Source organism: Monodelphis domestica, chromosome 8, assembly GCF_027887165.1.
Source record: "Monodelphis domestica isolate mMonDom1 chromosome 8, mMonDom1.pri, whole genome shotgun sequence".
Lineage (NCBI taxonomy): Eukaryota > Metazoa > Chordata > Mammalia > Didelphimorphia > Didelphidae > Monodelphis > Monodelphis domestica.
The window spans coordinates 162361041-162505219 of record NC_077234.1 but is presented as its reverse complement, the minus strand read 5'-3'; the positions used below and the strand labels follow the sequence as shown (position 1 = coordinate 162505219).

Sequence of the window (144179 nt, the reverse complement as noted above, 5' to 3'; positions counted from 1 at the left end):
ACTTTGGCTTTGTCAGATATCATAATTACAACTCCTGCCTTCTTTTTCTTAGTTGAGGCCCATTAGATGTTCCTCTAGCCTTTGATCCTTCTTCTGTGAGTGTCTACCTGCCTCATGTGGTAGGATTTTGGTTTCTAATCCACTCTGCTATTTGCTTTTGTTTTATGGATGAGTTCATTCCATTCACATTCAGAGTTATGATAAGCACCTCTGTATACCCCAACATTTTGATATCCTCTGCCCTTTCTTCTTTCTCTATATCTTTTTAAACCAGTGGTTTGCTTTTAATAATCAGTCCCCCTAATCCCCACTCTTATTATACTTCCCTTTCTTCCCCCTCCCTTTTTGTTCCCTTCTTATTTTTAGTAACTATTAAGTTCCCTCTCCCCCTTTCCCTCTTTTTTTGTACTCCCTGCCTCACTCCCCCCATTTGTTTTTTTTTTCCTTCTCACACTCCCGTAGGGTAAGATAGAATTCTATACTCCAATAGATCCATATGCTCTTCCCTCTCAGAATTGATTTCACTGAGAGTAAGGTTTAAGTATTTCCTATTAGCACTCTCTTCCTCTCCTTCTTATGATAGTATTCTTCCCCTCCCCTTCCCATGCACCTCTTTGTGTGATATTGATTATCCTATTTATCTTATTCCTTCAAGTTTCTCTTGGTGCCATCTTCTTTTCCCCCCTCCATTTTTCTTTCTTTGCATATTATCTTAGAACACTTATTTCCCCAGTCTTTACCTATGAATGAATCTTCTAATGACTATAATAGTGAATATAATTTTTGAGAGTTACAAATAACATTTTCCATATATTAATATAAACAATTTGGTCTTATTGAAGCCCTTAAAGAAGAAATTTTAAATAAAGAAAAACTACTTTTCCCCCTTTCCTCTCTCTTATTTATTTACCTTTCCATGTTTCTCTGGATCTTTGTGTTTGGATATCAAACTTTCCACTTAGTTCTGGTATTTTCTTTACAAATACTTGGAAATCTTCTATTTTGTTGAATGTCCAAACTTTCCCCTGGAAGTATATAGTGTGTTTTGATGGGTAGGTGATCCTTGGTTGAAGACCCAATTCTCTTGCCTTTCGGAATATCATATTTCAAGTTTTGCAGTCCTTTAGTGTGGAAGCTGCCAGATCATGTGTGATACTGACTGATGCTCTTTGATATCTGAATTGTTTCATTTTGGCTTCTTGTAAAAATTTTTCCTTAGCTTGGAAGCTCTTAAATTTGACAATTACATTCCTGGGGGTTGTCTTTTGAGGATTTAGTGTAGAAGGTGTTCTATGAATTCTTTCAATGTACTTCTTATTCAAAAACATCAGGGCAATTTTCTTGGATAATTTATTATAGTATGATGTCATGGTTTCTGTTTATTTCTGGGTTTTCAGGTAGACGAATGATTCTCAAATTGTCTCTTCTAGACCTGTTTTCTTGGTCAGTTATCTTCTCAGTGAGATATTTCATGTTTCCTTCTAGTTTGTCAATCTTTTTTATTTTGCTTTATTTATTCTTGCTGTTTTGTGAGATCATTGGCTTCTAATTGCTCAATTCCGATCTTTAAAGACTGGTTTTCTGCTATAATCTTGATTTTCCTTTTCAGTTTGGTCTATTCTGCTTTTCATGGCTTCCAGCTGTTTAATTTTGGTCTCTAATTTATTTATCATTTCATTTGATTTCTGGGCTCCTTTCTTCAATTGGGAGTTCCTGTCTTTTAAATTGTTATTTTCTTTTTGAACGATTTCCCACTTTTCCTGCCAATATTCTTCCATCTTTTTCATAAGTCCAAATTTAAACTCTTCAAGAGCTTGTGGCCAATTTCCATTTTGGGAAGGTTTGGATGCATTTATTTGTCCTCTTCTGCAATTTCCTCTGTAGTATGGATTTTTCCTCCATAAAAATTATCCAGGTTCAAAAACTTCTTCTTGTTCTTCTTGGCTTTGGGAAGCTGTTTTTCCTGGGTATTGTTTTCCATCACTATCCTAGTTTTTTCCTTCCCTTTCCAGTCAGAAGTCTGAGTGAGGAGGGCAGGCTTTCTGTGTATGGAGCTATGGAGCAAGGTTTTTGCCTGAGGCCACCTCTTGAGCCTCTGGAGCTTCTACTGTTTTCATCCCTTCTCTGTGCTATCTCCATGTCCAAGGTCTGTGCTCTTCCACCTATTGGGGTCTCAAGTCTACCTGCTCTCAGAGGTAGGTCTTTGGTGGTCTTAGTCAGCTGCCAAGGACCTAAAGGTGCCCCTAACTTGTTCACTGATTCTAGCATACTGGCTCCATGGGGTAGAAGAGGATAGGTCAGCTCACATTTTGGTGGAAGCTATTTCACCCCCTTATAATGTGGAAATGCCCAAATCCCACATACATTCACTGTTGCACCCTACTGTGGAGTCCTTTTGTTCATATGAATTCCGTTTTTTTGGCCTTTTGAAGTAGTCTATATTGGTAGGCAATGAGGAAAGGTAGATTCCTGTGTCTAAATGCAGCCATGTTTACCAGAAAGAAGGGTTGTACCATTGTGATCAACAAGAATATGTTAATTGTCTACTAGCCAGACTTTTTTTTTAATTACTAGGGATACAAAGATAATTGAAACTGTTCCTGCCCTCAAGGAGCTTATATTATAACAGAAGACAATAATGCATCCCTAAACTGATCTATACAAAATGTTTATCAACTAAATATAATCTAATTTCTCTAGTGAAGTTGATAGGAGCCTGAGGATTCAGAGAGAGTTTCCTCTCTAAGTAGGAGAAGGAGGTATTTATTTAGAAATGATGATGACATAAAGTGAAAACATATTAATAAAAATTTCAAATAAAAGACTTCACAGGCATCCTTGTATACAGCAATGAGAAGGCTGTCCTTATGCTGCTTTTAGGAAAAAACAAAGGATTCTAAGAGGAAGAGATAAAAGGAGGTGAATTCCAGTTTGTGTCAGAGGTGAGGGTTGCCTTCAGATCTTCTTGGTTCTTGTTTTCGCATTATTTAATTTAATTTTTTTAGAATATTTTCCCCTGCTTACATGATTCATGTTCTCTCCCTCCCCTGTTTTTCCCCCCTCCCAGAGCTGACAAGCAATTCCACTGGTTTATACAAGACCTTCTTGATTCTTATGCCAGTTCTTTTTTTTTTCATTTTCCATTTGCTTTTAAAATTAAAATATTAATAAAAAACTTTTTAAAGAATTCACAATCAATAGAATGACTAATTTCAGAATCATCTAGAGCTTCTAGTTTAAAAGACTCAAGATGGCAAAAGGAATCTTCAAAATTCAGTTTTCTTCCAAACAGTGTAAAATGCCAGCTATGACAGTTCTTAATCCACTCTGCTATGTGGTGTCTCAGTAATAATAATGGTTCTCATTTCTAACTTGTTAAAATTTATAAGACACTTTGCTTGCAACAACCTTCTAAAGAAATTAATGAAAATATCATCTTCATTTTACAGAAGAAAAAACCAAGGACCAGAGAAATTAATTGAATTTGCCTGTCCTGGTCACACATCAATAAGTGTTAGAGCTGAGATTTGAACCCAGATATCCTGGGTTTAAGTCTAATGTTTTGTTTTGTTTTCCAATATGCCCACACTGTCTGTATTCGCCCGAGGAAACAGAATAGACCTATCAGAATAAATGGCTTTAATCCAGAGATCAATTCCTTGATAATCTGTCTATTAATGCGTAGTTTCTGTGCCTTTGAGGTGGGGAAGGAATAGCCCTGTGCCCCTGGCTTTGTTAACCTGTCTAATTTGCTTTCTTCAAAGGAACTGAACAAACCCATTATCTAGAAGTCATCTGACCTTAATGGAGTGGCATATGTCTAATCAGTGTGGTTTTCTGACGTCACATTCTAACTCTACCCAGAACAGCTTTGAGCCAATCGGTCATTTACTCTGTCTTCTCCCTTTCCCTCTAATTATATATTTTAAATTTTTATTTCTTTCTTCAGTTACATGTAAAAATAATTTTTGATAATAGTTTTCAGACACTTTGGAACTCAGATTTTCTCCTTCCTCTACCCCTTGCTCGAGGCAATACATAGTCTTATAAAGGTTGTACTAGTGCTTTCATGAAATACACATTTCCATATTGCTCTTGCAGTGACATAAGACACTTATCACACATACAATAAAACATTTATTTAGGAAATATAGTGGAAATGCATGTTTTGGTCAGCAATCAGACTCCAGCAAGTTCCTTCTTTGGCTATGGATCGTATTTTTCATCTTGGGTCCCTTGCGAATGTCTTGCTTCCTTCTAATTATAAAATAATTATAAAAATATAAAAAAACAAAATTATAAATTATAAAAAATATATAAAAATTATTTTTAAATTATTTTAAAAACTAGATTATGCCACAGGAATGAACATGCATTTAAAAGTTGATTTATGGGGCAGCTAGGTAGCTCAGTGGATTGAGAGCCAGCCCTAGAGACAGGAGGTCCTAGGTTCAAATCTGGCATCAGACACTTCCCAAATGGGTGACCCTGGGCAAGTCACTTGACCCCCATTGCCTAGCCCTTACCACTCTTCTGCCTTGGAGTCAATACTATGTATTGACTCCAAGATGGTAGGTAAGGGTTTAAAAAAAAAAAGTTGATTCATAAAACTTTTTTTTTCTTTAAAATGTAATCGTTTAGACAGCAGATTAAATAATCGTATCTCAAACAAAATAAGGACATTAGGATATTGGAGTTGTCAGAGTACATTTTTTTTAATAAGACTTGTGATTTCAACCCTTTAGGGTGCTCCAGGTAAAGAACTTCTTTCACCAGCATAAATTGGTACCTTCTCTACAACTTAGGCAAAAACAGCTGTGAAACACTTTGAAAACATTATTAAAGTCCTATGAAAATTCTGGCTACTGTTTTTGTTTTTATTTTTGTTTATTATTATTGAAATCTTGAGAGTTAAGTAATTTGTCTAAGGCCATACAACCAATATATATTCTAGGCTGTCTTGGAGCTCAGAACTTTCTGACTCCCTGGATGTACTGTATCCATCATTCTGTCTGGCTTCTTTTTAAAAAATTTTTTTATTATTTTTTTTTCTAAAAACCCTCACCTTCCATCTTAGAGTCAATACTATGTATTGGTTCAAAGGCAGAAGAGTGGTAAGGGCTAGGCAACAGGGGTCAAGTGACTTGCCCAGGGTCACACAGCTAGAATATATCTGAGGCTACATTTGAACCTAGGACCTCCCATCTCTGGACCTGGCTCTCAATCCACTGAGCAACCCAGCTGCCTGGCTTCTTGCCAAAACCAATGCCCTCATTTTATAAACAAGAGAACCAGACCTTGAGAGCTGAAGCAGCTTTCAAAGCGAGTCAGTTGTCAGGGTCAGGACTTGAATTCAAGTCTTCTGATTGAGTATTCTTTGTTTTACATCACATTGTGTCTCTATCTCATTCCTTGTGTAGTGTATATTTTGAAACAACTAGTTTGCCAAGGGGACTATTTCAGAAAATTCTCAACTGTATTTTTAAGGGAAAAAATAAGGGATGAACTCATTCCTCCTCTTTCTAGAGAACTAGTGGGTGGTAGATGTGGAAAGAGATATCTATGTTCAGACATTCCTAATGGGTTAATTTGTATTTTTTTTGGTTGCACTTATTACAGGGGGATGAGGAAGTCATTAAGATGTAATAGTAATTTTTAACAAAGAAAAGAATATGAATAAAACATTAAAATAGCAAAAGTCACTTTTCTTTAATATAATCTCAAGTCACCTAACCCTCCATCTCTTGGGCATTTCTTTTAATCATTTAATAAAATCTAATAAGTTATCAGAGCCTCCTCTGGTGAATGGCCCTTGTACTGTTGAGCCCCGTGGGTGCCCTGTTTATTCTAATTAAGTTCCTATGTTCTGCCTTTACAAAAGCAAGCCAAGAAAATGGAGGGACTGAAGTCAAAAATCATTTGAGGTATTTTATGGAATGGTTGGATAGAGGCCCAAAGAGATGTCTGTAGGATACTGGAAGAGAAATAATGCTTTTCTTTCTTTTTTAGCTTATACAAAGGGTTTCACCGACCCAACAGCTTTCTAAGGAAATATCCCTGAGGCTGGAGAAGACCCTCAGATAGACAGTGAACTCGGGGAGGGACTGTGTCTGTCATCTAAATGCACCTTGAATGCCTTCTATTTGGGGATGTAGCCTCTGGAGGGGAGGTTAAGAAGCCCTTGGCTAAACTGACTTCCTGCTCTACAGCTGAATCCCTGCCTTCATTTTCCCTTCAATGAGCTACTGAGGTCCCCCTAGTTTAAATTAGGTTCAAGTACGATGTACCTTGTGAAATTCACTCACTCACTACCTTTTACTAATTTGTCACTAAAATAAATATAAAACGGGTCAAAAATATGTAAAAATGAGATATGTCCCTTTTCCTTGTCGATCAGTATTCTACAGTGGCTCCAAAATATGTATATAGTATGTAGGCACACAGTTGAAATTCCAGATGTGCGGTTTTTATTCGCACAGAGAGCTCTTAGGGAAGAAGCTCTCTTCACTCGTGTAAATTGGCACCTGTTATACCGTTTATAGTCTTGGAGAATGGTCTGATACATTAAATCACTTATTGACGTTCCACTCAGCTCTGTGAAAGAGAGAAGTAAAATGGTCCAGTTGAAATCCAAAAGTGAGGAGATGGAGATAGTCAAATGGATCCTTGGTGAGTCCAAGACACTTGGGGAAAAAATCATTATTTTCTAAGTGACTTAAAGAACTTGTCCACGAGATGACTTTTTAGGATTTCTAGGAAATGGCCCCAAATTTTAGTCAGCTAGAGCAGCAGAGGCCTCTGAAGGAAACTCTCAAACGTGAAGGAACTGGGCACGGCTGAGGGCTTGCTGCAAAGGAGATTCTAAGTCATCACAGATACTAAAAACGAGCCTTCTATGGAAGTTGGTTGTATACGCTAATGGTGGGAGGAAGTGCTCTAGAGGAGAGTATCTCCTTAGTGTGGTACGTTTCCCCTTCCCCAAACTATCACCTCTGTCATCTTGGGATGATGCTCTGGGGTCAATGGAAAGTGTGAGTTCAGTTCAATAACCAGGGATCCAATCACTACCATATTCTTCCTGGGCCACCAAAGACTCAGCCAAGGTCTTTGGAATATGAAGCCATCCTAGCTAATTAATGATCTCTGCTTTAAATCTTTCTTTTCACCAGTATTTCCTCCTCATCAAGGAGAGGGATTCTCTCAGAAGTCTTTGGCTTTCTTAAAGTCATAAGGTTCACATAATTCTCTGTTTCATCTTCTGATTGCTAAACTAAACCTACTTTTTAGGAGTCTGAAATTCTCCAGTTTCTTGATTACAAAACCCTTTCTTGCTCTCTCATGCGAATAAAGAAGTTGGGGAAGAGGGAAGACATGAGAACAAAACTAACCCTGATGTCAAGGTCTTGGTTTTCCCTTGTCTAATTATAGTTCTGTTTTTTTTCCTATATGTGCATATGTATGATGGGTACAATAATAAAATGAGTCTAATAGCACCTACCTTCCAAGATTGTTGTGAGGGTCAAATGAAATATTACAAAGTACTTAGTGCACTGTCTGGCACTTGAATATTTCCTTTTTCTAAGTTCTTGGCATGTCAAGATAGAAATAAAAATAGTTTTTATCTTCTTGTAGTTTATATTCTCTTGAGTAATGCAACCCGTGCTAATAAGTAAACATGAGATGATTTAAGAAGGAAATAACAGCTATTAATTGGAAGCAAAGACTGTGTTTCCACACAAGTTGTCACCCAAGCAAACTGTGCTAAGGTCACTCAAGAAGAAAAGTGCTAAGGATTCTATGGGGCAAAATTCAAGAGGGAACCTATTCTTGATATAGGGTCAGTTCAGGAAAAGGCATGGAAATGAGAAGCATAATGCCAATTCAGGAAGTCAATAACAGCCAGTTTGAATGGAATACAGAATGGATGATGGGGAATAATGGGAAGTAGGTCTAGAAAGAGAGCCCCAAATGTGGAGTCTTTAAATGCTGGATTGAAAAATCTATATTTTATTATAAAACAAAAGAAAAACACCAAAGGGTTTTGAGCTGAGGGCACAATGGTGTTTTAGACTGATTATGTTGGCAGCAGTGTATATAGTTTGTTGTTGTTGTTTGTTTTAACTTCTCTGTAAGTCTTTTTTATCTTTAACTTTTTAAAATTACACGTAGAAACAATTTTGGACAATTGTTATCTGACATTTCGAGGTTCAGATTCTCTCCTTTCCTTCTTCCCCTCACCCATCCCTGAGGCAGTAAATATAAGCTATAACAGTACTGTTATACAGTACTACAGTTCCCATTTCTATATTTCTCATGTTGTGAGAGAAGACACAAATCACACGTACAATGAAATACTCATAAGGAACTAAAGGGAAAGATGGCATGCTTTGATCTGCAATCAGGCTTCAGCAGTTCCTTCTTTGGCTGCAGATAACATTTTTCATCATGAGTCCCTTGGAGTTCTTGGAAACTTATACTGTTGATAATAGTTTAGTCTTTCACAATTGATCATCATATAATATTTCTGTGACTGTATACAGTGTTCTCTGGGTTCTGCTCACTTCACTTTGCATCCATCCATTGAGGTCCTTCCAAGTTTTTTTGAGCTCATCTTGTTTGTCACCAATTATGGCACAATAGTATTCCATTACAACCATATACTATGTAGCCATTCCTCAAATGAAAGGAATACCCTCAGTTTCCAATTCTTTGCCCCAACAAAAAAGCTGCTAAAAATATTTTTGTGTTAGTAGTTCCTTTTCCCCTATCTCTGATCTCTATAGGATACAGACTCATGAGTGGTAATGGAAGTCTTTCTATTTTTCCTTATTAAATTTTACCTTCTTAAATTTGGCCCCAAATCTTTTGGGATCTTCATTTTGTCATAGTTAGTTATCTTTCACAACCTTGTGTCATCTGCACATTAAGAGGAAACCAATCTATGATTTTATACAAGGTGATGATAAAAAAAAAGTCTCAGGCAGCCAAGAGTCAAGCATATCTACTCTGAATATATCTTTTATCTATGTAGTTTTTTCATGTTTTCCTTTGAGGTCAAGGTGTATTTTTGCCTTTCTTTGTATACCCAGCACTTAGCAGAATATCTGGTGAACAGTAAGCATTTAATAAATGCATGTTGATTCAACAAATCCCTGGAAGATTTCACTAAAGACCAGTTTCAAAATTACCAAATGATCATTCATGATAATCTTTGGATCTGATAACATAACCTCTTTGTAATCCATCTAATTGTACTATGTTCTAGCTTGACGGATAGGATGAAATATTTATGACATGATTTCCTAAACTTTAAATCAACTATACCTACATCACCCCCTTGATCTGCCGGTTGAGCAGTTCTAAAACAAACAAACAAAACCCAGGGAATAAGATTTAATGTACCATGGCTTTTTTTTTTTTTTATGAAGCCATCTTAGTTTTTTGTGATCCCAATTTCTTTTAAAAATGCTCACCAAACATCCCTTTAAGGCTATGTTTTGAAATTCTGCCAGGAATCTAAGTTAAGATCACTGTCCTATGGTTTGCACACTCCATTCTTTTTCCTTTTTTGAAATTGGGACATTTGCCCTTCTCTAGCCTTGAAGGAGGCAATAACTGAAATTTATTGATCTAATAAGAAAATTACCTGAACTATATCAAAACACAAGGTACAAATGATTGTCATACACAGTAATGAGACGGGAAACTGCAACAGTGACTTCCTATCATGAGTTGCAGAAGAATGCACTGAAAATGGAGGCTGAAAAAAAATGATTGATTTGGCAATAAAAATCTCAGCATCAAGTTTCCTGTGGGAAGAATAAGCAAATATTTAAAGCATTACAAAGATAATGCCATGGGGAATTTCAGACTCTTCTTAAACCCAGCATATCTTGGCACAAAAACAAGATGGGATCTAAAGTTTTTAGTCCTCTATAGCAAGGCAAGAATAGTCCAAACTACTTAACTGGTGTATAGGAAAACCCCTCAATGGTCAAGCAAGGAAGGAGCCAGTGTGATAACTTTATTGATCACAAGCTTATTAAAAAGTGTTAGCAAGTTCAATTTGGATGAATATTCATCTTCTTTTAGAGAAATGGAGGAAGCAGGAAGGAAGTTGAGAAAAAAATCTATTATTCCTTTCTGGTCTATATAAATAGTTGATTACCACTAGAGCATGGCCATAGGAGTGGGGGAATCTCTGGAGCTTGGAGGTCAATCAGTCAATAAACACGATACAGATAACAGCCAAAACACAGGCCTTTAAATAGCTCACATTCTAATGGAAGGACTCTGCCTAGGTTGTTTAGGCAGTCCAGAGATAGGAACGAAGGTTAGAAGGCATTACAGACAAGCTGAACAGTTTTGAAAATAGCATGTTGAACTTATTTATACTTTAAAGGGATTATATATTTGCAATTCTTCTTAAGAGATGTACAATTTTATATGCAACTCTCTTTGCCTTTTACTGTATATTTGAAAGGGTTCATCTTAGTGGGTTTATAAAGGTCAAAACTGAAAGATGGGAGGAAAAAAAAATCATTACAAAAACTGATTTATGAGACCAAATTTGCTATTACCCATGAGAATTCTGACCCTGCTAGAGCTGAAGAAAATGCCATGATGGCTGCTGAGGCTTCTTGTCACATTTCTGTGGTTGGGAAACTCTGGTTTTCACCCTCTTGCTATGCAGTCCTATTGGATCCTCTGTGGCTGGTAGGGAGGGGAGTTGGAGGTGGGGTGGTTTGGGAAAGGGAAATTGGTTGATTTCTCAGGATTTGGTTTCAGCGGCCTCATCTTTGCCTGGACCCCTCAATCTGCAGAGAACCTTTCAGGGAGGTAGGAGCCAATAAATTTCACAATCAATCTGAAGGACCTTGTGATGAATCAGATTTTCTTTTATTATACTTGGAAAGTTTCTTGTTATTGTAGGCTTACAGTATTGGCGCATTATTGACTTACTACATGGAATTCTAGGGAAGGGGGGACAACCTGGAAATGACCCATATACCACCCCTAAAGGGATCAGTGGGAATCAAGTAGGCAATGATAAAACCTTTGAGACTTGTGTGAGGGAAGGGAGCCATCAACTAGGCTTAGAACTTAGAATTCAAAAAGACAGATTGGTAGATTTGAACTCTACATAAGGAAAAACTTCTAACAACTGGAACCATTCAGGAGGAGAATGAGTTACCTTTCTATGGAGTGGATTCCCCATCACTAAAAATACTCAAGTGAAAGTTGGTTGGCTATTTTTTGAGGTTGTGGTAATTCCAACTTGAGAAAGGCACAAGCTAAGAGATTTCTGAAGTACTTTCCAAGGACAATATTGTTTAGTTCTGTGATGCCTTGTGGAGGATTCCAACAGGTATAGGTTACCTCAGATGTCTTCTGGAGTCCTTTCCAATTCTGAGAACATGTGAGCAAGTTAATTCAACTCTATCCAGTTTCAGTCTTACGTGAAGTAATTGGAATTCCAGTAGGTCAGATGAGAAGTTTCAATAGGTCAGGAAGCTCTGGTGGAAGTTGGAGGCAGAGAAGTAATAGGACTGATCCCAAAAGAGAGAAAACTCTTACCGGAACTTTGGGGAAAGAATCTTACCAAGGCTTAGCTCCCAGTTTTGGAAAGATACTAGGTTACTGACCCAAATCTAGAGGCTTGTCAAGGGCAGGTTTGGGCTTCTATAAATAGTGTCACAAACAGTGGGGTTCATGGATAAGTTCATCAATTTTTGACTAGAAGAGACTGTAGAGGTCATAGAGCCAAGTCTATCATCATAATGGAAGAACCTGAGACCCAAGGAAGTTAATTGATTTACCCAAGATCAAATAGATGGTAAGCAGCAAAGCTGAGGTTCAAACCAAGGTCCATTGATTTTAAATCCCATAACCTTTCCAAGCAATGGACAGAGCATGGATCATGGAGTTAAAATAACCAACATGTAGTGCTTTATGATTTACAAAGTACTTTATATACTTCATCTAATTTGATCCTCCCAACCACCCTGAGAGATTATTTTTCTCATTTTACAGATGAGAAAGCTGAGTCTGAGAGAAATGATGTAGCTTGCCCAGCATCTCAGCTACTGTCAGAGAGAATATCCAAATTTCTATCTTCTTAATTCCAAGTTTATTGTTGTGTCCACCAAGTCTCCTGGATTCCTGGTTCCATTTTCAGTTCTGCTGATACTAGCTGTGAAACAAAAGCTTTTTGATCTGTTGAAAGCAAAATTCTTTGGGGGTTTCACCCTGACCAAGGACATAGCATTGTAGGTAAAGAAAATTAAAAGTTTATTAAAGCAAGGTAGCTTCACATTGATGGAATGATCACCAGAGCTGAGCAAGAGTTTCAAGATGGATCCAGCTTATATTGATAACTTTCTTTTTTTTTTTACTATACATTCTGTCTTAGAATCAATACTAGGTATTGGCTCCAAGGCAGAAGAACAGTAAGCAACTGAGGTTAAGTGACTTGCCCAGAGTCACACAACTAGGAAATGTTTGATGTCAGATTTGAACCCAGGACCTCCCATCTCCCAGCTAGGCTCTCAATCCATTGAAACACCTAGCTGCCCCTATTGATATCTTTCCTAATGAGATAAAGATAATTTGGATAGATCTAGGTTAGCAAAATTAATGGGTCATTACAACTCTGATACTCCCCAATTGCCTATGTATGATGTGACTTGGTATCTGACAAATATCAGGTAATACAAATCTGCAGAAATCAGAGCTGGGAACAATGGATTACTGAATCACCACAATTTTCAATAATCCTCATTTGTCTCATCTATAAAATGGGAATAATAGTACCTGTGTTACCTACCTCACAGTATTATTGTAAAGGAAGAGTTTGTAAATCTTAATTATTTGATCATTATGAGCTATCATTCTTATTTAATCAAAGAACATTTCTATGTCTATGGAAACCTTGCTATCTTGTGCTCTGTCCCTCATTTTATTTTATTGTTTTCCTCTATTTCCTTAGAAGACCTTTTTAATTCCAACCTCATTTCAAGCTATCTGAAAGAGCCATAACCTGGAGAGCTGTGTGAAGAGGATTGAATGATTAATTCCTCAGGGTTGGCTAGAGGGAATGAGAAAGATAAAAGGAAAGCAATTATTTAGGGGCAAAGCTATTAGGGTTCAATGAAGAGGAAACAATTTTAAGACTTGTCCCCCACAATTTTTCACAGAATTTTTAAATCACAAAATTTCAGAGCTGGAAGGACTCCAGGGGGCATCCAGGTTCAGTTCTTACATGAAAAAGAATTCCCTCTCCAACAAAACCTCCAAGTGGACATATCAAATGTACAAAACTTCTGAAAGTGAGGGGCAGCTGGGTAGCACAATGGATTGAGAACCAGTCCTAGAGACGGGAGGTCCTAGGTTCAAATCTGGCTTCAGCCACTTCCCAGCTGTGTGACCCTGGGCAAGTCACTTGACCCCCATTGCCTAGCCCTTACCACTCTTCTGCCTTGGAGCCAATACACAGTATTGACTCCAAGATGGAAGGTAAGGGTTTAAAAATAAAAAAAATTTTTTAAAAATTAAAAAAAAAACTTCTGAAAGTGGCTCCTATCAGATTTAAATCTAATTGGCAGGGGAGACGGGTGGCACTAGGTGACTCAGCAGATTGAGAGCCAGGCTTAGAGACCAAAATTCTAGGTTCAAATCTGGTCTCAGATACTTCCTAGCTGTGTGATCCTGGGCAAGTCACTTAACCCCAATTGTCTAGTCCTTACTGCTCTTCTGACTTGGAACCAATACATAGTATTAATTCTAAAATGGAAGGTAAGGTTTTTAAAAAATATATTGGGAAATGTCTAACAAAACATAGATAATGATAATTTGTGGTTTTCTAAGTCAATATGAACCAGCAGAGATTCCTTTTTATTTGAGTTTGACACCAGTGATTTGATCTTTACCTGAAGTTCTCCTAGAAGTGGGGTGGGCTTTACTACATCCCTACGTAGATTATTCTACTTTTGAATAGATTTCATTATTAACGTAACATTGACCTGTAGTTTCTCGAGCCTGAGAGTCAGGAAAGTTACCCTTCAGGAAATTGGGGAGGGGGGCATCTAGACTACAATTGCAAATGGCTGTAGTGCCCACCAATGATAGCATAGGGGGACCCTCCAGCCCAGTTTATTAAGCCAATTACAGCTTTTATTTCAAAAGGTATTTCACAAATAAACAAATTACTCCATAAGTCTCTCCTCCCCTTCTTGATCCATCTCAATTCATAGCTTAGCTTGATTCCTATGAATCACAGTCCCAAGTTCTGAGTTCAAACCATCCCCTTCAAGCTTGAGTCTCAGCATCCTGGCTTCTCCAGACTTCCTTGCCAGACTCATTGACTGCAACATCATACTTGGAGACCTGGCTCCAAGGTCAACCCGGTTCTAATTTCCAGTTCTGTTTCTGGTGGAGAATTACTGCTAGGACAAATGATGCAAAAAAGACAAAATTCCCAGCCTCATTCCTCAGAGCTAGAGTAAAAGAGTAGAAGAAGGAAGTCTTTCCCCACTTGTTGGTTCAATTCACAATGGGGCATTTACTTTGGATGAACTGTGTAAGAAAGACCACTTTCAAACCAGAAAGAGAGCAACTATCTCAGTTTCAAAGATTCAGCTTGTTCCAGGTAAGTGGCCAAGCAAGCACGGCCATAACTCACATAATAAGGGAATGAAGAGTAGCTCCATCTTAAGAGATTTGGGCATTCCAAAGCAAGTCCCTCACCAAGGTCCTGATAGACTATGCATGTTCCAGAGGCTCCATTATATTAAAAGGCATTTTTGTTTTTGTTTCAGGTAGATGTGGTGGAACATATCTGTGATTCTTGCTGCCTAAGACTTGTGGAGCAATTGAATTCAGGAGTTTTGAGCTTCAGTGAGCTGAGTCTGTGCTGAGCCTGACCACCAATGTGGTGAGCCAATATCTGGAAGGGGTTAGGGACATGGGGATGCCTAAGGAAGGGCAAAGTGGCTGTTTACAAAACTGATCCAACCTTCTGGGCTGACCAGCAGTGTGATCTAGTCTGTGAGTGGCCACTGTACTTCCAAGATTGGGCAAGAGATATTGAGTCTTAAAAAAAATTCCTTTACTCAAGTTTAAATGTGCTAGTTTCAAATGTCTATCCATTGTCTCTAGTTTTGTGCTTTAAAGTCAAAAGGGACAACTATGAACATGGAAAATGTCTATTGACTTCCTCCACCCCCCATCCTTAAACTGTGCTTCCAGGCGTGAACTTTGGTCAGAGGAATGAACCCTTTCCCCAACCACTGAGTGTTTAAGGATTAAAATTCTATGAACTTGCCACTCATGATTTTGTGACTGAAAAGGGATATCTGGTTGAGAAAAACTTTATTTGATGTTTTATGAATTTCAGATGGTTTTATGGAACAATTCCATTAAGTTGACTATTAGGGATTTATTGGAAACATCATTGTGCTATAGTAGAAAAAATGATGGACCATGAAGTCGGAGATCAAATCTTGGCTTTGCTATTGACTATTTGTATGACCTTTGGCAAGTTATTTAAGTGTTTGGCCTTCGGTTTCCTCACCTTTATAATAAAGGGGATGTCTTTAATGACTTCCAGCTCTAAATCTATGGTTAATTTCCCTGTTTAAATGTTAAGTCAAGGCACAACTAGAATCAAGTAAGCAAGCTATTTTGTAAACACCGTCTGACTCTCTGCTTTCTTCTTGTAGTTGCCAATGAGCATAGGGATTGCTACAGATTGGCATAATAAAATTCTAGAGGGAGAAGGGATGTTGGGGTCACTTAATTTAAGTGAAACACTTTCCATGGCATTCGTGACAAGTGAAGCTACTCTACTTGAAGTCTACTTATTGAAATCTGCCATTGACACAATGAAGCAGTAATGGGACAATAAAATCATTAAATCCATACCAAGATAATGGCAACTTAATAAAAATCACCATCCAACCAAGGCATTTGTTACATCATTGAAATGAATATGTTTTTATGTCCTATTCTGGAATTAACAAGGTCAGTACTCATAATAGTCCACTGAATTCTTCCCCCCTCCCCTTTCCACACAAAAAGAATATTACAACAATGCATTTACAAAGTATTTGTCACCTCATTTCAAATGGGTAATATTTGATAAAGGATTCTTGATAAATCTTTGTGTTCTTCATTGTTGTATGCCCAAGAAGAAGTGAATTACTGATCTCTGAGGGGTTGGGGCTTTCACCATAACTTGTATAATTTTAACATAAAATAAATACATTCTTGCCTCAGAAGGCAGATATTTCCGGTATTTAAAATATGTGCATATAAAATAGTCATATAAAAAAGTATCCCTTGTTCTTTCTGTGATCTTCTCCTCTCCCACATTGTATAGCACCCAAAGTGGCTTCCTATCTTGCCTAATCCTAGAACTGTTTCTGGTGAATGAATGGGTGGTCATTCATTGGCTTAAATATAATTAATCTTCATGAAATCCAAGTGAAGTGAAGGGGAAGTGTATCATTTGTATTTTACAAATGGCAGAAGTAAGGTACACAGAGGTAAAGTGACCTGTCTAGAATGCCAACTGGAATTCTAAATGTCTCTGATTTCTGCATTTTCCCCTTGTTGTTTAGTCATTTCAGTCATAAATGACTCTTTGTGACCCCATTTGGGGTTTTCTTGGCAAAGATACTGGACTAATATGACATTGCCTGTTCTGGCTCATTTTACAGATGAGGAAGCTGTGGTAAATAGGGTTAAGTGACTTGCCCAGGGTCACATAGATACTGGTTGTGGTCAAATTTGAACTCAGGTCTTTCTGACTCCAGTCCAAGCACTCTATCCACTGGGCCACCTAGCTGCACTATCCCGTTTCCCCTTACCTTCTGTATGAGAGAGAGAGAGAGAGAGAGAGAGAGAGAGAGAGAGAGAGATGTGTGTGAGTGTGTGTGTACCTGCATGCTTGTTTTTTGTCTGCCTCTTTATAATATAAGCTCCTTAAGGGTCAGGATTTCTTCAATTTATCTTCAATTTATTGTCAAAGCCTGATGGGGTGTTTGGTACATAGCCAACACTAAATAGCTGTTAATATAATCCTTTAAAGTTTGCAAAATATTTTACACATACTATTACATTTGATCTCTATAATAATTCTGTGAGGAAGGTGCTATTATTATTCCCATTTTACAGAGGAGGAAACTAAGGATGAGAGAGATGAAGTGACTTGCCCAAGGTCACACAGTTACCCAGGGTCTGAGTCAAAGTTCAAACTCTGGTGTTCCTAACTCCAAGTCCAGTTCTCTATCTACTCTCCATTACCTAGATGCGTCAATTATAAATGTTGGCTGGCTGGTTGGTTGGTTGGTTAGTTAATAGGTTCCTTAGAAAATCAGGAACTAGGATGGTTGTGGGGCCATGCAAAGAGACATCAGCAGTGGCTGGGAGCCATAGTAAAGGCAGGTTCTGGAGGTGGGGAGCACATACCCTGACACTATATTGTCTCAGGACAAATGAAAGTAGTCCCTTACAGAAGGATTTGACTAGTTGATACTATGAATTTTGCAGGGTCAGGATTATTCCTTTCCTTACTATCCAGGATCAGATGTTTTTCTGTTCTTTTCTGTTCTTTTCAAGCCTATTAGTAGACCTATTTCATGTTCAAATGTTGATTGTTTCCTTGATGCTTGCAGGGGAATTGAAGATACTCCCCTCTCCAGAGAAAATTTAAAATGAGGCAAATTCCAATGGTAATAATAATCTAAATATATATATATATATGTATCTATCTATATATATTTTAAACACCATATTAAGTGCTTTACAGTTATCTCATTTGAACCCCAACTTATAGATGAGGAAACTAAGTCAAAGAGGTTAAATGATTTGCTCCAGGTTCCATAGTAAATGCCTGAGATTCAACTCAGGTCTTCTTGACTCTAAGACCAGTGGGACAGAGGCTGTCACTAAAGAAGAAGTGCCAGGTGTGTGAAACTGATCACTTTGATGGGGGAGGGGCCCAAAAGTTTGACATCTAGAGGAGGAGAAGATTCTGGCTGGGAGAGGAGTTGGTCTCTCAGTCGGGAGAAGACGAAGAAAGAAAGTTGAAAAAGACTTTCTCCTGAGGGTTACTTACTTTTTCCTGTCTGTAACTGGAAATCTTTCCCCACAACATTTCCTAATTGAAAAGACTATTGAAGAGGAAACCTGAGAAAATGAATAAGAAATAAGAGGACATGTGTACAAAACTGTAATAGTTCTTTTTATGATATCAAAGAACAATAAAATATTGGGTGCCCACCAATTAGGGAATGGTTAAAAATGATGGCATATGAATGAAATGTAATAGTATTGTGCTATAAGAAATTATGAAGGGGATGGTTTAAGGGAAACTTGGACAGACTTGAATGAATTGTTGAGTAAAGTGAGACCTTGATCATTTTCCCATGGCTAAGCAGAAATAGAATTTGTATCCAAGTTTTCCTGACCCAAAGAATATTCCTCATTACTCTATACTGTATCTCCAGCACATAGTAAGTGGTCAAGGCAGAAATCAGGCTTAGATCCTATAACCCCCAAATACAGTATCCTTTCCATTACATCAAATGACCTCAACCCCAGATTCATAATGACTGTGCCAGGGAACCTTTGCTCTGGCAGAAGCTTCCAAGTCAGAAAGATATTAAGTCCAGGCTTATGAGGTGGTCTGCTAAGCTCAGACAGTCTCGTCATTAATGAATGGTCACCAGCTACAGTAACTCAAGAAGACCATTTATAAAAGCCTAGACTGGTTGAAATTTGCATTGATGGAAGGAGTTCCCATACTAATGAAATCATTGCTCCTTGAAATGTTAACCACAAGCATATATGCATAGCCAGATTGAACTCTATGAATGTTATACATAAAATATGCATGACTATATATAAATTATGTGTAATATATGCATAGATGCATGTCAAATAATTGTATGGATTTGCATAAGTGAATATTGAATTATATGTGTGGACATGCATAATGTTTCAAATCATATACATAGATAATCCTGATTCAATCCTATTCTGATGTTTCACCATGCATAGTATAAAGGTAACAGACTTCTCAATGGGCACGCCTGTGGAACAGCAGCTTTGAGTAGGTCCCATCCACCTATGAAGGTTACAGGTCCAACCTTAATTATGGGCTCTGTGTTTATCATCTGAGAACCAACCCAATGAAGCACTGAGAAGCTCTTCACCAGAGGGCTAACAACAAGATGATGGATTATGTGGGTCATAGCAACATATTAATCAATTTACTAAGGCAACAAAGGGTAAAAATAAATGCTGGTGGTCAGCCAAGCCCAACCAATGAAATTATGGATCCTGAAATATTAAAGTAAGCCTCTGTCATTAATCTTTTGTATTATCCTTTTGGGGGTCCTTCATAATCTCAATGCCCCTATTTGCTATAGCCACAGAGTGAATATTAAATAACAGTCTCAAGTTCATGTTGACACAGTATGAGGGCATTTTGCCTAAACACAGATTTCTTATCTGCTTTCTGAGATATGTTTCCTATTTGAAGTAGATCCAAGGCTCAACTTCAAAAGTAATATTCCTCAAGCACAATATGGTGGGAGCACTTTTCTAAACGTCTTTCTCTTTGATAATGAGGCTAGTTTTTTCATTAAGAGGCATAACAAATAAATATTAATTTGGAGGGGAGATTAGGATGGAAAACACATAGGGATAAACATAAATATTTTGCTTTTATTCAACAGAGATTAAAGGTTTGGGAAAGGAGGGAGGGGAGAAGAAGGTCTTACAACTTAATCCCTTAGTTTAAAACTCATAACTAATAGTCCTATTTTAGCTTATCCTAAACTCCAGTCCAACAGAAAGTGCAGAGATCTTACATATAGAGTCTTTTGGCAAGGAGAGGCTGGAGTCCAGATGAGGAGTCCCAAATGGTCCAGAGAATGACTGGAGCTCCCAATATTGTTTCTTAGTCCACCCAAGGGTAATTGGGACACACCTATCCACTCTTGTCCAGAGGGCTGCTTGACGGATGATCCAGAGATGTCCATAGGAGCACAGATCAGCAACCTCCAGCTTCTTTGGTAGCTGCCAACCCCCAAGAGAGTCCAACAATCTCCTCAACTGTTTGGAATCTTTCCCCTGCCAGTTCTGGGGATTCTCTGCCTATCAATCATTCTTATGCACTAAACATTACATTGCAACAAGAGGTATTAAAATCATCTTCAATATTTGATTGATTCAGCCCACAAAAGCTGTTTCTTCAGAACTTTCTCCAGTGATAAAAAAAAAATACTCCAAGATATTAATGTGAAAAATCAAGCAACTGTGCTCCAAAGCTCCCTGGTCTCTTAAATACAAAGCCTCCAATAGACACTCCAGGTGTGCTCTAGGGCTTTGCTAGTTGACCATGTGGTCAACTCAGGCAAGGGAGCTTTGCTCTACTACAGGTAGTAAATCTCCTTTTGTTATCTGTTGAATGTCATATTAATGTCTCATTTTGTTCCAATATCAAACTTAAACTCCAGCGGGGAGAGGAAGAAGGAAGAGAAGAAGGGCGAGAGGAAAAGAGAAAGAATTAAAACACCTGGGTTTGGGCCCAGATTCTGCCATTTGCAACCTGTGACAATGACCAAGTCTCAAAGTCTTTGAACCTCGGCATTTTAATCTGTAAAACGAGGACACAGATTCTTGTACCATATATCCTGCAGTATTGGCAGGAGGAAGCTGTTTCAAACTTTGAAGTACCATGTAAATATGAGTTATTGATTAATATAATTAATAAAGAATACTATTTAATGAATCATTTTTCCTAATTGATTTTATATATAAATATATATATATATATGTACATGAATGTGTGTAAATGGACTGATATAACACCTTTATTTAACAGTGCTGTACTGAAAGATGTATCCCTTTTCTGAGAGATTTAGTCTTTTGAGCACAGATGCTTGATTTTTCACATTAATATTTTGGAGCATTTTTTTGTCACTGGAGAAAGTTCTGGAGAAAGCTTGACCTTCTCCAATCTCACTTTATAGAGGGCTGCTAGCTATTATCAAGATATATCTTTCTAAGGGTTTTTCCCACTGAGTTACTTACATTCGTTCTGGTAGGTTCTTTACATATAAAGTTTAAATTGAATGTAAACTGCCCTTAGGTGATTAGGCTTATGAAAAAATATTACTGTCAATATTCAAGGATTTTCAATTTATTGTATTTGAATTTTACTGGAAAAAACAGCTTCATCATCTTTAAAGTACTCTCATCATACTCTTTGCATTTCTTTAATTCATATTTCATATTCTATTTTAGTTCCATTTTAGTTATTTTGGCATCTTCCCCATAAGCTTCTTGAGGACAGGGACTGTATTTTACTTTTCTTTATTCCCCAGCACTTAGCTTAGTAGCTGGCACCTAATAGGACCTTAATAAATGTTTTTTGATTGAAATCTACAAAAGAAGGGATCATGTTCTGTTTCATTTCCATACATCACCTTAAGAGAGGCAAAGAGACATGAAATCATATATATATATATATATATATATATATATATATATATATATATATATGTATACACACACGTATCATTTCATATAATGGCACTCTGAATTCTTTACATTATATATTATTCAACAATATTTTATCCTATTCATAGGGAAGTTTGTTTAATTATTCTCCAATGCCTGGGCATATTTTATTTTCAACTTTTTTTTTTCAGAAATAATGATGCTCTAAATATTTTTATACATATAGGTCTTATCTTGCTGTCAACAACTCCTCGGTTTATCTGTAGATCAAAGAATATGAACAATTTAGTAACTTTGCTTGCATAATTTCAAATTATTTTTGAGAATGTGTGAACCAATTCAGAGCAACACCACCAGTGAATTAGCATTCCAGTCTTCCCATAGCCCTCCAAAAGTGTTTTCCCATCTTTTTTTTTTACTTCCTTGCTAATTTGGTGGTATTTTAAAATTTGCATTTCTTTTTTAAGGATTTTGAATAATTCTTCAGATAGTTGTTGTTTGTTTATATTTCCTTGGAGTTTTGTTCATATCCCATTAACTCTATCACAAAATGGTTCTTAATAGTATATATCTATGTCAACTACATATAGTATTTGAATGCCATAGTTTAATCAAAAAGATTTAACACAAAGATACTTTCCCCAGTCTATATCCATTCATTCAAAGAGCAAAGAATTATTTCTTCTGATTCTAGCTTCATTGACTTTATTTGTGCAAAAGTTTTAAAATATTATATTTTGATGAAAAACCCAAGTCTTTGCTTTACTCAGCTCAAAATCCTCTACTACTACTAACCCCATTTTGTTTGTCTTTAATTTTATTTTGAAATGTCTATTTTTATGGTATTTAGGGGACAAATAACTTGTTCATATACTAGTTCTTGTTTTATTGGATGTTACATTTTCTCTTTTAGTAATATAAATTTCAAGAATTTAAATTTTCCTCTGAGGATTGTGTTACCTGAAACTCATAAATTTTGCTATATTATTATCATTTTAATATACAACTTTATTGTTTTTATTATTTATTCTTAGCACATTCATTACTTAGAATAACATGATCTAATCTCCTTTTTAGTCTTAATTTTGACCACATTTCTCTTAGAATACCTATTGTATAGTGGTCCATAGAACATGTTTAATATTTCAGACTATATATATGTGTATATATATATGTGTGTGTGTGTGTGTGTGAGTTTTTATGCTCATGGTTAATGAACATAGTTTTTGTAAAAGAGCTATATACAGCTAAAAATAAGCATACTTCCAAAGATACCCATTTTTTTTTAAATGACAAAGGTTCTTCTTTTAGATCTGGAAAGAAACTTGACAATTCAAGCCTCTTTATTTCAAAGATGAAGAAACTGAGGACTAGAGATTTATATAACTTTATCTAAACCACACAGGTAGTAAATGGCAGAGGTGGGAATTTAAATTCAGAACTTCTGATTCCAGATCAAGATTGTTTCCACTGTATGACATGATCTGCCCTCATATCAAGTTTTTCTGAACATTTTGTTCAGATATACAATTTCTTTTAATTATCTTTATGTAAGATTATTCAGGTTCAGAAAGTAGCATGCTGATGTCACATACCTTTCAAAAAAATCAGTTATCTTTTCCTTTAAGTACTTATAAGGTATTTCATTCACATGCATTTAATATTAATATTGCTTCATTTCCTCCACTGGCATTAAGCATAATATCATTTCTCTGTTGTTTTTTAGATAGTATTTATTTTTATTGTTGTCATCCATAGTCCAAAGTAATTATTGTTATTCTGGGGTTTTTTTTTCTTGTTATGACAAAGTGTAATAAGATTTACAATAGTCCTCATTTTAATTCTTAAGGAAATTATATATTTTAATTGTGATTCTTGCATACAGTAAATTGTTTAATTTTCTTGTTTATCCATTTTGCCATTCTCTTCCACTATATAAGCAAATTCACCCCATTAACATTCAAAGTTATTGTTATTTTTTTACCTTCTATACAATTTTGGCCCATTATATATTTTTTGTTTATTAAAAATAGGATCAGATGCCTGCAGATCATATCACTTGAAATAGTCCTACCTGATTCTTTCCTTCAGCCCCCAACACACCCTACCATATTCAAGTCCATATTCAAATCACTAGATATTGTCTATTTTAAAAACTCAATCCACAATATGCAGCTTGTTTTTTATAAAACACTTCCTTCTTGAACATAACCTTCAAATATATATATGTACCTTCTCACCCCCTCTTTCAAGATCAATTTATTTTATAGTTACAATAAAAAAAAATTTCTTTTGCCCTCACATCAATTCTTTGTCTTTTTAAATAATCTTTGCTTGTAGTTCCTCTATTTTAAGAAATATTAAGTTTTCCTATATCCCATTTCCTTTTTTAAGGTATTTCTTTCTAACCCTTCATCCTTTTCCCTCCAGAATAGTAGTATTCTCTCTTTGTTCCTTCAGTGGATAATAGACAATGCTGAACTGCCAAGGGAGTCTTGTCTTCTCCTTGCAGAATTGATTCATTAATAGTTATCAGTTAGGATTTGCAAACTTTTTAAACTTGTTTACCTTCCTCAAGTTTCTTTCACTTGCTTAATTTTTATTTTGAAAGCTCTGATCAATTCTTTCCTTTGTTACATATATATCAGGTCCTCTAACTGGGAGTGTACCCAAGCATCTGTCCTGAGGTTTCTTGTCTTTTATTTCTATACCCTCTTTCTTGGTGTTCTCACGACTTCCCATGGATTCAGTAATCATCTTCATACAGATGACCTCGAGACCTACATATCCAACCCTAATTTTTCTCTTGAAATCCATCTTCACATGACCAAAATTACCTATTAGTCATTTCTAACTAAATTTGTTATAGACATTCCTTCTCACAACCCCAAAAAAGAACTTATCTTTCCCTAAAACACACTCCTTTTTCCTATCTTATATTTCTTTGTCAAGGGCAACACAATCTTTCTGGTGACTTCCTCTCTCTGACTCCATATTTCCAATCAGATGATAAATCTAATCAATTATACCTTCTAAATATCTCTGGAATTTGTCTTTTCTCCTCTCACACTGGTTATCAATCTAGTTCAAGTCCTTATAACGTTTTGCCTGGCCCATTTAATAGCCTCTTGAGTGATCTCCTTGTTTCCAGTTTCTCTTATCTCTATCTTCCACGTGGCTATCCAATTGGTATTCCTAAAGCACAGGTATGACCATGTCACATCCCAGCTCAAATCTACAGTGGATTCTTGTTACCTCAAGGATTAAACACAAATTTCTTGGTTTGGCATTTGATATCATTCAGAATTGGGGTCCTGCCTGCTTTCTCAAGCTTATTACTCTGTACTCTCCTTCTTGTACACCATGTTCCAGCCAAATTGGGCTCCTGAATATTTTTTGTCTATACCATTAAAACTCCTGTCACCATGCTTTTGCAAAAATTAAACTTTATGCATAGAATGAATCTCCTCACCTCCTCTTCTTAGAATTCCTTGCTTCCTTTGAAGTTAAACTTAAGTCCTGTGTTCTCCAGGTGCCCTTTCTTGTTGTCCCCCATGTGTTGGTACCATCTCCCATTACTTTATATTTATTCTGTATATATTTTATATTTCTATATTGTAAGAATTGAAATAATATTTCTACCCAGATATATATTTTATAAAGTTTATTGGAAAGTGTAGACAATCATTCCTATAAGTAACCTGACCATGTGGTCCCTAGCCCGCATGTCTCTTCCTCCTTCCCTCACACCTGCCTGCTCTGTTCCCAACCTCCTCCTTCTTCCTTCTCTTCTCAGTTCTCCCCCTCAGAAGTCCAAAGCCTTGATTTTTATTGACATACAGAACGTAGAGGGACCCAAACCTGGTGCAACTGTGTTATTTCAGGAATATTTGATGGACAGGTCAAGCTACTCAAGAGGGGGAGGGGATGAACTTCCTTGACACAATCTTCCCTGTGATCCTTTGGGAGACCTGTCTCCCCAATGGATCATTTAAATTTAACTAACTTATAACTCTAAATACCTTCTAGCTAAAAGTATATACAATATTGAATTTTTCTAAGAAGGGATTACAATAGTTAGAGATGAGTGTGAAATTTAAAAAACTGATTGATAAATTCATTGACAAAATGCCAATTGGGGAGCAATCCCCTTTGGCATGAGTTTACATTCAGAATAAGTATGTTAAACCCCCTTCAATTCTGTTCATTATATCCCAAAGTTCAGTCTGGATCTTTTGATGCAGTGTGTGGCTTCTTCAGGCATCTTTTCAACACCTTCTCCAAAAGGATTAACTTTCCTGATTTAGGATGTTATTTTCCTAAAATTTCTCCAAAAAATTTTAAACCTTGAATTTTTTTAGGATAATTACACAATCCCCCCTGAGGAGGGTGTTGACAAACACCAGAATCACACTGGGATACATGACTGAGTTATGAGGTATGTGAAACAATTGTCAAAACAAAAACAAAAACAAACTACCCCAAAAATCCCAAATAAAAGAGTAAAAAAATGAAATTCTGTATAAAAATAAAAAATACAGAAATGATAAAAAACAAAATAAAAATCTTACATGTTTAAAATTCTGAGTAAAAAATAATAAACCTGTAACAGGTTCTTGAATCACAACAAGGACCCATTAAAGTGACTTATGTCCCACAAACCTGTAGGAAAATAGCAGAAATACAGCACTTTACCCATTTGCAGCCAGGACTATAGAAAATCGCCAAACTATAAGAGAGAAAAGACTAAGTTTCAGCAGCAAATAGGAAAATCATTCCCTGGTCTGATTTGACCATCACTGTCAGGGATAAGAGGAGCCAGGATGATAGCCAACCTGAGGTACTTGACTCAAAGTATTCCACATGGAATGTGGTTCAAGGGAGTCCTTCATCTTAACATATGTCAAGTGCCACAACCTCGATTCTCACACTAGGTTCAAGTCCTTTAGTATTGGCATAGAGGTTCAACAATCCTCCCTGGATTGAGTTTTTGGTCTGTTTTGACCTCGTGCTACTTGGTGTTGTATATTGCCTCTTTTGTTCCCTTCTCTTAGAATCAGACATAATTATAAAAAAGTCCCATAACATTTATCAAAGTATGGCAGGTTTTCATAGTCGAAAGCTTTTTGGGTATGCATATTACTAAGGGCAATAGATACTGCAAACGTATACTGTAAACTATATCCTTCAAGGCAAAAAACATTAATCCTGATTTTATGTACTTCAAGAATCACCAAGGCTAGGAAAAAAGAAAGAAAAAAAATCAAATATCCTATTGCAAACATAGAGAGAAAAAATAATTTAAAAAATTATATTTTTCACAATTCATGTTCCATGTGACAATGTGTTAGCCAAGCAAAGGCACAACACAAAAGATGCTCACTGAAAAATGAAATTTATATCACTCTTAACTTGGCCAGGATCCACAGTGTGAGTGTACATAAATTTTTTCACCAGGTAAAAGCCTTGTAAAAACAGTAGTACAACAGTGAATACAGATTCTAAAAATAATCAAAATCCTCAAAAATATGAGTCCATTTAATGACAATATCAAACAAACCAACTATCATTAGGATTCACATGACTTTCTGTGTGACATGTATATTAAAGTCATGAATATTTGTCACAAGTTCTACAGATTTAGCCAATCTTTCAACCTTGGAATAGATGTTTTTAACAAAGTCTATTATTACTATCATTCTAAAATTTGGTGGGAGAGAAAACCCAGAAAAAACCTCTGTACAGGTGATAAAGAGATACAAATATAAGAAATCCACTTTGAAGTGACAAGGCTTCACAGGAATAATCATTCCCACCTAGTGGGTAAGATTATAACATATCACAGGGTAACTAAGTCATATTGGCACCTTCCTCCCTCTAGGTATGAGACTATAACAATGTAACAAAACTGTCTCCAATATGTCCCAACCATTTTCATGTGGAGCTGAGGACTAAAAAGTGAAAATCACTTCAGGTATGTTTTTCCATTACATTTAAAATAAATGCAGAGATGGGGAAATAAAACAATGTCATTGCACTTTACTTCAACTACCAATGGACCCTTACATCTTATTACAAACAACTCAGAGGCAAGAAAACAATCAGTCAGAGGTAGGGATATTCCCAGATATCTGAAAAACATGTCTGAAGACTTGTGAAAATCAATTTAAATTATTAGACAATTAAAATCTCAAAACTTGTTATACAGGTTGAAACCAATGTGATGAAGTCCATCCATAATCATATATGTGACAACTAACAAAGGCAAAAAAGAACAAAATGCTTTTTATGGGCTTTTACAAAGATATTCTTCTACAGTACAATCATAGTCATAGGAGAGGTACAAATTAAGACAATGTAAGAGAAAATTTCAATTTTGATAGCTTATGAAGTGGTTAACAGTAAATTACAGACATCTTGTATTTAGAATTGTGTTACAGAGACTTCTTCATTCTGGGGAGGGGAACAAACTGCAACAATTAACATCAATAATGCAATTAGGTCTAAAAAGGCTTAAAATTCACCTCCAGACTCTTTGAGATTCCTTCCCCTCCCAAGTATCATCATTCATCACAATTTCTTTGTCCATGCCTCTGGGGTCCCCCATACTGAAGGGAATTCCTTCACTGAGTACAGATTTTTGGGTGAGAGTTTTGATTTTCCTCATTTGAATAACTATTCCTCCTATTAGTATCAGTATTCCTGAAACTTCTATTCCTATTTTCCTGATTTCTCTTCTTACAATTCATAATTACATGACCAACTTTTCTACAAAAATAACATGTTAGTGGTTATTTTGTGGCTTCTTGTAAGGGAGCTATGATCTCTCCTTGCTTTACTGTTCCAACTGTTTCAATTAATTCTTTTATTTTCTTCTTCAATGTCTCTACTAACATAGGGTTTTCCTTATCCTTCTCACTCTGTTTAGAAGTCAATTCCTTTATTTTCTTTCTTAATGCTTCCACGGAATCAGTGTTATCCTTTTCCTTTTCCTTATGCCCTTCAAAAGCATAAACTGCAACTCTTTTCAATTCTTCAAGGTCCATAGTAATTCCTAACTACCTTACAACTTTTTTTTTTTACAAATTGTTTTCTGATTGGTTTAAGGTCCCTTTCTCTATAGAGATCAAGCCTGATATACCTTCCTCCCAGCTTGATAAGTCTATCCAAAAACTGGGGTGGGCTTTCACTGTCTTCTTCCTTAAGATTTTCAAATTTAATCCATGTACCAGGTCTATCAGAACAGAGTCTCATAGCTTTTAGCAATGCATTTCTAGCTTGGCATAGTTGTAAGTAGTCTTGTTGTGAATTTGGGTCCCATTTGGGATCTTTAGTTGGCCAATGAGCTATTCCCTTCTCCTTGGGCCTGATTAATAAGAGAAAGAATCTTATTCCTTTCCCCTTCTGTTAGCAAGGCCTGGAGCAAATCTTCTACATCAAGCCATGTGGAATTATATGTGCAAAAAAATGCTTTCAAACTTATTTATAACCACCACAGTCTCAGCTTCATAGGAAGGTGTTTTTTCTTTGAATCTCTCAATTTCCTGTGGAGAAAAGGTTGTATGACATCTAACGTTTACTAAATCTCCACATCTGTTATAGGTAGGGACAACTATTAGAGGGAAAAGACCTTTATTTGAATCATCTGTGGCAACTGCTGCTTGACCTGTATTCTGGACTTCAATGAAGTGGGTTGCAGTGAAACTAGTAGGGGAATGGGATGGGGTGGTGGAATGGAACTGGTCAGCAAGTGGGGAGGCAGAGTGAAAGGACTGGGGGTGGGTCTGGGGGCATGGTAGAAAGGAATGGGGGAGGGGCTAGGGGAAGGGTGGAGAGGAGGAGGGTGGAACCTGGTATGGAGTGGAGAGGAATAGGATGGGTGAGGTCTAGAAGAGTCATAGTAACGTGGGTGGGAAGGAGGGTACAGAAAAGGAATGGAGTAGGAATGGTACAGGTGGGAGTAGTTAGAAGGAGGGTATGAGTGGTAGGAGTTAAGGGAGGGTAGAGAGATAGATTGGGGAAAAGGGGATGGAAGGAGTAGGGGATGAATAAGTTCTAACAGGTAGAAGAGTTAAGGGGTTCAAGTCCTGGTTTGGGTCAGTATGAAGAGAAACCTCCTCAGAGGTCAGGTAGGATGATAGAGTGTGTTTCTTGTTAGATTTCACTGAAGGAGTAAAGCTAAAATGGTTTGGTTCCAAAGAAAGAAAGGTTTATTCACTGGAGGGAATAGTCGATTTATCAACATGATATGCCCACAAGAACCCCTATTTATAATTTTTGGAATCTTTATTTTTAATGGCTAACTTTAAATCTTTTAAGATCTTGAAGTGAAAAGAGCCATATTTTGGCCAGGTAAAAGATATGTCCGTCCATGCCTTACAAAGATTTCTAGCTTCTTTCTTTGTCATCCAATTCTCCTTAGGCAGATTAGGATCAGCCCATGAATTAAGAAATTTATGCAGGGGTGAATCAGGAGGAATATTTCCTGATTTCCCTTGATGTGTTGCAGTATTTCCCATATTGTCGAGTCTATATGTCTTAATCTGCCTATTTAAGCTAGTTTGAGTATTACTAAGTGGTCAGCTTAAACAATGAAAAGTTCCTAAAACATAAAAAAATGGAGACACAAAGTTCTTCAATGTTATTGTAGAAGGCAATAAGAGGAGCTTTAAATAAAACAAAAAGCTAATGTAAGGAAACAGTAATTGTTGCACAGCAATAGTATCAATAATGAATGTGCATTTAGTGTAATAATTGTCATTAATAATTAATAACAATATGCATGTATTATAATTATTGATGATGTTATTAATAATTAACAATATGCATTTATTATAATTATCTGTAGGTTCATCAATAATTAATGATGGGCCTTATCATAATTATTGTTATTAATAATCAAAAACCATAAACCATAAACAATAAGCATCAATCATCAATAATAATTATTAGTGATTAATAATAGGAGTGACTAATAATAGTTATTGAAAAATAATAATTATTTTTATTGATAGTATTATTAGTACTATTGTGTTCTAAAATAATTCCTTAATATTGCATGTAATTAATTTAATTTAATGTTAGTTATGTTCAATTTTTGAAATTTGGTTTTAATTTGAATTCAATGTTATTAATATTCCATATTAACAATCCTTCTATTTAAATGTATTCAGTTTAATAGCATTATTTTTATCACTAGTAGCAGTAGCAAAGGAATTCTTTTTATTTTCCTGCAATTTTAATTCTCGACAGTAGATGGCTATAAATGCATGTAGAGTGGAAGGCATCTGTGGGTAGGTCTTCATCTAAAATTAGTCAGATAAAGGAAGAGAAAGAAAAGTTTTGGCTCTTGATATGATAAAGAAGGCAAGCAGTCTGCAAGGAAAGTTTGAGAAAGAAATTGTGGCTTTTGATATGCTAAAGAAAGGCAGGCAGTCTGAAAGGAAAGTTTGAGGGTGGGGGAGGAAGAGACTAAAAATTCAAACCTCCTCAGAGGTCAGGTAGGATGATAGAGAGGAAGAAGAGATTGTTCTCTGTTCTGGGTGCTATATAAATGTATCTAATTTTGTAAGTCTTTTGTTAAGCACATTTTTGTTATGTGTTATTATTGTCTTATCCCATTAAGACTTGGTAATACTAATCAGGTTGAATCTACTTTTTTGTCTTGGTTTTTTTATTCAAAACCTGAGGCTCAGAAATATTAGTTGACTTACCCACATATTAGAATATGAATTTGAACACAGAACCTATCTAACTCCAAATCCACTGTTCTTTCCATTACAACACACATACTTTTCATACCTCCTCTCTTCTCTGAGCCTCAGTGTCTCCATGTTTAAAGTGAAGGGATTGAACAAGTTAAGTAATCTTAAATTTCCTTTTTAGCTCTAAATCATGCCTCATGACCAAATCAAATACTCTCTAGAATGTTTTACAGATTTCAAGACACCATGTAAATATAAGTTTATTTTCTTATGATTATGCATCTGAACATAGATGTATATTTAAATGTATAAAAGTGTATTTATATTCAAAAGTATATAAATTTATTACTTTCCATCTTCCTAGAAGTTACCTCTAATGAATTATTGGACTTCTACACTACTCTTTTTTTTGTATATCATATCTTCTACTCCCTGGAGTATATATTCAGTTTATTATATATATGTGTGGAATTTTCTCTCTCCCTCTCCATTTCCAATTTGAAGTTCTTTTGGGTCAAATAGGAAGCTTTCACACACACACACACACACACACACACACACACACACACACAAATCCTGGACCTCATTAAATGCCCTCCATTCCTGGGACAGAGAATAGAAATCAAAATTTCTTTTTCAGACATCATCTTCTTAACAAATTGCTCACTTTCTATATTGCCCTTTTTCCTCCGAAGCACCTGCTAAGAAACAAAGACAAAAGTACCAACCATGTTTAAAGTCTTCTTTTCTTGCCCAGATCTTTGTAATTGTTAGAGGTCTTTTTTAGTTTCTTATGGGATATATAATTTGTCCCTATGTGAATTGATAGACTAGAAGAGTATATTTTTCATATCTCATAATAGCATACTAAAGGAGTCAATCACTGTTATTCCAAAACTATCATGAATTAATGGCAAACAAAAGCACTTGATGTCTAAAACAAGAGCCTAATTTTAGTGAAGGACAATAAAGGAAATCATTTTTCAAGAGAAACTGAAAATCTAAATTCATTTGGAATGGAAAAATGGAAAACAGTATTTATGAAAAAAAATTCAACAGGATTTATTTTTATGTCTAAGATTCTTAAGTCAAAGTCAAGTCCATTTAGATCTGAGGAATACATTTAACAATAGCCTTAATATATAAGAATGGGACTGTTTGCAAGGAACTTATAATTTAAAGAGGGGAGAAAACATGTTTATGTATAAACAAAATTGTAGATTCTTTCATAGGGAAAACTATGATTAAAGAAAATGAAGGAAGACTTAAAAAAAAGAGGGACTTCAGATGAGACTTGGAAAAAATGAGGAAAGCTAGTAGGTGGAGATGAGATAGAAAAGAGTTCAAAGCATGGGGAACAACCAGTGAAAATAGCCTATGGCATGAAGTAGAGTGTCATGAGCAAGGAACTAGAGTGTCATGAGCAAGGAACAATAGCAAAGAAGCTAATGTCACTAGATGACAGAGTAGATGTTTGGAGAATAAGACTTAAGAAGGGTTGAAATGTGGGAAAGGACAGATAATTAAGAATGATAAAAGCTAGACATAAGTCTGTTTTTTTTTTTATATTTGGACTTAGAAATAATAGGGACCCATTGGAATTGATTGAAGAGTGAAGTGACATGGTCAGACTAGCACTTTCAGAATATCAATTTTATAGTTGAATGAAGAATGGACTTATATTGGAGAGAGACTTGAAGCAGTAAGCTGGTGCAATGGTCCAGGTGAGAAGAGATGAGGATAGTATTAGAGGAAATAAGGAGACATATGAGAAATGTTAAGAAGGCATAAATAAACTTGGCAATTGATTGGATATGGAGAAAGTAGGGAATGAGAGTGAGGAGTAAAGAATGATGACACCTAGACTGTAAATGTGGGTGACTGGGAGAAGGATTATACCCTTAACAGTAATAGTAATATTGAGGAAGGGAGGCTTGGGAGTGAGGGTTGGGGAAAGAAGATAAGTTCAGTTTTGGACATGTTGAGTTTAAGGTATCTATGGTTTGAGATGTCTAATTAACATTGGGATATTTGACATCAGAAGTCAGAAAAGAGTTCAGGGCTAAATAAATGAATCTAAGAATCATCTTCTGCAAAGAATTTATGATTAAAATTATCAAGCAAAATAGTGTGGAGGGGGAAGAGAGCCCAAGAGAATGCCTTCAGGGTTCATTCATGGTTACTAGATTAGATCTAGGTGAAGATCCAGCAAAAGACACTAAGAAGAAATGGTCATATATATAAGGAGAAAACAAAGAGAGAATGCCTTCCAACTATGTAATACTGTAATATTTATTTTCCACCTTCTTTACTAATTCCACATGTTCACTGTCTAAGTACACTATTTCATATGCAAACTTTTCTGCCAAAAACAAATGTCATCTGTCTAGGACATCAACTCTTTTACCCTTAAATAAAAATAATCTCAAAATGTCAGTAGTCAACCTATGGGTTCCCATTCCACCAAAACTATCCTTTGAGTCAGTGTTACAGAGTCAGAATAATTTTTGCCTCACACAATTTCGATAGCTAAGAGGAGGCATGACCTTGAAGTCAGAAAGACCTGACCACTTATGTGGCCATAGTCAAATCACTTAATATCTCAGTGATTTCAGCAACTTTTTTAAGACTATAATTCATGGGGGCAGCTTCGTAGCTCAGGGGATTGAGAGCCAGGCCTAGAGACGGGAGGTCCCAGGTTCAAATGTGGCCTCAGACACTTCCCAGCTGTGTGTCCCTGGGCAAGTCACTTGACCCCCATTGCCTAGCCCTTACCACTCTTCTGCCTTGGAGCCAATACACAGTATTGACTCTAAGACTGAAGGTAAGGTTTAAAAAAAAAAAAAGACTATAATTCATAAGGAAGGTGCTGATACACATTGGAGGAAGAAGTTTTCTCACCAAGAAACTCTCTAAACCAATGAAATCCCGCATCCAGTCCATATCCCTAACATAGTTCAAACTACCTATCAAGTCTTTTTTTTTAATCTCTTCTTAGAGAAATCAGTGATATACAGTAGAAAGAGTATTGGATCTAGAATCACAGAGCCTAGACTTGAATCCTGACCCTACTACTTCTTCTACTGTAGAGTATATGAGCATAGGCAAGTCATATAACTCCTCTGCCTGACCTCAATTTACCCATTTGTGTGTAAGAATGGGTTTGAAACCATATCCATCTCATTTTAGCTCCAATACCTTACCTGAGTGAGAACATCTCAATCAATTATTAATAAATCAATCAAAAGATCTTTAAATATAAAGATTGTAAAAGTCATTGGATGAAGTGAAATGATGGCAGACAAGAGGTCTATTCCAATTTCATTATGCTCTCTAGGTCTGTAAGCTAGAAAAAGGAAGAATTCCAGAAATTGGGCCATGTGGCTTTCCATCATACTTTTGAAGAACAAAAATGGACCCTAACTATGAGAAGAGAATGGAGGTACCAAGGAGTGTCATTGGCTCTTCAAGTTTCATGGAGCAGGAGAGAAAGACTGGGGGAAATCTGATGCAAAGGTAGGTTCTTTCCCCAACTCCCCTTCTCAGTGTGCATCTATTCACAGCCACTATAATGCAATTTACTATTTCATTACTCAAACACTTCCAGTAAACTGAATTTTGCCTCAACCACAAAGAGGCTAGGGATTAACCAGAGAGAGATAGAAATGTGAAGTTAGGCAGAAAGTCCAACCCCTGCCTACATGTTAAGAATTTTCCTAACTTGGGACTTGCAGCAATTGTGATTGAACTTATTTATAATTCTTTGGGTAAAGTAAATTTCCTAAAGCTGAAGATGAGGGAACCACATGGACCTTAGGGTCCAGTGTGTTTTCCCCTAGCCCTAAATGGAGCTAATTATTTTACTAAGGCTTTACAAGTAAAATGAGAGGTGTTGGATTAAATGACCTCCAAGATTTCTTTGAGCTCTACATTTATGATCCTATGCTTTTTTGTTTTTTACTCTACATTTAATTTTAGTTCTTCTTTTAAAAACCACCAAAGGCCATAGATCATGGTAGAAAATCCACAGTCTACTACATTCTACTTATTTGTCTGAAAATGTAGAGAATCCCATTGTTTTATATAAAAGCCATAGAAAACATAAGCACATTCATGCAATGTTAGAAACATTCCCCAAATAGCAATACCTCTGACTTTTTTTATTCACTTTCAAGACTCTCTTATGAAAAACGAGTCATTACAACCTATTATTTTCACACATCTCTTCATGAAGCATTTCAAATATTAATGATTCAATCACCAAAAGCAGTTTGCCAATTTGTGTTATATGATTAGTCTCTGACTCATTTTGTAAAACAAAATCCCATAAAAGCCTGAGATATTGATGCACAGTTAAGCAAAGAAAAGAGAACCCACTATTTGGAGAGATTTTCTAGTGATTACTCTGAAGACTGGGACAACAGTAGGTTTATTTGTGAATATTCTAGTTATTATATCATCTCTAGTCTTTAGCAAAGTAATTATACTAATATTTCTACCCACCTTGAACAGGAGATTCCTAGTATCTTTAATTTATTTCCTGTACTCAATCATCAATTCATCCTTTTTCTTTTCTTTTTTTGGCATCTGAAAATTAATTTTCAGTTGTTTTAAAAGAGAATCTAAAAATATTAAACTCTAATCATTTGACTCTATTGCCTCTTCCAATCTCCATGAAAGTACATATACAAATTTTGTAAATATATATACACAGTTATAGTGGGTGGGTCTATACTCTTTTGCATCTTTTTTTAGGTTAAAATTACTTTATATACCTTCTTTCATGTTTAGATACTTAATTGGGCAACTAGGTGGCACAGTGTGGATAGACTATCAGGCCTGGAGTCAGAAAGATCACCTTCCTGGGTTCAAATATGTTCTCAAAACACTTATTACCTATGTGACCCTGGGCAAATCACTTAACCCTGTTTGCCTCAGTTTCCTCATCTGTAAAATAAGCTGGAGAAAGGAATGTCAAATTACTCCAGGATCTTTGCCAAGAAAATTCCAAGAGGGGTCACAAAAAGTCAGACATTACTGACATGACTGAAAAAAAAATTACTAAATCTCCTTTCTAATTATCAAGTAACTGTAATAGTGAGAGACAGAGGGGCTTTAAAAATTCTAGGACCAGGAAACCAGTTGCTGTTGGGGACTGATTTCTGGGTAGCACCTTCCTTCTTCTTCCACTAGGCTGGACAACTTTAATGGAGTCCTGACCTGACCAGGTGAGTCAACCCCTCCCAACTTTCTTCTTTGACTTTGAAATCCTCCCTCCTATTAAACAACTTAGAGATAGTTCTTCTGTAAACTAAAATATCTAATTTATTTCTTGAAAAGGAAAGAGAGAGAGAGAGAGAGAGAGAGAGAGAGAGAGAGAGAGAGAGAGAGAGAGTGAGTAGAGGGCAGAGGGACAAAGGAGACCCTGCCAACTATTCCCTAATGGCTACTTTTAGATGGTGGGATCAAACTGTCTTTCAAGGAAAATATATTTCCCCTAAGGGAAATGGTGATCCAGGGTGATCTTCAGTACAAGGCAGAAACACATTCTTTCAGCACAGCCAAGCAAAAGGGTATTAGAAGAGAGAATCTCCTCCCTAGCTCTTCACAGAGTCTTAGGTAAAAGAGAGTGACCAGAATCTCCCTCTGGCCAACAGTTTCTCTCTTTTGAATCTTCCATGGAACTCCCTTCCCCCGCCATCCTTGAATGTTCCATCTGCCCTTCCAGACACATTTTTTCAACCTTTGCAGGTCTCCCTTGTTCTTAGCAAATTCCTTGTTTACATAACCCAATATATTAGCATACCATGGTTTTCTTTACCATTCACTATTGTCTCTCCTCTTTCAATATTGAGAATTATAAAAAATGACAATATAATCCTTTTTTATCCAGAATAAAAAGAACCTTACAATTTGAATAATCAGCATTTTTAAAAAAATCAGATGTGATTTTTGACAGCCTGAGTGAGATTCTATAGTACCTTTTAAATCAACAGAGATTGTAATTTCAGTCATTTATCAGTGATAAACTTGTAGACTTGGAAGGGACTTTAAAGATCACCTGGTCCAAACATCACACTTTAAATGGGAACTGACCTATAAAGATTGACATGTACAATGAAAATACTATCCTAATTGTGGAGTCATCCAGCATTAATGTATATGGTTTCAGATCCTAGATCATGCTTCCCTGCTGCTGCTCCTGGTACATATTTCCAACTGGACCTTTAGAAATGTCCCCTGGATGAACTAAGCTGCTTGGCTTTGGAACTCTTGCCTCAGCATAATGCTTTTGTGATTGGTGAGAAGATATTCTATCTAACCAGCTCTAGACCATAGCTTATTATTTTTTCTCCACGGGTTATCATTAAACCTGAATCATTCTGTAGTCATGTTGCCCTGATATCTCTATTGCTATACCCTCCAAACAGAACTTCTAGAGGACCTTTCCCTGTAGGAATCAAGTGGCTTCTCTCTCTGCCAATAATAGGTTGTCCTGATTAGTAAGAACTCACATAGCCAACTTCATCTAGCTGATCCCCAAAACATTGATTATATTTCTTACATAATTCATACTACCATGCATGTGCCCATTCTTCCCATCTTTCACTCTGAGACTAGTAATCAAACCAACTTCTACATGGCTTCTGAAAAGGGCATATAAGTTGACTGCCCTATGGCTCATGCAACATCTGTGTCTTTCCAGACTAAGGTACCCTTCCTTAGTCATCATTCTCCTATGGTGCTATATATGTACTTTGTAAACACACACACACACACACACACACACACACACACACACACACACACACCACATGTTTTCTCCCTTGTTAGAATGTTTCTTAAAGTCAGGGATGATCTCTCTTTCATCTCTACCTCCCTAATCAAAATCAATCCATCAATCAATATTTATTAAATACCTACTCTGTCCTAGACACTATGTTAAGAACTAGACATACAAATAGAGGCAAAAGACAGCCCTTGTCCCCAAATCTAATAAGGAGCTTACATTGCACAATGCCTGGCATAAAATAAACCCTTAAAGTGCTTTTTATTCATTTACATAACTATTGGTTGCATAATTTATTTATTCCATCTCTCAAAAATTAAACAGTATACATTAACCTCCATTATCACCTGCCTAGAATATTGCAATAGCTTTCTAACATGTTTCCCCCCACTCCATTATGTCCCAGTTCTAGTCTGTTCTTCACATTATTGCCAGAATGATTGCCTTTAATTACTGTTTGGACCATGTCACTCTTTTGCTAAAAAACTTTCTATTTATTTCTTCTGCCCAACAAATAGAATTTAAACTGGCATTGGCTTGACATTCAAAGCCTTTAAATGTCATACTTTTCCAGCCATATCCAAGTCAAACTAGGCTATTTACTATCCACTCTGGTCATATTAATTGCTATTAACTAAAATTCTCTTCCATCTCTTCCATCCAAGACACCCTTTATATCTCTGTTCAAATGTGATGTCTTATATTCAGCCTTCTTCGATATTTTCCAGCAAGTGGTGGGCTTTCTCTCACACAGAACTTATCCAGTCTATAATGATAAAATAGCTCTTCTGTTTGCCACAACCAATACCTCTCCATGTATACTTGTATCTATCACCTCTCATCTTCTCCAGCAGATCCCCATCTCCCATCATCTCCACTCTCTCTAGAATCTTACATCTCTCTCTATCTACCAGCTTGATCTCTTGTCTAAAAAATAATAAACACTTTCAAATCATCTATCAGGAAGTGAGGAATGATCCTCAATGATCTTCTGGAATCATGGATGGTCATTGCATTGATCAGTTATTCTTAAATCTTTCAATTTTTTTTTGTCTTTTTATAATATTATTGTGAAGATAGGATTAACTCTCCCCTTGCCTATTTTTAGCTAATCAAATCAAGAACTTAAGTACCCCTACTTGACACTAAGTAAAAGAGTTTGTAAGTCACTTGCTAGAGTGGATGACTACTCCAGAGGTCCCTGATCCATCTGTGGGTAGTGTTAGGCAAATTGAAAGACTGCAGTTGGTTCCCATAAAGTGGGGAAGGAATAGGAGGTGACATGGGGAAAGGACTATAAAAAGTCCTGAACTTCCTGTCCAAGGCACTTCTCCTTTGAACTTCTTCTCCTTTGGAGTTCATCTTTGGACACTCTGTGTCAGTGAGCTAGACAGAAGAAGAAGACACTTTCCCTGGATCCTGCATCTGCTTGCTGGGTGAGTAGTTGGCCTTCCTTTCCTGGTTTCTGGAGAGATTGGTTCCAGAGAGGTCTTCCTTTCCTGGAGGAGGCTGCATTGGTGGAATCCTTCCTGAAGACGTCACCAGGACTCCTGGCTTAAGAGACTATCACAACTCCATGTGGAGTTTGGGACTTGAGAGCCCTTGCTGCATGGTGAGCTGGACTTCTTCAGACAGAAATTATAAGGTATCTAGCTAGGCAATACTTTCTACTGCCTTCATACATTTCTCTCTTTTACTAAATTAAATTGTTAAAAGCAGCTAACAGACTCGTAACTTAAGAGTTAATTTTTTTTAAATTGGTGACTACAATATTACTTTAGAACTTTCATATTAGCATAAAAACTTAAATTTAAATTCTTACATTGTTGTTACTCTATAAATTGTTCTCTTGGTTCTTTTCATTTTACTTTGCATCAGTTCATTCAAGTGTTTCCTCTTTTACCAAAACTCTATCTTTCATCATTTCTTGAAACAATAATATTCCATCATATTCATATACCACAATTGGTTCAGCCATTCCCCAATTGATAATTATCCCCTTAGTGTTCAATTTTTGCCAAAGAAAAATGACCAGCTATATCTTTGTCCTTTTATAGGTCTTTCTCCTCTTTATTTGAGCTTTATTTAATAGCTCCACTAATGAATTTGCCTTTAGTGGTCAGTTATTGGCTACTGATATAATTAGTTCAAACTGAAGTCATTTAATGAAATGGTATAGTTAGAAAATAGCAACAAAACATTTACTCAATAAACATGAAGCACACTTTTCCACAAAAACACACAGCATCAGTGGGGAATGCAGATGTATTTAAAGAGGTATACATATAGGGAACATGTAAAAGGAGCATTTATCTAGGAAGGTGCACACCTAAGGAATACATGTAGCTAAGATACATTTCTGGAATGGCAGCTCATGTTTCCAGTGCTGCTGGCTATCAATGACTTTATAATTTGAGGATAGCAGTGAGTTACTCTGCAATGCTTCTCTGAAAGAATGGGTGCTACTGCACTCTTTTAGCTTAAAATATACACTTTTTTTCAGATGCTTTTAGTGACAAAAAAGCAAACATGTTACAAAGGGAAATGTGACTACATTGAACAGAAACACAAGTCCAACACTATGTAATCAATTGGCAAATATTTATTAAATACCTACTGTGTGCCAGGCAGTATACTAGGCATTGGGGATCCAAAGACAAAAGGGAAACCATCTCTGATCTCAAGTAGCTTTCAGGGAAACAATATGTGTATAAATAAATATATACAACTCATAAGAAGCAGATATAAGGTATCCTTGCAGGAAAAGGCATTAGGAACTGGGGGAATCCAGAAAGGTTGTCATGTAATAGGAAGTGCTTGACTTTAGCCTTGAAAGAAACTAGGGATTCTGAGAAAATGTATTCCAAGGGGATAGAATCCATTCCAGGTACAGGGAGCAAAATTAGGCAAAATCAATGGAGACAAGAGATGGAGTTGTGTTGTGAGGGACTGAGAAGAGGCTAGTTTAATTAGAGTATGGAGTGTGTGAGGGACTAAAATGGGAAATAATCCTTGAAAGATAAAGTGTAGCCAAGTTCTAAAGAACTTTAGATGCTTTATAACAGAGTAGATTGTAGAGGTGATGACTAGTAATTGACATTCATTAAGCAGGAGGGTGTCATGGACAGACCTGTTTTAGATAGATTCCTTTGGTGTGTAGGTAGAGGATGGACTAGAGTTAGGAGAGACTTGAGAAACAGATTAATTAGGGACTTAGTCCAGGAGAAAGTCCCCATTATCAACATGTAGATGAGCAACTTTGCACATAATGCATTGAGGCAATTTTTTTTTTATCTGCATGGCTTCATTCATCTTCACTATGTAGTAAATCTAAGGACATGTGTGTGCATCTCTGTCCCCACTTTCCAGTTACCAAATATTTATGGAATATAAACCAAATGTTCAAAGTAGTTTGGGGCAAAGTTCCAGAATCTAGGACCCCTGAAAAGAAAATAACATCATGAATTTCTATGAAAATGGAAAAGATTGTTGGACTATTTATATTGTTGTCTGTCTCTCCTCTTTCTTCTTCTCCTGTAGCTTCTTCTTCCTTCCATCTTCCTCTTCTCTCTCTATTACACACACACACACACACACACACACACACACACACACACAATTTTGTAATAATCCTCTTGATCATAAAAGAGTTTTAGATATGGATGATCAGAAAAAAAAACATATAACTTTAGTTTGCTTTGGTTGAAATGCATCCCTCTCCCTCCTCCCAAACAGAAATTACAAATTAGAATTGATGTTGGCACAATTCATCCTGATGGGGGAAAATGACTAATAAGGATGGCCAGTCAAGTGTAGAAAGCCCTTGATGTCACTAAGAATTTTATTTGGCTTTGCCTCTCTTTTTCTGCTCTTTTTAATTGCAGCATTCTGCCCAATTAACATGGGGATTGCAATGGTGCAAATTGCCAGATGGCAAAAAAATATGAAAACTCAGCTTAGGCTCTAAAAAAGGCTTTAACTATTGGTTGTATTTGGGAAGCTAGAATTCTACAAGAGTTCCCTTACTGTCTCTAAAAGAAAATATGCACTAATAATAATATAGCCCAAACCCTTCCTTAACAGGGAAGAACTACCAGACCACAACTCTGGGCTTTCATTGTCATTGAGAGCAGTTGATTATTGAAGCCAAGCCCTCTGTGAGATGCTCTGACAAGACAGCCTGAAGGCCTTAGCAAACGGAGCCCCTTTAGGATTACAGGAAAGAAGGCTGAAAAGGAACTTGTTACCAGGGAAGGAAGAGCCTTTGACAGCCAAGATCCAACTCACAACTGTTCATTGTTCCCTGTTGTTGCCAAACAATGAAGCTCTGGTGTTTCTAGGGCCTGCAGCTTTTATATTTAATGAATCAAACAAACCTCAGAGGATGGAGAAAATTGTTCCATGTAGGTTAACCATGTAAACAATAAAAAGCCTAAAGGTCTTTCATTTTCATTGCTCAGAAAAAAATTGCATCATCTTCAGAGGACAATGGAGGTTGTTAATCCAAGGCAAAGTTAGAGCATTGCATCTCCAAAACACTTTCATAAGACAAAGTGTAAACCTTCTTCCACTGCAGAACAGAAAAACTTAAGAGAGGCCTTTCTGGAGAATTTGCTGAGGATGTGGAGTTTCCATGGATGTAGCCAATTCATCCAAACATAATTAAAAATGGGGGATTAGAGAGCTTTACTACTCAATTTACTCACTTCTATTATACTTGACTTTTAATTATTATATATTTTTTCCAAGTGAATTTCTAATTACCTAAGACATAAAATCATTTTCTTGTGGTTCAGGATTAACTTGGACCTCCAAGGATGGACTGAATTTCAATAAGCTTTAAGTGGGAAATAGCTATGTAGTGCAATGGATGTTCTCATCAAGTCTGGAGTTGGGAGGACCTGGGTTCAGATATGACCTCAGACATTTCCTAGAAGTGTGACTCTGGGCAAGTCACTTAACCCTGTTTTCTTAGCCCTTGCCCTTCTGTTTTAGAGTGTTACTAAGATATAAAGTAAGGGTTTAAAAAAAAAAAGCTAAGGTAGATGGGGAAGAGCAATTCCAGGTATAGAAAGTGAAGAGAGTTCAAAGGTAGAAAACCATGGGGTATGTTTGAGGTTATGGTGGCCAATCCATTTTAGCTGACCCATCCAGGAGATAATGAGAAGCAATGTAAGATAAAGTTGCAAAGGTAGTTCAGAGATAGATTATGAAGGACTTTCAATGTCAGGCTAAAGAATGTGAATTTTAGTCAGTAGGAAATGGGGAGTTACTGAAGCTTTTAGAGCAGTAAGACAATATGATAATAGGTATGGAAGTTTATTATTATTTTTTATCATTATTATGCAGTATATAAAATGGATTGGAAAAGAGGAAGAATATAGACTGAGAGATTGGGTTAGAATGCCATTAAATCAATTTAGTCCAAAAAGGATTTATTAAGCACTTACCAGATTTGAGAAACTATATTAGGCACTAAGGAAGCAAAAAAAAATGATGAAAATTTACCTGCCCTCATGGAGCTTATTTATTATCTGAGCAAAAATTATATGTTCAAAAATAAGTAAATAAAAATATAAATAAGCATAACATAATCAGATGACATGGGAAAGACACAAACAACTGATAGATTCAGGAAAGGGCTCTTTTAGAAGGTTGAAATTGAACTGATCCTTAAAAGAAATGAAGGGATTCAAGAGGATCCAAGGTGAGAATAATCCATGAATGAGAGATGGCCTTGCAAAGGCTTGGAGATGGAAAGTTATTTGTGGTGAACACCAAGTAAACCTCTGCATCTGGAAATTAGAGTGTATAGAGGGAGTGATGGGCAATTTGGAAAGATAGTTATGATAATAATAATAGTTAATACTCTGAGGTGGGGAGGGAAAGGAAGGAGACAATTTGGATCTTTTCATTTCAGAAAACATGTTGAAAATTGTTATTATGTACAATTGGAAAAATCAAATATCTTTGAAAAAATGGAGTAGATGCAAAAAATAACAATAGTTAATGATTATATATATGTTATGTGTGCACATATATACATATATAAAAAATATATGTTAGGCACTATGCTAAACACTGTTACAAATATGATCTCATTTCACCTTCAAAACAACCAAGTTCAGTCTTGGGGAAATCAAACCTTTAAAAATGGAGGAGGGAGTCAGGTTTTTCCTGAACTCTTGGACTCATCATTCCAATCCTTTTCTTAAACTCCATATCATTCCTGTCTAACATCTCCCTTAAAATGTATGAAAAGGGCAGAAACAGGAGAACATTGTACAGAGACTGATACACTGTGGCACAATCCAATGTAATGGACTTCTCTACTAGAAGCAATGCAGTGATCCTGAACAACTTGGAGAAATTTCTGAGAAAGACACTATCCACATTCAGAGGAAAAACTGTGGGAGCAGAAACATAGAAGAAAGACATTTCCTTTATCACATGGATCAATGGGGATATGATTGGGGATGTTGATTTTAAATGATCACTGTATTGCAAATAGTAATAATTTGGAAATAGGTTTTGAACAATACATGTAAAACCCAGAAGAATTGCTTGTTGGCTCTAGGAGAGGGGAGGGAGGAGGGGAGGGAAGGACATGAATCATGTAACCATGGGAAAATATTCTTAATTAATCAATTAAATAAATTGATTTTTTTTTAAATCTATGAAAAGGCACTAGAAGAACTACCCAGTGTATCTATTCCTATCTATTCCTTCCACCTACCCACAAAAGAAAAAAAATTTTTTTTCATATATCCATTTAACCACATACAATTATTACCTCTTTGTAGATAACTTGTTCCTCAGAGGTCCAGCACTATCTTCCTAATTGTCTTTCAGTAGCATTTCAAAACCAGTATGTTCTCCTTTTTCCATCAAAACATGTCCATTTAACTTGTCTATTTTTGTTGCTAATACCATAATACTCCAGTTATTCAGTAATAAAACTGCAGAGTCATCTATCTGACTATTCCTTTTTCCTCACTTTCCACATCCAATTAGTTACCCAAGTCCTATTGTTCTTAATGGCCAAAATATTCTAGAATTCATTTCCTATTTTCTACTTTCATTGCAACTTGTCCTATTCGAGCCTGTATCATTAATAACCTCTTATCTAATGTCCCTGTCTCTAATCCACTTCAAATCACACCATTGCCTGAGCTAATTCTCACAATATATCACAAAGTCATAGTTCTAGAGAGGAGAGGGATTTAGAGGTCATTTAGGGCAATCCTGTCATTTTATACATGAAAAAATTGAGGTTTCAGTGATGTGGCCAGATCACACTTGAATCCAAACATTTTTCTATCTAAAAAAATGTCTATATCATTCCACTGAATAAAGGACAAACTCTTTTTCATGGTATTCAAACCCTACCCCACATCTTTCCAACCTTATCCCATATAATTTCCAGTCATAAACTATACATTTCAATGTAACTGTACCATTAATGTTCCTTTTCATCTTGTCCTCTCTTGTCTTTATGACTTTATTTATGTTACCCAATATGCCTCCGGGTATTTTTATGTATGGAAATTCCTTCAAGATCCAACTCAGGTGGGGTCTTCCTTCCTCTATGAAGTTTTCCTTGACTTCTCCATGTGAAAATGATCTCTCCTTCAACATTTTCATAATAGCTTGTACCTCCTTTGAAATTTTACATTTTTTTTTCAGTCCAGACATGATTTTATCAGCATAGAAAACTTCTTTGCCTGTTGTGAAAAGATCTTTATAGGAAGTAGATCTGCAATCTTTCTCTAATTATAGTCTTACATAGTTCACCACCACACATCCCCTGCTCCACTGACATTTTCATGTTAGCAATGGTGCCATACCTATGAATTTTCCATCACATAACTGAGTTCCCCATACCAGCCATGTTCCCTTCAAATTTGGACCAACCCAATATTACTTCTTTCCCTTGAAGATACCACCCTCTTTCTTCGTTCCTCTTTCTTCCCCCTCTTTTCAGCTCCCTTTTATGTAAGTTCCTTGAGGTCAGGATCTGTTTTTCATTTTTGCTTCTATTTGTTTTCATAGCCATTAAGACAATGCTAGTTATATAATAAGCACATCATAAATGAGCCATCTATCTATATCTATCTATCTATTGTAACAATTAAAATAGTGGGAGCCATAAACTGTTATATTTAAAATAGTTGATGTCATAAACTGTAGTGAGTTAAAATGGTGGAAGATACAAATTATGCTAGATATAAGAGTGGGTGAGTAAATTTGACCGCAGAAAATATGTTTCACTACAGTGTCTTGGTTTTTTAATCAAATATAAGGTGGTCACTAGGGAATATATTCCCAATCATGAATATGCCCAAGTCAACTGGGTTTTATAGAGAATTTAATTAATAATACTATGAGTAATCAGAGAGAGAGAGAGAGAGAGAGAGAGAAGTATAAGTATGAAGGGCCTTAAGCCAACATGGCCTAGACCTGAGTCTTAAGAGAGAGAGAATCAGTCAGTCAGTCTTTTATCACTCACCACAAGGTCTATCTAAGCAAGGATTCTAGTGACACCAGGCCAACTCCATCTCAGCTGACTTCACCAGAGAGAGCTCCAACGAGACCTCCTTAGAGATTGTCCTCCAAGAGCTTCCCTTCTCTAGAGCCTCTCTCAAGAGATTCTTTCCAAGCGATCCTCATCAGAGACTTTCCAAAAGGATTGCTCCTCAAGAGATTCTGCTTTTTCTTATATAGGGGGTTTTCTCCTATGTCACCTCCCCTAAGTTCTTCCATCTACCAATCACAGTAGACGTTTTCCAAAGGACAACCCATTCTAAAAACACTGCTGGGTCGACTAATCCCCTCAGTAAGTCTGAACCAGAGAAAACACAGCTGAGTCGACTAATCCCCTCAAGAGAAAACCTCTAAGTAAGTTTTCACCTCTTTGCTCCTGGCAAGTTTACAAGTTGCCTGACCTTTATAGGTACCTAGCATCCCATTGTATCAATTCTAAAAACAGGCATGGCTCAAAGAACTCCCTGCCTCATCATAAGCATGGGTCCAAGTACTTTCATTGTTTAGCAAGGAGTTTTCTCCCCTAAAGCAGTCTTAAGTACGGGTGGAGTAGAGGTCCTCCCATTTCTGATCCTGGTGAGTTCTCACAGCCAAAATGGGGAATGTTCCCAGTAGGGAATTGTTCCAATTGAGAATTCCCCGATGGGGAAATTTTTAACATTCACAAGTCTGAGAAATTTCAAGATTTACACTATCTATCTATCTATCTATCTATCTATCTATCTATCTATCTATCTGTCTGTCTGTCTGTCTGTCTGTCTTTCTGTCTATGTATGTATGTATGTATGTATGTATGTATGTATCTATCTATCTATCTATCTATCTATCTATCTATCTATCTATCTATCTATCTATCTGCCTGCCTGCCTATTATCCATATATCTATATTGTCTGAGCCAATGAATAATTAATCAAAAACCATTTATTAACTCCATGCCAGAATACTGTAAAGTACTAGGATACAAAAACAAAACTGAAATGCTTCCTGACCTCAAGGGACTTACATTCAGGCAGTGAGAACACACATTTTATGTGTATATGTTAATATTTATACATACATATATGTGTATATATAATATTCACAAATATGTAGATAAATTATTGAAAAGGTAAATATAAGGTAATTAGGGAATGGGTGATGAGGAAGGCAGCAGTTAGGGGAATCATAAAAGATGTCATGTAGAAGGAAACTCAATTTAATGTTGTGTCTATACCTCTTACACAGATCTTTGAAAATCTACTTGTTCTCTGGGATGACTCACTCACTCCAACTTACTCTCATTTTGATAGGTCTAGGTTCCCAAAGAAGAACTTTCCCCAACCCCAACACTCAAATCTTCTCAGGTAACCTTTTTTTTGTGAGGGAAGAAAAGATGTACATCCTCTACTTGCCACTTTTGTCTCTATCTTCCAGTGCACTTCCATTTACACAAACTAGCCATTCACAATAAAGATACTGTTAGATATTCAACATAACTATATCTTTTATCAATAAAGCAAAATAAATAATAATAAGTGCTCATATGTTCAAAGCAAATGAGGGGGGAAGAATTATGCCATGTTTAAGTCACACTCTCCTACCAATATGATCAGTGTCTATGAAAATGAGAAGGCAACCACTTATAAAAGGGTTGCTCAGAAGGGAAGAAGATCCATTGGGCTAAAACTTAGAATTATCTGCACTATATAAAACCATTTCTTTGCTGATTGTGTGCTTTTCCTTAACACTTTCCAATTGGTCAAATCTTCTTCTATTTTTTGAGCAGAGGAAGCATTCACTAGCTTTTTCAAGTTACAATTGTTCTTTAAAAGATGTTGAGGAAGTGTAACATTTAATTTAGCTAGCTCTGGCTTTAAGCCAGAGTACTACAAACAGCCATCCTGCCAGATACTCCCTCTTGAGGCTACTATGTTGTTCAATCAGAACAAAACTGATAGTAACACATCTCAGGATGACCCTTGGGCAAAGTCAACAACTGACCTAGCCAGCTCTTTACTCACCAAGACTCTACTTCATCCAGTCAGATCTCAGTATTTTTTCTTATAAAAGAGCAGCTAAATCTATCCTTACTCTTTCTTCTTCTCACTCTAAAACAAGTGGGGGGGGGGGTTGGAAAGGAGGCAGCAAAGAACAAGAGATGCTTCTCAGGGGAAAAGGTGAGAGCTGCAACTCCATTTTTAACTTGGCATCCAGTGCCTCCTTGTCACTTGACTTCCTACTGTTTTTTGACAGAGTTTGTAATTGGTGAATGGAGGAATGCCAAATATATGCATTTTGCAATAAAACAGTTAAATAGATTCAGAACTGTTTTGAATGGAATACTACAGTAATCTATAATTGGTCCTATGCTGTTTAACATTTTTATCTAGAACACTAGGATGATTCTAATAAGATAATGTTCAATTGGGATAAAAGGAAATTTTTACAATTGGATACAAAAATTTAGCTTCACAAGCCAAGTTGGAGGGGCATAGCTAGCCAGCAGCAGTTCACTTAAAAAAATATCTAGGGGAGGGATTTCCCTCCCCTAGTGGTTTGCAAAAACCATAGAGACTCATAATGATGGTCTAAAAATTTTGTGCTAAAAATTCTTTAATTGTGTCTTAAGAAGTAAATAACTGACCATTTATGTTACAAATTTAGACAGTACCAGGAACAATGGGCAAAAATTGAAATATTGCACACAGAAACTTTTGAGTAGACTAAGCAACAAGCAGGGAATGTATTTTTAACCATAAAAAATTAATCTTAAGTATATTAATTATCAATCACAGTAATTATCTATTATTACTTCACATTAAAATGTATTGCAGTTCTCAATATTTTACTTAGCATTTTAGTGTTTATAGAATGTCCATAATATGCACAAAAGATCCAACCAACCACAAAACCTGTTCTATAGGTATTATCTATGTTCCTTGGTTAGGGGTGAACTGGCATGCACGGTCATGAACACTATTTCCTCACCTAGTTAAGTTGTTCTTTATTTCTTTAAAGAGCACTTTATTGAATCTTTAAGTCCTTTGTATGCTTTGGTAAATCAATTTCCAGATACTTTATATATATTTTTAGTACATGTGGTATGATATTTCCCTTTCAGTTGTTTCTTAAATTGTGATTATTATATAGAAATGCAACAGATTTTTGAGCATTTATTTTGTAGCCTACAACTTTGATGAAGCTATTGTCTTGATTAGTATCTCTGCTGATTTCCTTAAGATATTCCAACTACATCACTTTATCAGCAGCAAATTGAGATAGTTTTATCAATTTCTTGTCTTTATGCCTTCATTTTTTCACTTGTTTTATTTCTGTTGTTATGAATTTCTAGAACTATATCAAAAAATACTGAGACTAAACATTCACTCTTGCTTTATTCCTGTATTTATTGGGAAAGATTCTAGTGTATTCTCATTGCATATGGTGCTTGCTTTGGATAAATGCTTATGATATTTTTCTAAAGGGTCCTTCTATGCCTATTCTTTGTTGGGTTTTAAACATAAGTGAGAGTTGTACTTTGTCAAAGACTTTCTGCATCTATTTAAATAATCATGTGGTTTCAGATTTTTTAAAATATGATTGATTATGTTGATTATTTTCCTAATGTTGAACTAGCCTTGTGTCCATGGTATAAATCCAATTTAGTCAGATGAATGATTCCTTGGATAAATTAGAATAGTTTGACAGGATTTATGGAAACATTTTAAATTTATATTCATTAATGATACTACCCTGTAGTGTTTTGTTTTCCTTCATTATACTTCTTGAGTAAGATTTTAGGACTATATTTGTCTCATAAAAGGATTCTGGTAAAATACTTTTTAACACTTTTTGAGAGTGACTTGTGAAGTATGAGTATGAATTTTCTTTTAAAGTTTGCTAGAATTATCCTGAGAATTCATTAAGAGTAGGGGTAGGGAAGAGGGGAGTTTGTTGTTTTTTTTGTTGTTGTTGTTCTTATAATTCCTTTGCAACTAGATCTATTTCCTTTTTCAAGATTGAAATGAGATCTCTATCTGGTCATCTGTCTGTATAGGTATTTTCTATTTTTTTTTAAAAACCCTTACCTTCCATCTTGAAATCAATACTGTGTATTGGTTCCAAGGCAGAAGAGTGGTAAAGGCTAGGCAATGGGGGTTAAGTGACTTGCCCAGGGTCACCCAGCTGGTAAGTGTCTGAGGTCAGATTTGAACCTAGGACCTCCCAACTCTAGACTTGGCTCTCAATCAATCCACTGAGCTACCCAGCTGCCCCCAGTATTTTCTATTTTTAAAAGCAATCTTTTATTTCTTTTATGTTCCATTTTACTAACATATAACTATGCAAAATAGGTTCAAATTATTCTTTTTATTTCTAGTTTTGTTATGAATTCACCTTTTTGATTTGCTATTTTATTGACTTGATTTTTTGGTCTCTTTTTAAGTCTAGGGCTTATTTTTTAAATTTAAATTATTTTAATTTTTTTTTCAGATTATGTGTTTACAATTACAATTTTAAAAATTCATTTTATGAAATTTTGCAATCTATGTTCTCTCCCTCACTCCCACCCTACCCCCCCTTGCAGGAAGCCAAGTATATGATATAGGTTATACATATATTATCATAAAATACATATTTCTCTATTCATCATGTTGTGAGACAAGACACATAGTGTTTAAGCCTCGAATAATGTAGGAAATAAAGTGAAGAATGGTATGTTTCAATCTGCATTTAAACTCTACCTATTACTAGTCTTTTTAAAGAACCAGTTTTTAATTTATTTATCATTTCTAGATTTATTTTTATTTCCCGTTAAACTATTTTTCTAATTTTTTAATGTTTCTTCATTTGTATTTATTTTAAGTTTTTTTTTTATTTGTTGGCTTTTGATTTTTTAAAAATGATCATTCAGTTCATTAATATTTCTTTTTTCTATTTTTATAAAAATGTGTGTTTGTAGAGATATATTTTTCTCTTCAAAACTGCTTTAGTTGAAACCCAGGAATTTTGGTAGATTATTTAATAATTATCATTTTCTTCCACATAAATATTAATTGTTCCTGCGATTTATTCTTTTACTCACTCATTATTTAGGAATTGTTAAGTTTCCATGTGGATCTTTTTTATAGTCCTTGAGCCAATGACTTTTTTAATTACATTACATTCTGTAAGCAGTAATGTCAAACTCAAATAGAAATGAATTCCTATTGTCTATATATTGATTTAGAAAACAAAAAAATTAATATTATATGTGTTGTATTGTATTTTTGTTTATTTTGTTAAATGTTTCCCAAATACAATTTAATATGATTAGTTTAGTGCTCAGGAAAGCAAATGGCTGTGAGCTTGACACCTTTACTACAAAAGAGTATTTTTCAGGATATATTTACTATTTCCATCTTTACTGCTCTGTTTACAATATTTCTAAGCCATAAAACACGGTTAATTTTTGTAAAAGTTCCATGTGGTCCTGAGAAATATACATATTCTTTTACATTTACATTTAGAAGTTGCCATAAGTCTTTTAGTTCTGGTGTCTCCAGCAATTTGTTCAATTCTGTATTTCCCTTTTTATCTTTTTGTTGAGATATCCAAAGAGGAGAGAAAAACATTAAAATTTCTTGTCACAATTGTGTTACTATCCATATATTCTTATAGCTCAATTACTAGTTCCTTTATAAATTTGGATGCTAAGGAATAGAAGTTTATTACAAATATCGGTTTGTCACCATAATACAGTTTCCTTGTTTATCCTTTTTATTTATTTTTTGAATGCTTGTTTATGCTTTGTTGGATAGCATGATTGCAAATTATGTTTATTTTTTATTCACTTGATACATAGTATATATTTTTTCCCTTTACCCTAAATTTTATTCCATGTATGTCTTTGTTTTTTAAATGTGTTACTTATAAGTAACAGATTGTGGGGTTTTGTTTTCTTATACAATCTGTCACTCTTTTTGTTGGATTGTTTAATCTACTCACACTTAAAAATATGAATTAGGTTTGTATTTACCTTCCTTTATCTCTAATATTTTTGAGTTGTGGTTTCCCCCACCCCCCCACCCCCAATCTTTTACTGTAAACAAAATATTATGTCTCTTTAGTTACTTTAATCTTTTTTTAAAGGGGCCATATTCCTAACTGGCTCTCTTCCTCTTATCTTCTAATTTTGCCCCCACCCTTTTATTACCCTTGTAATGTTGTGGATGAGAGATGGGAAAAGCTTGCAGCAGTGCTGACTCACCAAGGACTGCAGAAACTGTCAATCAAGGAGGACATTCTAAAATAGAAATGGGGACCAGGAAGGACTCTTGAAGAAGGAACAGCCAAGCTGAGGAACTTGGTCTCTTGCCCTTGGGACAGAAAGGAGGAAGGGCAGAAAAGTCCTGCTCTCTGGTTTCTCCCTACAATATTCAAGTGACTGAATCTTCAAACCTGTTGGCCAATTTCCCAAAACCTAGACTCTATTCCACCATCCTCCAATTTAGGAATTATTTAGGATTAGGGAAACCTCCAGCCCTCTCTCCCTTCAACTCCTCTACCTTTCCCCTTCTCCTAAACAAACCCTTTTGTTTAAAGTTATTAAAGAGAGAGTTATCTGTTTGTTTTATCAAGATACTCACTCAAAGAAGATTTCCAGTGATACCAACTGTAGAACTAATTTGACAGAGGAAGGGAGGAGGGAGGTAGGAGAGGGAAGAGGAAGGGAGAAGAGTAATTCTCTAATACACCCTTTACCCTTTGGAATTATGTTTGTTAGCTCCTTTATCTTTCTTGCCTTTATCTGGTTACTTAATTCTTCCCCTTTTTTTTTCACCCTCAGTTATATAGATTTCCCCTTTATTTCTTCCTCTTTAACTAGACTTATCCATAAGTTTTTAAAATATTATTTTCTAAATCTCTTTTTAGAGAGGATTTCTCTCCTTTACTCTCTTCACTATTTATACTTTCTTTTCTGTCAATTCTAGTTTCATATTCTCAATACTTACTTAATCTCTATTCTTTGACTTCTTCATGAAATCAAAACTCCCTAGTATTTTATTAGTATCCATTCTGGGCTCTGTCCTCTAAGCAGTTTCTGCTGCAACTACCTTGTCTTGTAGATCTTGTTCATCTATAATTCTATTATTCTGTTGATGTAATAAGAAAAAGAAAAACATTATGGCTGGTTTAATTAATGTTTTCCTAATGAGGTCTGGATTATTTTTAGTTACTTTTTCCTTTAAGATTTAGATGATGTGCCATTTGATATATACTTATTTAATATTGATATTATTTCATTATCAATGGTGTTTTTAACCATGATGTGATTTGTCTCCTTATCTTTCCTTTCTCTGTTATTATACTATTTGAAATCAAAATTGCTAGTTTAAAAAAAATTCAACTGAAAGCATAATAGGTTTAATTCCAGATTTTCACCTTGAATCTGTATGTGGCCCTATGATTTTGATGCATTTCTTATAAGCAGTAAATTTTTTAGTAGAATGACATCATGTTTTTCTTACTATTTTTCAGGAGAAACAAAAGATAATTTTTAAGAATAATTATTGCCATATTTTCATTAGGCCTACTACTTGATTTCTTTTAGTCTCCAAACACATAACCAAGAATTATTCTTCCATCATGTTGGTTTTTCCCCTGGTGGTTGAGTTCTATTTTAGTTTCTTTTTTAAAAAATTAATTTTTTTCATTTAACTTTTTTTTTCATCTCACATTTGAAGAAAGAAAAAGAAAATCTCTGTGACAAATATGCATAGTAAAAGAAAAGAAATTCCCTCATTGGCCAGGTACAAGCTATATACATCTCCATTTATAGCATGAGCCTATCACATATATCAGAAGGTGGATAGCATGCTTCTCCATCATCAGCAGTCCTCTGGAATCATAGTTGATTGTTGCATTTTTGAGCAGAGCTCTGAAGTTTTTCACATTATTTGTATTTCTAGCATTATTGTTGTAATAAATTGTTCCCCTAGTTCTGCTCACTTCACCCTGCATCAGTTCATACAAGTTTTCTTAGGTTTCTCTGAAATTGTTCCTTTTTTATTTCTTACCCCAGAAGCTAAGGTTTTAGCTTTATCAAAATATGAGACAACACTATTTGTTTGCTTCTGTATGTTGTGTATCTAATTTGTCCCACTGATTGACCTCTCTCCTTAACCAATACCAAATAGTCTTGATATTTGAGATCTGGTATTGCTAAGCCCCTTTCAACCCATTTATTTTGATTATTTCCCTTTAAGTTCTTGATCTTATGGTGCTACAGTTTAATTTTATTATTTTGTTCCTAGTTTTATAAACAAATTCATTGGTATCACACTGAATAATTATTTCAATTAACTTTAGTTGGTTTTTTAAGGTTCTGTAAGTGCAAGAAAGAATATTTTTTTTCCTCTTTGCCTCTGCTTATCTTCAATTTCTTTGTTGTATTGTCACAGTTAGCTTTTCTAGAACAATATCAAAGAGTAAAAGAGATAATGGACAGCTTTGCTTTTACCTCTGATCTTACTGGATTAGTGATCAGTTTATTTCCATTCATATAATGCTGGCTTTTGATTTTGGACAGATATTACTTATTATATTCAGATCCATTTTTCCTATATTTTCTCGTGTTCTTTATCAGAAGCAGGTGATATATATTGTCAAAAACTGGTCCTGCATCTATTAATACTTTGTATTCATATGGCTGAATAACTATAGCATATGATTGTAATGAAATTTTTTTAATAACCAGTTCCAAAGAAGAAGTATTTGAGGCCAGATCTGAACCCAGGTTCTCCCATCTCCAGGCCTGGCTCCTGATCCACTGAGCCACTTAGCTGCCAATGAAATATTATTTCACAATAAGAAACAACAAAAATGTGGAGATGAGAGAAACATGAGATTTATCTGAACTTGTAGGAAGCAAAACAAGCTTAACCAGGAGACCAAGAAATACAATTCAAATAAAAAATATTCTAAGTAAATGAGACTCTGAGTAATTAAAAAAAAAAACAGTGAAAGCCCTAGAAAACAAAGGAAAAATGTTTTTCTGCATTTTAAGTTTGACATCTCTTGATAGAAAAAAAAAAGTCAATAGTCACATTTATAATTGTCTTTGAGATTCTTGACCTTTTGTTTCTCCAGATGAATTTCATTATTATTTTTTCCAGGTCTATAAAATATCCTTTTGGAAGTTTTATGTAAACATTTTCCCAGTCTATTTGTCTTCTATCTTCATTAATTTTGTTCATATGAATTAAGAAATTATTTTCTAAATGAGAGGATGTCCTTCAATTGGGGAATGGCTGAACAAAATGTGGTATATGTTGGTGATGGAATACTATTGTGCTAAAAGGAATAATAAAGTGCAAGAATTCCATGGAGACTGGAACAACCTCCAGGAAGTGATGCAGAGTGAGAGGAGCAGAACCAGGAAAACATTGTACACAGAGACCGATACACTGTGATACAATCAAATATAATGGACTTCTCCATTAGTGGCAATGCAGTGAACCCTAAACAACTTGGAGGAATCTACGAGAAAAACCACTATCCACATTCAGAGGAAACACTGTGGGAGTAAAAACACCAAAGAAAAACAACTGCTTGAATACATGGATAGAAGGGATATGGTTGGGGATATAGACTCTAAATGAACATCCTAGTGCAAACAACAACATGGAAATAGGTTCTGATCAAGGACATAAGTAATACCCAATGAAATTGTGTGTCAGCTGTGGAAAGTGTGGATGGAGGGGAGGGAGGGAAATAAAGTGGTTATTGGAAAGAAGAAAGAAAGAAAGAAAGAGAGAGAGAAAGAGAGAAAGAAAGAGAGAAAGAAAGAAAGAAAGAAAGAAAGAAAGAAAGAAAGAAAGAAAGAAAGAAAGAAAGAAAGAAAGAAAGAAAGAAAGAAAGAAAGAAAGAAAGAAAGAAAGAAAGAAAGAAAGAAAGAAAGAAAGAAAGAAAGAAAGAAAGAAAGAAAGAAAGAAAGAAAGAAAGAAAGAAAAAGTTATTATCTAAAGTAAAAAGTTTGTCATTTTATTTCTTTAATCCCTCTTTGGTTAAGAATTCTCCCTGAAGCCACTGCTATAAAAGGAATGTGATCTTTTTCTCTTAATGTTTTGAGTTTATTGTGGTAAAGTGTATACAGTGTCAGTTCAAACTTAATTTCTCACAAATAAATCCCTTTCCAGTTTTTTTAACAGTTGGTTCTTTGCAAAGGACCCTTTTGGTAGTTTATCTTCATAGTTTTATCAAATATTAGTCAATTTTTTTCTTTTGCTTTCTGGTTCTTTACTTCCTTCCAATGATCCCTTTTTACGTACTATTGACCAATATCACACTGTCTTACATCACTATAAGTTTTTAACATAGTTTAAAGTAGGGTAATGCCAAGTTTTATTCAATGTATTTTTTGCCATTATTTTTCTTGACATACTAGACCTTTTATTCTTCCGAGTAAACTTTTTGTCATTTTATCTAGCTTGAGCAAGTATCCATTCAGTAATTTGACTGAAATAGTTCTAAATCTCCAAACTTAAATGTGTAGCATTATAATTTTATTATATTGGTGTGTCCTAGCCATCAACAGTAAATGTCTATTTGCATCTCTTTACCTTTTTAGAGTATTATGTAATTGTATTCATGTAAATCTTACATTTCATATATATGTATATATGTATGTATGTATGTATGTATGTATTTGAACCCGTGTTGTCCTTTGTGCTCCAACACGCCCTAAGCACTCCACAGTGCTTTGCTGCATCGCCCTCTCAGCCATTGAACCTTCTTATTGGTTTCTTCCATCTGTTCAGCCGAAGCAGTCTTCACATGCTGGGTGAGCAAAGCCCTGGTTCACCAGGGGTCGACAACGACCCGATGGCTACCCTCACAAGGTTTAGCTGGCCTGTCGAAGCCGTTGCCCGGGGTGTGGCCGCTGCCACATGCTAGCAGCTACTGGGAGCCACAAGTGAGAGGTGGGTGTCAGGTGGGGGTCAGAGGCTGGAGAGCTGTCCTAGAAGGGCACGACAAGCCCTCCATACCAGAGATACTACTCCTCCCTGAGCACCCCATACACCCCACAACTGCCAGTGGTCACCTCCACCTGTTGCGTCGCCACTCCCCCATCGCCGCAGGTCTTGAAGAGGGTGGACGGGGTTAGGATAGATGAGTGTGCACAAAGACACTTGTGCGTGAAGGAGATTTAAGTGGAAAAGCCGATGCACAGAGACAGTCCCACTCTCTCGGTGTTGGAAGCCTGGGTCCAGTGGCACGAAAAATTGTTACGTCTGGAGACTTCTACTTAAATCTCCTTCACGCACAAGTATCTTTGGTGCACACTCATCTATCCTAACCCCGTCCACCCTCTTCAAGACCTGCGGCGATGGGGGAGTGGAGACGCAACAGGTGGAGGTGACCACTGGCAGTTGTAGTCACGATCCTGCGCGTAGGTGGCCCACAGACCAGTGGTTGCTCGGCCCTGTGGGCAGCAGGGACGTTTGGCAGCATCCTGGGCGACTGAGCAGCCCTCTCTAGGACAGCACTGATCACCCTAATCAAGGGAGGGGACTAGAAAAGGTGTCCCAAACATTGCCTGCCCTACAAACACCCGGTCAGCACACCGCGGCTGGCGGGTCATCCCTTTAAGTGGTCGAAATCAAAGAAAAAATACAAAGGAACTCCTACTAGGAGCATGGAACATCAGGACATTACTTGATAGAGAGAATACCCCAAGACCTGAGAGAAGAACAGCTCTATCAGTAAAGAACTGGCGCGATATAACATCGACATCGCAGCCTTAAGCGAAGCACGCTTACCAGAAGAGGGATCACTCAGCGAACCCACCACTGGATACACCTTCTTCTGGAAAGGCAGAGCCTCAAATGAAGACAGAATCCACAGTGTTGGCCTGGCCATCAAGACCAGTTTGCTCAAACAGCTGCCAGACTTGCCTGTGGGCATCAGCGAGAGGCTCATGAAGATCCGTTTACCTCTCAGCAAAGACCGGTATGCCACAATCATCAGCGCATATGCCCCAACACTGACCAGCACAGAGGAGACCATTGAGCAGTTCTACTCTGACCTGAGTGCCGTCCTGTACTCAGTGCCCACAAATGACAAGCTGATACTACTGGGAGACTTCAACGCCCGCGTTGGCCAAGACCATGAAAGATGGAAAGGAGTGCTCGGCAAACACGGTGTGGGCAAAATGAACAACAACGGCCTACTGATACTCAGCAAATGCTCAGAGTTCAAACTCACCATCACGAACACTGTGTTCAGAATGGCGAACAAATATAACACAACGTGGATGCACCCAAGATCAAAACAGTGGCATCTCATTGACTGCATCATTGTATGCTGGCGAGACATCCAGGATGTAAAGATCACCAGAGCCATGAGAGGAGCTGAAGACTGGACAGACCACCGATTGGTTAGAGACACTCTTCAAATGCGCATTGCGCCTCGCCATCCAAAACGTGCCCAAACAGTTCGCGCATTTTACAACGTGAGTCATCTTAGAGATCCATCTTATTTGCAAACATTCCAGTCCTGCCTGAACGACAAGCTGTCTGCCAAGGGACCACTCACTGGAAGCTCAACCGAGAAATGGAACCAGTTCAGAGACGCAGTGAAGGAAACATCAAAGGCAGTCCTAGGCCCAAAACAACGCAACCACCAGGACTGGTTCAATGAGAACGACACTGCTATTGAAGACCTATTGAGCAAGAAGAACAAAGCCTTTATGGAGTGGCAAAATAACCCAAACTCTGCTCCTAAAAAGGACAGATTCAAATCTCTCCAAGCCACGGTGCAGCGTGAGATCAGGAAGATGCAAGACCGATGGTGGGGAAAAAAGACAGAAGAAATCCAGCAGTTTGCTGATACAAAAAACTACAAACAATTTTTCAGTGCCCTCAAGACTGCCTATGGTCCATTAAAACCCACCACCACTCCCTTGCTATCCGCTGACGGTGATACTCTCATAAAAGATAAAAAAGGCATCAGCAACAGGTGGAAAGAACACTTCAGTCAGCTTCTCAACCAACTCTCTTCAGTCGACCAAAGCGCCCTTGACCAGATTCCCCCAAACCACTCCATTGAACAACTTGACGTCCCTCCTTCAATAGAGGAAGTCCAAAAAGCCATTAAACAAATGAGTGCAGGCAAGGCACCCAGTAAAGATAGGATCCCAACCGAGGTGTACAAGGCCTTAAATGGAAAGGGGCTCCAGGCATTCCACATAGTGCTGACCAGCATATGGGAAGAGGAAGACATGCCCCCAGAACTCAGAGATGCGTCCATCGAAGCCCTATACAAGAACAAAGGCTCACGAGCAGCCTGTGACAACTACAGAGGCATCTCACTACTCTCCACTGCTGAAAAGATCCTCACCTGTGTTATACTCAACAGACTCCTGTCATCTGTTTCAGAGCAGAACCTGCCTGAATCACAATGTGGCTTCCGACCATATCGCAGCACCATCGACATGGTCTTCACAGTGAGGCAAATGCAGGAAAAATTCCTTGAGCAGAACCTGAGTCTCTACATTGTCTTCATAGACCTGACAAAGATGTTAGACACAGTGAACAGGGACGCATTGTGGGTGATCCATAGCAAGCTCGGTTGCCCAGCAAAATTCGTCAAACTGATCCAGCTCTTTCATGTCGACATGACAGGGGAAGTCCTATCTGGTGGAGAGACTTCCGATCGCTTCAACATCTCCAATGGCGTGAAACAAGGCTGTGTCCTCGCTCCAGTGCTATTCAACCTATACTTCACCCAAGTATTATGACAGGCTGTGATGGATCTAGACCTGGGCGTCTACATCAAATACCGACTGGATGGCTCACTATTCGACCTTCCCCACCTGACTGCAAAAACAAAGACAACAGAGAGACTCATCCTGGAAGCTCTCTTTGCAGATGACTGTGCTCTCATGGCCCACAAAGAAAATCATCTCCAAACCATTGTGGACAGGTTCTCCACCGCAACAAAACTGTTTGGCCTGACTATCAGCCTCAGCAAAGCAGAGGTGCTGTTCCAACCTGAACCAGGGAGGCCAACGAACCAGCCGTGCATTACAACCGACGGCACGCAGCTTTCTAACGTCAACACTTTCAAGTACCTGGGCAGCACCATCGCCAACGATGGGTCCCTAGACTACGAGATCATTGCCAGGATCCAAAAGGCCAGCCAGGCACTCGGGCGGCTGTGTTGCAAAGTCCTCCAACACAGCGGTGTAAGCACTGTGATGAAGCTCAAAGTGTACAACGCAGTGGTCCTCAGCTCGCTCCTGTACGGCTGTGAGACATGGACACTGTACTGGAAGCACATGAAACAGCTGGAGCAATTCCACCAACGCTCCCTCCGGTCAATCATGAGGATCCAATGGCAGGACCGAATCACCAACCAGGAAGTCCTTGACAGAGGCAACTCCACCAGCATCGAAGTCATGGTCCTCAAAACCCAGCTACGATGGTCTGGACACGTCATCCGCATGGACCCACAGCGAATACCAAGACAGGTATTCTATGGTGAACTGTCGGCTGGACTCAGGAAACAAGGCCGACCAAAGAAATGATTCAAGGATCAGCTAAAGTCCAACTTGAAGTGGGCTGGCATGACACCAAAGCAACTAGAACTCGCTGCCTCTGACAGAAGCAGCTGGCGAACCCACGTTAACCAGGCCGCCACCACCTTTGAAGATGAGCAACGTCGACGTCTTGCCGCTGTGCATGAACGCCAACACCAGGCCACAACCGCACCTCCCGTAATAACTGGCGTCCCAGGCCCCATGAGCCACAGATTCTGCGCCTCAGCCTTTGGACTTCAAAGCCACACGAGGGTACACCGTAGATGAAACTGCACAAAGACAATAGTCATTCTTGATCACCAAGAGACTACCACTACATTTGAAGCCAGGTCCTCCCTTCTTCATATATAAAAAAACTTAGATTTTATGAATTTTTAGATATTTTGAATGGAATCTTATAATTATACTTTCTTCTTGGTTTTTGTCAGTAATGTATAGAAATGTATAATAGATTGATCTATGTGGATTTATTTTGCAACCTTACTGAAGTTATTAATAAATCTTAATATAGTTTATTTACTGATTTTCTGGGATCTTCTCCACATACTATCATGTCTTCTACAAATATAATTTGCCTTTGCTGGTGTACTTTAAGACTTTAATTTTGTCCTCATCTTATTGCTATAACCAGCCTTTTTAGAACTATGTCAAATAATAGTGGAGACAGGAAATATTCTTGCTTTACCTGTTTGTAGTAAAGAAGCAACAAATGTTCTTCTATTACAAACAATACTAGCCTTTGGCTTTAAATAAATGTTTTTACAAAAGGGCTGGGAGTGGGTCCCCTAAGAGAGGTGTCAAACATACCAGCTGCATGGAGGTCTTGAACCAGATAAAAAAAGTAATTTTAAAAATACAATAAAATATGGATAACATTATATTCTATAGCTGGATCCTTAGGTATGGATTACTGGCTCCTTTTCTATTTGACAGGGTTGAAAAGGCTCTTTTGAGAAGCTTTGGCATGAGTTTGAGCCATCCTTTTCTTATCCCTTTTACTGACTGTTCATTCTATATAGACCTCCTCTATGACATTAAATGATTAACTAGTGCTGCTCTTCTGTTCTCCTACCTTTTCCTAATCTGTTCACATTCCTCCAAAATAATCCCTCATTCATTTTTTTTAAGGTTCTGGGCTGGTCTGATTCATGAATTTCAATGTACCCTGGGAGAAGCACCCCCCTTAGGACACTGCAAAGGGCTTACTTCTTAACATCAGTACAAAAAATTGCATTTGCCATCTGCATCACAGGGCTTTTCTGATCTATGGAGAGATGGGGAGGTTGGGCACAGGAACACCACATGACCATCAGGAGCACTGGGCTAGTCATTAGTTTTCAGTTATATTTTTTTGTAAGAATTATCAAGGGGCAAGTATTTTTTTTTTTAATTCTTACCTCCTTCTGACTTTAGTTTTCTACTCTGTGGTTCTATACTTGGATCATTTGAGGAGATTTAGGGAGAACTGTCCTTGGATTACCTCTCACTCCACCATCTTTTAAGGATCTCTGGTTTTGATTATAATATCCCAAACTTACTCTATACTCTTACACAAGCTGATAAGATTCATCTAATTTTGCTAACAGCTCAGTCTTATTCACTCTTCTCCTAGTCACATCAAAGACCAAGTACAGTATTCCATCTTCTCTCAATCCCCACTTTCAAAAAATATGTATTATTTCACTGCTTTCCTTCCATTTGCTTCAGTTTTCCAGATCCTCTCATTCTGTCTATGCCCAATGGCAGGAGTTTCTTCCTTCAAATGCTTGGGTTTATATCAGATATGACTTAGGGCCTCGACAGAAAGTAAACACCGAGTCATGCTTTCTTCATTTTTTTTCATCAAAATCTAGATTGTTAAATTTCAGCTAATTCATCATTTTGCACATCAGAAGTTCTGGCTCTGTCTTTCCTGCCTTGTTGGGTACTCTGTCATCCACACAAACTGCCTTTCTCTCATTACCCAAGAGAAGCAATGTTCTATCTTTATGCCATTGGTCTGGTTGTCCTCCTTTCTTCTCCTTCACCTCTTGGAATCTCATTCATTGCCTTCAAGACTCAGTTCACATGCCCCTTTTTTTCTGTAGGCCTTTCTTAATGAATGCCCCTTATCTAAATGACCCCCGTATTTTTCTGAGCATATGTGGAATTTCTCTGGGAGGATGCAAGTTATTTGAAGGCAGGAAGTCTCATTCTTATATGGGTATCCCCAGTGCCAAGTACAATCTGACACAGAGTAGACAAAAAATGCTTATGAGTGAATGAAGAAATAGCGTTATTGTTACCATCTTGAGAGTTTTTCCTTGCTCTCTTTTAGGTCTTAGTATTTATCCATTGTATTGGAGTCTTAAGGGAAAAAAAGCAAAACCCACAAACTTATTCTCTTTTCACTGTTAATTTTCCAGTAAATGTTTCTTCCTTTTTCTATCATTTTTTGGTTGTTTTCTTTTGTTGGAGGCATTGGTCATTGTTTAGAGGTGGTAGAGGGGAGATGGAAGTTAGTTATGACCACTTTTTTAGTCACCTTGCCAGGACTCTATTTATAATAAATGTCAAATAGTTCTGCATCTAAGTATATTAAATACAGGTTGACTCATCACTGGTCATAATTATTTAAAGAACGGCAATGCCAGAAGGGTCTTTAATGCCACTGGTCATTAATCCTACCTGCATGCATCCAAGGATCCCTTCTGCACTTGATTCTGTCTCTGCCACCTATTACGTGTCTGCCCCTGTGCCAGACTTTTTGCACCTCAGTTTCCTCATCTGTAAAATGAAGGGGTTGAACAAGATATCTTGTATGACTTCGTCCAGCTTTAAACACAATCCCATTAATGAGAGGGAAACCATCACCCCGCGAGGCGTTCTATTTCTGTTCTGGATGGCTTCCTAATTGTTAGGAAGCTTCTCGTTCCATGAAGCCCGGATCTCCCGCTCTTCCACCCACTGCTGCTAGGCCAAGTAGAACAAGTCTAATCCCTCTTGGACATGACAGTCCCTCCAGTTTCGTGAAAAGGCTGTCTTGTCCGAGTCCTACCGTTCCCCGCTCAGCAGTCACTGGCTCCCAGGGCTTTGTCACAGAATTTTAGGGAGGCCCCATTTCGCCTCTCAGAAATCATGCCGCCTTTTCCTCAGCATGTTCTGCTTGCTTACGTGCTCAGTATCCTGTCACCATGTTGACAAGATTCCATTTTCCAGTGAGTCTCCGTCGCCGTAGCGGGGAGCTCCCGGGTCCTCCTTTTGGACAGAAGCCAGGCTGGCTGTAAACCTCAAAATTTCTTATTCTTATAAATGTTGGAAATTTCACCATTGGGAAATTTCATACTTGAAAAATTTCCTATTGATAGTGGGTCTTGACTATTGGAATGTGAATCCCATTGGCATGGGAGGTTCCTTCTCTTCCCTTCTTCAGATTACTTTAGGACAGAAACCTTTTGCTGAACAATGGAAAGGACTTTGACCTATGCTTAAGCATAGAACAGGAATTTCTTTGAGTCATGATTGATTTTAGAATTGATACAATGGAGATACTTGGAATCAATCTCCACCCTATTCAGTCCTAACAGGATTTAGTAAGGGCTGCAGCCTAGATCAAAATTTAATTATTCCAATCTCTACCCTACTCAGGTTAACAGGATTTAGAAAGGGCTGTAGCAAAGGAGCAAAGATTTAATCATTTGAAAATATGACCTTCAACAGACATGTGCAAAGCCAGAGACCTCTGGGTGGTCCTGGGTTAAACTAGAGCCTCCATTGGCACAGGGAAATTGATGGACAGTGATTGGTAGATGTGAGAACTGAGGGGAGGCAACTTGGATGGTTTCCTTAAAGATCAGGGGGGTCTGAAGACTCGGGGTGGTTGAGAAGTTGGTCGGTGTGGTTCGTGTGGGCTCTGAGAAGCTTGCTCTGAAGGAAGCTGAAGGTGGGGGCCTCTGAGACTGTTTCTCCATTTTGATCACGTGAGTAATAGGGACTGATCTCTTTTCTTTGCCCCAGCTATCTAAGGGCTTGGGCCTTTTGGCCCAGCCTAAACAGAAGGGGTATTTAAGCCCTATTCCCTTCTCTCCTTTTTTCTCTCTCTCTATCTCTAATTCCTTTCTTACTCCTATTGTAATTAAACCCCATAAAAGATTTACTGCTGACTTGAGTTTTCATTTAGGAATTACATAGCTGAATTCCTTGGCGACCTTAAATTAATATATATCAGTCTTTTAAAGTGATTCCCTTGTCACATGGCTCTGCTCCGGCCAGCAGCTATTTGTAACACCAACTCACCGTCCTCGTGGGCTCGTAGAGGGGGTCAGTCCTACCCCAGCCTTTTATCTTGCCGCTCATTCCTAACACAATTTTATCAGCAGTTAGAACTGCAGCAAGGACCGTTTTCTGGCCACCCTGCTCTGGGCCGGGTTCCTCAGAATGGGAGAGGGAGGAAAATGAGCCTGACATGCCTTACTGAGCACCTTTACGTTGGGGGCCAAATGGGGTTTCCCAGGCGGTGACGGGTCCTTTCCGGCCCTGAAAGGGGAGTAGTCTCTGTTCAGCAGATGAACTCTCGTCAGGCATTGATGAAGGCTGGTCTGTTGCAAGCTGGCGCTTCTCTAGAGCAGGATAGTGGGCTAGAAGGAGAGAACACACAGTGCCTGGACAAACGGCGAGGGGAAGCTACTTGCACAGGAGCGGTCTATCAATTATTCATTAAACAAATTCAAAGTATCTGAGAAAGATACAAAATTCATCCAGGACATGATTCCTGGGTTCATGCAATGCAGTAACAGATAGAAATATGGCTAATCACAAGACAATACTGTGTGTAAAGTGTGGCCTTTCAAGTCATAGGTTCTGGGTTCAAATCTTTCGCTTAAATTCAGATTGAATCGCTGTAGCAGTATCTTCCTCTGTAAAATGAGGATGTGTGTGGAGCAGCTAAGTGGCTCAGTGGATAGAGTACCCAGGCCTAGTGTATAATTGAAAATGTTATCCTAAAAAAAAGAACTAAATATCCCAAGAGCTCACCAACTTCCTGTCATTACATACTTCCTGTAGACAGAGGATAAAAGGAGTGGGCGGTAAGGCTCTTCCTCTCTTCGGCATGATATAGCATCAGCGGTGATGGTGGTAAGGTGGAGAAATTTGAAAGTGGCTAACCAGGCATGGGCACATGGTTTTTATTTTGTATCCTCTTTATTCTTTGATTTTCTAATGAAATTTTAATGAACCTCCTAAAGTATAATATTTTTATTATTTGAGATAAATTTTAATTTTTATACAAGGGAGTCTTGGGTTTAAATCTCATCTCAGACACTTCCTAGCTGTGTGACCCTGGGCAAGTCACTTAACCCAGCTGCCTACCCCTTACTGCTCTTCTGCCTTGGAATTGACACTTGTATTGATTTTAAAACAAAAGGTAAAAGTTGCTTGTTTGTTTTTTTAAAAAGGCATTTGCCAAAAACCATCATGATGTACCTAGAGGGAGAATAACATTAGATGGGTTGGATAATGGTAGTTTAATGGATTCATAGAATATTGAAATGTAGAAAAGTATAAAGGGAACATGTCAACTTGAAGAACTCTAAAGGCAAATCACGACTTTACATTTGGCATTAATGGAACCACTGATGTCGACATGCTATGAATCAACTAAGGAACACAGTAAACATTGCATATGGAGTTGGGAGGGCTTAAGTTCAAGTTCTGCCTCACTCACTAACTGGGTGAACCTGGCCAGGGCCCTGAACCTACTCAGCTTCAGTTTCTTCATCTGTAAAATGGGGATAATAGTAGCAGCTAGCTACTATTCTAGCTATATCTAGCTAGCTACTAGCACCTCAGAAGTTGGCTCTTAGGATGAAATGATATAGCACATGTAAAGTTCTTTGCAAATTGTTAAGCACTTTCTAAATGCTATTTTTATTATCATTATCAGGATAGAAGATATTACTGTTATAAAATTTATAGATCACATAAAAGAAAGGAGATAGCTTCATTACCAAGCAAAAGAAATCAAGATTCAAAAGGATTTAACAGATCCTAACAGTAGACCAAAACCAGCAAGAAAACAATTAATAGGCCCAAATGTCATGCACTTAGCCTAAAGAAATCATCTGCTGCAATTTATATAAAAGACAAGGGGATTTCATGACAAGATGAGCCAGTCATTTCAACTCTAAAAACCTTTTTTTAGGCAGCATTAAGAAATTATTCAGATCAAAGGAGCTTCAATAATACTGTGTGAACAGAAAAAACCTGGAAGTGGTCATCTGTCTAGAGGACTAAATTTTAAGATGGACATTGACAATCAATAAAGGATTTATGCATAAAGAATAAAGACAGTGTATACACAGCAAATTGAAGCATGTATAATTGCAGTGCAACCATGATGGGGAAAGGGGTAGAAACTAAGTTACATGAGGGATTTGAAGGGACTAGGTATAGAAACCCCCAGAAGAGCAACAAGGGAGGAGGAGGAGTGTAAAAAGGAGATTTGAACCCCGGACTTCAATCCCCAGAAGTCCTTGGTACTTCCCAGAATTCCCTATAATCTCACCTAAGTCTCCACCTGGGCGAGATCACAATTTATATTTAAACTGGCTATATAAGCCTACTTCGGCTTCTCTCTTCCTCTACTCAGAGATTGCAACATGTAGTAAGTAAGCTGTGAATGGGCTAATCAGCCCTAGGCACGTGGTTTATTATTTTGTATCCTTGATTTCTAATAATCTTTAATAAACCTCATAAAATATAATACTTCAATTACTAGAGACTAATTTAATTTTTACAGGAGATGATCATTTTCAAACGTCTGAGGGGCTCTTATATGGAAGTATGGGTTGTTTATTTTGTAGAGTCCTTGGAGACTGACTAATGCCAAATGTGGGAATTGCAGGAAAGCATATTTCCATTTTGTATATAGAAATACATTCACAATTATAGCTGTTGAAAAACAAAACGCACTGCTTTATTGGGTGGCGTGTTCCTCATGAATAAACGTGTTCAGGTCAGGAGAATGTAAACCTCCTGAAGGCAGCCCCTTCTTTATTTTTAACTTTGAATCTCCACAATCATCTAGCACAGCACCTGACACATAATAGACTTAACTGAAGCTAGGAATGAATGACCAGCTGTCAGAGAGGTTGTAATGGAGATTCACATATTGGGTGTAAAGTGGAATTAAATGGTCATGAGGTCTCTTCTAACTTGAAGTCTTTGATTTTCTATTTTGAGCGATAATTTTCCCTTAACCTCCCTTTCCAATGATAACTACAACCTAAAACTAGCCTTGGAGTAAAGCATCATCAAAGAAATACAGTTGTCTGCCTGTGTTTTTGCAAAGCACCTGGACCTATTAGCTTCATATATCTGAAACCAAGGTAGACAGTATTTATGATAGCACAGTGGGAGTAGCATTAAATTAAGTCAGTTTTTCACCCATGCACCCACATTTCCTAAGACTGTGGTATCAACAAACAAACTCTCAATATTATTTCTTGGACATTTACTAGCCTGTCTTATCCATATGCAATGGAAAATGAACAAACAGGGCACCAAAGGAAAGATTTAGGCCAAAAGAAAAATTTTGAAGGCTAGAATTCAAAGGAAATTTCCCTGACTAACATGAGTAACTGTGATATGAACAAATCTAAGAGTCATATAAAATAGAAATGAAATCAGATGACACCAGTGTAAACTAAAGCATTAATGAATAAATTCAACATAAAAAGTAAACCATGTCAATGTTTAGCCATATAAATTGTATGATATAATTACCCTTCACTAAAATTTTATCCCTATGACTTGGAGTAACCCTGTATACTCAAAGCTTATGCTAGCAGTTTAAGTTCTAGAAGCACACGCTCATGCATGCATGTGCATGTGTGTGCACATGTGTGTATGTGTGTCCTCTAAGAACCAGTCCAGTAAAGTTCATAGAGGTTTGTCCTTTTATGGCCATACCACCTCTTTAAGAACCATCTACTAAAAATACCCAATGAAATTACATGTTGGCTGTGGGAAGGGTAGAGGGGAGGGGAGGGAGGGAAATAATATAATTCTTATAACTGAGGGATAATGTTCTAAATTGACTAAATAAATTAACTTAAATTTTTTAAAAAAAAGGACCATCTACTAAAGGTGGAAAAATGATGCTACTTATTCCAGTGGAGAAAAAATTTATATATGGATTCTTTGAAGTATTTAGTGAAGATTACTTAGGAGAAAGAAGGAAAACAGCCTGTGGAAGAAAACAAAACAAAACCAGAAACAGGCTATTGCAAAATTTCCAGAGTTTCACACAGGGGGTGTGAAATAGCAACTTTCTTTAATTATGTTGTAGGTTTTATATTGAAAAGAAAAGTCCTTAAATACTGTTTGTGTGCCACACACTGGGACTACAAACAGAAGAGTTTAAAATTACATTGGAATGATTCATCTGATCAATACTTTTTGAGCCTACTAGGACAGCAAGGCATTGTTCTTTGTTAAGGTTTGTATGCCAACTTCATTATGAAATTTTTTCATTTAAACAAGCTAAGTAAGATCACCTTTCTCCCTGTCCCCCAAGAGAGGGCCTGTTAACTTATTACTCTGCTTCACACATCTTGGGAGCCAGCTGGAGTTCATTCTGATCTGACCTTAAATTGAATGAGTCGCCTTCTCCTGGTCCTTCAGCTACTTATATTTTTCTCCTTTAGTTGCTTACACGTGCCTCCAAATTTTATCAGAATATATTGAACAATGGATGAGTTACTTGCAATTTGGATAAATTCCAAAGCAACATTTTTTTAGTCTCAAAACCTTCTATTCAGCATAATTTATTATGATATTTAAGTATTTTTAAACACCTTGAATAAGAATATAAAGTTAACCAACTTTCAAAGTTAAATTAATATTGTTAAGCTACACGTGTGTACATAATATATATGTACAAAACATGTGTACATATATAAAGTTGCATTTGCTTGAAATAGTCTAACATTTTTCTACAGTGCCTCTGTTATATCCTTGTAATTATTCTCTTATGCACTAAGACAATGAAACTACTAAACCAGTGGAATGATGCCAAGGGCTTTCAACATAGTCCAATGGCAACATAACCAAAAGGCACAGTTTAAATTGGTTTACAGAATGAATGAGCTAGTTATCAGTGTCTAGAGCAGCTGAAGGCTGGATACAATTAACAGCATTTGTCAACATTCACAGAATCCTCTATAGAACAAGAAGTCCCTACAGAGGAGCAGCCTCCAGCTTCTGGCACCTTAAGATCCACATGACCTGGAAACAAAAAGCCAGGCTGAAGCCCATCACCAGGGAGCACAATGGTGCATTTTAGTGATATTGGCATGACTATAATGCAACCTCTAATCAATGTCAATTATCTAGAACAATCCTGTTAGCATGAGCATCATGACTGTTCAAACTATCATTGCTAGGATATATAATCAGGTTTCATTGGAACACTGGAATTATCCAGTTCAAAAACCTCAAAAACATCACAATTTTAGGCACTCAGACCTGAAAAAACTTGGTTCTTTATCTTTCTAAATCTAGAGTTAAAGTATATTGGATACTTACTGTTTGAACATATATCCAGTATTAAGCACAAGCACTTACACTTGGGCAGATTTACTGTTTAGAAATGTAATAATTTCTTCATGGAAGTAAAATTTATTATACATGAAATAACCACACATCATGCAAGTTCATTTTTGGATACTGATAATACAAAGAAATCCAGAGGAAGTTTCATTAAATAAATTTATTTGTTAAAATAATTTAACTCCAAATACAACTGTTGGATTTGCATTGAGTTCTATGTACAATTCTTGTTTTATCCCAAACAGCGAGTTTTAACAACTGACATTGTTACAAAACAATAAACTGTTGTTCAATTTTAAATGGTCAGTTGTATTAGAGCGCAACAATTAACTGTGAACTATATTTAATTAATCTCTGGGAAACCCCAAATCAATAATGTTAAGTCTGTTTCAAAAACCCACTGCAGTCACTCTTGAAACCCTGATCGAGATTTAACATATGCACAAATGTCACAGATAAACAGAAAAGAAAAACTCCAATCATCTTTAACATGTGATTGGTTGGGGAGGTTCACAATTAAAGACTAACCAGTGTTAAGACAGGACACTGATCAGAACAAAATAATAACAACAATAATAAAAATCCACATACATACACACATGCACACATATTCTCATGTACATACTTTGAAAAACAAATGGCAGACATCTTTAGGCAACATTCTTTACACCGGAGAGAAGATACCAGTAGTTTTCCCATAGATAAGTGATGGCAACAGTGGTACTACTAGTCGGAAAAGCTAATTTCTAATTGTACAAACCAAATGATAAAGTGATCAAAGCACCTTTCAAATGTTTAAGAAAGACTTTTGTGAATACTTTTGATCAGATGCTGGCTTGTTTTGCACAGGCTGAGCAAAAATGAAAGGCAACAGTTACCATCACTTTTACAGCTTACAAGAATTAAAATTGCAACATTAAAAGGAAAAATCAATAAAACAAACAAAAAAAAAGCTGCTTTTGTAGAAAAGTACAAAACTCTACAAGAACAGCTAAAGTAAAAGTGGGTCTTTGGATCAAACCATAATATTTTTAAGGCATGTTAGAAAAATTTCCACTGACAATAATTGCTAGTCTGATCAGGGTACAAAATAGAGTGAGCCAAGGTTACTAATCTTCGCAGAAAGAGGTGGCCACCAATTCTTTCACGTGGCCCTTTAACTTTCTTCTTCCTGTTCTCAAACTTTTTGCCAACATCTCACCAAATGTAATATCATTCAATCAAGCCAAAGTATGTTCTCACCAGATGATATGCCAAAAGAGCATCAGAATTTGAGAACTACAAGACAGAGAGCACAATAGCATTTACATTATTTTTTTGTGACAACAGGTGTTGCTTTGTCACTAAACACATAGGACTGTGATGAAGCATGACCAAGTGGCCAATCACTGATTAATAAGATGTGCACATTAAAAGGCTCATCTGAAAATTTTTATGTAAAAAACAACTACACAATTGAAATTTTAGATCATCTTTTGCTCTCTACATTTTGCAAAACCCCTCGTGCTATTTTTGCCCATTTCTATTGTCTGCATAGCAATCCATGGTATAATACCGTAGAATCTTTACAAAGTATACATAAATGCATTCCAAACTATCAGTGCTATTCAATTATCTGAATCTGGAAATATGTAAAATATAGAAATTTTGAAAAGGTACGGGAATCAAATTCTCTGTCAGATATTTCTACTGCAAGAGACCAGTATTTATACCTTCAATTCTCCCAGACACTCAGGTCTTAAAAGTGGGTTTAGTATAAAGGGCTGAAATTTTATATGAACAAGGTGCTTCAAAACTGAGAATGATGGAAACTACATGAAAGAAAGTAACTCATGACTAAAAATTCAGAAAGACTGATGAACTAGGTATTGATTTTTACACATGCATCTATTGGGAATAGTCTGATCAGATCTTTTTTATCTGCAGATTTTCTGCCAGTCACTGAACACTCTGCTATAAATTAATTATATAACAATGGAAGTTTTTTATTCAAAAACATTCTAAAATGATTTAGGAAGTAAAATAATATAGTCTTTGAGACAAATCTAAAGTAAATTTTCAAAAGAGACTAGTGTCTCTTGCCTGAAGTCAGGAAGACTTGGGTTTAAATCTGGCCTCAGACACAACCTAGCTGTGGCAAGTTATTTAACCCCATTTGCTTAGCCTTGCCCATCATCTATCTTAGGGTTACTAAGACAGAAAGGGTTTGGAAAAAAAAAAAGAGGCTAGTGTCTCTTAACTTGTGCCAGATCAGGAAGGCAACCAGCATACATATGCACGCATACAAGCACACATCCTCTCAATTACCTAACAAAAGATAATAGTTACTGCATGAGATTGTGACACCAATAAAATGCAGGGTGGCAGGTAGACCACAGGCTCAGTGATTTTGCAGTTTTGAAGGCCAAATTTATCTACTGAGGTCTGACACAAGATAGTCTCTTCAGCATTTAAAACTCTGAAGCTTAAAACTGATAAATCATCTACATCTCATTGTAAAACTCTGAAAAGGTATTTCTGTGCCATTAGTCATGCAAATGATAAATACTTCACAGCTATGAAAACTAAAAATGTCAAAGCTTGAGCACCTTTTCAAAACAAAATATTCACTCCCTCTCTATTTGCCACTTCAGTAATCAGGGCAAAACTGTTGCCGGAGAATCGTTGTATAGTACATCAGGAAAATTAGAGATAAAAGGTCTTTCATCCCTTACTCATTATCCTATAACTTATATCCTACTTTTAAGCCAGAATTGTTTCACATGGTCATTCAATTTTTTAAAATGTCAACATTAAAGCTCTGAAATAGCAAACTTGATTTTGAAAGAAAGTTAGCTTGGGATCACACCAAAAACCATAGCCCTTAAAGGCAAAAAGGAATTTGTTGTCTTAACAAACTTAAAAATGCAGAATGTTTGTACTGTCCCATGAGGTTTCTGCAAATGGGAACATCTGGATGCAACATGGCTTCATTTTCCTTACAAGATGGTACTAGTTAATCTACTAAAATGCTCCTTGTTAGTAAGGCTAAGCAATTTCTTTTCATCATAGTTGCTTCCTCCATGTTCAGTAAAGTGATAGACATTTCCTGCTTTGTAAACAGAGGTATGTTTGCTTATCTTTTGTCTGAACAAAACCTGAAGAGATCTTCCATTTTCAGTAGCAAAGCAGATGATTTAACACATTATAAAACCAAACTGCATTTTCCACAACCTGTTCAGATCTCTTCGTTTTCAAGGACTGATGCAATGAGTTCCATGTCACAGACTAGGATAAAATATACAACTAACAGCATTGATTTTGCAAACAAATTTTGAAATAATCTGCCAGCCTTGTTAGAGAATGTCTCCCTGTAATGCTGTCAGTAGTATGGTTGATCCTGCTTTACTTGTCTGAGTTAACTTGGCCAGAAGCACTATAAGTCCTAAAATTCCATATTCATGTATGATTTCTCCCTTTAAGAAACAAAAACAAAAATAGAACAAATATTTCAATTGTGAATGATCACTGCAGGTCTTCTCATTTCTCCCTCAAGGATATTTCTAATTTATGCAATGGTTGCTATTTTCTGGGACAATGCCAACATAGCTTTCAAATGAGATCACCCTGTAGATTAACCAGCTATGCCAGCTAGTTGCAGGTACATAAGGGAGACCAAGGATGGTAGTAAAAATGTCGTTACTGAACCTAAATGTATTCAGAGACACTGATTGACAATCACTGCTTAGCTCTGAATAAGTACTGTAACTTCATGTAGATTCATTTCACACATCCTTGCAAATTGGGTAGTAAAGCAGTCAGGATTTTACCACCTACAAAAGTTGAGTAAACCATGTCCAGGATATGTCCATATTTTAAATGCTATTGTATGTTACACGCAGAACAGCATGGATCATCTTTGTCTGGCTGAGCAGCATAGTTCATTTGTCTAACAATTTCGGCAAAGAGCTCATCCACCATTGTTTTACTTTTAGCAGATGTCTCCATAAAGGGACAACCCCATTCTTCAGCCAAAGCTCTTCCCTCATTTGATGAAACTTCTCTCTCACTTTCCAGGTCCACTTTGTTCCCAACCAAGATCACTGGTACCTTCTCATACCTATGAAGAAACAAATACACACCATGAATTAACAAAAAGTTATAAAGAAAAATCAGATGTTTTTGTTTCAAACTAATCTGCTTAGCTACATTAAACAAATTATTTTTTAAAACCAAGTGGTCAGGTACTTCCAACACTTTGACTTAATGAATATCTGCAAGTTGTTTTGTAGTAGGTCAATAGAAGAATTTGTAAAATCTATATTATTTTAATAATAAGTACTTAGCACTAAAAAAATCAAATGTCTGTTCTATTTCCAATAAAACTTCCTAAATTATAAAAATAAATCTCATTATATGTTAATTCCCCCTCAATCTCAATAGTCAACTCAAAATGAGAGTTAAACATCTATTAACAATGATTCAAATGTGTTATAAAGATGATTGTGTAATTAGAATCTGTTACCTAAAAACTACAATCCCCAGCAAAGATTCCCAGGAGCCTACTCACTTCCTGTCATTACATCTGACGTAGAGAGGTTATAAATTGGGTGGAGGTCCATCTCTCTCCCTCTTTCCTTCCTGTTGTGACTTTGGTGGAGGGGGATTTTTAAGCAGGAAGAAAAAACTTAGTCATGTGGTTCTGTTTTGTTAGATAATAAACTTTATAAAATATAATACTTGAAGTATTACAAATTAACTTTAAATCCTACACCTATGTGTCAATAATAATAACTTGCTAATTTATTCTTGGTAACTACATTTAGGTCATCTACAGCTGAATGATATTAGCTATTATACTCTTTTGACAGCTTACTGAAAATTATTACTATTAATATTGCTCCACCAAAATCCTAGTCCAAATTCTCATTGGGGTGTGTGTGTGACTCTGGGTTTTCAAAGGCTATGTCAGTAGAATGTCAATCCTAACAAGTTCTATCAAACTGAGAAGAGACCTACCTAGCAAGCTGAGTTTGGTCACTGTGGCAAACTGTGACTGTTATTCAAGGATCAGCCTAATTTCAGTGGTAAGAGTTTCATTAACAGCAGATTAGTTATTTTGTGGAATAGTAACCTCATTCTTCTTCTTCCAAGCAGTCAATAAACATTCATTAAGTGCCTTGTGCCAGGCGCTGTGCCAAGCAATAGGGATATGAAAAGAGGCAAAAGACAGTTCCTGCCCTCAAAGAGCTTACGATCCAATCAAGTCCTGCCTTCTGTAAGGAGTCTTCCCTGGACCCTCCAGCTAGTTCATTCCTCTGAGACTAGCTACTATTTACATTAACATTATTATGGAATTTATTTGATGGCTCTAAGATCTTACCAATTCCATACTGCACTGAAATGGGAGTTAAGAAGACCTGAGTTCAAATGCTTACTACCTATATGACCCTAGACAAGTCATTAACTTCTTTTGAGCCTCATCTTCCTCATCTGCAAAATTGTGGAGGGGGAGAATGGTGCCCTTGCAGCTCTCTACCTATGATCCTGATTGTTCTGTAAATGCAGATAACCCATGCACACCTTTGGAGAATGAACAATTCTGAAAGTTGTAAGGGCCCCCAAGAAGTCACCAAAACCAGGAATTCCCATTTTCTCCACATCAAGTGGTATTACAATCTTTGCTGGAGCATCTATCACAGTGAGGAGGAACCTAGAACCTTTACCCAAGGCTTCTCATTTTTGGATAATGTAACTTCCCCATTACTCCTACTCTCATTCTCTGAGAGGTAGCAGAGTAAGCGTAACCCCTCTTCTACCTGGCAGCCCTATGATACCTGAAGACAGCGATCGTGTTGCTCCTAAGTCTTCCTTTCTCCAGGTTCAACATGCCCAATTCCTATAACTGATCATTGTATGCTGTGAACTTAATGTTCTTTGCCATTCTGAAGAAACCTGACAGCATAAACAGAGATGAATGTGGAGCCAAAAAGACTTGTATTTAAATTGTGTCTTACATATTGAGGAGTAGTGGGATCCTGAGCATGTCACGTGATCTCACTGGGCCTCAGTTTCCTTGTCTATAAAATGGAAGTGATCACCCCTATCTTTTCAGATTGTTATAAAAATAAAATGAAATAATGTATTTTGAAGGCTTTTGCAAACATTGGGTCACAATGTAAATGTCAGCTATTGATGTCATTTTCTCCCTCTGACCACTCCACAACTTATCAATGTTCTTTCTAGAACAAAACACGCTATCAGTGGGTATGGACTGACTAGGGTGGAAGAGCTGGACCATTATCTCCGTAGGCTCAGACATCGGCTCTCTCATCAGATTTCTTACTTGCCAAATAATACTGCTGCCTCTCACTAAGCTTGAAGGCTACTAAAATCCCTAGATCTTTTTCTGATGAAGAAACTGCTTTCAAACCATGATTACTGCCCTCATTTTGTAGTTGTGAAACTATTTTTTTAATCAAAACTTAAAATTTTACATGTATATATCCCTGCTGAATTTCATCTTATTAGATTTAGCCCTAATGCTTTAGCCTGTCAAGATCACTTTGGAACCTGATCTGTCATGCTGTATGTTAACTATTCCTCCCAGCTTTGAGATTTGCACATATGTTTAAATATGCATTTATCTAAGTCACTGATAAGAGTATAATGGCAGGCAGACAAACCTGGGGAGAAGACATCTAAATGCTAATGATTACTCTTTGGGTTTAGCCAAAGAGAGTCAATGCCACCATACTGTTTCATTATCTAAAACTATAACTCTTCTTGGAACATAAATGGCTCTATTAAATGCAAAAAAAAGGGGGTGGGGCAGCTGGGTAGCTCAGTGGATTGAGAGCTAGGCCTAGAGATGGGAGGTCCTAGGTTCAAATCTGGCCTTAGACACTTCCCAGCTGTGTGACCCTGGGCAAGTCACTTGACCCCCATTGCCTAGCCCTTACCACTCTTCTGCCTTGGAGCCAACACACAGTATTGACTCTAAGACAGAAGGTAAGGGCTTAAAAAAGGGGGGGGGGGGTATTTGTAAACTAAGGAAATGTAAAAAGACGGATATCAACAGATGATTTATTTTTTTAACTAGTTCCATGCCATTTTTGTTCAGGTTCTCAATAGAAGGAAGATTCATCCAACTCACTGAAAACCTGCATTGCAAATCACTTCATCTCCAACTCTTAGAACTACTTTTTTTGAAATAGCTTGTGTCAACTTCTGCAAGAAGTCTTCATGGCTGCACTAGCTGCTAGTGTTCTCTTCCCAAAATTTAACTTTTACTTATTTAGATTATATTAATGTAGATGTCTTCCCTTCCCCCACCCCTCCTCTTCATAGCATTATAAATTCCTAAAGGGGCAAATACTCTTTTATTTTTCTCTGAAATCACAGAACCTAAAATCATGCCTGGCATATACCTGATGCTCAAAAAGTGCTCACTGACTGTATGACTGATTAAAGATGAGAAAATTTAATTTCAGATAAGTGAATTGCCCTGCATTACTAGGTGTCTGAAGCAAGACTGAAACCCCGTTCTTCCTTACTTCAGATCCTGCACTCTACCCATTATGCCATACTATCTCAGTATCTAGCCTCTGATTCCTACCATGAATATTCTTGAAGGTGCCTTTTAAGCTGTTTCTCATGCACAGCTCATTGTGCACCCTAATTATACCTACCATCTAGCTTGCTTTCTTTTTCTTTTTTTAATTTGATAAGCTTACCTTCTGTTCTGTAATCAATAGTAAGTATGAGTTCCAAGGCAGAAGAGCAATAAGGGCTAGGCAATTGGAGTTTAAGCAACTTTCCCAACCACAGTCACAAGTGTATGGTCAGATTTAAACCGAGGACCTCCCATCTTTAGTCTTGATAGTCTATATACACAGAGACATCTTGTTGCCCCTCCATATATCATTCAATTGCTGGATAGATTACTAAAATATCAATTCCACTAGGAACATGTGCCCCTGGGCAAGTAATCTTCTTGGGCTCAGTTACTTTATCTTTAAAATGAGATGATTCAACTAAATGACCTCTAAGGTCCTTTTCAGCTCTAAATCTGAGACTATGACTTTTCCCAATATCATTTTATTAACTGCCATTTTCTTATATTGAGCACTGAGGTAGAATACCCTTAAATATGAAGGTTCCAAATTATCTCCAATGTAAATAACTATACCTAAACACTTCTTCATAATTCTTCACTGAAGTTCTACTTTGGCAGGACTTATACCAAGTTTGAAAGTCCAAGGGATGGATTCTTGTTTTGTTGTCCTTGTGTTATTGACAATCTTAGAGAGGCTTTTCTAATCACCTAAGCTACCTAGTAGGTGAAGATGACATTTTTATGGCTGTCACTCATGAAGATCATTTAAGACATGAGAGTACCCATACCAATGAAATCACAGAGCTTCTTTACTAACTTACCCAGAGTAGGTGACAGAGCCAACACTCAAACTCCAGGTATTAAAGTGCAAATACAATGCTAGTTTTATAACATCTTAGCTGCAACAGACAAGGCAAAAGGGGAAACAAAACTGTGATGTATGATGTTAGTTCTAGATCTGGCAAATTTTTCTGAATGGGCAAGTTGAAAAAAAAAGTTAAGAGCAATTTCCTAACTGTATTCATTTCTAGTTTAGAGGCATGCTTTAAAAAATTGTTTAACCTAGCTGATAAATTTTATAATTTATGAAGATATGGAAATCAGATTATCAGGACAATATCATCATGAATTTTGATAATTAAAATACCTTTACAAAATGCCACAGAAAACCATCTATCTCCAAAAAATAATATTTAGGACATTAACACAGATACTTTAAAACTACAGTCAATAAAATTTTAAGAAATTGTCTACCTCTGTAACAACAACAACAAAAAAACCCCACCCACTTTTTTTCTTGAAGTACTAAATCCACTAAATTCAATAAAGGTTAAAAGCAAAAATTATCTCACCTAAAAAATATCACAAGCTCATTAGGCTTTTAATTATAATTACTCCTGGGATAAAAAATGAAGATAAAAATTCACAAAAGCAAAACTTTTAGAAAATGAATACTGTATGGTTCTAATTTGACTAATTAAAAAATCTTTGGTTCACAAGTTCATTGATGACTTATTTTTAGACATGTTTGTTAAGTTTAGATTAGAAAACTTCGTTATGTTAATATCTGGGTGGGATGGTAGTAAGTTGGTTCCTGATCTCCCCTTGTCCCTTTAGCTAATAAACTTGTGTTTATATATATATACACACACACACATATATAAATCAGTGGATTACTAAAGACTCTGAGATAAAGCAAATGATTATAATTATGAAGGAAAAGATGGAGGCAATGGAGTCATGCATGAAAGACAGGATGTTTTTAACAAATGATTTCAGAAATGATTTAAAGGATAATGAGGTTAATAAAGGAAATAATGATGGGAAAATTAAGAATTTGACTAGATTACAATGGGAAGAGGCAGAATTCAATAAAAATCAAGCATCCTTGTTCCATTAAGGCAGGAGTCCCCAAACTTTTTACACAGGGAGCCAGTTCACTGTCCCTCAGACTGTTGGAGGGCCAGACTATTAAAAAAAAAACAACTATGTACAAATCTGTATACTGTCTGGGATAGTGGAGGCTGCAGTGCTAGCTGTGATGGCCCTGTCACACCTTGCACAGGCCCCTCGCCGCTACCACTATACCGGGCTGCAGTATACACAAGTGTGGAATCCCCTCCCCCAGATCACCGCTCACCATACTGATGTCTCCTTTGTGCAGTGCCTCATTCTTGTTCATTTACTCTCGAAACAAGGCACCACACAAAGGATTATGTCACCAGAAGCAGTACTGTATGTGAGCAACACTGCGCTTTGTGGCGCTGCCACATACAGTGCTCCTCTCACTGACCACCAATGAAAGAGGTGCCCTTTCTGGAAGGGTGGTAGGGGCCGGATAAATGGCCTCAGGGAGCTGCATGTGGCCCATGGGCCATAGTTTGGGGACCCCTACATTAAGGGATATTCCTATTGTAACTGATGGTGAAATATACAAAGTCAAAATTCACAAATTGTTCACATCAGAGAATTTGGAATCAATTAAACATAGGACCCCATCATTTACAGAAGAACCTAATAAGGTTGTAAGGGAATTGCAAAGGGCTAAAGACATTTTTGACCCTGATTATGGTGATTTTTATTTATTGATGAAAGAATTAACAAAAAGAGAAAGAAATAAGTTCATTGATTAGACAAGAAATGATCCATTATTGATCCCATGGCCAGAAACTTGAACAATAAAACTGATTATGAATTGATGAAAGAGGCCAGAAAGTCAATTATGGACATGATGAAGAGACACACTAAAAGATCTAATGCCTAGTCTAAATTTGAGAATATTAAACAAAAAATAAATTAAACACCTACAAATTTTCTGGAGAGAGTTACAGAAGCAGCATAAATTTTATTAGGCATGGATGTTTTAGAAGAAGGCACAATTGCTCGTATTAAGAGGACATTTGTAAGAAATGTAATCCCTAAAATTAAATTATTCTTTAGGAATAATTGCCATGATTGGGAAGAAATGGGACTAGAAGAATTAAGGAGAAAGGCAACACATTTGTGTATTGACAATGATAATAAATATGATGAAAGGGACACAGTAATAGAGGATTTAAAAAAGAAATTGAGGGATGCAGAAAATAAAGCAAGGGACAGAAAAATAAAGGAAGTAAAGGCTGTGGCAGCTCTAAAATCTGTGCAACCGAGCAACCAATACAAGCTTAGGAAAAGGAGATCTGGACTCCAGAGTGGTTTCTTGTGTAATCATGTTGGACATTTGGTCAGGGACTGTAGGAACAGAGGGCAATTTTCAAGGCAATTAAACAGAAATGGAGGGTACAATAGACATAATTGCAATAATAATAATTATGATAATTAGAACAATTACCAAAGGAGAAATAATGTTAACACTTGACAAAATGCTTGCTGTCAGGGGGCTCAAGCACCAGATTTAAACACTATGCAGGAGTGGATTAAATCTGGAGCAAGACCCAAATACAGTCAAGTAGATAAGGGTGATCAGAACAAAGGGGCATGTTCATTATGAAGGTGTACCCAGAGTTCTTCTCTATTTGAACAATCAAGGGGAAATGGTGATAAGGTTAATGAAGTTATAAATGTGACTGAAATAAGGGATAATGTAATTAGTGTTAATAATTGTAAGGAAAAATAAAATTGTAATGTAAAATTATTTGAAAATTCTAATAATTGTGAAATAATGGAAAATAATGAAGAATATAAATTGGATAATGATAATGTGATTTTAATGAGAGCAATGATACCAAGGCAGATATTATAAGGACCAATGAGAGTAATGAAAAACCTGATGATGGTGTTAAAAATGTGAAATCCTGAGAATATCATGCAATTCAAGCAGATGTAAATTTGGAACGGACAAGAAATTACTGAGTTTTGTACTGATGTTACTGTGCTTGCACCAGTGTTGGAAACATTCCAACCACCAAACCATATGTGTCTGTAACTATTGGAGACCAGATTTATGATCTTCTGATTGATACTGGAGCCAGTAAATCAGTTTTGCAAAGTCTTCCTAAGAATTGTAGAGCTGTTGGTACAATGGAAATTATAAAAGCTACTGGTAAACCACAAAGAATAGCAAAATCACAACCTAAATTGATTACTTTAGGTCCATTATCTGTGGAACATGCATTTCTTTGTATGGCAGACTATCCAATGAATCTTTTAGGCAGAGATTTACCATGTAAATTAAGAGCAACAATCCAATGTACTGATACTGGTGAGATCTCATTACATCTACCAGAAAAATCTCTAAGAGCTTTTCCACTGCTAAGCTTAGATTCAGTCAGTACAGAGGGTGACTTAGATTCAATCTATCCTATACCTAAGGATATCCCTGAAGATCTTTGGTCGAAGACTTCCACAGATGTAGGTCTACTGAAATCAGCTACTCCAGTAAGGGTGAGGACTAAGAAAGGACCAGTTCCTTGTGTACCTCAATAACCCTTGATTAAAGAAGCAATTGAAGGTATAAGACCAATTACTGAATTTCCAATCCAACAAAGGATGATGATACCTTGCTTCTCTTCAATGCCCCTATTCTTTCAATCAAAAAGCCAAAGTTAGACTAAAATTTCAAAGTGGTATCATTTTATGAAGGATTTAAGAGCAGTTAATGATTATATAATCAAAACACATCCTGTTGTACCAAGTCCAGCTGCTATAATTTCTTCCATATTAAGTCAGGCAAGATATTTCACTGAGGTTGATTTATGCACAGCTTTTTTCTCAATTCCAATTCATGAGGATTCTCAAAAGATCTTTGCTTTTACCTGGGAAAAAAAAGGCAAGGAGACCTGGACTCATTTGCCTCAGAGTTATACCGATTCACTGAGCCAATTTTCACAAATTCTAAATAGAGATCTAACATTCAAAGAAAGTAAATTGGCACATTTTGTGGATGATATTCTCCTTGCATACCCAAATGCTAAAGTGTGTCTGAGAGGCAGCAAGATTCTTTTGTTAGAATAATATAAGCATGGGCATAAAATCTCCAATGCAAAATTACAATGGGTTTTGCCTTGAGTGCAATATCTTGGTTTTGTGTTATCAGAGGGTTACAGAAGTATCACACAGAAAATGATAGCAGATATCCAGACACTGAGTGCTCCTAAGACCAAAAAGAAACTCAGAGCTATTCTTGGAACAATTTGTTTCTATAGACAATGGATACCTGGATATAGTGAATTAACAAAATGTTTAACAGATTTAACCAGGGATACAGAACCAGAAACTCTGAAACTAATTCCTAAACAACCGCAAGCCTTAAGTAAGCTTAAAGAAGCCATTTTATCTGCTCCAGCTTTGGGTATCCCAGACTATACAAAACCATTCCAACTGTTTGCCAATGAAACTAAAGGTATTGCTTCCGGTTTACTGACACAGACTTTAAGACAAAATTATCTTCCAATTGGATATTATAGTTGTCAGCTTGATCCAATAGCTGCTAGTATAGTTCCTCATCTAAGGGATGCAGCAGCTACAGCAGTGTTAGTCCAGAAGTCAGCAGATTTAGTTTTGGAATATCCGTTGACTGTATATCATTCACATCAAATAGAAGCACTAATGAGGAAATTTCAGACTCAAGCTTATTCAGATCAACCAATTTTTAAGTATGAAATTATTCACCTGGGTAGTGAGAACATCCAGTTGAGGAGGTGTAATGTATTAAATCCAGCTATACTTCTTCCTGATTTGCAAAAGAATGGTGAACCATTCATTACATGAGGGTGTAGAGTAGTAGTGGATTTGAAAGAGACTCCTATTGAAAATTCAGTCTTGGTGTTATTCACAGATGGTTCTTCATGCTTGTGTGATGGAATTCGATGTAAATGAGCTGCAGTGGTCACAGAATTTGAGATACTGTAATATGGCTCATTACCTTAGTGCTTAAAGGGGCAGAGTTGGTGCTTTGAAGCAAGCATGTCTTCTAGCTGATGGTAAAAATGCAAACATTTATACAGACTCACGGTATGCATTTTCTGTATGTCATGTTACAAGGAAGATCTGGAAACAATGAGGTTTTATTACTGCATCAGGAAAACCAATTGTTCGTGCAGAAATAATAACTGAGTTATTGGATACTACTCAAAAACCTAAACAGCTAGAGGTGATCCATTGTAGAAGCCATACTTGTGGCAGATTTAATAGATAAAGGAAATCACAGAGCCAATATCACTACAAAATTTGCAACCAGGAATGCTCCAATATATGTAATGAATTTGTTAACTATTGAGTTTGATGATTTGGAAAGAGCTTATGTAGACTCAGGAATTCAGAAGTTGAAGGAGAAATTTGGAGCAAGAGAAGAACATAGAATATGGGTTGCAGACAATGGAAAACCACTGTCTCCAAAAGATTTATATATGTATTTGTGTCAAGCCATCCACACAAAAGATCATTTTGGTTCTCAAGCTGTAGTAGACTCTGTAACAAGGCAATGGGTAGCACTGGGAATAAGTACGTTGCAAATAAGATCTGGACAAGTTGTTCTATTTGCCAAAAATTCAATCAAGGTGCATTCAGAAAGAAAGGTTTGGATGGTAGACCTTTAGCATATTGTCCATTCGAGAGTTTGCAAATATTGATTACATCAGCATGCCAAAAGTTGGAAAATACAAGTTTTGTCTTATAATTGTTGACAGATTAACAAAACGGCCTGAAGCTTTTCCATCTAATACAATACAAATACAGGGAGCTTTGGGGTGAAAGTGTTGCTTAAGGAAATTATTCCTAGATTTGGTGTATCCTGAAAAGAGTCTATGAGAATCTAGGAATAACACCTAAATATCATGTTCCTTATCACCCACAAAGCTCAGGTCAAGTGGAGTGTGTGAATAGGGAACTCAAGACTATGGTGGGGAAAATTTGTGCTGAATCTAAAATGGTCAGATATTCTTCCCAAAGTCATAATTTTACCTACGTACAAGACCAAGAGCATATATATATATATATATATATATATATATATATATATATATATATATATATATATATATATCTTAGGAGACTGTCAACTTGATTCATATTTAAGTGCATTACAACGGCTTAGAGAACTGCATGATATGGAAATATTGATCCAATCTGGTCCATTGGATTCTCTTCATAATTTTCAAACAGGTGATATGGTATATGTGAAAAAAATGTGAAAAAAAAATATGTGAAAATGAAAACATCAGCAACTCAAGAGAGTTGGGTAGGTCCTTATATAACTGTATTAGTTTTACCTCCTTCAGTGTAAGTATTAGGAAGAGATTCATGGTATCATTGTTCACATATTAAATTAGCTCATGGAATTAATAATGAAAGTATATAAATTATTGAATAAGAAAATGGAGAAGAGAACATGGAAAGTTGAAATTCATCAGTCAAATAGAGTCTGCAGTCAAAAAGATCAGTAAGGAGAGGACCATTCCAGTGGAAGAGGACATTGCAGGTGAAGAGGATTCAAATAATTGATGGACATTGTAAAAGACTGAAAGACTTATAAATATTAAGATAAAGACTCTGAAGGAAATTTTCAATGAACAGGATCAAGTGATTAATAGATTAATGGTTTTAAGGAATTAGGGTAATATACTATAAAACAACATAATATAACATATATTCACATATGCAATCATAAACATTTTACTACCATGAATTTGAGAGAGGAACAATTCTTCAAACAAGATGAGAAGAGAAGTAATAATCTGAAATTATGGTAAGTATATTGCATGCAACAGTAACACAACACTACCACTGGCATAACACTAACAAAACAACATAACATCATAGCATGAATAACAACATACCAAACACATATACATAAAAACATAAACATGGTTAGGTTACATTGAATCACTAGTTGAATAAGTGAAACAATGTATAGCTAGGATACTAACAATATTATAATTAGCTAAAAAGTAGTTACTAACAAAATAATTAGCTACTTAAAGGTTTAGTATAGGAATATAAGGTAAATAAGAGATTTTAGGAAGATAGAGCTTTAGTTAGGATTAAAGTTTAAGATTTTATTAATCAGGTAAGATACTGAGCTACACTAAAATACATTTCAACATACATAACAAATTATGTAGCACATGACATAATATTACATATCACACAAAATTGTAAATACATATGTAAACAGTGTAGTGTGTATTATAATTAGGATTGAAATGTTAATTGTATTATAGTGTATTTATATGTGTATATATATGTAACATTTGTAAATATGAAATGTATATGTATATATAAAATTTATCGCTTATGTTTACTTTTATCTATTCTTACATGTATTTTACATAAGTGACTTTGATGGTTTGGTTTAATTTTTTTGTAAAACTTATGCAATGATGTGTTCATTGTATTTTCCAAAATATTTTCTCTAAGTTTGATGTTTATGCATTGCAATAGTAGTAGAATTTTCTGTTAGTTGATAAGAGTGGTATTTTATGATTTTAATGTTTTGCATGTATTTGTATTTGCATTTTAATTTTGATGTTATCTGCTTATTGTGCTTTTGCATATATTTGATCTGTATTTTGAAATTTGTATTTGTTCATTGTATGACAAAAAGTGGTCTCTGGCCTTAACAAACATTTTACCAGGAGGCTATAATATATACAACATGTAACATACATGTTATAAAACACTAAAAATGGAAGAAAGTAGGAACACAAGGAAAGAGACAGAGCCTGAGCTGAGCAGCAGATTGGCAACAAGGAGTGCATTCTGAGGATGACACAGATTGGCTCAGAGATGGAATGACAACTTCAGAGATAGTAGAGAGATAGTAGATTTGTTTGTCTGATACAAAGAGTGAAAGGAAGTTATGTGAAATACCTGGAAAGGAAGACTGAAGCCAAAATGTAGAGAGCTTTAAGTAATAGGCTGAGAAGTTTTACAGTTTATTCTGAAGAAAACAGTGAAATAAAGTTTTTTTTTTTTAAAAAAACAAGGATATGAGATGGTCAAAATAATAATATAAGGAGATTATTTTGGCAGTTATGTGGAAGATGTTTTTGAGAGAGGAGATTCTGAAAGGAAGAACACAAACAAGGTTATTCTAATAGTCCAGTTTAGAGGGTAATAAGAAAGGTGCTAGTGGAGAGAAGGGGATGAATGTGAGATTTCAATCTATACTCCTACTTTAAGGAAGTAGAAAACTGTAAATGATTATGTGAGAGAATAATCAGAAATTAAGTTACGGTTATGAATGAATGAGAGAGATGTTTAGAGGAAAGGTAGAACAGGGGGGAGGAGTTAAGAATTTAGTTTTATCCAGGTTCACTTCAAGATATTGATGGGGAAGTGGGGGAGTGGCCCTCATGCAGTGAACTGATGACAATGTGACTATAATCAGGGATTAGGGTTATTATATGGGCAGATTTTGAAATTGTATTGTATTGTATTGTAGTTTTAAAAATCCAAGATTTAAAATTTTGTTTGAGAAGAATTTCAGGAAAAGAAGCTTGCTAACTCCTTGAATCCAGAAGAATGAACTCTCTTAAAAAAGATGCTTGCAGAAACCTATACTGCATCAAGAAGATCCAGAATGAACTTTCAGGTGCAATTGATTGAACAAAAGGGGATGGAACATTTAGTGTAAATGTACACTTTTATGCCAAAGGGAACTGCCCCCTAATTTGGCTTTTCGTCAATGCGCCTAGCAATGCATTGGTTTTCCTTTCTCTCTAACTATTGTAATTTCCTCTTAGAAATTGAAATATTGTATACATCTGTAGTTAGAAGGTTTTAGGACTACAAGATGATTTTGTTAAATGATCAATGGGGAGACTAGTCTCCCAATGATCATCAGGGGGAATTGTGAAGATTGAATTTGGCTATCTCCTGATTGTAGCAATGAAGGTACTTAGCTCTTCCTTTATTGGGAAGATTGAATTGTAATCCACAATATATTTTTAGATTTTAATCCCCAAAAGGTGGTAACAGTATTTGAAGTAGATCTACCCATTTTAACTACAAAACAGTGTTAACTAACTACAAAAGGTGAACTAACCAAAAAAGGTATAACTAACCACAAAAAGGTGTAAACACCCATTTCATACACTGAGTGGGAGGTCTGTGACCCATGTGTGAAAGAGTGTGCAGTCCTGGAGAGGGACGTCTGCTGTGATTGGTAGAAGTGAAATTTAGGGGAGGTGACATAAGAGAAAAAGGTCTTTAAATAGAGGAAACAAAGACTGAAGAAGACAGTCACCCAGGATTGGAGTGAAGGAGGACTTGAATATTTAATAGGTGGTCACCAGGGACTTAATTTCTAAATCCCAAAATAAATTTCTAAAGTAAAAATGTAATTTATGGTAGTTTTATTTACAATAGAGGGAAGATATTAAAGAATGAGAGAGAGGAAAAAAAAAAACTCCAGCTTCCTCTGAGCCAGGTAGAAATTCTAAGGCCCTAATCAGAGAAAAAAGCCTCAAGACGATGGGCCTTTCTTGGAGGTTCACACCTCCAGAAAGGCAGGTTCACTAAGTCAGCCTTTCACTCACCAATGGTGACAGTCTATAAGGAAAGCAGTCTGAGGTCTCCTGCACAAGCTCCTCCAGGGGTCCAATTCCACGGCCAAGTCCAAGTGTCCGTCTTCCAGTCTCTCCTCAAGTGTCTGGCTTCCCTCCAGCTCCGAGGGACTGATCCTTCTTCAGTCTTTGTTTCCTCTATTTAAAGACCTTTTTCTCTTATGTCACCTCCCCTAAATTTCAAGTCTACTAATCATAGCAGAGGCTCCTCTCCAGGGCTGCCTACTCTTTCACACCTGGGTCACAGACCTCCCACTCAATGCATGAAATGGGTGTTTACATCTTTTTGTAGTTAGTTAAAACCTTTTCCTAGTTAAAATGGGTCCCTATCTACTTCAAATACTGAGTTACCACCTTTTGGGGATTAAAATCTAAAAATATATTGTGGATTACAATTCAATCTTCCCAATAAAGAAAGAGCTAAGTACCTTCATTGTTACTATCAGGGGATTACAATTTAATCTTCACAATAAAGGAAGAGCTAAATACCTTCATTGTGACAATCAGGAGATAGCTAAATCCAATCTTCACAAAATCAAGTACATAGAGGTAATAATAAGCCCCTGGGCGTTAATAAAACCACAAGAGAAACTATAAAGAGCTTTGAGGTCACCCCTGATAAAAAGAGGAGGAGATGGATGAAGATACATCAAACTACTCGGAAAAAGAATAGTGAGACAGGTAGGCAGCATCAGCAGTCAGTAGTGTCATGAAAGTAAAGCCAGATTTCAAAGAGTTTAGAAATGAATGGGAGGTGAGTAAATAAAGGCAGCAGGCCTCAAACTTGTCAGTGAGGCTAGGAGTATGTTGACCTCAAGACTTTGCTGGTAGAATGGGTAGATGAGAATAATTTGTTCTAATAGCCTGACATCAAAGACACCAAGGTTATCCACTGCATCCGGGCCATCACCAATAGTCGTAACTTTTGTTCTGTCACTGGACTTCAATGACTCTCTTCAAGAAAAGAGAGTGAGGCTGATAACTTTGTGCAACTCTGTCTCACTTAAATTCAATTCACAAGTTAAGACATCGCCATGATGTCCTTTTAGGAAAAAGTTGGACAAACAAGGTAATTCTTTATATAATACTATAGAAAAGTCAGCCCAGGGGGATGGTAGGATCAAATGAAGAGTTTTCAAGGAAAAGAGAGCCCTATGTGTGTTTGTAGGAAGTAGCGAATGAGGGAAAAATAACGATGGGGTCATGACAAAATGCTTTAACCATTCTAAACAAAGCATCACATTCTGTATACAGGACAAAAGAATCCTGCATTCTAGAATACAATCTAACCAAGGTGAGACATATGTATACATTGAAAGAATGAGACAGCAGCCATTGATCGTACCTAAGATGAATGGGCATATGGAGATTTAATAATGGCATTCTGAATAATAACTAAGCTAAAGAGCAGATTATAGAAATAATAACGATGAAACTTAATATTGTGCCATAAGAAAAGATAAGAGTATTCAAAAGCATAGAAAAACTCAGATGAACTCATGTAGTAAAAAGCTAGAACCAGAAAAACAATACACTTGACAACAATGTAATTAAAAAAACATAGGGGGCAGCTGGGTAGCTCAGTGGATTGAGAGCCAGGCCTAGAAACGGGAGGTCCTAGGTTCAAATCTGGCCTCAGACACTTCTTAGCTGTGTGACCCTGGGCAAGTCACTTGACCCCCATTGCCTAGCCCTTACCACTCTTCTGCCTTGGAGCCAATACACAGTAAGGGTAAAGTAAGGGTTCTAAAAAAAAACATAAAAAGAAACTTCATAGCTATGTGAGTATAATTAACAAAGTTTAGTTATGAAGAGTTTAAAAAAATACACCAAATCTCTATTTTTAAAAAAAAGTGAGGTGGAGACTAAAAAAGTGGTACACTGTATGTGTAGATAGATTCACTACTCTTGCTGAATTGTTTTTTCCCCCTTTTAATAAAAATTCTTTGTTTCAGGGAATGGCCTATTGGATAGGGACTGGAGGGAGGTTTATATTTGGAAATGAATGTAATATTTAAAAAGATATGTTTATGTTAAAAACAAAATCAAATTAAATAGTGAGAAAAAGCAAACAATTGGAGATCAACTAGGTTCCCATTAAGTGGGGCATAGCTAAACAAATCAAGGTAAATGAATATAACCAAATAGTCCTGTGCTCATAAGAACACATTAAGAATTCAGAGAACATATATGAACTAATGAAATAAAGTAAGCAGAACCAGAAAAACATAACATGTGAAAGGAATAAAGTTGAAGACTATGTAATTAGAATGAACAAACTTGGTATCAGAGAAAAGTTGAATAATGTTAGGATGGGAAAAAGAAGGTCTGGAATTCTGAGGATGACTGACAGGAGAGGAGTGGCAGTTTGAAGAGCAGAGGCTTGTGGGACAAGAACAGTTGGCTGAGAGGATTCTGGAGAGCCTCTTGGTCTTCTGCCTTGAGACTTGGAGCTGGGAAGTCTGGTTTCCTGAAAGGCTGAAGGATTTCTGAAGCCACAAGAGAAGACCCTGTTTCTTTCATCAAACTAGTACCAGTTCTCACACATTCAACTCCCTCCACCTGCAGCAAACATCTCAGACCCCTTGAAGGGGAGCTGATTGGCCTCTCAAACCAGAGCCTGGCTCTCCTGACCCTCCTTGCCACCCAGAACTGTTTCTTATTTATTTATTTAGGACATAGTATTTTAATCAGTAGAAGGGGCTTTTAGTTGGGAAAAGGGCAGAGACAATCATGGGCACAGTTACTGGCTCATTGAATCAAGGACTGCATAGGAATTGGGCGGAGCTTCCTCCACTGTCTTCCCTCAACCTGTTTACCTAACCTTGTTAATAAATCCCTTAACAGCAGTCAGATTTCTGTATTGACTCTAAATCTTAATAGGAAGGATGCTTCAAATAACTGGGGACAGGTCTCAGGCTTAAGACAAGTCTCACAATGGCAAGGCCCTGTCAAGGCCTGCCACAAATCCTCTTTTGGGGAAAGGGTTTTTCCACTTTCCAGCATCTTTCCACTAGAGGTACTGATTGGGGAGAGTGTCATCTCATCTCCCCAGCCATTACATCAAGGGGCTTCAAGTGATATAACTGGCTGATAGTTATCACTTGAGTGAAAGAGAAAGGGGCTGCCATTTCCCCCTCTCATAGGCTCTACCTCTACCTCTGTTCCCACTCACATTATCAATCCAATACCTCACTGGTATAACACTTCAACCAGTGAGCCAATCTATTTATTATTATAGCAAGAAGATCCCCCATCTTTACAATAGCAGAGGTGAGAAACTACAGGTATAGAACATTATATATACTTTCTAACTTGGTCATTGTACAGGATGGTTTTGCTGACTTGACTTTCTTTTTTTATTGAGGAAGAGGGAGTAAAGTAAGTAAAAGTGATGCAAGAATAAGACATTTAAAAAGTAGTCTGTTCTCTGAAACTCTAATTAAAATTTTTTTTTATAAATTGGCATAGAGGAGGCATTCTAAGCAATCACTAAAAGATAAAGTAAGCTTTAATAGTAAATATAGCATAATTCTGAAAAACTACTTATAGCCATTGGTTGATGCTACTGATCCTTCCTGTAGTGGTCAGACTGATCAATCCTTGGTTTTCGTGACTCACTTGCCTTATCCTGTTTGTCTAGCCCTTTCTCTTCTGTTTTAGAGATGTCACTAGGACAGAAAGTAAGATTTAAAAAGAAAAGTATATGATTAAGGTTAGGAGGATGGACCAGATGACTTTTTGAAGTTCCTCCACATTTTCAGTCAACCAAAATGAATGTTACAGTCAGACTTATAATGGATTTTAGCTAAAACTATATTTAGTTTTTTATCCCCCAAAACCAGAATGTGCCCACTGCTCTGCTAAAAATAACTTTGTGTCTCTATTGGTATGCATATGTATACATATGTGCATGTATGTGACACCCTTATTTTCATGGAAAATCTGAAGTGCTTAGTTTATTCAATAATAAAAGCAACATTATAATACCTGCAATAGATTTGGTGGGGGGAAAGGGGAGCTTAATTTGTGATTTTACCATGTAGCAAATTCCCAATGTGGAAACTCTTCCAATGGTGTAGTTGGAAAACCTAACTGTAACTTAGAGTCTTAGAGAATTGCCTTGGGCCCTGAGAGGTTTGGGGATCCATTCCGGAGGGCAATTTGGAACTATGCACAAAGGGCTTTAAAAAAATGTCTACCCTTTGATCCAGCCATAGCACTGCTGGGTTTGTACCCCAAAGAGATAATAAAGAAAAAGACATGTACAAGAATATTTATAGCTGCGCTCTTTGTGGTGGCAAAAAAACTGGAAAATGAGGGGATGCCCTTCAATTGGAGAGTGGCTGAACAAATTGTGGTATCTGTTGGTGATGGAAAATATTGTGCTCAAAGGAATAATGAACTGGAGGAATTCCATGTGAACTGGAATGACTTCCAAGAACTGATGCAGTGAGAGGAGCAGAACCAGGACAACATTGTACACAGAGACTGATACACTGTGGTACAATAGAAGGTAATGGGCTTCTCTATTAGCAGCAACACAGTGATCCAGGATAATTTTGAGGGACTTATGAGAAAGATGCTATCTACACCCAGAGAAAGAACTGTGGAACCAGAAATGTATTAGAAAAATATACGATCAATTGTGTAGTGTGATAGGGATGAGATTAGGGCTTTGCTCTACTGCAAACATGAATAACATGGAAATAGGTTTTGAACAAGAATATATGCATAACCTAGTGGAATTGCCTGTCAGCTTTGGGAGGGGGCGGGGAGATCATGAATCATGGAACCATGGAAAATTATGCTAAATTATAAAAAGGGGAAAAAAAAGATAACACAACTAGTACATGTCAGAGACAACACTCAGATCCAAGTTCTCATGACTCCACTCCAAGGCTAGACTATTATTCATTATAAAGAATTACCTCTTACATGAAATATGCCATGAGGAAGGAAAAAATAAAAGGTGAAATGGCCCCTTGCTTTAAGAGGCTACATTGGATAGAATTTCAAGGTCAGGTATCCTTTAAGTACCTAAAATGCATTTATTATTATAGGCAAGATATCTAAATTTGGTGATCGGGCACAAATGAACAAAGTGCTAATTCTTCCTAATAGAGGCACAAGTATCAGTGAAGCAGGTAAATTATTTACCGTTAATGCAAGTATAATCCAATATTGATGATTTATAACAAGGGCCTGGCTCAGAGCACATGCAGCAATTCTCTGTCTGATGCCAGCCCAAGTGGAAGAGGCTGGGAGCCTTTTGAACTGCAATGGAATGGAAGGCCTTGCTTACTGATTTTGGTCCATGGCCAGACACTCTGTAACTAGTTCTGGTCTGCTAATCATATGGTGGATAGATGGAGTGTTATCTGGATGCTAGCTGGATCTGGATGCTTTCAAAAGGCACTAACTGGTGAAAATAGAGCTCTTCCTCTCCCTTCATTTGTGGTGATCAAAGGAGGAGGAAAGGACTGCTGGTTATGTCTTTCTTCTTCCTGCTTTCAGATGGGGGCCTAGAGAGAGCTACAGCCTTAGAAGTTTCCCAAGGTCTAACAAGTGCCCTAACTTCAGTCACTGGAGTCCATGACAAGATCATGACAGGTCCATGACAGATGAGCATACAAATGAAGCAGTAGCCATACCCTGAAAAAAGATTTATCTGACCCAAGCCAGCAATTGTCAAAATATGGACTCCTCCATCAGCTATGCCACATTTGGAAGTGAGCCCAGTGGAGTGAATGCTTTATAGCAAATAAGATTTAAGTGTGAACCAAATCTTCCAAGAGACACATTTGGAAAGTGTGATCCTTTCCACACCAGGTCAGGCAGAGGAAGTGCACTGGACCTTCTTTTCTTGATTTACCTTCACAATAAATCTCTTTGTAAAATTTAATGGATGTTAATTGGTTAAATAAAACTGGCAGTTAACATTGGGGAGAATACATCAGAGTAGGCTCTTGCCAATGGCATTAGAGAAAGAGACTGCCAATCCCTCAAAGGTACTCTAAATCCCTCATGGGAAAACATAGCCCTGAGAACTCAACTTGCTGGTGTCCATGCATGTCCTGAATATACACAAAAATTAATCTTTGTTGCCAGAGAATAAATGTTCTGAATAATGATTTTCTTTTTCCTGTTCAAAACTATAAAATTACTTTGGAGATATATCAGTTCAATAGAAATTGCTGAATTTAGAGTCAGAGGAGGTAGGTTCAAATAGCTTTGCTATCTGCTACTACCTAGGTAATCCCAAGAAAATAATTTAATCTCTCTGGGTCTCAATATTTCCAATTGTAAAATGAGGCTGGACTAGACAAACTCAAAGATCACTTCCAGATTTAATTCAATGATCAATGTAAAGTATTTAATATATGAAAACCAGAAAACATTTAGCCAAATTCCCTATAGAAAAAGGGTATTGTGAATGCCAGATTTCTTGGACATATTTTTTACTTCCAATGTCTATCCTTCCTCTCTATTTTTTTTTCTCCTCAATCCCTTTGAAACTGCTCTGTTCTCAAACATCCAACTGTAAATTGTTCAAGGGTCTGAATGATACCTTAGGTCTTTACATTCCATGTCCCCACTTGTCTTCTTAACCTTGACATCTCTGTAGCTTTAAGAAGCTACTTTTATTATCTACTATATATTCTTCCCTTCCTTGGTTTTCAAGACCCCACACTAATTTAATCACAAAATTCTAAGATGAAAGAGATCTGAGCAGCCATCTAGCTAAACTCATATGAAAAGAAATCTCCAAAATAACACACTTAAATAAGTGGTCATCCAGCCAGAATCTGAAAATTTGAGCCCTGGAAGGGATCTCAGGAACCATCTAGTCTAAAGATACCCAGAAAGGAATCCCAATTACAATATAATTGATAATCATCTGACCTCTGCTTCAAGACTTCCCTTGAGGAACTTATTACCTGAGAAAGCCCATCTTTTGACTATAATCAAATTCCATGTTGAGGAAAAACAATGTTTTATCTATCTGGTGCCAGAAGTCACTCAAGTAATTAGAAGCCACTAACTTCTTTTTGTTCAGTCAATTACCAAGTGTTTAGAGAACACATGTAAAAAGCTCAGTACTATAGGAAAACAACACAACAACCTAAGTTAGGAGGACCTGATCTCTAGGGTATAGACACTGAAAGATCACTTATATTCAAAGTCTCTATGGGCAAGTCAAATCTACTTCTTTAAAGCTTAGTTTCTTCCAACTGAGTCTTAATCTGCAAATTGAAGATAAACTTTGTACTGCCTATGTCACAAGGCTGTTATGAGGGAAACACTTTATTGTTTGTTTAACATCAGTTGCAATTTACTTTTTTTTTAGCTCTATACCTGCAATTTCATTGGTGTTGAGAACTCCACGTGTGAAAATTCCACATGTGAAAACTTCCCTACATGACGAGTGCTGTAGAGAGCTGCTGAGCACTGAGATATTAGACCACTTGCCTATGGATCACAGAGACCTTCGTCTCCTGGCTCGGCTTCCAACTCTGGGCTCCCTCCATTCACTTTTCAGCTCTCCTTTAAGTGTTGTTTCCTAAAGGATTAGATTGTCTTTCTTTTTTGCTTGTATTTGAATCCCCAGCATTTAAGCACAGTGCCTGGTACAAGTAAGTGCTTAATGAAAATCTGATTTGACCTGCCTTGGAGTCAGGAAGATATGAGTTCAAATTCTGCCTGGACACATTCTACCTTTTGTTCAAGACTACACATAGTCTAGGAAGTCAGGCAAGGGATCAATCGATAATGTGCCCAGAATATTAAAACACTTGTCCAAGTTCCTACAGATCAGAGCTGACATGGGAATGAAGGTCTTGACTCCTAGTTTGGAGTCTACTATGTCACAATGTTTTCTTCTTTTCCTATAGAATGGGGCAGGACTACAAACATGGTTATGATAGAGTTTCAGCAAAACAAGAGCAGAAAGTTAGGGGACACTTGGGAACAGGTTCATTAGCCTAAGAAATGTATTGAGTTTGGTATCCCTAAAAGTCTTAGGCATAAGAGATATTAAGCCCTTCTCAAGGGTATTCTACACAGGTTTCAATTTGAGCACAGCTTAAGAACAGGCAATTGACGGATGAGGACCCTTTCAGAGCTAAGAGCCTACAATTAGGGAGCCAACTATTTGAAATATTATTTATATTAACATGTTTAACAATTCTAGTATCAGTAAAATTATATGTCCAGTCCAAAAAAAAGTTAGTATTAACCTTCTGGGGAAGGTAATGGTTTTCATCTGCACATTGTGATTAAGGTCAACTTTTATTAAAACATTCTTTTGGAAGTAAGGTGGGGAGAAAAAGGCAGGGCTGGACCTATAAATTCCCTCTGCCAACACAGCCTGGCATCTGCTCTGCAATTACAGTTTTAGAAAGCTAAATGGGGTATGGCAAGGGTGACTTGTTCAGCCTCACAGAGCCTGTGGGGTAAGGCATGAATCTAGGTCTTCTTGACTACAAAGCCATCTCTCTATTATTAACATATTAATAAATGCTAAAATGAAGATCTGTGTTCTAAAGATTTCCAAAGACTGGCCAGTGGCCCAACTGTTTCATCATACAAGATTTGATTCAACAAAATTTCAGTATAATAGAAGAATTTCAACAATGCCTCAGAGTTTTTTCCAATGGAATCTGAGTGGTAGTAATCTTTCTCTTCTGAACATTCATTCTCCATTAGTGGCAAGCACCCTAAATACAGGCAGTCAATTCATTATGTAAGCCATTTGGCCTCAGGGGGAGCAAGTCTCAGCATGAATGAAACTCCATTACAAACTACCACATATGAGCTATTTCACTAGCAAGACCTACTGAAAAACTGAACACAAGAGAAATATGGCATAGGAAATAACATGTCAATAGTGTCAAGCCAGACAACTAAAGCAACTGATTTATGTTCCACTAGAGCAAGAATATAATTGCATTTTATTTCTCTAATGAGAGTAGTACACACAACGTACTTTAAAATGTTCTGTTGTATAGGTGAAGCGAATTACAAACCTAAATACCATAAGATTGATGTTATTGGTTGAATTCTGGGATCCAAGTAACCAATTAATTTCAATCCATTTAAATAATTAAAATTGTCTTTTAGTGTGTAAGAAAATGGTAAATTATAATTTCAGAATTTAGTCAGAGACAATCTTAGAGATCCTTTTCTGGACCAATACCTTTTTTTAAGCCTAGTACTAGGTGAACAGCTCCAAAGATGACTTAGCCAAGGTTTAGTAACAGTTGAGACTGTTAAGTCAGGTCTCACAAACCTCAGTCTATTCCGCAAATCCACTAGTTCATTTCCCCAAAATGTTATTTTACTCTCCAACAAAGAGCTCTTCCTAGGATGTGGTGGGGAATAATACACCAATTATGCAGTACTTCCCAATACTGGCTCTTATGTACCCTCAAATTTTTATCATACATAATTTGTCCCTTTGGTCACACACATATTCTTTGGGGGGGTCTCATACTATCTTCCTTCAATTTCCCCAGTTATGCTATATAATATCTTGAAATTTGCTTTTTGAGCTTAAGGATAGTAACATCATAAAACCACGTCACACCTAAAGACACTTTAATAAATAAAATGAAAAACTACAAGATGAAATATCAACTGTTAATTTTCAATATTACCATACCAGAATTTCAAATCATTAAGATGACATAATTTACACATTATACCTGAGAGGAGGAAATTTGTTTTAATGTAATCAATCAGCAACCTTTGATGTAATCAGTAAGCATTTACCATTTAGATGTGCAAGGATACCCATGCCCACAGTGAAAGAAGTTAACACCCTCAGAGATAGGAAATTGATCCCAGAGACACTGCCCCCGGGGTGGTGCCAGGCAAATTGAGGAACTATGATTGGTTCTTAATAAGTGACTTGGGAGAGCTGGTAGGTGGAGAAAAATGGCTCATAAAGGCATGAACAGAGGTCTGAACACATATTCTTGTGTTGGTGACTCTTGCTGGAGACACTACTGTGCTAGTAACTCTTGCTGATGGGAGACGCTTACTCTGGGGACTCTTGCTGAAGAGACACTTGAGGACTTCTGACTGGAGATTGAACCTGAAGGAGCCTTTGTTGGACATGAACTTCATTCTATCAGAAAGCAATTAGGGTACTTAGCTAAACTATTCCCTACCTCTTTCCTATATTTCCCTCCCTTTACTATCACTACTTTGATGTAATAAAGCTACTACCAGTCTCATAATTTAATTTTAATTATTACATTTTGGCAACCTTTTAATAATTACATACCATTAAAATGAATGGTTCTATAGATAGATAGATAGATAGATAGATAGATAGATAGATAGATAGATAGATAGATAGATAGATAGATAGATAGATGGATGCATGGATGCATGGATGGATGCATGGATGGATGGATGGATGGATGGATGGATGGATGGATGGATGGATGGATAGAGACAGATATAGATATAGATCTTAATAGCATCCTATTTCTATAAAAAGGCAAGTAGTGTGAAAGAAAAAGCTTTTCAAATCCAGTCTTTTCTATTCATTTTGGCATATCTCTCTTTCACAGTAGGGAGGCTGTAAATTTAAGGACAACTACAATGATTTTTAACAATTCATTCTGGAATCTTTTTTCTCTATGCAGCACTTTATGTTTTAATCTGTTGAATTCAAGGGATCTCATCCAGACTATTGGCTCTGGTTGCCAGTGCAGTCTTTTCTGATTTGGAGTATTTTAAATGGGTTAAAACAAAACAAAACAATTTAACAATAATTTCTTTGATGGGGAGATGGAAAAATAACAAAACTGCTTAGATTTTAAAAGGAAATTATTTTCACTGTTTTAGGAGACTATTAAGTCTATTTTGCCATTAGTTTTCAATATAGTTATACTATACAATGGAAAAACTTGGATTAGGAGTCAGGAGACATGGCTTTCCCTCACTGGACTACTTACTTCTCCGAGTGGTAAAGAAAAGGGCTGTAGACATGGTATTTATTATTATTATTCCCTGCCATCTTACCAAACAAGCTTTAAATGTTTTTTAAATAATGTAAACTTTCAGTTTTTACAACTAGAAAGAGTTTTTGTGAGGATTGCATAATAGTAACTGGCATTTATATAGTATTTTAAGATTTGCAAAAGCTTTACAAATATTATCTAATTTATCTTCTTAACACAACCTGGAAGGGAGGTGCTACTACTATCATCTCCATTTTACATGTGAGCAAGAAAACTGAAAAAGAGATTTAAATGACTTGCCTAGGCTCACATAGCTGTTAAGTGTCTGAGATGAATTTAAATGAAATTAATGTAGGTGGAAAATACTTTGAAAAGTATAGGCAGGAGCAGCTAGGTGGCTCAGTGGATTGATGGTCTAGAATTGGGAAGTTCTGGGTTCAACTAGGACCTCTACCAATCCTTGTTTGTATATTGAAAGGTTCCTGTTTATTGATGGTTTAAGTTCTTCAATGTATAGTAATAAGAACTAGATCTATGATTTCATTTGTATAAGAAATTCCCCAGTGGGGAATCCCTAACACTACAACCCAAATGCATTTTAGAATTTCCTTTGAAACTGAGAGCCTTAGAGAGTTGCCTAGATCACATAAAAGTTAAGTGACTTCTCCAGGGTCCTATGGTCAATATAAATTATAAGTAGAACTTAAACCCAGGTATTCTGGCTCAATTTAATAATAACAAAGAAAATTTTAAAGTACACAAAAATGTACTTCCAACATGATGAAAGCTATTCAGTGACAATATACCCATTTGGAAAATGAGGACATCTACAGGACATGGTGAACATGTAAAGCCTAGTATGACCCAGAACAGCCCCATGTTGAGCACCATCAAGAATGTTTTACAAACAATGGTTCCAGTTCTGATACTCAATTATTGGTGAGTCCTTCATGTGTCATTTAGTCCCTCTGGGTTAATTTTTTCCCCCTTTTGAATCATCTGATCCTTTTGTTGCTGCTCAATATTGATTATTCATTTTTGAGCTGTCCAGTGATACTCTTGCTTCAAATTCTTAGTACTGGAATTAAGTAATCACTTATCCTTTGTTGCAACTCAACTTTCTCTAATTCCTACTGATTTCACTCCTAGAGCATTTGTATCTTTTATGTAATTTTATATATATATGTATATATGCCAGTCTTTTAAAACAAAAAAAAATACTTTTGCCAATTTTCTTTTTCAACTGTGGACTTAAACATATATTTCAAAAGACAAATAAGAATAAGACTATAACTATGAACTGCTACTGAATATTTTTTAAAGCCTACATTAACAGATTGCTAACAAAATTGTTCTGTTTTTATCCCCTGTTGCATGTCTTTTTATTTTTCTATCTGCATTTTAAAAAGTTATGCTGATACTTTTTTGGGTATATTTCTAACTACCCAGAAAAATATCACTTCCCCTCCCCATTTCAAAATATAAGCCCTGCTTTGTAGCATGTATGGTTCAAGAAATTAAATCAATCACATGGTCATGCCTGAGAATGCACATATCTCATTCTCCATCTCTAATCCATCACTTATATTGATGAAGAATAAAATGAACCCATTTTTCTCACCTGAAAAATTATAGAATTGAAAGCATTACAAACTCAAAAATGCATGCAGTCATACCTTCCATTTTCAAATCAAAAGTAAATACAAACATTCACTGAGTGACTATACAAGCCCCTGCCATGTATTACATTTTTAAAAATATAGAAACAGACATAATCTTTAACCTCAGAGGTTTATGGACTAAATGGATAAGTGTTTATAAATCAGAGATCCTAAAAACATGCAATGATTCAGATCTTATTTCAATTTTAAAGAAATCAAAATTCTGTATACAGTCAGTAAGAGAATTTTATTTGTTTGACTATGTATATTTCTTGAAAAAAAAAATTTCCCCTTTTTCTTCCCTGCCCTATTCTACTGGATGAGAGGTAAGAATAAAAGAAAATAGATTTTTTTTTAATGGAAAAGTATGCATGAGCTACAGATGTTAAATTTTGCAAGCATTTTCAGATGATGTCACTATTATTAGTTTTATTTTATAACAGGAGAGTACTTTTAAGTAGGTAAATCTATAAACATAAAGGAAAAACAAAATATATCAATAAAACTTTTAAAGTAAAAATATAGAATAATAAAGCTCTACGTCTAAGACTATTCAAAACATTTTTCAAAATTTCTTAGGTAAGAAATAATCATTGAGTACCTATTTCTGAGGGTTTTTCAAACACATGTATAACTGATGTTTTAGTAGTAATTTTAAAGTTCAATGATTTCATTAGTGTAGAGACTTCTCCACTGTTGAAGATCATGATTGCACAACCTCATTAATGAGCAGTTTTTGTGCACTGCTATGGGTAAAAAAAAAATGCTACTAAATGATCCAATATTTTAACAATGAGTTTTTCCAAACTTGGTAAGGCTGGTCCTCAGATGATAGAGGACCATAGTCAATCCATCATGGGATCTATGCTCAAAGCTATAGTACCCCTCTGAACTGTTACGATATAAATACAGCTTTCTAGAAAAAAAGCTCAGTTCCACACCTTTGAAGAAATATCAGAGTAAGGTTTTGGTGGATACCAATGCATAGAACACAGAAAATCACATAGGCTTTTCTAAGAATCATTAACTGACATGTCCAAGAAGAAAGAATAGGGAACTACAAGCTAATTTAGCAGAGCATCTTATTGCTATTGACTATTGACAGACACTTCTGAACTAGTTACTATGTACTCACAGAATTACCAAGTAGCCAATTAGGTAAAGCAGACAACACATATTTGCATGATTGAAATTCGACCACCATCTGAAAGTTATCTTCTGAGCCAACAGACTATTTCCAGGATTACTCAAAGAGGTTCATAAATATAAAGTAGGAGTTCTTCCAATGGTCAATATTATGTTTTCTTTGTAATCCTTCGTAATATTTTACTCACTGAAAAATGTTGTCCATAAGGCTTCACCAGACACAAAATTCTTAAGAACCTTTGTGATAAAGTTATTTGATCATGTCTGCTTTCAATGATTTTTGTTTCGATCCATTAAACAAGGTTGGTTAATAGATCTAATTTTATTTGATGTTATATTATGGAATAATTGAAAGTCATTTTTTGCTACAATTCTCTTCCTCATTCCCCACAGAAACTCGAAGTTTTTCTTATAGTAGATGACACACTTCCCTGTTTCTTCATGGAAAATATCAGGTCATTTCCTTTAACTTCCTCTACCTCTTCTTCAAAATATCTCAGTATCAACCCTCATTTCTCCTCCTTAGCTGCCATCTCAAGAGGAAGAGGTAGCTCCTACTCCTTAAGACTAAAAAAACCTCTTTGTATTGTATCCTTCCCATAACTGCCTAAACAAATTCAAGTCTCTAATCTTAATCTCTCCCAAACCAAAATAAATGCAAAACAGCTTTCCCTGGATTCTTCTAGCTCCAATGGTCCAAGGCCCCTTCTCTGTCCTTCCCTTCACTGCCATACTTCTTGAAAAAAATAATCTATATCCTCTGCCTCCATTTCATCAGCTACTTGCTCTTTAATCCTGGCTTCTGTTTTCCCAAATCCACATAACTATTTAAACCAATGTCTCAAAGGCTGCCTTCTTATTGTAAAAATCTCTTTTCTCATTTCTCACTTTCATTGATCTCTCTACAACACTGACACTGCTGATGATTTCTTCTCAAAATTTCTAAGACACCACAAGTCTCTGGTTGTCATTATTTTTTATATTACTATTATTAGCCTCATACTTATATAGCATTTTTGAGGATCAGAGTGATTAAGTGATTTGCTCATAGTTACATACATGCTTAGGGAGTACAAAAGCCAATTCTCCCTACTACAAGTATAGCATGAGTTCTACTCCTTGCTGCGTCTCTGGTTCTTAAACACCTCTAACCAAGCCTTCTCCATGTTTCTAGCTCCTGTCTCTCTTAAAGCTAGTGTTTCTCAAGCATTAGTGGCTAGCTCTCTTTTCACCCTTGAAAATTTTATTTCATTTCCATATTTTCAACTATTAACTCTCGATAGATGGTTGCCAATTTGTATTTCTCATCTGAGCTCTTTCCCCATCTCCAGTTCCATGATTCCAACTGTTACAGGATACCATTACTGTATATCCTGTGTAAACACAAATTTAACATACAGTAGAATTTATCCTTTTTACCCAAAAACATTCTTTCTTATTTTACAATTTCTGTCAGTAGCACCACCAATTTTAGACAATCACCCATATTTGAAGTCTTAATGTCTTTTCTCATTTTTCTTTCCTTTGTCTTCTACTTATTTACCAACTCCTGCTAATACTGCTTTGAAAATATCTCCTGTATATGTTTTTTATGCTACATTATTTATAGACACTCAATTTTTTGTAAGTTCAAAATAAAAAGTAAAATGACTGATAACTTGAGAGCACATCTGAACTTAACCTCATGCCACAGCTTCCTACTTCTATGTTCTTTATTCTTCAAGCCACACCTCACACTACAGTCAAATTAAATTTATTACCGAGAACAGGTCACTTCTCTGTTCAATTTTTCTAAATGTCATAATATCTCAAATGAATCAAAAAATCAAAATGGGCATAAACCAAAATGTGCATTGTTTGAATGGGAATAATTTGATTTCATAGGAGAGCAAGCTGATCATGGATCTCAGATCTCTGAGTTGAGCCTCTCATTTTGAAGATAAAAAATTGAGGATTAATGAATAGTCTAGAAAGTTCCACCAAAATTGGCAGCTTTGAAAAACATCTTGAAATGCCCCACAAGGAGAGGACAATACTCACTGCTCTTTTCAAAAGTAGGGATGTAACCAAAAGTTTACAGCATAGTAAAAAAATGGTTGCTCCAAGGTTTTGGAAATTTACAGTAAAGCTAAATCTATAATTTGAACTTGATGTTTTATTATCTCCCACCAAATAAAGATTTATAGAGCACCCTACTATAACTTATCATAATGAAGCTGGTTCTTTGCCAGTTTTTTCCCTTTGAAATAAGGTTACTTCAACTAGTTATACTTAGATGAATTTAATTCGTGTATCTTTGGAAGACCATCTAGGAGAATTTGATACTATTGCCAACTATGAAATGGATCCCAAGTGTTCCAGCATACACTAGGCACAAAGAAAAAAGAAAACAGCAAAATACTAAACAGGTGATATACCGTAATACCCTTTAAAGGGTTCATGATCTAATGCATGTGGAATCTTCAATGGTACAGGCTGTAAACCATTCATATCAGATCATTCTGAGAGATTCTTTACTTTGTCCTCCCATAAATCATCCAAAGATCATGGAATCATAGATCTCCAACTGAGAGACCCCAGAGGTCATCATGTTGTCCAATCTGCTAATTTTAAAGTTGAGTAAACTGAAGCCCAGGTAGGTTATGGGGCTAGCCCATAGTTAAAGAAATATCTAAGATGGAATTTGAATCCAATCCTTATGACTCCAGAGTCAAGATGCTTTCCACTACACCTTGCTGCAACCCAATGTCCTAGGAGAGTTCATTCATTGTTTGAAAAATATCTTTAGAATATCATATCTCTTCTGAGAGATGACTTATTGGCAGGTTTTTTATACACTGGTTTAATATAAAGAATTTTTAATAACTATAGCAGACTAATAATGATAGCTAGCATTTATAGAGTGCCTACTATGTGCCAAGCAATGTGATAATAAGCACTTAACAATATCATCTCATTTCATCCTCACAAGAATCCTAGGAGGTAGGTGCTATTATTGTCACCATTTTATAACTGAGAAAACTGAGGTAAATAGAGGTTAAGTGACTTAGCCAACATCACAGAGCTAGTAATTATTTGTGGTAATATTTGAACCCAGATCTTTCTGACTCCAGGCCCAGTACTCTATTCACCAGTACCACTCAGCCAAGAGGAAAAAAGCTGACTATATTCCTATTGTTAGGAAAGTAACAAATAGGTGTTTGTGTCTTCTGTCACAGCATGAGCCTTATGGAAATATGTACTACATGAAAGCACTGGTAAAACCTTTATCAGACAGTTTACCACCTCTGATGGGAGGGGAGAGGAAGAGAATGAATCATACAATGTTAGAAAACAATTGTCAAAAATTATTTCTACATGTAATAAAAAAATTAAGTAAAAAAAGGGAATAAAGTGACAACAAATTGATTTCTTTCTATTTAAACATTAATGATAAATCAATAATCATAAAAATCAGCAATAATAGCTAGTATTTGCATAAAGCTTTAAGGTTTGCAAAGCACATTTTATTGTCCCTGGAAATTTACAACAAACCTGTGAGTTACGTATGATTATTATCCCATTTTACAGATGAAGAAACTAAAGCCAAGAAAGTTAAATGACTTGCCCAGGATTACACAGTTAATAAGTAACTAAATGTTTATGTGTATCAAGAGCCTATGTAGAAGGCACTTTTCATGGAGAAAGAATCACACATTACATCAGAATTAAACTTCATGCATTTATTTAAATCAAAGAAAGGAAAGGCATAGCTAGGAATCCTTTAAATCATCAAGATTCTTAATATTTTTAGTTTCATTCATTTTTAGAGCTTGTTTACATTCATGTCCCACCCTTTTTATTACTAGTCCAATTAAAATTAATGTGAAGAATAGAGTTTAATCATTTTTAAAGAATATCATAATCATCCTTTAGGAGAAATGCAAATAAAACTAGAGTTGAGAATCAACTCCCCAAATCTCTTCTCTTTGTTCTCTCTCTCTGTCACAGGCATGATGGAAAAAGCACCTGATCTGGAGTCAGAGGTCTTACCTTGGAAAAGTCACATCCGTTTGGAGCATCAGTTTCTTCAAGTGGAAAATAAGCACACTGAACTCAATGATCTCAAAATCCTATGACTTAAGGTAGCAAGGAAAAACAACTAGGAGACATTCTTACTGGCACCTTTCCTTCTAGCTATAAGATGCCATTATTCTAAACTTGGACATGTACATGGAAAAACACAGCTTTCATCTTTCAAAGTCCATGTACTGTCTGTATATGAACAAGATATTGACCACATGAGTTCTAGTTAAAATAAAAGCTATATACATCAGAGAACTCAGCTAACCAATACATGAAGACACTTTTTTAAGCCAGATGGTCAAAATATGTTCATGAATTAAAATATACAACTTTATTCTGGAAATATAATAAAACTATCTTCTATTCTTATAGAAATTCTTGGCAAAATTTCCTAAAAAGCCCCCAATGAACTTGATATACACAGTTTATAAAATAAATTAGTATAAGCATCACTAAGTTTTAAAGCACATTTCTCTGCTAATGACTGTTTAACAGTGCTTTAACAATCATGTCAGAGATAAAATTTATTTGCCAAAAACTTCTTAATTATAATTAAAACTTTTAAAATTTGGTAAATGTTTTCTTTCCTTAGTTAAGCAAGCTGGTATCTTAGCATACTCCAATAATGGGTAGGATAAAAACACAAATCTAAACCCTACCCAACCTCCCTCCCCCCCTCCACACTGAAAAAGAACTCAAATATTATATATTTAATGATGTGACATGCTCTCAAGACTTTCTTTTATGGGACTACTTAATCCCATAGACTCTAATTTAACTTACAGTTCTTAGATTCTAAAACAAAGCAAACAAAGATCTCTAAGAGGGGGACAAGAGAATCCAGTGACCCAGAACTTAGGGAAAAAAATCCCAAATAAACATAAAAGTATTGGTTTTCCTGTTGGTCCCACTCTTCCCTATCCTGTTTCTAGTATTAAAGCCCTTCCCTTGTTTCTTAGGAGCAATCCTACCTAGAGTACATGAGTTTTCTAGTAACTAGTTCCCTATCTTATATTCTCATATTGAAGTACCTACTGAATAGTTCATCTTCGTTTAGCTTGGTTAACTTGTCTCTCCCTGATTTTCCCAGAGCCTAGAATACTGCCCCAGAACCCTAATTCTTATGACTAGATCTCCGTTATCTTCCAGAAGATCACACATGATCTATCTTAATCTTCACCTATTCCAGGCTTTCTGATTACTGTGCTAAACTCAGCAATGTCAAACATATAACACAATATTACATTATTTATTGAGCACTGTGCAAGCACCTCCCATGGGTGAGGCACAGTGCTAGGTGCTGGGGATATAGATGCAACTAATGAGAAATAAAAAGTTTCCTGGGTTTCTGAGCTCTCTTTATATGAAGGCTCTGGGAAGTTTTTTGCTCTAGCCTCTAATCAAAGGACATCTACTTGTCTCCACCTACTACTGTCTAACCCTTCTCTTCTCCGGCTTGTCCAACTACCAGGTCTCTGGTTCTGACAATACCTGGTGTTCTGTGAAGACTATTTTCTACAAAGGAAAAAAAATCCTCTGAATAGATCCATGTTTTCTATATATCACATTAACCTTTTTGTGATAAAAGCTGAAATGGGGCAAAAGAAAGAATGTCAATGAAAAAGAAGAGAGCCAGAAACAGGTAAAATGAAAGAAAGAGACAGACAAATGACCACAAGGGCAACAACCAGGGAAGATCAGAATATGTAACATGAGTATTTGGTCACAGATATTCCCTAAATGTAAGAGAAAGCCTGTGAGGAAAGTTAAAAACAAACAAACACAAAAACACAACAAAAAAGTCTATGTATTTTAGAAAACCACATGAATTACAACAGTACCATAACCTGGTGGACCTCTGGCCTCAATGTGCTTCCCTGAAGATAGGGGAATCAAAGTATTCCTGTCTGTGGCACCATGGCTGGCCCAAACTCTTCTCAGTCTTAAAAGACCCAACTGATTCCATTCCTTTTTCTCTTATGTCACCATTCTAGCTGGCCATATTATTCCCTTCCGAGCATATCCTCTCGACAGCTCTTTAGGGGATGTGTAGCCTCACTTTCACCCTGCCCCAATTCATAATTCATAATACTACCATAATGAGCTATGCCCAGTTCAGGTCATGTCTCCATATTCAAAAAGCTTCAGTAACTCCTACAGGCTGTGAGGGCTCTTTCAGCTGTAGCTTTAGTTTGATAAGAATATAATCTTTAAGAACTTTTTGGATTAAAATTCACTAAACTTCTATGCCAGTCTCCCTCCTCCCCCAAATCCTGTACCTTTCCAAGTATATCATACTACTTTCCCACATACTGTGTTATTCAGTAGGGTCTAACTCTTCATGGTTCCATGGACAATACTATCCATAAGGTTTTCCACTAGAGTGGTTTGCCATTTCTTCCTCCAATGGATTAAGGCAAAAAGAGGTTAAAGTGAGTTGTCCAGGGTCTCACTGGAAGTGTCTGAGACTACATTTGAATTCAGGTCTTCCTGTCTCGAGGTGCAACTCTATCCACTGAGCTACCTAGCTGGCTCCTAATTATAGTCCAGCAAAATTGAACTAAACACATGTTAAATTCATATCTCTGTGCTTCTGCTATAACAGATCACAGAATTTAACAGATGGAAAAAAAATCTAGCCATACATCTAGTCCAAAAAGTAATTACTCACCACATCCTCCCTGAAAATTTTCCAATAAGAACCTATCATGCCCCAAGGCAAGACAGTTATACTTATTGGGTTGGTATTGTATTTTTAATAAAATTTTTTTCAATGTACAAAAATTCTTAAGTTCTCTCCCTTCCATATCTTTATAACAAATATGCATAATTCCCAAATTCCCAAAATTGTATTACAGGCCATTAATTCTGAGACATTGTGATTTAGTTCACAAGAATTCATACATCACCTATGTGCCGAGTTTGATCTCAAGCTTATATCTACTTCTGATCAGAATCACAGGGAGTTTTGAGGTCATTGAGTCCAACCCTGTGATTTTTATGGATGAGGAAACGGATGGATACTAACAGAGGTTAAGTGATTTGCCCAAGGTCACACAGCTAGTTATATGTCTGAGGCAAGAACTGAAAACTGAGGCAGTTATCTTTATTCCTTATATATTGTGTGCCACCAAACTTTTCCTGACATGAAGCTTAAATTTGTGCTTGCAGCTTTTAACCAATGTTCCTAATCCTACCATGCCCCACATGACAGTCCTTAAAGAGCTGCCCTATCCCGCTTGTCTCTTCTCAGGAGTCTTTTTTGTCTGTTTCTTCAATAAATATTCACATGAAGACTCAGATTCACCCTCCTCCATACAAGAGGTCTTTCTAGCTTCTATCTTGTATATACAACACTGTTATTTACATGTTATATTCCCCACCTGAACATTTGAGAATCTTGAAGAAGGGTTACTGTTCTTGCTTTTCTTTGTATGCTCACACTTAGCACAGTGCTATGAACATTTGGGGGTGGGGGGGGGTGATATAAAGAATGCCCTCAGGCGTCCATGGAGAGGGGGGAGGGGAGCAGCCCAGTCTGGAATCCCGTTGGTTTTCTAGTAGCAAACTCTGGGAACTCAATGCTGCAGGCAACAGTGTGCCCACAGATAGGGTTCTGAGTGACCCCTCTGGCACGTGTGCTATAGGTTTGCCACCATGGACCCAGACCATACTAACTGCTAAATAAACCCCCACTAATTGAATGACCAAATCAAGAACTATTACCCTGAACAGTGAGCTACCTCATTTTTAAGCTTCCTCAGTTAATATTTCCTCACTTTCCAGTGGCAAAACATTTTAAGGTTGAAATACCTTTGAAACCCAAGGACATTTTCCCATTTATCTAATATGAATGCCTCTAACAACACCCCTTTCCTCTGTTTTTATTCTCAGTAGACAAGAGATATCCTGCTTATTTTTAGTTAAGATTATAAAAGGCATGCATTTATATTTCTAAAATTCATGATAATAAAAGATGCTTTACTAAATTACATTTAAAAATAAATATTCTCAGGGCATGCCATCATTTTGCTCAACAACTAAATACCTATTCTCTAATAGGCATAGCTTTTACTAACCATCTGTTCTAATGATCTATTTCAGTAGTCACTGCAGTTCTGAATCAGTTTTGAAAAGGGCTTGGAGGTTAAAGAGGAAAAAAAAAGAGTAAGGAATCAAAACATTTTGAAAATTAATTCCCCTTGAATCTTTTTAAAAGGAGATTAGTTCTTTTACTTTTAATAACATACACTAAGCAGACAATCAGATATCTGTCATAACTGTAAAACAGGAAATAACCTATAATTTGAATTATTTAGCACAAATAAAACAGGCAGCACTAGGTTCTTATAAATGAAAGACTCCAAATTAACACCTTTATCACCAAAAAGTTAATTTTTGGTGAGATAAAACTTTAAAACTTATTACAGAAAGCACATTATATAATTGTATATATTCAATTTTGCCACTGCACTCAGCTCAGCATTTCAAATGAAAAAGGAGGTTTAATTTAAAAGTATACTTAATTTACATGTTGTAATCTATTTAAAACAGCTTATTCAGACAGAGTTTTCAGCAATGCATGATTAGGGTTATATTTTTAACAGGCTTAATTATCATTAAGTAACTAAATACATCAAATTTTCAAAGACTTAAGATGCTGATTTCACAATTACTGTACTTCCCCAGCAATGACTTTAGTATATTAATATTTCGTACAGTTAAATAGAATAACGTAAATTCTAAGAAGTTCATTTGAAATCTTTATTTAATAATTAAAATTGAGGATAATAATAGCCCTTGATAAAGGTTATCCTCAAAAGACTTCCAAACACAAGAAAAATCAAGTACCTTAGAATTTTAAAAAAAATATTCTCCCTACAAGACAAGTAGACTTAAATAGTAGTTTCAGGTACAAGTTTTTTGCCCATAGTCACAGAAGTGATAGGCATAATTTTTCCAAAGAATTTTCAATTAAGTAAACATAAAGCTACGAGTAGGTAAGCACCAGTATTTGAAATAATAAATTCTCAAGTCTACACTGAAGTCTCACTCTTAAGTCTCATCTTATAGTGAAGGCGACAATGAATTCTCAAAGAAGATACCAACAGCAAAAGAGCTCTGAAAGTTCTTACCAAACTGGAAATGCTTTGAGTGCCACATTGGTAATCAACTTTATATCTGTTGTCCAAGATAAATTTGGTGAGAGCTTTATCACCAGGTTGGCATTGGGGTGACTTTTGGCCACAGCAATTCTTGCAGACTGTCCATGAAGTAGAAGAAGGATTGCAAATTGATTTTTGGTAGTGTGAGCATCTATAAGATTTTTCACATGCTGAATAAAAAAAGCTCTTAACAAAGTCACACATATAAATGAAATGTTAGTCATCCTTTCTTACTGAAATTTTTTTTTTCATATCATTTACCACTGTTTTGCCAAGCCTTGGTTTGATATGGTGAACCATAAAAGTATCTTTAAGAAACTAGATTTTTCTCACTACAGCAGATAGATACTTTAGAACATGGTAGAACATGGTTTAATAAACACAACTATCAAAAGAAACAGAAGAGCAATGTAGTAACATCTAAATGGCTTTACCACACCAGTATAATTTACTGATGTAGTTAAATTTATTTCCTAAAAAGAGTTTCTTAATTTTCATTTATAAATCTAATCAGTCTACATTAGTCTTAACTGGTATCTATAAAAACCTACTGGAGTTCATTGTTAATCTTGGACTGGCATGTTCAGGTCTTGAATTGTGGTAAAGCTCATACTTACTCTTTTGATTATGTGGAAGAATATATAATCTTTCTGTGTTAAACCTTGGCTGAAAGGTAAGATTAAGTGGATAGAGTATTTGGACTTTTGAGTCAGGAAGGTGTCAGTTCAAATCCTACCATACTTATTAGCTGTGTGACTGGTCAAATCACTAAACCTTTGTTTGCCCCAGTTTCTTCATCTGTAAAATAAGGATGATAACAATAGCATATACTCTCCAGAACTGTTGTGAGGACAGGATCAAATGACAGAACAATTGCAAAGCACTTAACATAGTGCCTGGCCCACAGTAAACACTATAAATATTAGCTATTATGAGTTCTTACTACTTGGAGGCTAAGGCTCAGTTTTAAAGACCCTCAAAGTCAAAATAGGGTACACAATAATACCTAAGCTACTTTTAGGAGCAAGAAGTCAAGGTCTCTAGGAGCTACAAAGCAGCAAAGGGTTTAGTAGTGTTGTGGTGAGTTACAAAAGAACTCAAAAGATGACAGAGCTATATCCCTAGGCCTTTTCTATATCCTCAATTCTGGGCATTCAATACTATTGACCATACCTCAGAACACTTTTAAAAATTCTAACCTACCCCTTTAGCTTTCTTGGGGTCAAAGGATAAATGGTAAGGGACAGGAATCTTTTGCAATCTTTTCATTTCAAGCTTACTTTCAAGCTTCATCCACTGCCATATTTTCTACCACCATTATTTTCCCATCTGTCTATGAGTCCCACATTTACAAATGCCTGCCCAACAATGTTCTGCTTTAGTATTATTAGCTATGTGATCCCGAACATATTTCCCAATTTCTTCATTTGCAAGGGTGGGGGAGGAGCAATAGGTTAGATTACCTAAAGTACCATCCCAATTCCTGGGTATATTCTACTAACCTCACATAGCACTTTTCCTTTCTTTAATATTCTTCTTAAAAAAAAACAAAACAAAACAAAACAAAAAAATCCTTACCTTCCATCTTAGAATCAATACTGTGTATTGGTTCCAAGGCAGAAGAGTAGGAAGGGCTAGGCAATGGGGGTCAAGTGACTTTCCCAGGGTCAAACTTCTAGGAAGTGTCTGAGGTCAAATTTGAACCTAGGACTTCCTGTCTCTAGGCCTTGCTCTCAATCCACAGAGCTACCTAGCTGCCCCCAATTCTCTAATATTCTTGATATCTTTATGTACTAGTTTTAAGAGGGTCAAGATACAAACAGAAGGTGCAAGAAAATCAGGACTCTCTCTTAAATTTGGCCCATGAAAAACACAAAATGCATTAACTGAATTGAATAAATGCTTGAAAATTTTTGTGAAAGGACTAAAAACAACCTGCACATTCACTAACTCTAATTCAACATATATGGAACTATACTCTTCCCTTTCCCCATAAATTTCCCTGGATTCTCTTTTTTGTTTATTTTTATTAATGGTACCACAATCCTCCTAGACATCCAGGCAAAAAAGCTCAGGGCAATCTAAAACTTTACTCTTCGACTCTCCACATAAACCAGTAGTTGGTTTATTTATTTTTCTTCCATAATGTTTCATGTATCCTTCCTTTCCTTTCTACTCTCATGATAATCCTTAACTGGTCTCACATCAACCCCATATCTACCAACCTCTCTACCACTGATCCTATGGATCCTATGAATCAATAACAGATTAATCTTCTTTAAACTCTGAAATACAAATTCACAGAACTATAGAGCTAGGAGGTGCTTCAGAAGTCCTCTAGCTCAATTCTCTCTTTACAACATTTCCAGCAATTTTTCACACTGCCTTTGCCTGAAGACTGCCAGTGATGAGGAATCAAATATTATCTTCTAAAGCAGCATATATTGCTTTTGGACAATTCTAACTACTTTCAAGCTTTTTTCCCTTAAATCAAACTTAAATCTCTCTTTGTCTAACTACAACCCATATTCCCACTTCTGCTTTCTTGAACAAAGCTGAACAAATCTAATCCAATTCCTACATTATAGCCTTTCACATATTTGAAGACCACAACCATATTTCTCCATTTTTTATTCTCCAGACTAAACATCTAATTCCTTCTACTGATCCTTGCATGGCATGCATGTCTTATTATCGTGGTGCCTGTCTAGCTTGTCAATAACCTTCCTAGAATATGGTACCTACCAAAGAACTAAACACAAGTCTCACTACATGGTGTGACCATGTAGAATACTGACCTTGTTAAATGGGAGTTACCAGAAGGGGCTACCTGGACCTCAATCACCTCTAAGGCCTCATGATTAGAGCAGGTCTCTGGGAACTTACCACTCCTAGAGCTTCTGATTTGATCAGAAGCTAATTATCCAGCCTCTGATCTCATCAAATGTTAGTCACTCCTAGTTGACACTTAATCACATCTAGAGCCTTTGGTCTCATCAGGTATATTAGTGGCTCCTTCCCTCTGATTGCTTCTTCCCAGTGGAATTATAGTCAAACCTGCTCCTTTCTCCTCAGTATGGGCACTCTTCTGGCCCAACAGAACTGTGTGGTGGCCCCAAACTGTAGTTCCTCTGCCTTGATTAAACACCCTTATTGTTGTTATTTGGATGTCCTCTTTTTATTTCAGGCTGACAGCCTTTATCAAATCTCTCCTTTGGGATAAGTTTCTTTAAATGGCATTACCTTTTATCACTGCACTGTCACAGTGTCAACTCAAGCTGAGCCAACAGAATCCCTAGATCTCTTCCACATCAACATCCTAAACCTTAGCTCTCACATCTATACTTTACTTGAAATTCACTTGAAGTTTATATTTTAAAATACGGGACTTAGCATTCATCCTTAGGAAATTTCATTCTCACTGGTTAACTGCTTTCTGGATGTTAACTCTGTAATCCAAGTATTAACCACCCTTCCTAATTTGAACCATTCTTTATCTTTAACAAGTATGCTACTTATGCCTTCATTCATGTCACTTGCTTAAAAAACAAACTAAACACAGGACCTTGAATGAATTCCTGGGGTGATCCACTAGAGACCTCCTTCCAAGATGACTATCCCATTAAGGACTACTTTTCATCAAATCCAAATGCACTTAAGTGTACTTACTAACATCTAGTTTTGATCAATTTATCAACAAGTATTAAACTCCTAAGTGCTAGGAGGTGATGCCTTATAGTGGTAGTCTCTCTCCTGACAGAGAATGACAACTGTCTTTGTGCATTATCATCTATTGATGAATGGAACAATGCATACTCAAGATGAACTTACTTTCATGTCCCTCCCCTCTTCAAACACCTTCAGTTGCTCCCCGCTGCTTATAAGATGAAGTCTATAGCTCTAAAGATGCCAAAATAAAACCACAAAATATCTTAGTGGATTTATCTCCCTGTTCTTCTCTGCCCCATCCCCCCACACCAGCCACACTAATCTAGTAGTCACCCACAAAAGAATGCTTTGGTTTTCCTGTTATTTTAGGGGGGTTGCCCATGCTGTTTCTTTTATTTAGAGTGTCACTCTGCCCTCCTTTGAACTCCAAATCCTTTAAATTCTTCAAATTCAAAACTCCTTAGATTAAGCCTTTCATCATTACCCTATCTAGAGGTGATATCGAAAGCTCAAAAGGGATTTTCAAGGTTCAAGGAGGTCTTGGTTTAGTGAAAAGAGGACAGATTTTGGATTCAGGCCTGGGTTTAAGCTTTTTCTCCAACTTAGTGATCCTGGGGGCAAATCACTCACATTTTCTTAGGCCTCAATTTCCTCATTAATAAAGTGAGGGAACTTGGATATAATGCTCCTTCCCCAGGCCCCTTTAATTCTAGTCCTGTGATGCTATTATTTTAGAGATTATCAAACTGAATCACCTCACTTTACATATAAAGAAACTGAGGAACAGAAAAAGATTAAGTGGCTTTTCACTATGTTAATTATTTGTTAGTACAGTATGTATTAGTGTTCTCAGTAAGATTGTATAGGCCCAGAAAATAGAGAACCTAAGACTTGGGGAGGGGAGTGGAGGGAAGAGATCTCTAATCAATTTTTTCAAAAAGCTGAGAAATTTACAGTCATTTTCAATGGGTCCAAATTACTTTGGTCTAGCAAAGTAAATACAAAACATAATACCAATCAATATGAACTATTTCATTGATTAGGGGCATTAATATTCCTAAAACATGAAGCATCTTAGGAAAATCATCCAAACTGAAGAAGCATACAAATCCTACTAGGATGCCAGTTTCCTAGTCACCTTTATTTATTAACTAAACATAGTATGTGCCAGAGAGAATACTAGACATGGAGGATGCAAAAATGAAGTAATCTTTATTCTCAAGGAGCTTTAATTCTAATTGGGAGAGATAACATAGGCATATATAAATATGTATGTAGAGAATAAATATACAGGATAAATGCAAAATAAATACAACATGAGAAAGGGGGGGTTAATCTTCATGTAGAAAGTGATGCTTCAGCTATGTCTTACAGAAAGAATGAAATGAAGCAGAAGTAGGGGAAGAATGAAGTAACAGGAAATAATCGTGTCATAGAGACAAGAGATGGAATGTCATTTATGAGAAATGTAAAGAAAGTCTGTTTGGCTGGAGTGCAGTTTGGAAGAGGGGTAACATATAAGGAAGATAGAAGCATAGGCTGGGGCCAGATTGAGAAGGACCTTCAAAGCCAAATGGTGGAGTTAATATTTGGTCCCAGAGACAACTGGGAGCCAAGAGACTATCCTGAGGAGGGGAGCAACATGGTCATAATTGTACTTAAAGACAATCACTTTTTTTTGTGTGGAGTAACCATGGAAGTGGAAAGAGATTTCAGGTTAGGAGACCAAAGAGGAGTCCATTAAAGTAATCTACACAAGAAGTAAAAAGGGCTAAGGTGGTGGCTATATGAGTAGAGAGAAAAGGTTAGATTTGAGATGTTGTGGTGGCAGAAATAACAGTCATTTGATTAATACAAAAGTAAAGGAAAATGAGGAGTTAAAGATAATGAGATTGTAAACATGGGAGACCAGAAGAAAGGTGTGATCTCAGAGGACCAGGTCTAAGGCCAGGTATGAATTTCAAATCTTGTAACAAAGTGATCACTGTCATTCTAATCCACACTGTATCAAGGACAATGTTTAACACAAATGAAATGCTCAAACCATGGTCTTGAGAAACTGCTAAAGCTATTTCTTTATAGCTCACGAAACTCACTTCATCTCTGTAAGTTAGAAAATATTATTACCCCTGTTTTACAGAAAAGGAAACTGAGACTTGGGAATATCATGAATTTTTCAGGGTCACGAAGAACCTATTCAGAGTTGAAACACAAACCCTGCTGGAATCTCTATTAACTACTACACTTCAAACTGCTTCTCATGAAACTGACAGAAAATACGCAGAACAGGGGGCAGCTGGGTACCTCAGTGGATTGAGAACCAGGCTTAGAGACAGGAGGTCCTAGGATCAAATCTGGCCTCAGCCACTTCCTAGCTTTGTGACCCTGGGCAAGTCACTTGACCCCCATTGCCTAGCCCTTACCACTCTTCTGCCTTGGAGCCAATACACAGTATTGACTCCAAGACAGAAGGTAAGGGTTTAAAAAAAAAAAGAAAATACAGAAAACAAATCATAAAATCCTGAACATAAAGCAAATATCATACACTCTAAGCTTTTCTTAATTACTTAGGGTTATCATTATGAACTTATTCTGATTAGCCCCATAGGAGAAAAAAAAAGCAAATTCATTTCTGAAAAATCATTGTTATGGATCATCCTGGATAATAAGGTATCACTTGGAAGCAGATGTTTCTCCCAGATGAGTTTGAAGTTATTAAATAAAGACAACATAAATAGCTGTACTAGAAGCAAATTTAGACTTGAAGCAGAGACTATTATAAAATCATTTATTGGATGTCTTTAGTAGGGATTCTTTTAGGGGCATGAGCTGTACTTTTGGGGGGTATAAATATGGTCACTTGAGGTCTCTTTCAACTCTGAAATTTTCTTATTTGGTTTATCAAACTACTATATGATATATTGACTCAGGAAACTTTTTTTTTATCCTTACCTCCCATCTTAGAATCAATACTGTGTATTGGTTCCAAGGAGAAGGGCAGTAAGGGCTAGACAATGGGGGTTAAGACACTTGCCCAGGGTCACATAGCTAAGAGTGTCTGAGACCAAATTTGAACATAGGACCTTGGTCTCTAGGATTGGCTCTCAATCCACTGAGCCACCCACAGCTACCCCCTCAGGAACCTTTGAGGCTTCTGTCCACTTAATCTTTTTCTCAAAACTCTTTAAAACTTCTCTATGTTGAAGATACCACCATAACTTTCAAATTTCCAGACTTGATATAACATGATCCCTCAGCCTTCCTCACCTCACATATCCAAGCAGTTGCCAAGTTTTCTCGTCCCTATCTTCATAATACCTCTTGACATCAAACCAGTTATACCTCAACCTCTGGCCGACTCATCCTTTGAAAGTGATTTTCCTAAAGCAGAGTAGTTCTCCAGCTCATTTTACAGATGAGGAAACTGAGATCAAGATGGTCAAGTGACTTGCCCAAGATACAGATAGTATCTGAAGCCAGATTTGAAATCAGATCTGTCTTGGTCATTTGAACAGGTCTGATCAGGTCATTCCCTTACTCAAAAATTTTCAGCAACTCCCTATTACTTCTAGGATCACAAACAATGAAACTTCTCCATTTGGTATATAAGACCTTCACAGAAGCATGGGAGTACAGCCAATGGCATAGAGAAGGGAGAGTCATGTGAGGAATAGTAAAAAAAAAAAAACCTTTAATATACTCAATCTTTACATCTCCCTTTCAATCTTGCTATTCCCTTTAAGACTGATATCAAGAGTCATCTTCTGTATGTTTTTTCCAAATTCTCACAATTGCTAGTGACTTCTCCAAATAACCATGTATTGACTATGTGTATCCATGTGTCAAGAAGATAAGTCTTCTGACTCGACATACATACACAGACATACAACCTAAACTATAAACTCCTCTAGGGCAGGAACTGTTTTGTTTGGGGTTTTTTGCCTTTGTACCTCCAGAGCCTAGCATAGCACTTAATAAATGCTTATTCACTAAGTTCTTCTATGTCCTTCCTGTTTCCTTGCTGTCCTGAGTCATTTCCTGCTTATGCCTCCCTTTAAAAGTTCTTCCACTATTCTCTTTCCTACTAATTTGTTATGATCCTGGAAACCAGATAATAAAACTTAATAGCATTACTCCTAAAAACAGGAGTAACTAAGCAAATAAAGGTCTAAATGAGTTGGTTTGTTTTCAGTTTTAAGTAAAAGAACTTTTAATTTAATATTGACTTTTGATATCAATTGATGATCAGAGCCCCCCCCCCTTTTTTTACTCAAAGTCCTTCAATGGTTCCCTATTACCTAAAGAATAAAGTTTAAATTCCTTGGTCATTTGAGTCCCTTTATGATCTGTTATCATTCTATTTTACCAGATTAAATTTATGCTTGTTACTCTGCTTCATATATTTTAAGTTTCTGTCTTGACTTCTTGCTCTCCACTTAAATAAACCCATTTCTGCAATTTCCCATTTCCATGCCCTTGCTCAGTTTTCTCCAACCATCTCTCCAATCTTAATCTTGCCCACTGAATTCTGTGGGAGTCCTGGGTCTCTTCAAAGCCCTCCCTGATTCTTCTACCTAATAAAGACCTTTCCCCAAGTTCTGCTTTCACAAAGCAATGTTTGCACTCCTCTTGCATTAATATGTATTACTTTTCATTGAGTGTATTCCTCATTTCCCCTCATGTAAGGTCTACAGGAAAAAACAACTCAATGCTCTGCATACAGTAGACAGTTGGCTAATGTTTGGGAAGGAAAATAAATACACTTATCTGCAATGATTTTAAAGAAGCACTTGGGAATATCAAGTCATTACATAAGAATGAACAATTTCACCAGTCAACATCATTCTAAAAATTGTTTTTTATTCATTGCACTTTTAAAAGTGGAAATCCTTATAGATTATACAAACTAATATGAAACTGTACCACAGAAATTAATAACAAAGCATCTACTGGAAGGTAAGTCACCATCTACAAGGTAAAGGGTAAGGAAGGGGAAGAAAAAAGAAAAAGAATCAAAATCAAATCTTTCAAAACTAAGAATGAAGCTGAAAAAGATAGTCATTTTATTTTAGGCTGTTATTCTCCAAGAAACTTAAAAATTTTAATTCAGCTACCAAGTATACTGAGTGTTACTGAAAAAAATGTTTCTACTTTAGTATGGTACTCTCACAAATTGAATTAAAGATAATCTCATTTTCAATTAATATCTCTGAGCATTCTGAATATTGGATACTTGGCTCTGGCCCATTCAAAGTAGTTACAGAATCCAAAAGAGGATACTATTGTATTCACAATAGATTTACTACTCTCTAAAAGTACATGGCTTCAGAGTATACCCATATAAGATATGGAGGAAAACAGTGGGTAGGCCTGCATTACAGATTATACATCCACAAATTTATCAACAGATTTTAAGAGTCAAGCACCTTAATGATGGGTAAGAATCAGAAGAACCAACTTGACAGTAGATATCAGAATAAGATGTCAAATGCTGAACTGGCAATTAGAAAAAACTAAAAACTTTTTAATTTTAATTAGCAAGTATGACATTAAGATCATAACTTAAGGCACAGGTTTTTTGGTATACATATTTCAAACTCCGGAAACAGTCTGCAACAGGACAAGAAATAAAACGAAAAGAAAGGATTTAATACAATTCGACAAGCTTTTTTTATTAAGCACCTTATTACATGCCAAGCACTGGGAAGGGTGTTGGAGATAAAGGTCAATCAGTAAACTAGCATTTATTAATCACCTACAGTACAAAGATGAAAGCAAAAAGAAAAGAGAAAATATCCATATCAGATAAAATTGTACTGCAAGTCTCCCTGTAAGTCTTAGAAACGAATTTACTTTTCTGCTAAACATTCAGAAAAGGAAAATTTTGTCTATAAAATTAAAAAAAATCAAATCCCTCCAATTTCTTCAGATACTCAATAGCCTTTTCACGTGCCCATAAACTGTTAGGCTAGATATTTGCAAACCCACGGGGCCTGCAGCAGCTAGCTTTTCTATGTACCTTGCTGTTTCCAGAATTTCATAATCATCATTTTCAAAACTAGCTATTGAACTTGAACACCACTAATGGAAAATAGAAAAAAGTAAAAACTATTAATTCTCTCTCGCTCCCTCCTTAATTTTGCAGTATTCTGTGGTGAAAAACAGCAGCAAAGGGAGTTTTTTTTTCCTCCAAAAATCACTTGCATAAAAAAAACACACTATTTTTCCAGAACTCACCTTTCTTCGACCCTCTCCTCCTTTTCCAAAACACTCCCCTTATAAAAGTCTTTCAACTTTTTTTTTTCCTTTTGGACTCTTTGCCAGCTCTATTACTCAGAGGATTCCACAGATACAGCTAAGCTGACAAAATTTTAGTTGATGAAACAAAGCAGGAGATAAACTTGAAAGGATAACATACCCACAACATGTATGCGCATACACACATACATAAACACACACTCTCAGAGACCAACACACACACACCCAAGGGCACACAAACCCACCCAGAGAGAGAAAATTTTAAATAAGTGCTAGCTGCGACCCCTCCCCTTACTCCTTTCAGAGTAGCAGATTTCTCGGGCTGGGTGGCCGCCTTCTCCCCTCCATTTCTGACCTGAACTTGGTCTGCAGAACTCCACCCCCCCCCCCAACACCACCCGCATCGCTGCACTGGGTTGGGGGTGAGAAGCCAGAGGCGGTTCCCCAAGGTGGGTGGGGTGGGGATCTCCGGACCCTTACCGCTTGACTCGGATGATCTGGTCCCGCATGGGCTTAATGTCCTGGAAGCTCTGCTGATTGACCAGGCTGTAGACAAGGATGAAGCCCTGACCGTTCTTGATGTATAGGTCCCGCATGGAAGCGAACTGCTCGGTGCCTGCCGTGTCCAGGATCTCCAGCACGGAGGGGGACGAGTCCACCTCAATCTCCTTGCGGTAAAAGTCCTCGATGGTGGGGTCGTATTTCTCGATGAAGGTGCCGGTCACGAACTGTACGGTGAGGGCGGATTTCCCCACCCCGCCCGAGCCCAGCACCACCACTTTGTACTCGCGCATCGTCCCCCGCCGCCGCCGCCGCCGCCTCCTCGGCCGCCGACATAGACTTACGCCCGCCGACCCGGGACCCCGGACCACGCCGCTGCCGCGTCCTCGGACGGCTGATGCTGCCGCCGCCGCTGCCGCCGCCCCCACCACCGCCTCTCGGCCGCGGCAGCCCCCTGGGCGGCGGCGGCGGCAGCAACAGCGCTAGGGGCGGCCCTGGTCATGGACCGCGCCGGGCAGACAGACAGCCTCGCAAACGCCGCCGGGAGAGAAGAGAAGAGCGGAAGCAGGAGCCGTAGCCGGGCCACCACCGCTGGCCCGCAGTGCCGCCGCCACACCGCTCCCCGCCCTCCTTCCTCTGCCGCTTCCTCCACGGCGGGCCGGCGGCGGGCGGCGCGCTAGCTCCCGAGCTGCAGTGCTGCCGGGGGCGGGGCGGGGCGGGGCGGGGGTCTAGGATGGGCGCTAGCTCCGCCCTTCTTCCTCCGTCACCTAGGCAACTCCTAGGCGCCCGCTCTGGGTGCAGCCTGTGGAGTGCTGGAGCTTCCGACCCGAGGAGGAAAAACAAACAAACAACCCCCCCTTCCCAATACCTGCACACCCTAACCTAAGCTGGGGATAGGTGGAAGGTGTGGCATCCACTAGGCCAGGTTGTGGTGTTTGGACCAGAGAATGAGCGGAATTGAGCGAAAGTGCCCCTTGGTCATACAGACGCGTGAACCCATACGTTTAAGGTGGACCCCTTGAGGAAAGGCTTGGTTTGGAAGAGGCTGTCAGACCACTGAAGGGACGCACGCAGATGAGCGGGACTTATCCTAAAACATAACTCCAACAGAGGCAATATGCTTTTTTTTAAACACGAGGTACTGCAGCAGCATGTGGAATCACATGCATTCCACAACCTGGAAAGAGTCATCTCCGCAAACTGCTTCAGAGAGGAGAGCCAGGAAAGGTCAGGAAAAATGTCCGGTCCAAGTGGCTAACCTCCTCCCACTCCCCACCCAAGCTCCCCAGCACCCCTGCCATTCTTGGCTACTTGTCTCCCTTCTCAGCCCGCCCTCTTAATCGCTTGCGATGCTTATCTAGGGCTTCACTCTCTCTCTTCCCCTCCACCCTCTCCCCCCGCCCCTAGCCTCGGAATCCGCTAAAGCCCGGAGAAGCGGACTCTCCAGGTACTCCCAGCTAAACTGAGCATGCCTCTTAGCAACAGCCGGTTTGAAAGGCGTCTCGTCGAAGCCTGGATGTGCACCCACCAACCAGCTCGAGCCTTGGAGGCACGTGGCACTATTTGCTACCAACCAGAGGGCTCCCGAAAGCCATGTGACGACACCATCACCCAGAGACAGTCAACCCCTAAATGCTGGGTCGAGGCTGACCGAGAGTTTGCGACCAGCCAATCCCTAGATTGAGCCTGGGAGTGACGGGGGCCTCGCCTCGACCAATCCAAAAAGAGCTTCAATCAGCAGCCCAATATTTGTGTTCCCCAGCTGCTGTGTTCGGGCGTGGGCATAGGGGCGGTGGTCTGGGAAGAAAAAGTCACTGTGACCTATTCCGGCAGAAGGGACAGGATTCATGGAACACTGCGAAAAGCACAGTCTGATATTCGGCCTAAATAATGGGCATGGGATTATTAGCTGTCGAGGGACAAAGATTACAGAAACAGTGGTCCTTGTTCCCCTAGGAGAGAACCCTGCTGGCGAGTAAGGATTAAGGGAGGAAAAGCAAAAGACTTTCTTAGCAGTTGCTTTGGCTGTGCAGTCATCCCACACTTCTTTCCATCTTTGTATTCCTGCTCTCAGTAATAGAGGACTAGGATGTATTCATACACAGTCTTCTTTTTGGTCATGACAAACCTGTGCAGTTAGTAAGCAGCAGTGCCAGAATTCAAACCCAGGCCTTCTGTCTCCCAAATTCAATCTTCTTTATGCCAGACTATTTGACAATCCCTAGATCGAGTTTAACATGTTGCAAATCCGGTGTGCATTTATTAACACTTCCTAAACTTGTTTCATAAAATACTCCTTACTTTTTTTTTTAAAACAAGTTCCATACTTTTACTTAACAATACTCATCTTCCTGAGTTCAAATTTGACCTTAGACACTAGCTGTATAGCCCCGGGCAAGTCATTTAACTGTTTGCTTAATAAATTCGTTTTGATTGATGTAAAGAGTAATCATACCAGCCAGTGAAATCACAGATTATACTATTATAATGAATCTACAAAATATTAACTTTCTTCTGTTCCCTTTCAATATAGTCCCCTCATACAGTCATCATGATGATAAGAGGTTAGAGAAATCTGCAGATTGAAAGTTGAAAGGAATCATAGAGATGATCTAGTCTAACTTCCATATTTTACAGATATGGAAATTTAAAGCAGAGAGCCTGAGGAGAATGGCCCAAGGTCATAGGAGGTAAATAACAGCAAAGATTCAAGCTAGGTCCTTTGATTCCATAAACAGCGCTTCTTTCCACTACAAAATGTACTACCTCTCACAGAAAAGCTAACGAGAATTCACACCATACCTGCAAAAGAATCCCTTCTTCAGAATTCTCAAAAGGTAATTGCTTGAAGCCTAAATTCTTAATTAAATAGATTGAGGATTGTACAGTGCACAAAGATCAAGAGATTTTCTGAAGGATACATAACTAGTTTGAGGAAAAATATCTCTCAGATACCAGAGAGCTGGTTGGGAGGGGGTGTAAACTAGGGGCAGGCTACCAAAATATCCATATAACTCCCAAATCTAAGACTTTTTTTAATCCAGAAAAATTCTCACTCCACCCTATTATATAGCTATCAGAAAAACAACTCACAATTCAGAAAGTTTAGATACTTATTACTGGGCTACTTCAGGCAGAGGAAGTTTAATTGAAGCAACTATTGAATATAAGTACATTAATTTATGGAACTTTGTAGAGTTCTGAAGTTAAGAATTTATTTGGAAGATTTTTTAAGCTTGCTGCTAGCACTTAATTTCTCTCCTTTCTAAAAATATAGACCTGACCTTTTTGAAGGACTAAATGTTCTGATTTGCTGAAGATCAATCACTCAATTATTTTAAGTATTAAAAAGAAGTGAATATAAGAGAGAGGTAAACATATAACCTTCTGCATTGCAATAAATGGGGGCAAAAAATAGGACTGAGGGCTAGAGATCTATCTTGTAAATTTTAAAATGAGGTTCTCTTATATGTTGTTTTGTTTTTTATCTTGAAGTTTAGGTAGGTTCAGAATTTTACCTTAAGAAACTGTAATAGGCATGTGAAGAAACACTGGGGAACAATTCATCTAATAGACTAGTTATGACCTGCAAGCAGGATGATTCAGTCTATTTTACCTGCCCCTCATCACATTGATTTGTGAATGAGGAAACTGAAGAAATTGGTCAGTTGGAACAGAATTTGGGAACTCTAGTAGAAGAGATTGATGTTTAAAGGGCTGGCTTAGATGACTTCTAACAGCTATTTTGTCATAGTAAAAAATAAATATGCTAAAGAAACTGCAGTCTAGTTATGACTTTGTTTTACAACCTTTAGTAAATCATTTGCTCTCTAAAGGCCTCAGTTTCCTTATTTGAACAATAAAGATTTGAAGTAAGGTCTTTCTAGTCTTAAAATAACCAAAATGTATTTTCCATAATTCTGTGGACTATGGGATGATTGGAAATGTGGGAGAGTACTCATTAAAATTCTCTTAATTGCTTTTCCTAATATTTAGGTTTTTAAATATCTTCTGTGGCATCAAGAAAAAATTTCTATCATTAAGAGATGATAGAAAGACAAAGAGTTAGCATTTTATTCCTTACCTCTTTTTTCATTCAGGTCACAATCTACTAAAAGATAAATATGTAAGGCTAAGATTGTAGGTAATGTTAAAAAGTAGACAAGTACAAGGAAGGAATTGTTGAAATAAGGCTACAAAAAAACATTCCATTCTTTTCACTTAATTTCCTTCATGAGTTTTTTCTTGTTGTGTGATATGTGTCATCTTTCATGACTTGAGGAATATGGAAATATCTATTATGTGGCACCACTGATATAATCTATATCACTCTACTTATTTATCACCTGGAGATGGGGTAAGGGAACAGAGGTAGGGACAGAATCTAAATCTCAGAATGTCAGATAACAATTGTTGATTGTTTCTATAAGTAATTGGAAAAAAAAGTTTTTAAGTTAACTTTTTAAAAATAGCATTCTGTCTCATATTGTTTAATCAAGTTCTTCACTGAATATCCTCATTTCCCAATAAACACAAACTTTCTCTTTCTATATCTAGGGCAGTGGCAAAATTTGGGGGTGGGAGTGGAGGAGTGGAGGGGTGGGACAGCTGGGTAGCTCAGTGGATTGAGAGCCAGGCCTAGAGACAGGAGGTCCTAGATTCAAATCTAGCCTCAGACACTTCCTAGCTGTGTGACCCTGAGCAAGTCACATAACCCCCATTGCCTAGCCCTTACCATTCTTCTGCCTTGGAACTGATAAATAGTATTGATTCTAAGGCAGAAGGTAAGAGTTAAAAAAGAAAAAAAAAGACAAATTATGATGAGGAAGGTGTTCACAATGATTTTTCTCTTTTTTAACTTAGTTTTTGTTCTTACTCAACTTCATGGTCATGATAGAGAAGATCTAGGGGGAAAGGTAGATTTCAAAGTCCCAAATCCACAAGGTTTCCGTGAATTTTTTTTATGCCCTTGAAATACAATTTAGCAATATAGGATCTTCAACAAAGGCTAAGGAGAAAAAAATAATAAAAGAATTTTCTAACCTGAAATAAGATATTTTTCTAGGAACATAATCAATTAAAAAATACAATAAAAAAGTAGCAAGAAAAGATTTAGCTATTTGTACAGGGAGTTTACATTTCCATAGTTTTCTACACTATCAGTGCAAAGAGCATCCATGGCCAGGGAAACATACCTTCAGTACTACAGATCTGCTAATATAGCTTATTGATAAATAGAATTTTACATTTTGCTGGTACAATGCTTTTTCTGAGTGAGTTGTCTCTCCATTTATCACCTGGTCTCTTTTGTGGGTGTTGCTGGTTGTTGAGCATTTGTTTGCTACCATCATCTGGGCTTTTGCACTTCAGGACCATCTGCTAGGTACCTTGATCCCTTCTGTTAAGATTAAGTGACTAGCAATCCTTTTTCTGACAAGGATAGGTAGACAGTTTTATCTGTGTTTAGTGCTGATTCAAAGTCCAGAGTTCCAGACATTTAGATGACTCGGGGTTAATGAATTCTTTATATCTTCTGTTTAAACCATTGTTGGTATCTTATAGCCCCTAAATTTTAGGTGCTTTGGGAATAAAAAAAAATACTATAGTAGCTATATGGATTCTGAAGCTATTAAGCCCGTCATGGGCCCCAAATCCTTCCTGATTGTCATGCCTATAAAATTTAGCAACAACAAAAGCTAAGAGGATAAAATCCTCCTTCACGTTCTTAAATATATGCATATATAATATTATATATTATATTTACCTCCTTGGCTTTGTCACTGTATTGTAGCCAGTTCAAAACATAACTGCTGGCTCCGGAAGCCAAGCCTGAAGACAGGAGGTCTTGGGTTCAATTCTGACCTGAGATACTTTCTAGTTTTGTGACCCTGGGTACTTACCTCAACTACCTATTCCTTCCTGTTCCTGTTCAAACAGAAGGTAAAAATAACTTTCTCTACATATGCTTTTATTTATTTATTTTTGAAGTAAAAGCTTTGCCAGTATCTTCTTATACCTCCATTTTCTTCCTTAGGGAAATGACATGAATATTGAATTTCAGACACTAGTTAAAAATCAGCAAGATGAGTAAATTCTTAATGATGTACACTGACACAATATGCTTTTTTAGTTCCTTGAGAGAGAATGAGAAAAGTCTGTTTCTCTCCTTTTGCCACCAAACCAAGAAAACTGTTGTATTTACTCATCTATACTTAAATGACTTTAACTGCCAGTGTATGTTGTTATGGAAACATGATTTTTACCATCCTTTCTCTTCTCTAGCTAACAGTAATGGAAAAGGTTAGGTCATGGAAAATAGGCAACAGTGTTCTAGGTCAGTGGTGTCAAACTCAGAAATAGGGGCCATTAAAGTACCCAATTGGACCCGTAGGCCACATACTGATTTTGAAAACCTCTATGTATACACACACACACACACACACACACACACACACACATATATATATATATATATATGTACACACTAAAATCAAATAATAGTTACATTTTAATCATATTCTGTCCACATTTAGTATTTTTGTAGGTTGTATATTTGATACCTCTGCTCAAGATCATCCTGATATTCATTCTTCTTTTAGTAAATGAGTCTCAGACTTGTTTGGAGTTTTGCCTTTTACTTCAAGTCTTTCCTTCTTTGTTTTCCACCCTCAAAGCCTTAAAGAGATCATAACCCTTTTCCTTCATTTCATTCTTTATGGCTGTGTCTGCCATTATTTGCCACTGGGCCTCCTTAATATCAACTGCATGCTTCTCTGCCTGAACTTTTTCTCATTTTATTTTTATTATAAAGTTTTGTTGATACCTTTTCTTTTATACAGCCGTCATTTCTCCTATGCTTTCCACTCCCAGAGCATCTCTTGTAAAATGGGAAAAGTCAATTAAAATCAAGAAACATTAACTATAAGAGTGGACAATATATATGCAACATCTTTCACCCATGATGTCCCACTTCTCAGTTTAGCAATGAGAAATATATCAATTATCTACCAATTATCTACCAAAACTATCTACCAAAAATCTACCAAAACCAAATCAAAAAATTGATCCCAATTTTATTCTGAGTTCAAATGTACTTTATTGTTGTTTATCTTTACATACCAAAGGCATTTGTATTTTGTTCTGGTTCTATTATCTTTGTTACTTTGTTATTCAGTTGACACAACTGAACAAATGTTGTCATACAAGTAATTTTTTCATGTTTCTCTTGAGATACACAAGTTCATAAGTTCTTTAACCATTTTATTCACTTATGTTTATATGCAACCAAATTCTTATTGGTGAAACCAATAAGAAGGTTCAACAGCTGAGATGGCGATACAGCAAGGCACTGTGGAGTGCTTAGGACCTGTTGGAGCATAAAGGACAACATGGCCATCTAATGCATCTGAGGAAGTCTCCAGGTGTAATGACTTTTCATGCCACTGGACCCAGGCTTCCAACGCCAATAGAGTGGGACGGTCTCTGTGCAATGACTTTTCTACTTAAATCTCCTTCACCCACAAGTGTCTTTGTGCACTCATCTATACACCATAGATGAAAACGCACAAAGACAATTGTCATCCTCGGTTATGGAGAGATTACTACCACCAATCACTTATGTTTATATAAAACATTCCCCAATGAATGGGCACCTTTTTTGTTTCCAGATCTATGCCATCAAAGGATTATGAATATTTTGGTATTTTTGGCATCTTTCTGTCTTTGACCTTCCTGAAGGAATATACCCATTTGGAGGATCATTAATTCAAAAGGTTAAAATATTTTAGTAACTTTTCTCTTATAATTCCAAATTGTCTTCAGTAGCAATTAAATCATATCATATCTCCATCACAATATATTAGCATGCTTGTGATCCCAAAGTCCCCACAACATTAAACATTTCTGTGTATTGTAATATTTTGCCATTTTTCTGACTGTAAGATAAAAACTCAGAATTGTCCTAATTTTCATTTGTCTTAAAATTAGAGGTTATTTAAAATTTGCATTTCTTTTTATCTGTATTTTGACAAATTAGTTCTGTAAAACTTGAAAATATAATTGAGGTATTTTGTTTCTATATCCTCTACATTTATGAATATATACCTCTTTGCTCCTTCCCCAGCAAGCCTCCTCTTATAACAAAGAATGGAGGAGAAAAATTTAGCAAAACTAATACAGTGGTGACATGCATAACACAGTTATATGCTAGGAGCTAAGATGGTAGAATAAGAGACACTCAGCTCACCTAAACTCTCCAAACACACAAAAATGTAAAATAAAGTTCCTCAAAACAAATGAAAGCAGGAGGGATGTGTTCTCACTGGGGTAAGAAGGAAGAGTAGCCTGGCAAGTGGAGTACCAGGAGGGAACCAACAAAATTCTCATCAGTCCAAAGAACTCAGCTTTAGGCAACAAAATGGCAGAGTGGAGGAGCAGCTTAATGTCAAGCTTTAGTACGCCTAAGTAACCTGAGGCAATAAAACAACATATTGAAGAGCAGTCTATATGGCCTAAGGCAATGAACCATTAGAGAGAGGAAGAGCCCACCAAAGGAGATAATAGGTGAACCAGCAGAAGGGAGTGGCGGTGGGGGGACAGAATCCAACTAGAAAAAAAAATAGCTACAAATCTCCCCACAAGAAGTTAGCCAGGCCATCCCCTCCAAATGCACACTGAAAGACCCAAAGCAAATAATCCTACACTACCAAGTACTAGAGAAGCCTATCCAAGAAATTTGAAATAGTGCCCTCTCAAGCCCAGGAACAGAGCAGAACTTTAACATATGGACAAGGTAATGGAGGGAGGAGGAGGCATATTAACTAGAAAAATTGGCAAAAGATGAAGAAAAAATCTAACCTTAGAAAGTTACTTTAGAAATGGGAAAAATCAAAATATAAACCCAAAAGAGTACAACAATGGCAAAAAGGAAACCTGTAAATGCCAAAGGCAAGTGAGAAAAGATGTCAAGCCACAAAAGAACTCTTGGAAGAATTTGAAATGAAGTTTAAGAAATCAAATAATAAGAAAAGATAAAAAGATTCGACAACTTGGAAATAATTAACTGAAGAAAACAAGTCTCTAAAAACTAGAATGGGCCAGATGGAAATGAAGACAACACCAAAAAATAAGTAAATTAAAAAAAAAAAACCTTCTTAAAGAGTAGAATTGACCAAATAAAAAAGGAAACATAAATGCTCGAGAGAAAATAACTCCCTAAAAATTAGAATTGAGCAAACAAAAGCTAATGACTACATAAGAAATCACTAAACAATATGACAAAATAAAAAAATAAAATAAAAACATGGAAGAAAATCTGAAATACCTCAGTGGAAAAAACTACTGAGCTAGAACATAGATCCAGAAGAAATAATCTAAAATTCATTAGAATACCTGAAAGTTATGATGTTTAAAAAGCCACTGGACATCATATTACAAGAAATCATAAGGGGAAATTGCCCTGATATCCTTGAACAAGAGGGGGGAAATAGAAATTGAAATAATCCACCAATCACTTCCTGAAAGAGACCTTAAAAATAGTATATTTAAGACTATTATAGCAAAATTAAAAAATTCCCAGGCCAAGGAAAAAGTACCACAAACATGCAGAAGAACACAATTCAATTATCATTGAGTCAATCAGGATTACATAAGACTTGGCAGCTTCTACATTTAAGGACCAGAAGACATGGAATACACCATTCTGAAAGGCAAAGGATCCAGGTCTACAAGAATCATATAAGCAGTGAAACTGAGCATACTCCTGTGGAGTGGGGGTTGGGGGGCAGTGATATTTAATGAAATAGAGGACTTCAAGGCATTCTTGACCAAAACAAAACAAAACAAAACACAGAGCTGAAAAGTAAATTCAATGAGTAAATTAGACACAAGAAGCATAAAAAGGTAAACAGAAAGGTGAAAATTTAAGGGTTTCAGTGAGGTTTAATTGAGTACATTCATATATTTAGGAAGGTGATAATTGAGATACTTGAGATACATATGATACCCAAGATACTTAGGAAACTTAAAGTATTCAAGATAACTAAATTATTTCCTAAGAATTTTACCACTATTAGGAAAGTAAGAAGGAGTCTTAATAGAAAGAAGGAAAGGAGTAAGCAGAATAGGATAGGTTGATATAAAATCAAATCAAATCAAGGAAAAGGATGGAAGGAATGCAGAGAAAAGGAGAAATAGAAAGGGGAAATTATCTCACATGAAGAGACATCTAAGAATCAATATGGGGGAGGGGCATCTAAGTTACTCAGTGGATTGAGAGCCAGGCCAAGAGATGGGAAGTACCTCAGGTTCAAATCTGACCTCAGACACTTCCTAAGCATATGAGCTTGGACAAGTCTTTTAACTCCCATTGCCTAGGATTACCATTCTTCTGCCTTGGAACCAATACACAGCATTGATTCTAAGACAGTCAATACAGTAAAGGAGAAGATGGGAGGTGCAGTGGGCAATGCTTGAATCTTATTCTCATTGGAATTAGCTCAGAATGAGAATAACATCTTTACTCAGCCAGATATAAAAACATACCTTATCCTTTAGGGAAGTAGAAGAGAAAGGGGGATACAAAAAGGGAGAGGTGTGGACAAAAATGAAGGCAAACTAAGGGAGGCAGTATTCAGAAGCAAAACATTTGTGAATAGAGAAAGACTGAAAGGAGAGAGATAGAAGAATAAATGGGAGGAAAGTAAGATGGAAGGGAACACAATTCATAATCACAACTATGATTGTGAATGAGATGAAGTCATCCATAAAATGGAAGAGGATAGCAAAGTAGATTAAAAGTCAAAATCCCCCAATATTTTATCTATAAAAAACACATTTAAAACAGGGAGGCACACACAGAGTAAAAGCAAGGGTCTGGAGTTAAAGTTTAAAAAAAAAGTAGGAGAACAGAAAAAGAAAATTTCAAAGCTGTCAATGAATTTCCTAAGAAAAATGCCCCAGGGCTGGATAGATTCATAAGTAAATTCTACCAAACATTCAAAGAATAAGTAACTCCAATACTACATAAACTATTTGGAAAAATGAAGAAAGAAGAAATTTTTTCCAAATTCTTTTTATGACACAAATGTGGTATTGGTACCTAAACCAGGATGAAAACTATAGAACAATATCTCTAATGAATGTTTTATTACAAAAATTTTTAAATAAACTACTAGCGAGGAGATTATATAATCATATCACAAGAATCATATACCATGGCCAGGTGTGACATACCAGGAATGCAAGAATTGTTCAATAACTAATTGGGAAATTATCAGCATCATTCACCATATCAATTAAAAAAACATATATTTATCTCAATCAATGCAGAAAAATCCCTTGGCAAAATATACCTATTCCTTAAAAAAATATTAGAAAATGTTGAAATAAAAGAAACTTTCCTTAAAGGGATGAATGGCAATTATCTAAAAACCATAAGGAAGCATTATCTATAATGAAGTAAACTAGAACCCTTTCCAATACAATCAGGGGGAAACAATGATGCCCATCATCACCACTACTATTTAATATTGTATTAGAAACATTAGCTATAGCAATGAGAGCAGAAAAGGAAACTGAAGGAAATAGAATAAGTAATGAGGAAATGAAATTATCACACTTTACTGATGATAGTCAACCAAAAAAAACAAAATAGAAACAATTAGCAACTTTACAAAGTTGCAAGATACAAAATAAACCCACATAAATCATCAGCAGTTCTATTTACTGCCAACAAAGTTCAACAGCAAGTTCATTTATGTGTTCCTAAGTGTTCTCTGTACGCTTCATATTTGCCAGTTACAGTGAAATAATAATTCATGTACATTCTTTGCTACCACAAAAACTGCTTCCTGATGGTCTACTTAAAGAATCCTAGAGAATCAACCAAAAAGCTAGTCGAAATAATCAACAACTTTAGCAAAGTTGCAGGATACAAAATAAACCCACATAAGTAAGTTATCAGCATTTCTATACATTTACAACACAGCTCAGCAGCAAGAATTAGAAAGAGAAATCCCATTCAAAATCACCTTAGACAAAATAAAATACTTAGGAATCTATTTCCCAAGACAAACACAGGAACTATATGAACACAACTACGAAACACTCTCCACACAACTAAAACTAGACCTGAGCAATTGGAAAAACATTAACTGCTCATGGGTAGGATGAGCCAATATAGTAAAAATGACCATCCTACCCAAACTTATCTATCTATTTAGTGCCATACCCACTGAACTTACAAAAAAATTTTTTCACTGATTTAGAAAAAACTATAACAAAGTTCATTTGGAAGAATAAAGGATCAAGGATATCCAGGGAAATAATGAAAAAAAAATACAAAGGAAGGTGGCCTTGCAGTCCCAGATCTCAAACTCTATTATAAAGCAGTGGTCATCAAAACAATTTGGTACTGGCTAAGAGACAGAAAGGAAGATCAGTGGAATAGACTTGGAGTAAGTGACCTCAGCAAGACAGTCTATGACAAACCCAAAGACCCAAGCTTCTGGGACAAAAACTCACTATTTAACAAAAACTGCTGGGAAAACTGGAAGACAGTATGGGAGAGATTAGGTTTGGATCAACACCTCACACCCTACACCAAGATAAACTCAGAATGGGCGAATGACTTGAACATAAAGAAGGAAACTATAAGAAAATTAGGTGAACACAGAATAGTATCAGACCCGTGGGAAGGGAAAGACTTTAAAACCAAGCAAGACATAGAAAGAGTCACAAAATGTAAAATAAACAATTTTGATTACATCAAATTAAAAAGTTTTTGTACAAACAAAACCAATGTAACCAAAATGAGAAGGGAAGCAACAAATTGGGAAACAATCTTCATAACAAAAACCTCAGACAAAGGTCTAATTACTCAAAGTGCTAAATCAATTGTACAAAAAATCAAGCCATTCTCCAATTGATAAATGGGCAAGGGACATGAACAGGCAGTTTTCAGCCAAAGAAATCAAAACTATTAATAAGCACATGAAAAAGTACTTATTAATCTCTTAAATCTCTTATAATCAGAGAGATGCAAATCAAAACAACTCTGAGGTATCACCTCACACCTAGCAGATTGGCTAACATGACAGCTATGAAAGTAATGAATGCTGGAGGGGATGTGGCAAAGTAGGGACATTAATTCATTGCTGGTGGAGTTGTGAATTGATCCAACCATTCTGGAGGGCAATTTGAAACTATGCCCAAAGGGCGATAAAAGACTGTCTGCCCTTTGATCCAGCACTGAAAGAGATAATAAGGAAAAAGACTTGTACAAGAATATTTATAGCTGCACTCTTTGTGGTGGCCAAAAATTGGAAAATGAGGGGATGCCCTTCAATTGGGGAATGGCTGAACAAATTGTGGTATATGTTGGTGATGGAATACTACTGTGCTAAAAGGAGAGGAATTCCATGGAGACTGGAACAACCTCCAGGAAGTGATGCAGCGTGAAAGGAGCAGAACCATGAACCATGAACCATGAACCATGAACCATGAAAACATTGTACACAGAGACTGAAACACTGTGGTACAATCGAACATAATGGACTTCTCCATTAGTGTCAGTACAACGTCCCTGAACATTCTGCAGGGACCTAGAAGAAAAGACACTAGCCACAAGCAGAGGACAAATTGAGGGAGTAAAAACACCGAAGAAAAGCACCTGCTTGACTACAGGGGTTGAGGGGACATGACTGAGGAGAGACTCTAAATGAACACCCTAATGCAAATACCAACAACATGAAAATAGGTTCAAATCAAGGGCACATGTGATACCCAGTGGAATTGTGCGTCAGCTATGGGAGGGGTGGTGGGAGGGGGGGAGGAAAAGAAAATTATCTTTGTTTCCAATGAATAATGTGTGAAAATGACCAAATAAAATAATGTTTAAAAAAATAAATAAAAAAAAACTGCTTCCATAAAATTGTTGATTTATCTTGAATCTTTCTCATTTATAGGTCCTTGGGATATAGGCATAGGAGTGAAATCTTTTGGTTAAATGATGTAAAAAATTTAGTCCCTTTTACCTAGCATAATTTCAAATTACTTTCCATAATAGTTTGACCATTTTACAGTGGCACCAACAGTGTATCGGTTTTGCTGTCTTCTCCCCCTACCCCCCAAATCTTCCAAAATTGATTCTCTCTTAATCTTTTTCAAATCTTCTGGTTTTGAAGTGAAACTTCAGAATTTCTAAAATTAGTTCACTTATTATAATTATTTGGAGCAAACTTTCTCGATCATAAATACTTTACATTTCCTTGAGAACTGTTTGTTCACATATTTTGACCATTTAAGCACTGGGGAATGACTCTTGCTCTGTTATATTTTCATAATTTCTCCAAATACCTTGGATGTTAGACACTTAAGAAATATCTGATGCATATCTTTCCTCACTCCCATCAACTCCCAACACCACTGCATCCTAGCCAATAGCTTCTGTTCTTATGCTATTTGTGTGGGTTTTAATTCATTATTTATTTTATTCATTGGTAGAATTTGTTGTGTGAAAGTCTTTCAATTTCATGTAAACAAAATTATCATTTTATATTTTGTGTTTGCTCCAATGTCTTATTTGGTTAAAAATGTCCCCGGTGTCTGGCTTAATTCTTGGCACATATTGTAGATATTTAATTTTTTCTAGAGGATACTGGAATGAGCTAGACCTTTACCCTACATAAACTCCAGAGGGAGAGAATTAGCCCAACTATTTTTTACCTCAGACATGATAATTTGTTCCCATCTAATTTGTCCTAAACTCTGTAAGCAATTCCTCTTCTGTCCTGCAAAAGAATGTGTTTTTTAATTATTTGTATTCAGTAAGTCATTGTTCATATTTCAAATCTAATATTTCCAATAATCTGTTTAGTACTGTTTTCTTTTTTGTTTTTCCTTCTATTAGATTTATCCATCTTTGAAGAAGAATATCAAAATCCCTACAATTATTGTGTTAATATTAGTGTCTTTTTTTGCAATTTTCTTAACTGGGAACTATACCATATAACGCATAGATATTTGATAATAATTTTTTTTTTTTGCCCACAGTGCCTTTAAAGCATAATGTACTTCTCTCTTGACATTGTCATATTTTGTTACTGCCTTCTCTGAAATCATTATTGCAAGTCCTGATTTTTGGTTTTTGGAATTGCTTAAAACATAGGAAACTTGTTATATCTCTTCATTTTTACTCAGAATTTGATTTTATGTTCTAAATATTTCTTGTATGTAGCAAATTTTTGAGATTTTTGGCTTTTCCATTCCTGGGATCTCAGAATTAGTGCTAGAAGGAAACAGAGTCAAACAAATCCTAAATTCTCATTTTACAGATGAGAAACTGGGACACCTGTTAAGTGACTTATTCAGGGTCAGACATTTGATGAGTTTCTGTGTCAGCATTTGAAGAGGTGTCTTCCTAACATAAAAGTTCAGGACTCTATTCTTGTATTTCTCTTATATATGGACAATTTAACAGTTCATTACCACCTACATAATTTTATGTTTTGTTCCTATGCTTCTTGATGATATCCTCTTCTTGTATAATGGACATCTTTAAATAAACTAAGGAATGTTAAAGCTGTATTCTCCTATGGAGTATCACTTGACTAGACCTGACAGTTTCCCATTAATGCCCTCATTGTTCATGTTCTCAGTTCATGCATAGATTCCTTTAATAAGAATTTTATATACATAGAAAACTATGTGTGCAGATTGGGAGATGTTGATCTCAGTTTCTTTTCAATATTAATATTTTTCTATGACTTGTTAATCTTTCCCTTCTTGAAGTACTTTATGAAAATTTCCCTCAATAGGTTTACAATTATGCTTCTTTTACAGATTTCTTCCTATATTTAAGCTAGTCTAATCCAGCTTTTTTCCCCGTCTTTGTTCTCCTGTCTTTTCTACTACCTCTCTAAGGATATCTGGAACCATGATATTGTAGTTCCAGGTAGTGAAGAGTTTCCTATAAAAATCTTTGCAGAAGCTTTATATTTTTCTTCTGCCACATATACTCCTTTCATTTTTATCTTTAGATGTTCCTGTTTTCTCTTTTGTGTTTTCTGAGAAAGTATCTTTAAGCTGGTTTTACCTTATATTGTTTCTTTGTTTTATGAGTCAGTATTATTTGTTATTTTCCATCATCTCTCTCCATAAATTTTTAAAAGTGAATTTAAATTCTAAAATGGCATTATTTGTGTTTGCCATATCACTCTATTTGACAAATACATCAAGTTTTTGCTTACTAAAGTGCTTTTTGACTTATTTATTTTGGCCTTCTTGTTATGGCAGTTGCTATAAATTAGTTTAACTAATAAGTGAAATTTTTGTAGTGTCTTCTGTCCACTTTTTTATCCTCAATAACTTGTTTAAACAGATCAGGATGGATTTATTTTAATTTTATGACACATCTTTCTCTCATTTTTATTCTAGCTTTGTACTAATTTTTATCTTTGCCCTAGAAAGTCTGACAAGTATGAATGTAAACAGCCAACTAATTCAGGATTAACTCTGACATTAATAAAGAGTGGTCTCCTGACTGGTAAAATAGAATCAATTTCATTTTCACCATGTTATTCAGTGCTCACTATGTCCAGTGCCTTCTGATTCTTTTTTCAAATAAATTATTCATGATGTATAGACATGAGGCTTTTGTGTAGATTACAAAGCTTTGATTGCTTCTTATTTCTGATCCATATTTCTCATCATCCTAACCTGTTTGCTCTTTGCACAAAAGTCACTGAATATCAAATTGTATATTCATTAAATTTGAAGGATTTTAGTAGGTTCTAAAGTGAATTTCTCTACTTCAGTCACAGATGCACAAACTGAAATTTTCTTTTTTCAAGTATTTATTATGAGTGTGATAATATGAAACAACCAAATACCCCCTGAAATTATGTTTTTATTTTTGTTTTCTTTTTGGCACACAATATAACCAACTGCACCAACTCCCTGTTTCTGAGAACCCATTAGACATTCATTTAAATGAAGTGTTCTTTTGTTTCCTGGTGCCACTTAGACTATCAAGATTGTTACAGTTTAGTTCCTACAATGGTATGTATATTCATTGTTCATTGGAAAAGGATCTTATATTTGAATTCCAATAGCCAAGTTAAAGTTTAACATTTTTAAAATTGTGTAATTCTTAATATTTTGTTGTGATTTCTTCTAAGTCCACTCAGCAGCATATTAGGAGTGTGAGATGTGGGTGGATGTGGTCAGGTGGAGGAGTTGGTCAAGGGTTGGAAAGGACAATCAGGAATAAATACAGTGTAGTCTGAGAGTGAGCCAAGTCTTGGTGAGTGGGAGAGTGCCATAAGATGGAAGTACCATGAGAGCAAGAGGTCTAAAATCAAAGGAAGTTTTTAAATATAGAATGAGTATTTAGAAGGCACAATGGAAAATAAAACAAGCCCACTTAAAATAACAAAAGAAAATTATAAAGCAAATAGTAAAAATATGATTTAATGTGAATTTTATAAGTGTTTAATAAGAAAAACAAAAAGAATGTGAGAAGCAGGATAAAATTACTCAGGGAAGTCTTAAAACGCATCCATTCTTTCTGTAAGAAACTTCAAGGTATTCCTGGACAGTGAAATATCTTCCTCTAGCCATTCCAGGAAAGAATAACTGAATGAGTAAAAGCAAGAGAACAGGAATAAAGAAGTGTTGATGTGGGGAAGAGACAGAAATAATTAATTGTTAGACATACTCTGGCAATAGCCTCCTGAAACTAGTAAATGTCAGAAACATCTAAGATTTTGCACATGAGGAAAGATACAAAATAATGGGAAGAGGATAAATGTGTTTTGGAATTAAGGCACAATATAGTCACAATAATGAATAATTTAGCAATGAAATAGACATGATAAAAGAACTGCCAGAGAGGACTAATTATGGACCTGAAGCAATTAGGAAGAAAAAAGGAAAAGTAAATCTTCCAAAGAAGTAGGAGGGAAAACAAAGAAAGAAGAAAGTGAAGAAGTAAGTGAAAGAATATTTACTTAAAGTGATTTTCATGTTTAATTTTGCTGAAATGGGATAGGAAAAAATAAATGGAATCTGCCTGAAAAGGAAAACTATGAGTAAACTAGGACTGTGTAAACAACATTTAGGTTTTTATTTCATAAATAATGTAATTTAAACTGTTTTGTTAAGAATCTACATTTTGTTTATTGCCTAGAAAAATATTTTCAGTCAATCTATAATGAATATTACTAATTGAATAGTGGAGCACTCTAGAAATAAAGAGCTATAGTAGTATTGAATGTAACAATAACAACCATTATAAATATTTATAATGTAATTCAGAAGTTTGTCAGAGATTATATGATGTCTGGAATCTCATACTCTCTGTATAGTAGTAGCTATAGTATATAGTTGAGTGGCTGAACTGGTCAGTCAACATTTTAAAAATACTACAGTTATGTCCCGAATGTCAATAAAAGAAAGGGGGCAGAACTCTCCGGGGCTTTTTTGCAGGGACATGGGACTGGAGAGAGAGGTGAGGGGAGAGATAAAGATGCTGGTAGAATAGAGACACATGGTCTGAGAACTTAGAGTAGGGAAGAGATTTAAATCTATGCTTATCTACCTTTTCTATTAATAAACTTTATGAAAAATAACTGGTAGATATATTAATTTTAATTATAACAGTAGGATCTCTGCATTAACTTTTCTATTTTACCTGTTAAAGTTTCTGAGCCCATTTTGTAAGTCAGGCAGTTTCAACAGATCTAAAAAAATCACTAAAATAAAAAACTAGTAACAATAAGCAAATTTAAATGATTAATTGAATAGCAGTTTACTAAAATGCTGCCTTCAGATCTAGAGAACCAAACATAGGTGTCAGAGTCGGCTAGCAATGCCTATTTTTGAAAAGCTTCCTTTCAAGTTACAAGGGGACACAGTTCTACAGAAGATTTCAAGTAACCTCTCAGTAAATACTAATCTGCTTCTTGTTTTTAGATAACAGTTTTTTAAGTCCTTCAGAACTTTTCTCTTGATTATGTTCCTGCATTCCTCCCCACTTAGCCACCCACTCATGTCTTGACAGGTGTGACATTTCAACTCAAGTTTTACTCCAGAATTATTCCAAAAACATTTTCCATGTTAATTCTACCTATTTTATCCCACTGAACTACCTGATAGTCTTCATGGTCGGTGGGAACAAATTTATTCCGTGCTTTGGGTTAAGTCCCCAAACTCTATTGCAAGTTCCTTGTGGTCCGTCCTGGACTATGTCACCCGTTTCATTTCTACCTTGCCCTGACCCCTACTATCAGGACACAGAATGCTTTTAATGAATGATTACTATGGTATGAAGTGTAGGCTCACAAGCAAAAACCCAAGTAGTGACCAGAATTAGGTGATGTTTAAAAAAAAGTGGAACACCAATGGATGAATCTGTAAAATAAGAGATTGGCCAAGGTGGCCTCTAAGTCCCTTCAGCTTCTATGAACCCATGATCATACCTTCAAATTATGAATGAGCTCTGTTGGTCTTGCTGACATATGAACATGTCATAGTTGATTGATCTATTTCAGGGGTCCCCAAACTTTTTACACAGGGGGTCAGTTCACTGTCCCTCAGACCATTGGAGGGCAGGACTATAAAAAAAGCCTATGAACAAATCTGTATACTCTGTCTGGGATAGTGGAGGCTGCAGCGCTGGCTGTGATGGACCCGTCACACCTTGCACAGACCCATCACCGCCACCACTATAGGGGCAGCAGTTTATACAGTGCAGAATCCCCTCCCCCTGACCACTGCTCACCATGCTGATGTCTTCCATTGTACAGCCCCATGATCCTTTGTGTGGTGCCTCGTTCTTGTTCAGTTACTCTCAGAACAAGGTGCCACACAAAGGATTATGTCACCGGAAGTAGTACTGTATGTGAGTGATGCCATGCTTTGAGGTACCACCACATCCAGGGCTCCTTTCACTGACCACCAATGAAAGAGGTGCTCCTTCCGGAAGTGTGGTGGGGGCAGGATAAATGGCCTCAGGGGGCTGCCTGTGGCCTGCAGGCCATAGTTTGGGGACCCCTGATCCATTTCATAATTGCTCCAAGTATGAACAGTTGAAGACATATTCCTATAAAATTAAGCTGCTATTTCTTATTTGCATAGATATTTAATATTGGTCTACTTTACTTATCAGTGGATCTTTTAATGCTGATAAAGTTACCAGCTATTATGCCTTCTAATTTAATTTCAGCTTTGAAATCAGTTATGTGCCTTCTGATTTTTTAGTGTCAACACCTCCCCCCACCCCAGCTTCCCATTTTAAACTTCTTTGTGTATTTCTTAGGCGTGTCTCTAGACTTGTCAATTTATCTAAACTATATCCTATTTCTTTTTATTAGGAGAATTCATGAAAATTCTAGATCAAAAATTTTTTTAATTGTCCCTTTCTCTATCATATGCATTCACATCATTTGCCTGTTTTATTTCTCTAAAGTTACCATCACTGAGACCCAGATCCTAAACACTAAAGAGAGTTCTACTGCTAGTATTTTAGATCCACAACCACTTAATCTGACACCTGTCTGCACTCATCACTGTTCTTAAGTTCTTCTATTATCTCCATAAGTTCTTTGATGTTTTAATTTTTTTTGACTTTCTTTCATGGGAGTGTTTCTTTGAGATTACTAAATGACCTTGTCCCATCTAGTCATTATTTTTGGCACCTATAATCAAGTAATTCCTCCTTTTCACCATCCTTTCTTTCTATTATTGCATTATATATTATTGAAATGTTATATCCAATTATTTCCCTCTTACCCAAGTCCATTTGTGACCTTTTGTTTTCTATCAAAATGGCCTCGCTGCTGGACATTTTATTAATCCTGTCAAAGCCTTAATTAAATTAATTAAATTAAAATAAAAAAAAAAGTCAAAGCCACGATGTTTTCTCTACGGTGACTCCACTATAGGACTCACACTAACATTTGTGTGTTTCTAATACGTCTTCTTGAATTTGTCCTCTAATGTCTTTTGGCTATTACATATAATAATTGCCTTACCGGTATTTTGCTAGTTCTGTGCAACATTGAAGTTCCCTCCTACTTCTCATCTGGGCTTAGAATTCTTGAGAGGATTTCAGATTATAGAACAGGCCACTGCTGTTTTGTCAACCCTCTACAGGATTTACATTAACATCCCATTATAGATTCAGAGTTTTCAAGCTTATCCAGGCTTTCCTGAATTATCTCCATTGATTTGCATATTCAAGATCTCTGTGGGCTAAGACTAAGAATGAACTGAAATTTTGTTTCTGGGCAAGTTGGCCTATCAAGAGCAGCTAGGTGGCACAGTAGATAGAGCTCTTGGTTTGCAATCAGGAAGACCTCAATTCAAATTCAGTCTCAGACATTTACTAGTTGTGTGACCCTGGGCAAATCACTTAATCCTGTTTGCCTCCGTTTCCTCATCTGTAAAATGAGTTGGATAAGGAAATGGCAATCTACTCCAGGATCTTTGTCAAGCAAACCCCATATGGAATCCAGCTGAATAATAACTTGCATATCAAAGACCCACCTTTTCCTTTAGTAACTCTTGGAAAAATTGTGGAGAATCAAAAACAAATTTTCTACCTTAAAATGTTATTCCTGAATTATCAGGCTAGTAGATTCTGAGATGAAGCCAAATTTCCCTTGACATTTAATAAAATACATTTTAGCTTTTTTCCTAGCTTTTTTCTGTTGCTATAGAAATTGAATGGAGTGCTCTGGCCAAGTCTCTAACATAAAGCAGGAGAGGAATCCTTGTGAGAATAAAATCATAAACCTCAGGGTCAGTTTGTAATCCCTCTCCTGCAGGGAGGCTTGTCCAGGAGGAGTATTGATGCTGGAGTTCGCACAATTTTGGAGTCCTTGGAAGTTTTCCATCAGTAAAAAGCCACCAAGG

General features: G+C 36.6%; 1 protein-coding gene across 1 annotated transcript; it reads right to left on the bottom strand.

The window, feature by feature from the left end:
* Window positions 1–70866: 70866 nt before the first annotated feature.
* Window positions 70867–122951, bottom strand: RAP2A (RAP2A, member of RAS oncogene family). The gene is made up of 2 exons (XM_007501375.3): window positions 122244–122951; window positions 70867–74820 (listed from the first exon to the last, which is right to left on the bottom strand). The coding sequence occupies exons 1-2, from the start codon at window positions 122555–122557 to the stop codon at window positions 74583–74585; spliced, it is 552 nt and encodes a 183-aa protein (XP_007501437.1). The 5' UTR covers window positions 122558–122951; the 3' UTR covers window positions 70867–74582.
* Window positions 122952–144179: the final 21228 nt, after the last annotated feature.

Excerpts from the sequence above, each read along its gene's own strand:
- RAP2A (XM_007501375.3), bottom strand. The coding sequence starts at position 122,557 with ATGCGCGAGTACAAAGTGGTGGTGCTGGGCTCGGGCGGGGTGGGGAAA. Across the intron at positions 74,821-122,243 it reads CAGATCATCCGAGTCAAGCG|GTATGAGAAGGTACCAGTGA; the intron begins GTAAGGGTCCGG and ends GTTTCTTCATAG.